This window comes from Phyllostomus discolor, chromosome 6 (genome assembly GCF_004126475.2).
Source record: "Phyllostomus discolor isolate MPI-MPIP mPhyDis1 chromosome 6, mPhyDis1.pri.v3, whole genome shotgun sequence".
Classification (NCBI taxonomy): Eukaryota; Metazoa; Chordata; class Mammalia; order Chiroptera; family Phyllostomidae; genus Phyllostomus; species Phyllostomus discolor.
This window is the reverse complement of record NC_040908.2, coordinates 26,636,340-26,780,518: the sequence shown is the minus strand read 5'-3', so window position 1 is coordinate 26,780,518 and position 144,179 is coordinate 26,636,340. Positions and strand designations below refer to the sequence as shown.

Sequence of the window (144,179 nt, the reverse complement as noted above, 5' to 3'; positions counted from 1 at the left end):
CAAACATATATACAACATGCAGACATGCAGAGATACAACTGTGTATCCTCACACATGCAGAGGTCAATACCTGCACACATATTCAATCCACGACACAGACACAAGCACACATAAATCTACTGCAGGCAGCGAAGACGGCTGACCGATCATCTCTCGCTACACGGGGACCATACCACCCACCTTGACATTGGGGTTGCTTTGTTTTGTGGGAAGTTTTTGTAGAAAGTTGGCTGGACTTTGGCAATGAGTTCAGCCCTCTTCTGTCTCCTGCCCTCCCACCCAGCTTCCTCCTCCCCGTCACCCCATCTTTTATCCATAGCGGGGCCTGGCCAAGGGGAATGCTAATCGCCATGACAGGAGCCGTTTCCACCTGTTTACATCCCTGCTCGCCTCCCCCTAATGCCATTTTAGACTCTGCCAAGCAGCAGAGGAGGCCTGCTGCGCGGGCCCTTGTGAGAGGGGGAAGGAATGAGCTAGAGGGCAGTTCGAGTGTGAAAAGAACCCGTCGCTAAGTGACTCCCCATTCCAACAGCCACACACAAGATGCACATAATTGCTTTTAGCACAGTGGGATGGATAGAGATACAAAAGGTCAAATCAAGGATTTGTCCCATAATATCTTTGCTAAGCAGCAGCGTCAGACACTGGAAAAGCATATTCATGAACTGAGTTGCCAGAGTGTGAGGCAGGCTTTTCAGAGGCGGCTGTGTGTTCCCTCTTTGAGGTGTGCCTGCCGTGGTGATTGGATTCACACGGAGCAAGTGACTTCTCAATGCTCAACAAAGCTCTGTCTGTGAATTGGACTGAATAGACTACTTGGCAGGCAGCTGAGATAACTATGCTAAGTGAATGTCATAGTTGCTCCCACTTCCCTTATGCCCAAGCCTACTGGAAAATGCAGGATAAAGGCCAATCTCCTGAGTGTGGCATTCAAGGCTTCCCACCATCTGATCCAAATCTGTCTCTCCAGGCACTGCCCACCATGAATGCAGATGTCCACCCCACTGGGCCCTTCGCTGGTCTGAACGCATCCTGAGACTCACTCCTTCGAGGACCTTCCTTGCTCATGGTGTTCCCCAGGGCGCAGTGTCTGTCCTGCCTCATTCATTCAAATCCTACGTGTTATTCCAGCTTGACTCAAGTCCTGCTTCTACCAGTCCTTTCCTTGCCCCCCTACCTAGAAGTGACCATACACTTCTTGAAGGAGGAAGGAGGCAGAATACTAAAGGAAGACGGCAAGTCTGGATCCTCTGACCCGACTTAAATACTGATGCGCTCACGCAGGCTGGAGTGCTGGCAGTCTGTGCGGGGAGGGCGAGCAGAGGCAGAGTGCGGCGTGGAGGCTCTCCGCCTCATCCGGGGGAGGGAGGCGGGTGATCTGGGCCCGGGGCATGACAGTAGAAATGGTGAGTAAAAGTTAGAGTCTGTTACATTTGAAGGTCAGTCTGAAAGGAATTGTCCCAGGGCTGGTTGTGGGGTATTAAAAAAAGTTAGAGATGACCACAAGATGTTTGGCCTAAGCATTTACTGATAGGAAGAAAGAACAAATTCGGATGGTGGATATTAAGAGTTCGGTTCTGGCCATATTTAAGGTACCTATTCGGCATCCAAGGAGAGATGTCAAGACTGAGAAGGACAAGTAGTGAGACACCTCCTCCTTCAGGAAGGAAAGCATGATCAGCCATGTCAAATACAGGCTGAGAAGACCAGAGGAAAAACTGGCCATTGCATTTAGCTGTTTGGAGGCTTTGGTGGCCTTGCTCAGCGTGGGTTTATGACACAGTGGAGGCAGAACTCTGCATTGGAGTGGTTTCAAGAAGGAATGGTGAACTTTTGAGAAAATTTGCACTAAAGGAAAGCAGATCAATGGGGTAGAGCAGTGGAATCAAAAAAGGATTTTTTTCCAGTGGGGAAAAAATGCTATCTTCACAATAAATTTGCCCACACCCTCTACTCCTTCTATTCCTATCAGCCAGGGACGGGGGCTGCGTCAGGCTTTACCTAAATGAGGAGCCCCGTTGAGCTCTCTGCAGTGAGAGAAACCCCCTTCCAAGTTTCTCTGAAAGCCAGGGCGACTCTTTCTTATTTTAAAGGCCAGTCCCATGGCTCCGGCCACATCAACCTCTCCCCCACTCGACATCATGGCTAATGTATCACTCTTCCTTCCAGATTTCTCTTCTAAACCCCCGAAGGAAAAGAGATGTTTTTCAGAAGAGTCCTATATTCTCCAGTAAGTAATACTGGCAAGTCACAGGGTTCTTCCTAGCAACTTGAAAAGCTGTAAGAGATAATTAAAATTTTAATGTTCTTTTCCATAGGGAAAAAGTTTCTGGCAAAGCAGTGGCAGAGATGTTAAGTGCATTTTCAGAAACTGCACCATGGGTCGGGGCACACAACTCATTAGCTATCGTGTGGAGTGAGCCAGTGCCCGGGGTCTGTCCTGTCTCCACCACCACCAACCCCCATCGGGGTTTAATCGCCTTCAGGGCTGTTTGCAGCTATGTTTTCCCATTTCAAATCACATTTGGCTAAAAATCAAGCCTATGACTTACACTCTGGGATGTAAATATGCAACATTTTCCATCAGCGTATTATACTGGTTAAAGTGTTTCTGTGCAATGAGAAGGGAAAGTAAAATAAAAATATCCAACTTAGTATGAGACCTTGAGAACTACTGGCTTTTTAATTTCCTTAAAGGTCATCTCCAGGAGGGAAATACCTGGGAGGGCCATCATCTTTCATTGGCTGTATGGCTGGAATCCTGTCAACCTCACACCATTGCTGGTGAAAAGGTCAGCTGCCCCTGGCAAGGCAACAAGTCTTTTTGAAATGGCAAGTCGGGGTTGGCTCCTGGGTTCCCCGTGGTCTCCAGCTTCACAGAGAGCTGCCAGTTAGAACTGCACAAAGGTTGTGAATGGTGCCTCCTAGCATGTCTAGTGAGCACCTACACAATGGTGTGCAGCAGCCCTGCCTTGGGAAGCTTACATAGGCAGAAGAAGAGAATAGTACAGAGCAAATACTTGGAGTTTCTTCCCTGACAATAGCCCTGTCTTTACTGCCACCGGGTCCCTTCCTGCTTCATTCCAAGGGAGAGGGCGGAGGGCACTCAATGTGCCACTCCCATCGCGCTGGTCAGAAGTATCTTACACACGATATCAGCTGCCGGGGGTGCAACCATGGCACACAAAGGGACCCACAGCCCAACCGTAGGATCTCACTGCCTCTATACACTTAGAAAAACGGTTCTCAGGTCTCCATACAGAAAGCAGCGGACTCTCATGGCAGCCAGAGAGCCTGTGTCCTGCATTCTGAGAGCGGAGGCTGAGCCAGCAGCTCCCACTGCCGAGGAAGTGCCACCCACCCAGGCATTCAGGAGCCCCTTCTCTCTCCTGCCCTCTCCTTCTCCAGTCTCCCTGGGTTTCCTGCACCTCTTCCCTGTCCTTGGAACGCTGGCTCCGCCATGGAAAACACTCATCCCTTGAGGATGCTATGAGGTTTTGGGTCTCTCATAGGGGAATTAAAAGGTACTAGCCTTTTTGTTGTCAATACCAGTTATATCTTACCCAAGAATAATTAGGGTCTGAATTGTCCATAATTGTGTCTCCCACAAATTCTTACATTGAAACTCTAATCTCCAATGTGATTGTATTTGACCAATGTGGTTGACTTTTGAACGATGTGGGGGTAAGGGGTGATGACCCTCCAGTCGAAAAATCTGTGTATAACTTTTGACTTCCCCCAAACTTAACTATAGACATCCCTGAATCTCAGTTTTAGCCCCCTCCACCCATCCGGGCCCCTCCACCCTGAGTGTGACCCAGAATCTCCACTTTGTAGAGAGAATTACCATTAGTCGGTTCTCAGAAGACCAAACCCTATCACTTCAATGTGACTGTTTCTGGTGAAATAGACGAGAGACACTGCCTTGTTTGCCCCAGCTTCCCCCGCCCCCCAGTGGTCTCTGAGCCTGAGGAGCTCCTGTTCACTGAGCTGATTCTCGCTCCAGAGTTTTGGCTTCTGTCTGACACTCCCCCAGCCAGCACTGTGCCCTCTTTCTTTCCTCCCATGTCCTCAGTCCCCAGGTTGTAGAGCCTCGACGGAATCTTCTCTGGGCTAATCTAACCTCCAACAAGCAGCCTCTTTGGCTGCTTTCTCTTTCTGACAAGCCTAATTTATCTCAATCTGTCGACCTTTGAGACGCTGCGGCCGGCCGTGCTGACTTCTTTGGGGAGCTGGGTTTTTGTGGTGCTCAGGAGCCCTCTCTCCCGAGGGCTATAGGAGGACAGCCTGTGCCAGGACTAAAGCTGTGGACATCTGTCCTCTCTTGGGAGGTCCTTCTCTCTCCTCACTGCCTACTGGGCAGGAGCCAGGGGCCGGCATCGGGGAGGGGAGGTGGAAACCTCGACCACCATCACATCAGTTAGATCACAGTCCTTTAGACACTGGACACGCTGACAACAGAGCCAAGACATTGTGCATCATATCGTGTGTATTATATTGTAATCATGTATCACATCATTTTGGATTAGTGTGCTAGAACTGCCATAACAAAATACCACAGACTGAGCGTCTTAAACAAGAGAAACATATTTTCTCACAATTCTGGTGACTGTAAGTCCAAGATCAAGGTGCCAACAGAGTTGCTTTCCTTTGTCCTTGGCTTGCAGATCGCCACCCTCTTGCTGTCTCTTCACACGGTCCTCCCTCTGCATGCTTTCCTGGGGCCGTGTGCCCAAGTACACTCTTTACATGAGGACACTAGTCACTGGATTATGGCCCAACATTAATTACTCCTTAGAGGCCCTGTCTCCAAATACAGCCACATTCTGCGGTACTCGGGGTTAGACCTTCAACACATAGATTTTGAGGGGACATAATGCCTCCATAATGATATTATTCCCCAATCCCATCACCAACTTGCACTGAGGCCACAGAAAAAAAGAACGGCCTCAAATTGCAGTGTGGGAGATTTCAGCTGCAGGTAAGAAAGGTTCAAGGATACCCCAAGTTGAGATCCTGGGGTGGAACTGACTGGGGGTGAGGAAGCAGAGAGAAAGATGAAGGCAGGCATCCTAGAAACCATACATTCCCATCCACTGGGGACCATGCCTAAAATTGAGAGGTTAAACTGAATCATTTTTTAACATTAATTACTGTGTCAACATTAATTCGTTTGATCGTTCATTTAGCAGCCATTCGCTAAGTCCTCACCATGTGACAGACCCCAGGAACCCAGGAGTAAAGCAGGGAATATTCTTGTCCCCAAGGAGGACTTACGCTTATTGATATCTAAACCCAGGGTGGGATGGGAGGAGTTCTGTCTCCATTCATTTATTTCCCATCTCCTTGAATGTTGATGAAACCACAGTTTCACAGTTGTTGAGTGCACAGGCTTGCACATTTGTCCTTGCTGGCACTCAGCAGTCCCCACACTCCAGGCAAGACCTTGTATTTGACAGAAGCATGCATAAAGCACAGCCTCCGCAGGTTTGGCACATCCGAAAGACCATGCACCATGAGTCAGCTCAGGGAAGCTGGAGACATTTCCAAGCCCCACACCTGGGGCAGGCAGGTGAAAAGAGGCATGGCTGGCACCACAGTGGAGTCACTATAGCCACAAGCCACGAGGTTTGGGATCCAGGAGGCCCTGGCCTGATGCCACTGCAGCTGTCGTCAGGCACCGGGGTGGGCGGTCCCGAACCGGGCTCCTCTTCCCCTTGCCCCCAGCCCCACTGAAGCTCAGTTGCAATCTCTCTGGGGAGCCCACCAGATGCCTCTGGGATCTGCTTGAGAGTGGGTGGCAGCTAGCAGCGGAGTAAAGGTCACCAGTTCCAGAGGCTTTGGCTAGAAAGTGCTAGACGCCTCCATCTAGAAGGTAAGTCTGCCACCCAGTGTCTAAGTGGGAGAGGTGCAGGGGCAAGCTAGCTCTTGTGCCCTGCCAGCTGTGCCTGCGGGGCTCAGCCTGTGGCATCTCCTTTGGCTTCTCTCGCTGAGGGCAAACCACTCTGCTTTCAAGTGGATTTTATTTTTTAGAAACAGCTAATAGTCATTTTAAGCTAAAAAGTTACTGATGAGAATACAAAGAAATAACACAGTTTTTCCTCTGGTTTGTAACCACCTAAAGTCAGGTGACTATTTAAAAAATATATACATATGTTTTTCAATTAGTGTCTTAAGCAGATTAAAAGTCTCATTATTTGAAAGCCAACAATGTATACCATGGAACCCCACTAAAGTACATATTGTATAAAATACATCTCCCCCCAAAAATGCATGCTGGTGCTGCTTTTTCCACGCAGGCCTGTCCTTTGCAGGAAAGGAAGACTAACCTGTCCGATTTACTCCGCTGCCGCGGAGGGAGCTGTCCACACAGGCTGATGGAGCCCCGTCCCCCGCTCAGTCCTGGCCCCTCAGAGCTGAGTATGAAACCCAGAGACGGGGCCTGTCAACGACACTGCTTCTTGTGTGGCTTTCTTCAGAGACTTCAGTTCTAGGAGGGACCCTCCGCAGGAGGGCCGCTCCACTTTTGTGTCTCAAAGAAGGTGTGGAGCCCAGTGTCCACACCAGGGCGGCAAAGGGCCTGGAGTCCATCTGGGAACAGAGAGGGAGGAGCCAGGAAGTCAGAGCATCAGAGGCTCAGGCATTTGGTCCCCGGGGTCAGTGGTTTCATGGCTTCTGCTTCCCTGGGGACGGACAGGAGAACCAGAGCCCCAGACTGAGCCTGAATGGGGTGGGAGAGGCTCAAGAGAGCCTCCGCACCAGCGAAGCCAGTGCCTGGAGGCCAGGCCAACAGCCCTCAGCAGCCTTGAGCTCCCTGTGCCCTGGAAAAGGCCTCTCCCGCAATTCCTAAAAAGAACTCCTTTTCTCCTGGAGCAAAAGATAGACCCCTCTCCTAGGATACTCATGGTCTTCAACATTACCTGAGTACAAAGGGTCAGTTCAGTTGGAGCAAGCTTGAACTAATTTGTTTAAATATGGAACAAGGCAGGCCAACCCTCACTTGGCCCTGAGTGCTGGCAACTCCAGTATTCTGGAGGTGGAAGAGTCCCAGATAGCAAATACAAAAGAAATAAAATAATTTTTAAAAATCACTAATATTCCAAATTAAATAATAGACCTTGGTAAAAATCACCAATGGATGCTACAATCATCAGATGAAAGGCTAACAGGGAACTCTGTGGACTGACACTACCAAACTTACTGATCAATCTTGGCATCGCCAGAAGTGAAACAACCAGAAAGTATGTGCCCAATAGTAACCGCACCGCCATGAAGGAGCGGTGCCTAAACATACTGATCTCCAGTCTGAGCAAGGGCCTGAACGTAAGTCCCAGTTTACAGGAAAGACAGAGGGTAAAAGACCATGTTACCTTCCTCCACGAGAAAACAATCAGACAAATACAGACACAAGACATTGTTCAGAACAAATGCCCTGGTCCTTCCTGCTTTGCAATAAAGGAGACACAGCTGTATGACATATGTGGATTTTGAAAAAAAAACACTATAAAAACGATGTCTGAGATAACCATGAAATTTAAATGTAAACGATATTGAGGAATTATTGTTAATTTTGTTAGGTAAATAATGACGTGGTGGAATGTAAAAAGTTATCAATTAGGAACACCAACTAAAATATTTCAGGTGAAATTATATCTGATATTTGCTTTACAATACACTAGCAGGATGAAGGGAAGGGGTAGATGAACTAAGACTGGCAGAATGTTGATAATTGCTGAAGCTAGACAATGGATCCCTGGAAGTTCCTTTTATTCTAACTTTGAATGCACTTAGAAATTTCCATACCAAAAAAATATACAAACACATACTCTGTTGTACCCTTAGCTCCCATGCAGATCTCATATTAAGTAAAATTCAGCCTTGGTCTGGGGTCTGGGGGGGAACAGGCAGACTTATAGAAGAAGCAAGGAACACCAGCAGGCATTTTCGGGGGGCCTTTCCTTTGAACACTTTGGATTTGAAAACCACGATGAGGTCACGCCACACGCCTGTGAGAATGGTCCAGCTCCAGAGCACAGACAGCGCCAAACGCTGGCGGGGATGCAGGGTGACGGGAGGCTCACTCGTTGCTGGTGGGACAGCTGCTCTGCACGATCCTATAACGCTGGGTCCGTGTCATAATGTACAGTGGAGGGCAAAAGTAGGTTTACAGTTATAACACAAATACGTAATATAATAATTAATAAATAAGAATATAAGCGTGAACTGTATCGCATGTGCTCACAGCTGTAAACCTACTTTTGCCCTCCTCTGTATTGATCCCAACCCTTGGAAAGCACAAAAACCAGGAATGAGCCCTGATATAAGTGTTAGACTCTGGGGGGTAACGATGGGTCAATGTAGGTGGCCAGTGGTGACAAACCTACCACCGTGGTCGAGGACATTGGTAATGGGGGAGGCTACGCGTGCATGGGGCAGGGAGTACACAGGGAATCTTTGTACTTTCCAGTCAGTTTTGTTGTGAATTTAAAACTGATCTGAAAAACAAAGTCTATTTAAAAAAGACAATTGATGTCATCTTTTAAGAGATACTCTACAGTCTTCCAGACAGACAGAAGCCTTCCATGTGGGAAGAATCAAAAAAGGCTACTTCTTGGCAGTGCTGGGGGCTACTAACCCACCCCAAACCAGCATCTCCACAGAGGCATGTGCAAAGACACCTTCGAGGCACACGTCGACCAGCTACAGTACAACATGGAAGAACAAATGAACACGTGTGCCCTCTGTCACACCCACAAAGGCATACAGATTGCACACATGTGGCCAGGCCGAGGACGAACACTAGCACAGCCACCGGGATGTGTGCACGTGTCCAAACCCTCACAAAGTGTGAGAATGATCGTTTCCCAAGCAGTGCCGAAGTCCAAATACAAACAAATGACTGTAGTAGTGCTGAACATTCATGAGTCTAGAGGGGAAAGGCTTTGTAAACAAAAATGACATTCTCAAAAAGTCCACCTTAGTACTCCTGAACACCTCCATAAACTTGAGGGTAAGTTTAAAGCTGTGTCTCAAAAAGAAAGTCAAAAGAAAAAAGAGGATGTTTGACTTTCTTGTGTTTAGTTCTCACACCGCACACCCCCTCTAGGAGAGCTCATCTGAACTGAAGCCTCACTCGGTGCCTCTATGCTAATGACTCCCAATTCTTTCTCACTGGCTCATGCTTCTCTCCTACGCTGTAGACCTGTATATCCAGCTGCTCATTGGCCATTTCCTCTTGGATATTGTATTGTAGTTAACATACAGACTCAGCTTATTTTTTGCACATATAACAATTCAGAGGTAGAAGGCACTGCCATCCTCACCTTGTGCTTTTCGTTTCTGAGCCCGAGGTGGCTGTTTCAGTTCTGGTTATCATCTTTCAACCAGCAGAAAGGAGAAAAAGAGTCAGGAGAGTTCACACCCAGCCCTTCTCAGAGCAGGACACACATCACTTCTTCTCACATCCCACTGACGAGAGGTTGGTCACATGGCCACTTTCTGCAGGAGGAGCTGGGAAGTAAAGACTTTAGCTGAGTGGCCATGTGCCGGCTAACACTATTCTTACAGAAGAGCAGAAAGGCATTGGGGGATAATTGAAAGTCAGCTATATCCCTCAGATACTTCAAACTCAATATAAGTAAAAGTAAACTCATCATCCTCTTCGCCTCCTCTCCCACAACTGTGCCCCCTCCCATCCCCAGCTGGATAAATGATGTACCGTTTACCCAACCACCCAAGTAGGTTTGTGAGATTAAATATAGGATTCCCAGTTGCATTTGAATTTCAGTTAAGGAATCGTTTTTTAAATCAATATGTCCCAAATATTGAATGTATTTTCATTTGCTAAATCCAGCAATCCTACACCCAAGCCAGAAGCCTTAGAGCCATCCTGAATCCCTCCCTCTTTTTCCATTATTCCTTGCCTTCCAAATCCTGCTGATTCTTTCCTATGTTTCTCATTCTGTCCTCTCTTCTCCATCTCCACTGTGCCTTCCCTGGTCCAGGCCATTGCTCCCTCTCTCTCTGCAGCTCCTGTAATTGCCTCCCACTTGGCCTTCCTGTCTCCAGACTTGCCCCTTCTAATTCATGCTATGCACACAGGCAAACTTGTCTTTCTAAAAGGAAAACCTGACCACAGCACTCCCCTGCTTAAAATCCTTCCCTGCTTCCCCCTGGCTTTCAGGATAAGTTCCAGACTGATCAGCTAAGTCAGTAAAGCCCCTGGTCATTTGATTTCTCTCTCCCTCTCGTCCCCGCCCTCTCAGCTTCTAACCCATCACACATGCTCCAGGCACACCAAGTGTGTGGGATCCCAAAAGGGTACCACTCCCTCCCTTTGATGGTGTGTGTCTATATATTCTTATTCCTACCATGGACCCCACACCCATCCCACTCTTCTCCTTTGCCTGGCTAAATCCTACTCATTCTATTTAAAAACCCATTTAAATGTCACTTTCTCCAAGAAGTCTTCCTAACTTACTGTTTTAAGCACATATTTTTGCCCCCATAGCCCTTGACTCACTGTATTGAAGCAGCTGACTTATCTGTGTGTTTCTCCAAATGCACTCCAAGTTCCTTCAGGGCAAGGGCTGTGTCTTGTCTATATATAAAGTCAGCAACTGATATCGTCGTCAGCATTAGCAAATAATTAATTAGTGTTTATTTGTATGAATGATTGTTCTTCAGCTTAACATGTTCCCACTCCCGTCCCTGGCCAATCCAGAATGTCCCAGTTGGACGCTCCCCTCTGTTTTCAGATGTGGACCTTCCAGCAACTGTAGCCTCGTTGAAACTCTGGGCTTTGATTTCCATGGCTCAACCATGATGAAAAAGCTTCTTGTCCACTCCATTACGCTCTGACCTAACAGACCTCAGAATAAAGAAATGACACCTTACCGAGTGAGGCCCCAGCCAGTTCCCCACCCAAGCTGAGTTTCAGATCATCATTCCAGCTGACATCAGGCAGCTGCTAGATGAGAGATTTTCTCCTGCCTTCCCAACCCCCCCAATTTGCCCCCAGCCCTCCTTCATCCCCTGGGGAACGGCTCTTTTCACTTGTTTGTTTATTTGTTTGTTTGTTTGGGGCCACAGCAGTGTTTAGCAGGAGCAGGCAGCCATGGCTTCTCAGAGCTGTGATCTAACTCCATCTGACAGGTGGGTTCCGGGGTGTCTCTGGGGCCGTGGCCTGCTTAGTGGATTTACCACTCTAAACTCAATTACAGGAGACTTTCACGCTCCACAGGCCATTCCAGTCCCTTTTCGATAAAAACTCTGGCGAGTAAATAAGTCATGATGGTGATAGGGGCCGCCATTTAATATTCATTGAAGTACACATGTTTGGAAATTGGAAGCAGAGTTTAATCCATTTTCATATTTATATCAACATGAAGCTTTAAAAAGGATCCCTCCTTTTCTCCAGCAACCTTGTCAATTTCTCGTTTGGAAAGATTAAGGTAAACTGGGCATATATATATGTTCTTAATTAGAAATACCTAATTCTATAATTATTAAAGTGTGAGTTTGAGATCTGTTCATTTTCAACTCAGAACCAATTCTTGCATTTCATTGGGACTCCTGGGAGAGGTAGGTAACTGATACGTCACTGCTATTTCTGGCAGCCAGATATTTGGCTTTGCAGTGGGAGCTCAGCGAAAGGAAGGGGTTGGGAATACGGTGATCTCGGCCCCAATATCTTACGATTTAGGAGAATGTTTCATAGCCATCCCAAGTAAATGTGGAAGCACCCCTTTTAAAATAAAGGTAAGATTCACAAAATAACAAGTGTTCACGCTTGCCGGTGAGTCACAGGGCCGTTCACTAAGGGAGAGCTGACATCTGGGGGAACAGTTAACAGTGAGGGGTGAGGGGAATCGTTGTGTCATCCCCTCCACTCCACTTTATTTTTTTACTAGGGATGAATGTTTAAGTATGGTGCCGTGGTTGAAGGCATCTCTTTTAATAATGCAACACATGGCTTCCCGAGGGGACAGCAGTTGATTTGGAAACTGAATATGGTGCACTCTAAATTCTCCTCCCCGAGGAAGGCTGACTAACGGATAAGTGCCATGAGCTAGCATGGGGACTCATTCTGTCAAATCCGCTGGCTGGAAAGGCCCCGTGTGGAGTCTTCTCCAGTCTCCAGGAGCTAATGTGAACAGACACTTGTGACATTAGACAGTGCAGCAGGCCTGGCATGAAGGAACGGTCACTATCCACAAACAAGGTGGTCTTTAGATGACAAGGATACAGAAATCAGTGCAAATTTGTTAATGTAACAACTTGGAAAAGTATGCTTTAAAAAAAAAGCTGCTCTATGGGGAGAGAGGACCAGAAGAAAAAGAAGGCAACAACAGAACGTGGAAGCTTCCTGTGGGCCTTCTGTACCTTTTGGGCATTGCCTTTTCTCCTGGTCCTTCTTCTAGGCTGGGGTAGCTTCGGTTAAGTGAGCGAGTCCCAGACTTTGTCGTTCCACGAGCCACCGTTCCACCCAAAACCAAATAAAATAAAAGAAGAGTAAGGAAAAGAAAAACAATGCAGAGAGGAAAGAATCTTTGCCTTTGCCTCACTGGAGTAAACAATGTCTGTCCTATTTCAGACGGGTAATCGTGTGACTTTCTAAGAACTGCGATCAGTCTGATCTTGGTGTTTTAGTCCTGGAGGAAGACTGAAGTGACTGTCACCTGGAAGAGACACGGTGATAAGACTCTGTGTCTGATACCAAATATAAGTAGATGTCTACAACTGGATCAAGTGTTTTAAGAATTACAGCATTATAAGGGAAATGTAGTTATTAATATCAGATAGACAAATTTGAGTGTGTTGGCTGTCTGATTCAGAGAGGTGGTTTGGCCTGTTTTTTCCCCTTCAGTGAGGTCAATTTAATAAAAATAGAAATTTGGTATAGCACGTCCATTCCATATTTAATTGAGAAAATAATATGACATGCCTCAGAGTATGATATGCTGACTCAGCTCTTCCATGGCGGCTGTGAGACCACGGGCTCTGGATAGAGATACCTGAGTTCAGGTGCTGGTTCTGCCACTTACTGGTTTGTGATCTGGGGAGAGTTGTTTGGGAAAATCGTTCACCTCATAAGATTATTCTGAAAACACCTGCCTCCTAAGAGCATTGTGACATAAATTAATATATGTGAAGTTCTGAGGTCAGTGTCTGGGATGTACTAAACACATCCTAAATTTGGCCACAATTATTATTTAAATGAACCTGAGTTCCTAGAGGTTCTTACTGATTGTAACTAAAAGGAAGGGTTCTGTGGTCAGACAAGCTTAGGGAGAGGTTTAAAATAATTAAACATTTTTTAACTGTAGTATTTATCAGAGCCTTCACTATATATATATCCAAGGAAGAATTTACTTTCCAGTGTTTGACCATATAAACCTTTTTCACAGCTAATGCTGTTCCCCAAGTGAAAAAACAACAGTATTCCTAAGATCTGGTTTAGAACTCAAAGGAAATTTTGAGTCACGGGGCCTGAACCACTAGGACAGTAATTTAAAGCACGGTAATTGGTTACCATATCAACCTCATGGGTCTTAAAATACTCCCTTTTTAACAGCATTTTGTAAAGTGGGACCAGCAGAAGGCAGAATAGCATATGCTTAAAACAGGGACAGACCTAGGCTTCACCTGTCAAACAAGCTTTTTAATATCTCTAAGCAGCAGTGTCCTCAGCTGTAAAAGGACAGTAATAGTGATACTCACCTCCTCGGCTTGCTCTATGCATTCAATAAGGCAATGCCTGGCTTCCAGCTATTACCGATGTATATACTCCAACAGAGGGGCTAGCATTTGTCAACAAATAATGAATTAGTCATTCTGTTCTCAACTAACTGCTGTACTTATTCAGAGCCCTTGGTGCCTCTAAGGCTGCAGTAAAAGAAAAAACACTGGAGTGGGAATAAGGGTCTGTGGGTTTTAGAGCATCCTTTGTGCTTAAGTGGTTAGTTGATGGACATATATGACATGTTTAGCAAGATTACCACACCCTCTGTGCTCAGCTTTCTCCTCTGTGAAAAACCACCACCGTATAACAGCAGCACACCTTGCCTGCTTGCCTCAGGGTTATTGGGACGATCAGAAATGCTCACGTGTGTGGAGGATACCGGCCAGCAGTATCCATCTTGGCTGTGGATGTTCGTCGAACCATGCTAAAAAACATACACAGAGACTACCAGGTCCTGTGGGGGAATAGGAACATAAGGGCCACTCCTCACGTGGGGAGCGCCTTGGCCACCCTCTCTCCTGGAGGGCGCCTCTTGGCCACCCTCCCTGGTGGGGAGAGTGCCCTGTTCCCCCTCGGGAGAGGCTTTTTATTGGTTTCATTTACATAGGGATTCAAGTAAAAGCTCATTATTCATTGCTAGGAAGTCAGGATCAAACAATAGATAATAAGGAAGTCTGAGGGCCTATTTTGAGTCAGGGTCAAAGAGCTGTAAAACTTTAAAGAACAAACTTACTTCTTCCTTGGACCCTTATCATTCAACTGAGAGCATTCTAAACAAAGCAGTTTTCACAGGATCTTACATATTATTTCTTAGGCCTGATCACCCGCCCTTTTCAGCACAGAGCTGCACCACCCTGTCATTGTTCCAGGCTTAGGTGGAGCAAGGGAAGTAAGGCAGCCAAGGGATAAGGAGATTTTCTCCCAGACATGAAGACTCAGGCTATATCACAGCCGAGGAGCGAGGGTCCATCACCCCCTTTTGCTATAGCCCCTGAAGTCCTTCCTTGGGGGCCTCCCACGTGATCATGCCTGTCTTAGATCATTCCCCCCTTGGGGAATCTTACCCGTCATTGGCTAACCGACCAAGCTTTGGGGTTCAGTTATGAATGAAGCAGCAGAAGCAGCGCTCCTGCCAGGGAGATAAGCTTTTTGTCTCCTTGCTGGTTTATGGTCCAAGGCCACTCCCTCAGCCATAGCTTGGTTGCGGGGCGGGGGGGGGGGGGGGGGGGGGCGGGGTTACAGCTTCTGATACGAGGCTGGGCAGTTCCCAACACACATGCTATGATTTTCTTAAATTATAAAGGCCTATAGCTTTTGCAGAAATAACTTATTGTATGCTTACTATAGTCCAGGCACTATACTAGGTCTTACATGCAATACCTCATTTTAATCCTCACTGTGAGGTGGCTATTTCTATACCTCCTTTAGAGATGAGGAGACTGAGGTTTAGGGAGGCTAAGTATCACTATTTCCCCCAAGTGGCTAATAAGTGGTAGAGCCAAGAATCAACTCTAGATCTGTCTGACTCCAAAGCTCTTAGAACCACTGTGCTTTAAAAAATAACATTAAAATACATTTTAAGTTTAAAATACATTTTAAGTTCAAAATTACTACTGCCCACACATGATTTATCTCTCTACTAGGTTCTACAGACACCTTTTTTGATGTTGCAAAAATCCATAATTTGGACAATGGTCACTAGTTAAATGAAAGAAGATGAAGCACTGGGTAGAAAAGAGAATGGACAACACAGGATACAGTGTCTCAACTGGATGATTATTTATGGACGCTGGCTAATTTGACTAACTCCGCCTGTGGCCCAGGTGTATCTGAGCAGCACGTGTCAGAGGGCACAGGCTCCTGGAAGTCCAGTCACCTGTGTGTCTGGACAACAAGTTGACATGTACAGCAAGCAGCGTCATGGACTGCAGAAGAGCAAGGTCTGTCAGAGAAGGAAAATCCATATGAGCAATATGCTATAAAACACTTTTTGTTAGTTACATACATTCCTTTACTTTCATTTCCTAAGAATAGCTCAGCTGTCAAAGCATTTCCAAGATTTCCATAGATTCATCAAATACTGTGCGATCGAATTGTTGCTCTGAGAGAAGCTACAATTAAAACACATTAATCATTGTAACAAAGGATCCTTATTGAGGCTGACAAAGATGGTAAAATCTGATGAATAATTAGTCTGGTTAATCTTTTAAAAGTGAATTAAACTGCTAACAAGTTAAATCACTGTGATTTTCAAAATAAGCCTCCAGGGTGAGCCGAGAATGGGAATATTATCATCATTTTAAAAAGATATTTGCCTTCTTTTTCTCATCTTTGGGATTGCACTGGAAGCCCGGGTTAGAATTAGGGGGCCCTGAGGATCAGCTGGGAGAATGAGGTTGGTCAAAGTGTGAGGGCATGTTCTTTACTCCCCCGATGATCTCTCAGTATTTCTAAGAGAGTCACACAGGGGCTGGAAGAGGAGCCATGCATGATCCTTAAATCTGATCCAGAACTTACATGGCACCTGCTTACCAGCCATTCTCCGTCACCTCAAGTGGATCCATCATGTAATTCTGATTTTGTCCCCACTGTAAGTCAACAAACCTTGACAATGAGGTCGCTCTCGTATAGTTTCCCTTTATGCCCTTCTCTCCAGTCAGATGGCTTATCCTTCCAGACACCTCTCCTCTGCATTTCAATTACTGTAGGAGATCTGCCATACTCTGAAATTAATGGAAGTAGGCAAATTTGAACTCATAAGTCACGGGAAATTGACAGAAGAAGACTTTTGAGCTAAAATCTTGACTCTGAGCCTCCACAATTCCGGAGTTTTAGTGGATTCTGTGATGAAGGGTCCAAACCCCTTCAGGAAGGAAGGACTTATTCCCTCAGCTGCTGGGAGAGATGCTAGATTGGGCTCAGCTGTTAGCCCGGAGTGAAGAAAAACTGAACACCCTCTCCAGGGTCACCGTTCCTTCCAGGGGTAGCTGACATCCAATCACTGACCAACATGTGGGTGTAAAGACTGGCCCAACGTGGAAGAACTGAAGGGTCATCCTGTTGCCACAGCTCCCTGTGGGGCTAGCTAACGTCTTTGTTGGGATGGCATCACTGCCCAATTTCTCCCTAGGGGCCTTGACAAAAAAATCTCTTAAGAGAATATGTAATAATCATAAAAATTACTGTGTCCTAGGATCTCCTCAGTCACTCTGAGGCAATTTCCCAGCCATTTAAACTCTTTAATATGCTAGTGATATTGTTGCCTCAGGTCACTTTGAGAAAAAGCCAAATTTACAATGCTCTTGCCATGAATCAGATCCCTATCTCTCTCTTAGGCTTGAACCTAGAAAATCTTAACAAAACCATACAGTATCAAAGAAAAATTTGGGAAAAAGGCTAAAATTGGGCCTCAAAGAAAGTCAAAGTTGAACTGGCCCCAGATGAAGGAAGGTCTATTAATCCCTTTCAATGCAAAAAGTCTGCTGTGAGGAAACTGTTGAACTCTTCTTTGACTTCCTATTGAAACAAACAAGGCAGAAGCAGGAAGGACTTTGACTAGGATTTACTCAAGCTCACTAAAATCTTTAGAGAGGTCAGAATACTCTGTATTTATGTGTGTGCTTTACTTTTTTCTTTTTAGAGTGGCTTTTTAAATATTTTGTTTTATGACTATGTGATGTATTTGTAGGACTTCAAAGTCAAATCTACAGAACAAGGCACATTCAGAGAAGTCTCACTATCTCTGACCCTCTCACTCTATGCCCTCCCTCTCCTGTAGGAGGCATTTCTATGTTTTTACTTCGTTTCGGCTTGTATTCCTTTTTAAAAAATCTCTTTCTTCCTTTTTACTCTATTTTTTTCAGTCATTCAATTATCTATTGTGCTTTTCCCTTTTGTGTTCTCCTAATGTAGTCTTCATTTCTGAAATAAATCTGTCCCTTTATTTCTAATTTTTTCCTGGATATATCACCTCATTTACATTAAAAAAAATTGTAAGTTGTCATTCTTTTATATCCTCTATTATTTTCTCAATTTCTTTTAGCTTGTTTGAAGTAGTAGGATACAGTTTTTGTCTGTTTTGTGAGCTTGTCTTCTACCTGGTTTTAATGGGGGCAGGGGTAAAACCTTTCCTTGGGGTCCCAGCTTCATGGACCCTCATCTTCGCTCCTCTGTGCACCTGCACCCATGACCGTGATTAGGAACCGATCCTCTGGACTCTGCCCTCATGACTCCTCCAGCAGCTTGCTCTGCTGATTGCTGTCTCTTCTGTTTTCTGTATGTGAACCTCTCCCTCTCTACTGGAACTTTTCCTTCAGCCCACAAACATGTTTGTATCTATTCCAACTTTAAAAATTAAGACAAACCACACCCCTCCCCATTTTATGTCCCCCTTTCACCTCTAATTCTTTTCTCAGCCATGTTTCGTGAGGTCTATCCCCATTAATTCACTCCCCATTCCCTTGTCAATCCACGCCATCTAGCCTGCGCCACATACCTTTGCTGAAATGCTCTTGCTAAGGTGCCCACTAAATTTCCTGTTGTTAAACCCACTGGCTATTTTCAATTTTCACCCATGTGATTTTCTACTCTGAGACACCATTGAGCACTTCCTCTTTTTTGAAATGTTCTCCTTTGCTAGTTTTCTTTCTCCAGTTTTTCCCTCCTCAGCCAACCACATAAAGGTGCTGTTGTTGGGGTTCCACCCTTGGCCTTTGTCTCTTTCCATTTTGCCCACTTGCCCTGGGTGATCTCAATTACCACTTCAATTTCCACTACTAACAATTGTCTATTTACTTAATTACTTCCTTATACCCCACCTTATTGAAAAACAAACTTTAGAAACCTCACTAAAATATACATTTAAAAAATTGAGAAAATCTACACCAAATTGGGGATGGGGGATACAAGTAAGGTAGAACAGAAAATTTGGTTCTAAGAGTTCTTAATTTTCAGCCCTGGCTGGTGTGCCTCAGTGGATTAAGTGCTGGACTGTGAACCAGGGGTCACTGGTTCGATTCCCAGTCAGGGCACATGCCTGGGGTGTGGGCCAGGTCCTGGGTAGGGGGCACACAAGAGGCAACTACACATTGATGTTTCTCTCCCTGTCCTTCTCCCTCCTTTCCCCTCTCTAAAAATAAATAAAATCTCTAGAAAATTTTTTAAAGAGAGTTCTTAATTTTCAAACTTTCTTTAACACTAGATTTTTTTGTTAAAAATGAAATCTCATATGGTATCCCAACATTTAAACCCATCCAGTTGAAACAGTTCTGGTTGAAAGGGGAAGAGTCCTGTTCTCCCACCTCCTGTCTATCCCTACCTTCTTGGCAGCCTCTGAGATTCAACAGAACTTTGGGAAGCCACTGTCCTAACTTAGATTCAAAGGTATATTCAGAGAATAAAGTCTTGAATGAAGTGCTTTACATAATTCTTTACAAAAACTAGGGACATAGGGAAACAGTTTTTCATCAATACACTAAGCAAATTAGTACAACTATTTTGGAAGACAATTTGGCAATACATACAAATATAAGGACTGGACTTTTATTTCTCCTGCTCATTCAATAACTATTTGTTGAGTGCATTAAATAATGAATCCCCTTCCATGACACCTAAGGAAACAGAGAAAATAAGTAATTGGCCTACTTTACACAGAAGTCTTTTGATAGAATTCCCAAAGCAGGAAATTTCTAAATAGAAAGATTTCTAGGAGGAATTCCCATAGCAACCTGTGAGATTCAACAGAACCAACTTTGACTTTATCTTTTCTCTATTCTTCTAGTCCCTGCCTCTCTCCACCCTTTAATATCATAGAAGTATCCCAGGAAAATTCAATGTAAAGATAAGAAACATGAAAATCCACTGGAAATATCTGAAAGCAAATTGAGTTTCAAAAAGAATGGGGTCTGGGGGACAAGAGAAGACCAGGTGTGGAAACTGCCCTCTACCCTAAGGCAGGCCTGTGAGGAGGGAGCACCTCCCTCCTGAACCCCCAACCCACCAGGTACAAAGTTCTCAGAATTAGAAGGAGTGCAGGGGCAGTAAATCTGAGTCTCCAAAGGCTGAGGTAAAACCAGAGGAAAGAAAGTAAGACTGAATCCTGGGAAGAAAATCAGAGAGCCTCCAGTTTTCTGAGGATCCACCACTAGCCCAGGTTAGAAGGTAACAGGAAGCCAGACATCCTGGCTGGGAAATGTCTCAAGTTTCCCTTGTCTTTATCACCTTGTGAGTGATAACCACTCCAAGTGACTCATGTTCTCAAGAGCTATTGGGTCACTTGTGTTCGGGTATGAAAACCAATCCACAGGATGGCTCACAGGGAACCCTAAGCAGTGCCACAGCCTTGACCATCAGAGTTGCTCCAGGAAGGTAAAATGTGATATGATATGAATATCCGGTGTTGATACAAGTGTTCAGGTGGATAACTGAGTCTGCTTCCCCACAGAGAAACACAGTAGTCCACATACCTAATGGCTATACTGATTAAAATGTTATGTTTTGAGGCAGAAAAAGATTCCCTACATAATAGTTGGACTGAGAACATGCATGTCAGGCTGAAGCTTAAAACAAATTACACAGATGAGTAACAAACCCTTCTTGAGAGGAGCTTATAATGGAAACACTGATGGGATATAATTATGATCTGGATTTTGATCACTACATTCTATTGAAGATACTGCCAGTGTACAGTAGTTATATAAAATACCTGTACAATGTTGTCAAGTGGCATTTTAGAAAAGCATTAGGGTAAAGTTAATTTTTAAGAGCTTCAAAACCATGGTGATGATTGAATGTGAAGGCCAACACTGCATTCTCTTTCCTACAAAGGAATTCAAGACAGGAGAGGGGAGCGGCGTGACTGGTGGCAATCCACTCAGGTCCCCTGTTTTCCTTCACTTCTAACAGGTTCATAGTCTATGTTGAAGGTTTACTTTAAGGACTGGTACACAAGTGCAGCCTGATAGAATTTTCCCACCTAATTAAACTCAGCAAAAGCTTATGAATTGTTCTGTGGTACATGCAACATAAGTCACAATTTACTGCTCTCAAGGAATTTACAATCTAGTGGAAGAGAGATAACCCAAATACACAAAGTACCAACATGCAAAGCTATGCACTGTAGATACTACTGGGGCTTAAGGCTCCTTATATAGTTGTGGGATTAGGGAAAACTTATGAAAACAAAGGGCTTAAAAGATGGATATCCCCAGTTGGTATGGCTCAGTTGGTTGGGCATCATCCTGCAAACCAAAAGGTTGTAGGTTCAATTTCTGGTCAGGGCACATGCCTGAGTTGTGGATTTAGTCGGGGCTGGGGCACATATGGAAGGCAACTGACAGGCGTGTCTCTCTCACATCAATGGTTCTCTCCCTCTCTCCCTCCATCCCCCTCTTTCTAAAATCAAAAATAAAATTTAAAAAATTAAAGATGGGTAAAACATTCAGGAAGAGACAAAGGTGAGGAGCATTTAGGGCATGCCAGGCAGAGGGAAGAGTGAGAACTGTGGTGCAGGGGCCCCTAAGGTCTGATTTGGGCAAAGCAGTAGGTAAGAGGAGCAGAACCTACCAGTGGGTGGTAGTCACTGGTGTGCAGTCAGCCTGGAGAGACAGACTGGGAAAAGATCCCATGCTAAATAAAGACTTAGACCAACAGGACTGCATTTTCTGCCAAAGTTTTGTTATCAGAAAGTGGTCCCACCTGAGTTAGGTTAACATCTCCAATAAGAGCAAAACTGAATATGCACCTCAGTGACAGAATTGCCTCTTCTTCAAAAAAGATGTGCTGCAGATGCTTTTTGTAGACTCTAAATCACTTTACACATCTCTTCCCATCCTTTTCTTTCTCTTTTAAGCAAATACTATTCTACCCTAGCTCCAGCCCTTGAGATGCCATTTAGGCCCAACCTCGAGCTAAGCCTGATTGAGAAGTATGCAGATGAGAATTAACACACTTTAAAAAACCCAAAAATATACTCATAGAATTAGGCCAACCAACCTCTGCAGGGTAATTTTTTTTTGTTCTTTTCTATCTTTAGCCTAGCAGGAGGAAAGGTGGGGGCCTCAGACTGGAGATAATTGGCTGGTCTTTTTCTCTTTTGCTTTACTCTCACCCCAGGACATTTTTTCATTGCTTTTAGAGAGAGAGGAAGTGAGAGAAACAGTGATGTGACAGAGAAGCATCGATTAGTTGCTCCTGTACATGCTTGGACCATCAGGGACCAGACCTGCTACCTAGGTATATGCCCTGACCTGGAATTGAACCCACAACCCTTTGGTTATGAGATGATGCTGCAACCAACTGATCCACACCAACCAGGACTAATTGGCTCGTCTTAAGGTGCTCAACATCATGGACAACTGAGTTCTATGTCTTGGTACTCAGGAAAAGTTGACTTAAAAAGGGCAAAAATGTCACTTTAAAAATGTCCCTATTTTCTTCTTCAAGGGCCCTCAGTATTCATAGAAAGAATTAGTCTTAACTTTCTGAAAGTGTTGAGTTTACTGTGCCCACGTGTATTTGTGAGTGTGCACATATGCACACATCTGCACACCAAGTCTCTGAAGAGTGTGTACAGGGCTCTCCTCTTCCTGGTGGGAGTCTAAAGAAAGAGAATCTTGTAGAAATATTAGTCTTTTAAATCCACCAAAAGATTCACTTCCCTGGTTTGGGGTGACAGATATACAGCAAGTCAGCTCCACCGCCTGGAGATGCAGCATGCTGCTGCAGTACTGCTGTCCATGGTGCTGACACGGCACTGTGGGCTAAGAAGGCCTGGTTGCTTCTCTCAACTCCGAGACACTGGAGAATTGAAAAGCCCTCATAAGCTCTTGTGTCAAAATGTTCAGAGTTGTATGCATTTTATGTTCTATTTTTGGATGTCAATATCTTTTCATGGTTCACACTTTGTGTGTGTTTTTTTCTGGGAGATTCATAACAAAAACACATGGAACTTAATATGAGTTTAAATATACTGGGCAATTACAAAAATCTAAGTAAGACAAGCCCATAAATTATCATCCTTCCTGTGGGGAAAGAACCTTCCATTCCACTAAGCACAGAGAACTACAATGACCTATTTTCCTAATTACAGAGACTGGTATACTTGGAAACAAATAAAAATAAATAAGTTCAACTCGGTCAGTTGCCTCACTCTACTCTACTGTTTTCTTTTCTCGTCCCCATCACATAACCAGATGGGGTGAGGGCATGAGGCAGAGCTCCGTGGGACAGGGTTAGGGGCTCTGCTGACTGAATACCTAGCAGACACATACGTTTCCTGAGGTGACTGATAAAGGTACTTTGAATCAACCGCTTGGTGTTGTAGCTGAGAAATACAAGTCGAGGGGAGGGAATAAAAAAGGAGCTACAATAAAAGGTGCTGGTGGGGGGCCTGATATCCACAGGACATATTTAAAACCCCCAACTTACACAGTGAGAAGATGGCCTTAATATAATCCTTAGTACATTCACATAGACACATGCAACTGTGGAGTTAATATCTCTTTGTAATGACATAAATTGGAATGCTAACAAAGCATAAACATTTCTGACTAAATCCCACCTCAGCCAAAATCCTACCACGTACATTCATTCCTTCAACAGAAGTCAAGCCACTTGGTTCTTAAACAAAAACTGTTCACATTCACTTGTGTTCCATAATAACTTAACATCTTCCTTTAAAGAGCAATGATCATAAAAGAGTTAAGTTATAAATATGAAAAGATCTATTTTCCTATAAATGTAGTGCTTAGGAAAGGATAGATACATGCATAACACACATGAAAAGTAAAGCCATGATATTTTGTTCTTAGCTTAAAGCTAAAGCTACCAAAAATGTTCTAAACAAGTGTTAAGTATTTCTGCTCACTTAGATCAGCACGCAATATACTAAGGGCATTTATTGTTTCCCCCCATTTAAGGTGCATATCTGCCCCTGTGATGAATAATGGTCGAAATCATAATAGTCTACAAGTTCCATGCAGTGGAATATTACCTCAAATAGGCTGGCCAAGCAGCCAGTTTCTTTCCTAAACAAAAGTAAAAATAATAATAATAGTAATGTGTTGTAGCACACAGGGGAAAGTTTTGCCAGAGTCGGTCATAAATTTGTTTGTTTTGAACAGGCATCTTGTTAGGGGAAACCTGGCTGAACAGGTCAGCCAAGTAGAATAGTGCATTTGAGTGCATTCATGGGACAAGCCCATTAGGCCCCAAGGGAGCCCAATCACGCCTTCCAATCAAGAAGCAAACTTACCTGCATACTCGAGACATGACCTGCTTTCAGACAAAAATTGAGAGCTAACTTTTTAAAATTTCTAGTATCATTAACACCTTATTATATTTGGCTGACTCCTTAGCAGCCGCCAGTCCTCCTGAGCACCTCCAATATTGATGAGGTGATAGTCATAGGATTCAGAATGATCCCTGGAACAACTCGTTTAAAATTTTTTTAAAAAATTTATTGATTAGAGAGAGATTTAGATTGAGAGATTTGTTGTTCCACTTGTTGTGATTCATTGGTTGATTCTTGTGTGAGCTCTGACTGAGGATAGAACAGGCAATGTTGGTGTATAGGGACGAGGCTCTAACAAACTAAGGTACCTGGCCAGAGCCAGAGCCTTTAATTTTTAGAGGTTTTGAAGTCTGCCCTCCTGATAAGCCTCTAGGGTTGGAACATGGCTGCGTATCTTTCTCTGTTTCACAAACTCAATGGGTACATCAGTTTCCAAGATCAGTTCCAACAATGTTCCCTTGAGGCCCATCCCATCCTTTGAACACAAACTCTAAGACACCAGGCTCTTCTTTAAGAGTCTCACCACCTTCTGCTCCCACACAATGCAAAACCAAACTGTATTTTATTTTCTAGATGAAGGGAAACTTTAATTTTTATTGCATTGCAGAACAACATTATGATTTATATATCCCAATGTATGTAGAGAATTCACGTACACTGAGAGTTCTATCAGGTTTCAGTTAATTACAAGATTCCTCTCTCTGGAAAGTGCATGAACTATCCACTCTTCCCCATCTCTCTTACTTATAACTCAACCTGGCTTTGAAAACACTACAATTTTACCATAATGCCTGCGTAGCCCTATCTCCTACTTTCAGCACACACTCTTAGTTAGCAACAGTGAGACAATTGCCTCTTCACTTCTCACGTGCCACTGTCATTGCCCTCTATTTTTAGCTCATTCTGGTTCCCAGACTGCAGCCCCCCTTACCTGCTGTGACTTCCTTACTGTTCATAAAAACCCCACCCAGAATCCAAGGCCCTGCTCCAACCCTGCCTCTACCCAGCCTCTACTCTCCTCTCTTGATAATCCAAATATTTTTGTTCTTCCTCTTCTCTTAGTTCCTTCAGAATTTATTATTTGGCATTTCATCTTGGGCTGTAGCACGTTTGGATGGGAATCTCAACTTTAATTCTGTGCTAAATGTAGTACAACAAACAGGGTATGTGTTTTAGTATTAGACACTTCTCGATTTCAATTCTAGCTCCCCCATTTCCTAGTTTGAGTAAGGTACTTAACCTTTTAGTGTCTCACTTCTCTAACCATGAAAAATTATATTAACCTATATGTCATAAAATTGTAAATGCAGTATAAACTACTCATCACACCATAGTCTCTCAGTAAGCTTTAGCTCTCTTCTCTTGGAGCCTTCCAAGCACACAGCACAGCGGTGAACACATGGTGTCTGTGGCTTTCCAGAAATGCATCCACAGTTCAGCTTGTCCACTCAACCTTGCCATGGGATCCCCCTGCAAGAAACTGGACACATCTGATCGAGCACATTCTAGGTGGAGAAGTCGCCACAAAACCTGAGGGAACAAACATAAGAGAGTCCATTTGGAGAAGATGTTGGCTCTTAAAATGCTTATTGTGATGGTTAATTTTATGTGTCAACTTGAATGGGCTAAGGGATGTCCAGAGAGCTGGTAAAACATTATTTCTGGGTGTATCTGTGAGGATGTTTCCTGAAGAGCTTAGCATTTGAACAAGAAAAGAAGATCAAGCTCCCCAACATGGGCTTTATCCAATCTTCTGAGGGTCTGAAGAAAACAAAAAGGTGGAGGGAGAATTTCCTTTCCACCTCAGCCTCCACATCCATCTTCTCCTGCCCTTGGACATCATGGAGTTCCTGGTTCTCAAGCCTTTGGATTCAGACCAGGATGTCTTAGATCACTAGTCCCCCAGCCCCAGCCCCAATTCTTGGGTCTTTGGACTTGGACTAGGGATGGTTCCCACCGATCTCAGCTCCTCAGATTTGGACTAAATTACACCACCAGTTTTTCTGGTTCTCCATCTTGCAGACAGCAGTTTGTGGTACTTCTTGATTTCCATACTCTGTGAACCTATTCCTGTAATGAATCTCCTCATCTATCTGTCTGTCTATATATCCTATTCACTCTAATTCTCTACAAAACCCTGACTAATATAGTCATGTTCTCAGTCAAGGTCTGAGTGCAAATACTCTGAAGACATTCATGGACAAGGGCATTGACAAAAACACAACATGGATGTGGAAATCTGACTCCTGAGCAATCTATGTCCCAAAAATCTTTAAAATTCAAAGCAGCATTGGAGGAAATTTCCACTTGCTACAGCATGCTAAATTTGGACATTTTCCCCCTGACATTTTTTATTTTCTATTATCAGACAGGACAGAATTTCTTCTGAAAAAGAGAAGAGAAAGAGATACACAGAATATCGGTCGTAAGTGTTATTTTTGTTCTTGAAAAGGCTTCTCATAGACTTTAAAAGAAAGCTTTTTTATTTCCTTCAGAGATTTATTTTGATAGAATTATCCAAGCCTTGTCAGGGGAACAAAATTTTGTGAGCCTACCATACCAGTAAAATGCCAAATTATAGGCTGTAAATTTTTTGTTTTATTATCTCTCGGTCCAAAGAGAGAAAAAGAGTTTGAATCCAGAACTATTAGCATTTGGAGACAAAAGAGAGCCTTCACTGCAGCCTTCCCCCAGAGCTTCGCTTCCTCAGCCCTACGGGCTCCATCACTCAGATGGGAAGATGCTGTACCCCCCACGCACACTTCTCTTACGGAGATTCAAGGAGTTTACTAATAGGATTAATAGGATCAATTTCCTCAGTAACCTCTTTCAAAACCTTTAAGTCAGCTTTATAATAAGCACTAGGACACCAGCACTTTTTTTCTTTCTCTCTCTCTCTCAAAAAAAAAAAAAAGAAGAAGAAGAAGAAGTACCATTTTACTGAGGGCATTATGTCTGCACTGGTCTGTCCTGGTCATGAAGAAGCAGCATAATGCAGCGGAGAGAGTTTAGACTTTAATACCAGACCACATGGATGTGAATCGCAGCTCTATTACTGTCCAGCTCTGCTACTTGGGGCAAATTACCTAACTTCTCTGAGCCTCTGTTTCTTAATTTGTAAAGAAGAAATAATAAGATCCACGTTGAGTGGTCCTGGTTAGGATGAAGAATGTATGTAAAACATCTAATGTACTGACTTGCCTGCAGTAGGAGCTCAATAAATGATACGATGTTATTGCACGTGAAACCTGGGACTATGACATCTGAGAGACAAACTTTAGGTTTTGGAGATACCACAGGAAGGCTACTGTGGGTGGAAAGAGGTACCAAGAGGGACAAGTGAGTAAAGCTAGAAAATGGGCAGGGCTCACATCATATAGGATCTCGCACAAACACGGGAAGACCTTTGGACTTCTGAGTGTGATGGAAAAGGTGTAAGAGTTTTGGCTAGGAGAATAAATGATTAGATTTATGTGTTCAAAATATGACTTGGGTTGTTCTGTGGAAAACAGACTGTAGATGAGCAGTGAGGAGGCTGTTCAGGTGTCCAGGTGAGGGCCGACCATGGTAAGAGGTGATGGTGCAGGTGGCAAGAAGTATTATGAAGTGCAACATGTCTTGATGGTGGAGCTGACAGGACTTGCTGATGGACTGGATGCATCGTGTGAGACAGAAAAGAGGAATAAATATGATCTTCGGGTTTCTGCTCTGAGGGACTCAGAGAATGGAGGAGTTATTAATGAGAGGGAAGACTGTTAGAGAAGCAGTTTGGGTCACAGGTATTTATTAAACATCCAGGTAGGAATTGGAGGCTGGACTTCAGAGGACAAGTGAGACAGGAATTTGGGCGCCATCATCATAGAAATGGTATATAAAAAGCCACAAGACTAGAAGAGTTTGCTGAAGTAGACAGAGAAGAAATCCAAAAACTGAAGCCCAGGGCACTGCAATGTTTAGAGGTTGGAGAAAGTCCAGGAAAACAGACATAGGAGCAATTTCTCCTCTGGATTTGGCAACACAAAGGTATTGGTAAAGGAAATGGTGGGGACAAAAGCTTGATCTGAGTAAGTTCAAGAGTGAACAAAAACTGATGAAGCAGGGGAAAAACGGTATAGACAACTCTTTTTAGGAATTTTATTGTAACGGAAAAAGTAGGGGGTGGCTTCTGGAGGGAGCAGTAGAGTCTAGAGGTTTTTTTCTTTTTCTTTTTTTTTTTTAAGATGAAATGCATACTGATGGGAATCATTTAGCAGACAGGAGAACTTGATGGTGCAGGAGAAAGAAGAGAGAATTTCAGGAGTGGAGTCCTTAAGCAGGAAAGAGGAGATGAAATCTGAAATAAGTGGGAAGACTGGCCTGAGACACAATGGGTCGTTAAGAGGAAAGAAGGCCAAGTTTATGGGCACAGATGCAGAAGGCTGGTAGAACAACTGTCTTGCATATTCCAGAACAGGGCCTGGTCCAGGGCAAATTATTGGAGAGCATTGCATTTTGGGAGAAGGTGCATTCTATCATTATGAGATTTTGCAGCACAATACAGGGAAAGTTAATTTTATTTTTCCCTTGGTTCCCTCCCACCGACTCCTCCTGCAGTCTCTGTGGCTTTCTACCCAGGCTCCAGCATGGCCACTGCATGCTAATGAGATGACACTTGGTCTAATCCCAGGCACTTGTTTCTGAATAATTAATCTGGCACTTTACCAGCACCTACAAGCCATGGATTTTCTGATGATTAAATAAAAGGCCACGGCTCTTAACAACCATCAACTAGCTTTTCAGTATGGTTTGGCTCCATGTCTTATGAACACACTGGGAAGTCTGGACGGATCTGATGAAAGGAGAACACCTTCCCCGCGCCCCCCTCCCTTCGCCCTCCACCAAACCACAGCTCAGACAGCAGGGGGTTCAGCTTAGTCATTCCAGGAAGATGAAGGAAGATAGGATGTCCTGATGGTTCTGACCCTTCACACCCATTTCAAGCATCACCTGAAGCCTCTAGCTTTCCAGAGTCCCTCCCAGCCATTCACATATCTTGTTTTTGTTGTTTTCCAGCAATTCTCGCATCTCCCTCCTCCAGTCTCATGTCTCCTGAATGTGATCAACATCAGCTTATGTTCCCCAGACTGCGTGACTCAAGACCTAAATTTAAAATAAAAGAAAGCCTCCTTTCTACTGAGAATTAAAAAACAAAAACAAAAACACAACCCAGGTTGCTCTTAGATCAAATTTGAAAATGCCAAACAGAAGCCCCACCTTTTAAATGAGCTTTGAGACTTTCTTTAAAGATGACTCAAAGAAAAAGAGGATGGATTAGTGACCAGTTTTGACAGTCCTGCTGGCACTGCCGAGCTTGCTGAATTCACAAGGGGCATCGGAAGCACTGACATGGCAGAGATCGTTGTGGCAGAAGCAACTGGAAAATGTCCTGAGACTGAAACACAGACAGATTAACATCACCCTGGTGGACACTAATGACTTGCACTTTGAAATGCCAGAGGCTCATACTGTCAGTTAAGACAAGGAAAAAAAAAAACAATAACAACACATTTCTAGTCTCTAAAGACTTTAGATCTTCCCAAACTCTGCAGGCAAATGCAACTGTCATGAGTTTCTGAAGCTGGGCAGCCCCTCGGTGCCACTAGGGGAATCGTTGCCAGAGTTGCTGTGGGCAGCATGGTCAGTAAAGCTGAATCAAACAACCACGGGAACCCTCCGAGAGGTTGTTAGTAATGATTCAACTTATAATTCAATGCAATCAAGCCTGCAGCATTTCCAAATACAAATCTTATTTTAGCAGTACTTAGTAAACCACTCTTTGCTCTGAGCATTTTTACAAGCTCAACAAATGGGTTTCCCAACAAGTTTTATGATTCGCCATCGACAGATAATTAGAAAGACTTTCAATCACCAGCATCTGGATAAAGTAATTTTGTCTCAGCATGGACATCTGTAGGAAATAAACAAAAGCCAAGGGGACAGGCTTGCTGGAAGCTTTCTCAAAAGGAAAATCTTTGAAGAAGGAAATGTTCCTACACCAATCTGATTAGCAAAATAAGCACAGGCTTTGAGTAGTGCAGAGCAACAAAAGGATATCTGATGTGACAGAAGGAAGGAGTATCTGGTGAAATATCTGAAAGTGCAATGGGGTAGGGACCAATAAAATGTAATGACAATCTCATGAATTCAGTCCTTAAATGAATCTAAATTCCCAAGTAACAGGTTTCTAAAGTCGATTTAGCACTTTCAAGTTTGGTCAACAAATAATAGTGCAGTACACCAGGTTCTACATGCAAGGAAAAAGTAAAACCAAACGTGACTTCTCTGTTAATTTCTGATAAAGTTGAGAAGACTAGCACAATGAAAGGGAAAATCATTAAATGTCAAATTGTGTGATTCTGATTTCAGGTTAATATAAGAAGTTCAGAAATGAGAGAAATCAGTGTTGGCTGGGGTGGAAGAGTTCCTGGGAGGAGCAAAAGACCCCAAATAAGCCTAAATATGTCTTCTACTGACCTGCCTGCAATTGCCATCTTTGTTACTGCACCTTTGCATCAGGGCTGTTATTTTAAAACAGTACTGGGTAGTGGTTAAATACCCTGGCTCTGGAACCAGCCTGTCTGGGTTTCAAACCCGGCTCAACACTTACTGGCTGTGTGTTCTTGATCAACTTAGCCTTTCTGTGCCTCAGTTTCCTCATTTGTAAAATGTAGTTAGTAACAGAATCCACCTCATAGACTCATTGTGAAAGTTAAATATGCTAATTTATGTAATTCACTCAATAAATTTATCCTTAGGTGTGAAACAGAATAACCTGGGAATATGTACAAGTTGACGGAACGAAGCCCCCTAGAGCAGAGAATGATGTTGGGGGAGGCAGTGGTAGTGCGCAGTGCAGTCCAGTATTTCCAGGTGATTTTCATTCCTCCCAGTGAGGCCTGGAAACCAAGGTGGGTGGCCAAGAACAGCCACTACCAGTGTCTTTGCAACTTAGTGGAATGGAAAACTCACGTCTTCTTTCCTAAGCCCAAGTAAACTCTATTAATAGTCTTCCTCTCCAAATTAAACTGAAATTATCAAAAGGTAAGTTATATAAAAGTTTTCAACTTTTAAAAGATAAATTTTCAACCCTTAGAGAGACACAAGCTAAAACTGAAATTCCACATTATCTATTGCTTGGAGACATTAAATATATTTTCTAGTTCCTTAAAAACAAAACAAAAAAATCAACCAGGAAATTTAAGAGACTCATGTCACATTTTAGGAATTAATAATGACTATTAGTAACACTTCCTAAAGTTTATGTTCAGCTATTACAAGAATTATAACTGTTTCTGTCTTGAAAGGACTCAGTTGTACAGTACATTGAAATGCCAATTATGTTTGACTACTGTTCTATATTGATTTATTCTGACACTATCTGCCCTGTGGGAAACACATAAACTTTCAGCCTTCACACATGGTAACACTGGGAAAATATCAGCAACAGCCCCTTGTTGCCAGTGCTGGTTACTTTCTTACAGTAAATGACCCTGCATCTGCCTTCCTGGTTTGTGCGCTTATGAAAGAATTATTGTTTGACAGAGTGTTGCTGAAGGGTGTAACCATAACAAATTGGACCTCCACTTATAATGAGAATCTTGGCGCTGTGTGCAAATAAAGGTCTAAGCAGGATACTTTTTTGAATAATTGGGAATTACATACATGAATAAATTTGGACATGAAAGATGTAGTCACAGATGGAAGAAGCCCTTGATGCATGACAAGTTGCCTTAAGAAAAAATACAATCATAGCTAAACATTAAATCTTCTGCTTAAAATGTTAAGACTTTAGCAAAATAGGCTTTTAAACTCAAGGCAATAACATGGTTCTTTTGCTCACACTATTTTGAATGTATTTGTGTGAAAATTGGAGGAGACTCCAAAGGGGCTGACAAACAATTATGAGTGATCGGCTATTTTCTGATCTTTTGTGATTTGTCATAAACTGTTATGAAGCAAAAAAAAACAAGAGGTTAATTAACCAAAGTGAAACGACATTAACGTCCACTGCCTTGTAAATTTCCCATTCAGGGCATTGAGTGCTATAATTTCAGCTCAGGATTTTGAAGATACAATACATATAATATTTGACTACTTAGTCAGGGTCACTGACTCTTTTCCCTTAGACTGTCAAATAAAAAAATGACAACAGCCAACACAACAATAGCTGTCTGGTGTCTGAATAAATCAAAATTATACCTATTTTTGTCAGATTGGCAAAAAAATATAATTTCTGGTGTGCCACGGAATTTTAGTAATTAGTTTACGTGTGCCATGAGATGAAAAGGGTTGAAAATCACTCTCTTAGGCTGTAACGGCTACAAGCTCAGATATTTTGTTTTGTGTAAGATGATTTAGCAATAACAGTAAGTCTTGATGTTTGGGCAACTATTTTCCCGAGAGGTCAATCAGCCATGTTGTTCCCACGAAGGGGCCTGCAGCTCTCACAGGTATGGACTGGTAAGTCTGTCTGCTTGGTGGGCATGAGTGTTTTTCAAACTCCAAGTCATGCTGTATTAACAAGTAGTAAAATCAAAGTACAACCAGTAATTAAGACTTTTTCTTTATAAACATTTAAAAATATATGCCAAGTGGAGGGAAGAGTAAAATGAACTCCTACACAGCCATCAGCCCAATTCAATGATTATCAAGGTATTGTCACATTTGCCTCCCCCGCCCCTGACCCAGAGCCACAGAGCTGGCAGGCAGATGCCATAGCTGAGATTCCATCACCTGGACTCACACTGTTTGCCCTACCCTGGTGATTCCTGGAGGCTCTGCCCCACCAAACTTTTGGGTCCGCCAAGCTGTTTCCAGCAGTTTTTCCATACAAATGGTTCGTCTTGGCCCATGCTTCATATTTTCCTAAATTGTCTCAAACAAACAGCATCTGGCTTCAGCAAGCCCCATACCTCTTGATAAGTAGCCCAGGCTTGGCACTAGCAGCAGCTGGCCTTGGTTCACAGCTTGGCGTCATTTGGGCACCTTCAAGCCCAGGACAAGTAACAGCAATCTGCAGATCCCTTTGCAGCTTATGCTGTGTGATCCTGGACGGGACACAGATGGTGACTGACCTTGGACACGCCAATAGCAATCAGGGCTCAACTACAACTGGAGGGTATACACAACCCACACAGTTGGCGCACCTTGAGCACCCAGCTTGGGTAATAGAGGAGCCTGTACCACTAGACCCTACAGGACACCTACTACATTAGGCCACTTTACCAAGCCTGGGAGACAAAGCAGCTCTACCTAATACACAGAAACAAACACAGGGAGGCCACCAAAATGAGGAGACAAAGAAACACAGCCCAAATGAAAGAACAGAACAAAACTCCAGGAAAAAAACTAAACAAAATGGACAATAGCAATCTACTAGATTCAGAGTTCAAAACATTGGTTATAAGGATGCTCAATGAACTTAGTGAGTATCTCCACAGCATAAAAACGATCCAGACAGAAATGAAGGTAACATTCATTGATATAAACAATTTACAGGAAATCAACAATAGAGTGGCTGAAGCTGAGAATCAAATCAGCAATTTGCAATATAGGGAAGTAAAGAAACAACCAATCAGAACAACAAGAAGAAAAAAGAATCCCCAAAATGTGGATACTGTAAGGAACTTCTGGGACAACTCCAAGTGTACCAACATTTGCATCATGGTGGTGCTGGAAAGAGAAGAGAGAGAGCAAGAAACTGAACACCTATTTGAAAAAAAAAAGTCAGAAAATTTCCCTAACTTTGTGAAGGAAATAGACATACAAGTCCAGGAAACACAAAGAGTCCCAAACAAGATGAACCCAAAAAGGCCCCCATCAAGACACATCGTAATTAAAATGCCAAAGGTTAAGCACAAAGAGAGAATATTAAAAGCAACAAGAAAAAAATTAACTACAAAAAAAGTTACCTACAAGGGAACTCCTATAAGAATGTCAGCTGATTTCTCAAAAGAAACTTTGCAGGCTAAAAGGGATTGGCAAGAAATATTCAAAGTGATGAAAAGGAAGGACCTACAACCAAGATTACTCTACCCAGCAAAGCTATCATTTGGAATTGAAGGACAGATAAAGAGCTTCCCAGACAAGAAAAAGTTGAAGGAATTCATCACCACCAAACCAGTATTATAACAAATGTTAAAGGGTCTTCTTTGAGAAGATAAAAAATACGAACAATGAAATGGCAAAAATGTGTCTATAAACAATTGAATCTAAAAAACAAAAAACAGACAAGAAGAGAAACAGAATCATAGATACAGAGAATGTTTTCATGGTTGCCTGATGGGAGGGGGGTTGGGGAGGTGGGCAAAAAGTGAAGGGATTAAGAAGTGCAAATAGGTAGTTACAGAATAGCCATGGGGGTGTAAAGTACAGTAGAGGGAGTAGAGTACCCAAAGAATATATATGCATGACCCACGGGCATGGACAGTGGTGTGGAGATTGCCTGAGGGAGTAGAGGGTGGATGAAGGGGGCCAAAGGAGGAAAAATTGGCACAACTGTAATAGCCTAAACAAGAAAATATAATTTTAAAAATAAATAAAATTTTTTGGATCATTTAAAAAAACCCTAATATTCCTCCAAAAAATCCTAGGAGGAAAGGCTGGGTATCGTCAGCTTTACACACAAGTAAATCAAGCAGTTAAGTTCTTTTGCAAAATCTAGCTCCTAAGCTGTCCTTCTAAGATTCTGCTCAGAAGCGATACCATTCACTGGGACAGTCAGAGATCTTAATTTCCTAGCCAGTGTTTGAATCCATCTCATAAATCAGAATAAGCTAAGGGAGAAACCGAGGATGATCAGCTTGGACTTCTCTTCCACTTTGTCACAGCTTCTGCATTCTAAAGAGGTCTGAGAACTTGGGAAGTCTGCACTGAAAAACAAGCAAGCACCACTTTTTCTCTCACACACACACATGAAACATACAAACACACATGCTCCTTGCATGTGTTAACAACTCTTCATCCTTCTAATTCCAACCTAAGGATCCTTTCCCTGGGAACCTTCTGACTTCCAGGTAAGGCATATTCTCATGGAAACATGTTTCTTTTTCAGAACCTATGTTTCAATGCATAATTCATTTAGTGTGACTACTTCATTAACATCTGCCTCCCCCTTTGGAATGTAAGCTCCGTAACGGTAACGACTGCTTCTGCTTTTGCCCATCATATTTTTTCTAGCACTTAACTTGCTGCTTGGAAAATCTCCTACCTCTCCGGCTATTCTTAGTGTCTAGTGCTGGATTTTCATTTTCACATCCTCTATTGAAATATGACAAGCCAAGCCTCAGTCCTTGGATCTCATCTTGTATCTATTTATATTTTCTTCCTAGATGCCCAGTGGCTTCATTATTAGGTATAGGCTGTAGATCCCCAAATGTAACTCTAACTCTGATCTCCAGACTTGTATGTCATATAGCCAATTCCCTACTCAAACTTGACCTCCGGATGTCTAACAGGCACCTCAAGCTTAATATCCCAGAAGATCACTTTTGATTTCAACTTTTACATTTGTTTTCCCACAGTCTTCCCAATTTTAATCAGTGCCATCTCCCTCTTTCTCAGCCCAAACATTTTGGAGTCATTCTTGACTTACATCCCACAGCCAGTCCACCAGTAAATCCAGGTTCTACTACTTAAATAAGAATGAAAACTGATCCTTTCTCATTATCTCCACCTCCCGCCCCGCCCCAACTGGGCGGGGCCATCCAAGTCATTACCATCTCTTGTGTAGTTTATTGCAAGGGCTTCCTCACTGATCTCTCTACCTTTATGTATGTTTATCCCTTAAAATCACCTCTCCAAAGAGCAGCTAGAGTGATCCTTTAAAACTACAAATGGATTTATATCATGAGAACACACCAAATTTTACAATGGTTTCCTATCTCATTCTGAACGAAAATCAGAGTTCTTACAGTGGCATGTTAACACCCTGCATGATCTGGCCTCCAACTACCTCTGACCTCTATGCTCACCATCCCTCTCCTCCCTGCCTTGCTCTTTTCTCACATCCACCGTCCTCCTTTCTCCCTTCTCCTCTTTGAAGGGGCCACACATGTCCTCCTCCATCCCTACTCCCTGATTTATTTTACTACGTAGTTCTTATCTCTTCCCCAAAATAAACTTCAGAATGCTTAATCAGAGACCAGACTTGGTCTGTTTTGGTCTCTGCTGTATCCCTATCTCAAACAGAGCCTGGCACTGAATATGTGTTCCCCAAATGTGTTGAATGAATAAAATATGTTCCTAATGCTTAATAGCATATCCTAGAGTAAACCATTGAACCTTTTTTTGGATCTCATCTCTCAAAGGAGGGTAAACTAGATAATCTCAAAATACACTTATTCAGTAAACAATGCACCCTACTGGGTGCCGGGCACTGAGTGTGTGCTTGGGCTAAGAAAAAGTCACAGTTTTTGCTAAGAGCTAGGGAGGGTGGGAGGGGGTGGCAGGGAATAAACAGCCAAATGGGTAATTACGGTGGAGGACTTCCAGAGGAAACTTCTGAGTGCTCACCCGGCAATGGGTAGGATACAGCTAGGTGAAGAGGGAGTGGAAGCCTGTTCCGGGCTCCCCACGTGCGCACAGGGAACGCTTCCAGACTGCACACCATGGGAAAGCAAGAGCCTCCTGTTTAATCCCCAGATTTGGCTCCAGACTCTTAATCATACTGCTCTTACCTCTGATGCTGATGCATTTACTGACGGAAGGAGCAGAGTGGGAGTTGGGGAAGATAATGAGTTTAGTTCCAGGTTTAAAACTATACGATCTTTGTCAGACTCCATCTATTTCTAAAAGGGAGGCACTGCTTAAGGACCTAGGGTCAGACCTGTGTATTCCTTTACACTGCGCCCCTGGCCCCGATAATACTAATCACGTTACATGTAACTTCGGAGGCCCCTAGCACAGTGCAAAGGTCCTCAACGTTTCTTCTGTCCCACATTTCTGAAAGCTATGGAGCGCTCCAATGAGTTGGCGCGGCAACTTCAGCTCGTAGCAGCAATCACTAAACACCAGCGGGGACACCAGCCCCCCGCAGAGAACAGCGCCACACTCAGGGATCCTCACAGTCGGCTGTTTCCGAGAGTTCTCGAGCATTCGTTCAGTTGGCCCCCCGCAAGCCCCTGCGCTAACCTGGGAGGAGTCGACCTCTTCCGACTCTACCAACTGAATAGCGTAGGGGTGGAGCGTCTGCACAGGCTAAGAGGATAAACAGAAGACCGAGAGAGAAACTCCATTAAATAACATATCAAGCCACATTGTCATTTAAATGTGGCACGGGGCTCGTATCTCCTCGGGGACGTATGTGTTGACATCTTCTAAGCTAAAGCGACACTTGCCTCCCCTTACGTCTGGCACGCTCGGCTTTTGGTCTCTCCCGCGCCGGGCGACCCTGAGGTCACGTGCTCCCCCTGTCCTTCTGGCGGAACGTGCAACCTACTGGGGACAGCCGAGCTATGGCAGCCCTTCTGAGACCCGCACGCTGGCTTCTCCGTGCCGGTGTGGTTCCGCGCCTCCCGCTGTCCATGCGCCTACTCGCTGGCGGCCCGGGCCGGCCGCACGCCGCCGTCTGTCAGCCCGCAGCTCGCGCCGCGCCTGCCGCCGGGTGAGTGCCTCTGCACACCTGCAGCTCAGACGTCTCCCGGGATCGTTGACGCTGGCGGGGGACGGGTGTCTCCTGTGTTCTCTACGTGCTGCCTATTTCTCCGCTCCAGGGCTAAGCATCCCGGAACCTCAGAACTTGCTCCCCACCAGGGGTTTTCGGGTGATTGGGTTGGTGGCTTTAGAAGGTCATGGCCGCGGGCAAGGCTTGTTTCCGGCTTTGGCCCTGTCCTCGGGCTACCTTCAGCCCTTGCAGCTGAAAGGGGCTTCGAAGGGCCATTGCGAGGGTCGGTTGCTATTCCTGTGCTTAGGGTTAACCAGCTTGTGATCTGTCTCATGTGCATGCATTATTGGTGATCAGTAGTAACCAGCAGGGACTCAGTTTTCGAGTGTTACTTATTTTTTGTGGTGGGGAGTGAATAGAATTTGAGGTGAGCTAGGGATAGCTGAGAAATAGACGTTTAGTAATGATCAGCTTGGGCTTTTGCCTGAGTTTTCTTGGAGTTTGCTTTTAGTATTCATGACGGTGTGATCTGGGTTGGGAATTGTCACAGTAGGCTCAGTAAGTGGCAATGAATGAATAAATGAATACATGCAAGGCACTTCTTGGGGGGCCTGGGGAGTGCAAGGGCAAATTAAATTCTCAGTGAGGGTCACATGTGTGAGTAAATGCCCTCATGGACTGAGGTTTATCAGGAGATAGATATGATAATAGACTTTTTGGGCATGGAGTGAGGAGCAGGAAGCTTGAATAGTATTCTGACCAGCTGAGAAGGGAAGATGGGCACTGAGGTTTTAGGTTTGGGGGAAAGCTGATTTTGGAACGACGGGTATTTAAAATAAGGGTATTTTGGGAGACAGTGTAAGGTTTAAGAGCTAAGGAGGTGGGATAGGCCAGGGCTGGACTGCTGACCTCTCTTTTTATTTGCATAATGCCATTGGACAAGTTACTTAACATCTCCAGGCCTCTTCTTTAGTTATAAGGTGGGAGTAGTAATAGTGTTGGTAGAATTTTATGTAAAGCACTAACATGGGACCTGGTACCTGATAAGTGCTTTATTAGTTACTATAATAATAACTGTGATTACATGAATCTTTGTGGACCATCCTGGAAACCTACTCTTTATGTAAAAATATATGGAGGAAATGTTTTATGACTTCTTAACAACTTAGTTATACATTTTGGAATGTAGCCTACTTGTAACCTGGAGTCTGCCTGGATTTCCTCATTAGACCTCAATAGTTAACCTTCATGCCTCTGCTTTTGAAGATCTACATCTGTGGCTTTCAGAGTTTCTTTTGACAAAGAAAGGCATGCCATTTACTCTTATTGTTGTCCTTCATTTTCTCTGTCGCATGTGAGGGAAACCCAGTCTAGTAGAAAGGGTATTCTAAAAGGTCTGGGTGTTCATCAGACCCAGGTTCCTTTAGCTTGCTGCGAAACCTTTGATCTTCAGTTTTGTCATCTGTAAAGTAAAGGTAACAGGCCTGCTTCTTTGTAAAGTTGATTTCTTGTCTTTTAGGACTGAAATGCCCTCTTTCCTTTCTTCCTTCCTCCCTTCTCTCCCTTCCTCCCCTCCCTTCCACTCTCCCTCCCTTCCTCCCTTCTTTCCTCACCCACCCACCCAAGGACATGCTTATTGATTTTACAGAGAGGGGAAGGGAGGGAAAGAAACATCAATGTGAGAGAGAAACACTGACAGATTGCCTCTAGTATGCACCCAAACTGGGGGGTGCCAGGACCCGAAACCTGGGCATGTACCCTGACCAGGAATCAAACCCATGATGTTTTGGTTTATGGGATGATGCTCCAGCCCACTGAGCCACACTGGCCAGGGAATATGCTCTTTCTTCAGGCAAGCCTCACCTCGACACTCACTCTAAAAAACTACCTTCTTTCAGTTTTATCAAGGCATGTCTGTCTGATTTGTCTGATATTTATCTTTTCTCTGTTTTCTTAGTAGAGAATGAGTTGCATGAGAGCAGAACTTTGACTTGTTCACCCCTGTGGTGCTCAGCCCATAGCAAGCGAAGAAGTGTTTGTTCCCTTTTTCTCCTGGGCACTGAAAACTTTCCCTGTGCAATCTTCTATCCCTCAGCCTCTAAGGTCGCCTAGACCTTTCCCACCTGAAAGACAGACCTTTCCTGGGAATCTGGACTTACTCACGATGCTTCCCAATCTCTCTTCCCTATCTGTACTCCCATCCTTCATTACTTGCTTCGTATTCACTCTTCTACCTGTTGCAGTCACTACCGCAAAAGCCATCATTGTCTTATTTATTAATTTTTTATTGTATATTTTTAAATTAGAAAACTCATGTGCCTTGAGGAACAGTTGCCAAATGTAGGGGGAAAACAGTGAACTAAAAATTACCCTTAAGTCTATCATTGATGTATATATAACTTCTTTTAATCACTTATGCATGTGTGAGATGGTCCACATTCAAGGCCTTGACCTCTGGCGTGTTACTCGGTCTCCCATTTCCCATTCATGAGACCCTTTTCTTGGCATCAGTGACACTAGTCTTGATTTTCTTCTCCTTAGGATTTTTCTCACTCATTTTGCTGCTTCCTTTTTCCTCTGTTAATCTCTTGAATGCTGATGTGGGGAATTTTGTCCTTAGTCACTTTTTTTATTCTTTTAATCCTTCCATTTTTAGGGCGTCAGTTCCTACCTACCTCTCTGATGATGGCATTATTTCTCCTCCTGTACACGGACGGTCTGTTAGACATGTTCTAGTTGAGCTACGGGTACTTCAGACCTATCGCATCTCACGTTGGACTCGCCTTTCCTCCCCAAACTGTTGCTCATGTGTTCCCTTCTTCGTGGGTATTGCTGTTTCTGTATCTTCGAGATTTCTCATTCATGTATCATTGACATTTTCCCCCATATGTTGATCGTACAACTGATTAAGTCCTGTTATGTTTTCTTCATCTGGAATGAAGTCCTTTTTCCTGTAGCCCCCACGTTAGTCCCTGGTCTCCCTGATAATTTGATCATGTCGTTTCCTTACAGGCAGACACTGGTGGCTTCCATTAGGTCCAGGAGAAGGTGCTTCATGATCTGGAGATGCCTCTGGAGCCTCACTTCTTAAGAGTTTTTTCCATGCTATTCTATTGGACTGGCCCAAAAGTCTGTTCAGTTTTTTTCTGTAAAATAAAAGACACATTTTTCATTTTCACCAATAACTTTATTGATTTGGATATTTTGAGTATGTCAGTTATCTCCTGTGTGATATCACACAGGAGATAACTCCTGTGTGATATAACACAGGAGAACAATTGATTGTTCTCAATTAACATCTTGATCACTGTCAGTTTCAGTGGTTTGCCTGACTGCAGAGTGTCCTCCAGCAAGAAATCTCCAGCACAAATCTTTGCAAACTAGTTTTTGCATGTTCAGTCATCCCTAGCACCTTCTCCATACACTGCACAAATCTTTTTTTGTGTTTTGGTTTTATTTTTACCTTTCTGGAGATAATAAAGCATAATATACCAAAAATGTTGAATATTTTCTTCCATCTTCTGCATTAAAATAGCCACACAAAAATTCACCAATATTGATCATTTTTTAAAAAAATACATACCAATATGACAAATGTCACAATGCAGTTCAACAAAATTGTTTCAAATGAAGTTAAAGACAACTAAGTGCTACTAGAGCCATCTTACGGAAAAAAGCCAAATGAACTTGTTGGTCAACCCAATATATTCTAGTCATACCAAATTACTGTCTTGAAGTCAGCAGGGCTTCTGAAACTGTAAAGAGCATTAGAATTCCCCGGGGATCTTATTAAAAAATGTACGTCTGATTATGTAGGTCTAGGCAGGGCATTGAGATTCTGCATTTCTAACCAGCCCCCAGATAAGATGCTGCTGGTGTGTGGACTAGCAAGGCTCTGATGGCCCATGCTGTGTACCTGCTTGCCTTTGAATACAGTGTTCACTTTTGCAATTGTCTCCCCTTCCCGCTACTCCAGTGAAATCTGTCTTGACTGCTTCTCTCATTTGACTGCTCCTGTCTTGTGCTTTCTTCCACAGCCTGAGTCACTAAAGCATCTATTAACATGGTTACACGTGAACCCACCAGCACTCTAGACCTGGCTGGAAGTTCCTTGAAGGCAGAAACTTTGTCTTACTCTTTTTGCCTTGAGTTGACTGTATCAGTGAAAATCCTAGACCCTGAGAAAGGAATATTGTGAGATGCAAAGAAGTTTGAAGGGGTACTTATACCATTCTTGTAGTGTGGCTGATTCCCACACATTCACCCTGATCTTTATTTCCAGGAATGGCCTGTCTGAGAAGGAAAGATGAGTATTACAATATTAAGGGAAATTAGAATTTATTAATCTTTTTTCAGAATTGGAGCATCAAAAAGTATATATTTTTATATTCTTTAGTCGTACTCTCTTTTCCTATATCAGCACTTTCTCTCTTTTTTTAAACAAATGTTTTCTTAAAAAATCAGCTCTTACCCTATCCTCTGTGGGGAGGTGGAGGAGCAACTTTTCTTTTTTTTTTTTTACTTTTCATCTGAGGATATGTTTATTGATTTTTAACAAGAGAGAAAGGGGGAGGGGGAAGAGAGAAACATTGATCAGTTGCACCCACTTGTGTGCGCCCCCACTGGGAATTGAACTCACAACCTAGGTATGTGCCCTGAGTGGGGATTGAACCTGCAACTTTTTGGTGTATGGGAAGATGTTCCAACCAACTGAGCCCCCCAGCCAGGGTGAGGAGCAACACTTCTGTTTTCTCACACTCTTTTTTTCTTCTCACACTCCTGGATCAGAAGCTGCTTATATATTTCTTGTGAGAGTTTTTAGAATAATACTTGTGTGCTTCAGAAGAAAAGATTAGCTTTGAGATAAATCACTCTGGAAGTCAATCCAGATTGATGGTTGGCTCAAAGGTGAAGACCACATATTGCCCATGACAGGATTGTGTAAATTCTTCTAATGTTGGAAGGAGAGAAAACTTTCCCTTGTTTACCTCTCATCAAAAAAGACCTCAACAACTATTAAGAGTATGTCCGGATCCTTTGGGTTTGTGGTTCAGCCTCTGCTCCTTGTGCATTTATCACAGAGGGCTGTGATAGGCACAGTGCAACTGTTACCTGTGTGCTAACCATAGGAGGCGAATTCACTGTGGCATTTCAGAGAGAAGAGCAATTGACTGGTATTTCAGAAGAGCAGTCACATTTGTTCGTGGTAGGGAATCACTTGAGTTTGAGGGAATGAATGGTAATAACTAGACAGTGTCACAGGGGAAGAGAAGAGCATGAAGAAACTATGTGGTGGAAGTTGATAATTGCAAAGGCCATTTGATTCCTTGAAGCTACAAGATTGATGAGAAAGTTGGTCATTTGGTGGTTGGAAGCCTTTGGAGGGTTTTGAGAGAGAGAAGTGTTGACAAAGTTTGCATTGACTGATGGAGCAAGAGAGGCTGGAGATGGGCAGGCCAACAAGGAACAACGTTGATACTGCAGGTCAGGGCTAACAGGGCCTCATAGAGTGGGTGCAGAACTGAGGAAAGATACTTCCTTTCTTCGTGAGAGACAGAGAACAAGAGACTGGTAAGGATGTTAGCAGAATTAGGAAGAGCAAAGTTGGAGATTAATATAAACAACAGTACCTTTAGTTTAGATCTTTACCATTTTCAACATATATTTCTATGACTATGTCACACGTTTTGTGAGTTGGTATTAAACAGTGGGAAATGGAGACTTGGAAGTGTGAACTGATTTATCCAGTGTCTCTAGTTGGGGTCCAACTACTGTGATTCCCAGCTCAGAAGTGTTTTGAGTATGTTGTAGTTTAGGTGCTGGATGTGTTTAAGGACAAAAGCATTTTTAAAAAAGACAGTACATGATACATGATACATTTAGGAATTAAAGACTGTCACAGGTAAGGAAGCACATGATAAGACTGCAGAATGTGATCTCTGGAAGGGATCTTTAGAGTAACCTATTCTACTTCACTCTCACTTTGTGGACTTAGAAGAGTATCCACGTCACATTACAGGCCCCAGCCTGGTTAACGGACTCTTCGCCACTTCCTGCCATACCTGATACATCCCTATGAACTGGAGGGGGCTGAGGTGGACGGGACATCTGGATAGGGGGAAGGAACGCATTGGTGTGTCAAGCCAGGAGACTGTTATCAAAGTGTGGAAGGGCTGCACACCTTTTTTAGGCTGAAATTCTGTGATTTACCATAAAGTCTAAAGCTGTGTTTGTGGGACAGCTAAACTGAGCAAGATGTCTTGCAAAATAGTTCAGGGAGAAAGTTGATTGTGACAGCTCTAAAAAAGATTAGGGAAAAGCCCGATCAACAGGTGTGTTTTGAGTACCTTCTATAGTAAGAGCTTTACTGAGTGCTGTTTTGTTGGGAATCATATATATATATATATATATATATATTTGTTTTTTAATGTGATCCTTACAAGTCAGTATTTTTCTTCAGATGAAGGAACTAATGCTTAGACCAAATACCTTTCCCAGAGCCACGTAGTTTTAAATAGTATAGCTTAGATTTAAATAGACCTTTAAAATAAATCTTATGCTTTCTGCTAATACATTTTAAAAGAAAGAAAATGCTCTAGTAAATATTTAGTAAATGTTTCTTACACTTACTTTGCCAGGTTCTTTATATACTCTTTCCCAGTGTTGCTCAAACTTTGGGCATTTATGGTAGTGCATTCAGATTTTTTTTTTTTTTTTTTGCCAAATCTGAGAACTACCTAAACTATTATTATTTATATTTAATATTTTTCTTGACATTGGTTTTAGGGTTAGACTGACATTTTTATAACTTAATTTTTGTCTTAAGGGAGAATGCTAGTAAAATAAAGAGCTTGCTGGATAGTTATTTTAAAATACTTGTTAAAATAAATGGAACTACTACAGTGGAAGATCTTTGTGTGCAATCTAAAACCATCTTCTCTAGCAGAAGTGTGATATTTGGGAAACACTGCCTGTCTCAGCCATCTTTGTGATACTCTTGTGAGGCAGATACTGTTATTTCTCAGGTGATACAAGCTTAGAGAAAGTTGCAGTAACTTGGCCAAAGTCACACATTTTTTTGAATGGCAGAGTCCGAACTCAGACTGGGCTGTAGGGCTAAGCAGCCAGTATTAAAGCTCAAGTATTTCCAGCAGGCCACAGAGCCTGCTCTAAGATTCTGCTTACCAAGTGTTTATGGAAATCATACATAACAGGATAAGGTATATACACAGGATTAAGTAAGCACTTCTATGTGAAATTTTCATCACCACGTGGAGGTGAGAATTAGCAAATCGTGTGGTGTGATTTGTGGCCATGGCTTTGGTGAGACGTGTTTCTCCCGTCTGCAGGGCCCACTGTGGTCTAAGCTTCCATCAGTCTCTCACCTGAGCTGCTCTGCAGTAGCTTCCTGAATGGCCTCTCGCTCTTCATTCTTGCTGCCCCCCAGTTCTCCACCGACTGTTCTACCTTGCTTGGAAGGATTTGGCACACGGGGTATGCAGGGTGAGAGGGGTTGAGCAATGAAATAATTATCCTAAGATTTTGAGCTCCAGAGAACAATGTAGTGGTGGTCCAGTGGGTAGCAACAGAGCAATATGAAAGGAGTACCAACCACTTTTAGGAGGAGTCATTATCTTTTTGAATTTTTAACATATTAGAACTCAAATGAAATCAGTGTATATGTAAAATATATGAAAAGAATTACATACAGTGGCCAAGTTGGGTCTATTCCATGTGTGCAAGGCTGGCTCAACACTTGAAAACCAGTTGATGTAATCAGCCATATCAACAGGCTAAAGAAAATGCGAGTGGAATAGTTAAGGGATTGGTGAGAACCTAAGTGATGTTTGAGATCCCCATGACCTACAGAATGGAACTACAAAATAAGCTGAGAGAGCAGCTTTATAAGCATATCATATAACCTAAATCGCTTATCAGCCATTAGAGGCTTTCCATTATCTAGACTCACTTTCCCTGTCTAAGCTTAATGTTGACCCTTTCCAACGTGAAACCCTTTTGCAGCCAGATTAGTTTCTTCAGTGCCCTTCTACTATGTTGAACTCATTTCAGAATGAGACTACCTGAGTACAAATTTTGGCCCCTATCATCCTGTCATTAACTAGCTTTTACTGTGACTTTGGGCAAAGTGCTTCAGTTTTTCTATCTGTTGAAGTAGGATTATAATCATAATTTTCTGTTACCTGGAGGTATAATGAAATGCCTATCCTATCATATTTGTATCCTTCTTTAAACTGTGATAGCTCAAAAGTGATGCTGAATTGACTCAGCAGCAGTGAGGATGAGAATAGGGAAGGGAGAGTTTTAAGAACAGGTGTGATTAGTTTGGTGGAGATTCCAAGTTAAAAAGGAATGAATAACACTTCAATAAAAAGTTCACTTGAAAAAATAAACACTGAGACTACCTAAAACATACAAAAAACTCTTAAAACTCAACAGTGGGACATACGGAAGGTAAATAAGCATATGAAAAGCTCAACATCATATGTTGTTAGGGAATTGCAATATTAAAACAACAATTAAATAACTACTACATACCTGTTAGAATGGCTAAAATCCAAAACATCTGTGGCACGAAATGCTGGGGATGTGGGGCAGTAGGGATCTGTCATTCATTCCTCCTGGGAATACAGAATGGTACAGTCATTTAGAAGACAGTTCAGCAGTTTCTCATAAAGCGAAATAAATCTAAACTTACATTGTGATCCAGCCCAGGTATTTACTCAAAAGAGCTGATAATTTATATCCACACAAAACCCTGAACACATGTTTCTAGTAGCTTTATTCATAATTGCTCAGAATTGGGACCAACTAATATGTTCTTCAATGGGTGAACAGATAAACAAACTGTGGTATTTCCATACAGTAGAATATTACTCAGCACTAATAAAGAAATGAGCTAGGGAGCCACAAACAGATGTGGAGGTAACTTAAATGTATGCTAAGTGAAAGAAGCCCCAGTCTGAAAAAAGGCTACATACTGCATAGGCCAACTGTAACATTCTGGAAACAGCAAAACTATAGAGACAAGTAAAAAGTTTTTGCCAGGGGTTCAGGTGGAGGGGATAAGGGATGAGTAGGTGAAGCACAGGGCATTTCTAGGACAGGGGAACTGTTTTGTGTGGTACTGTAATGCATCTCATGTATTTGTCAAAACCCATAGATGTGTACACACACACACACACACACACACACACACACACGTGAACCCTATTGTAAACTGTAGACCTTAGTTAATAATGTATCAATGTTGGTCATTTGTAACAAACATGTCACTAATATCAGATGCTAATAGAGGAAACTGGGTGTAGGAGGAAGAGGGTGTAGGGGAAATCCTCCTTTCTGGACAATTTTTTTGTAAACCTAAACATGCCTTGAAAAGCAAAGCATTCATTTTTAAAAGGCAGAGCCTTTTGACATTGGAGGCCTGCTTATAATAATCTGGTTCTTACACCTTTTTGAAATACACTCAACTATGAAATTATTATTTTTTTGTACTAGTCAAAATAAAAATCACCACCATCAATTTAAAAAGAATGAGAAAAATACCTTTTTAATGCCGTATTTTGCCAGAGAAAATTTATGGGTTATCTGCATATTAGTGGTGTGTGCCGGAGTCATAGGAGGGAACTCCTGAGCCATTTAAGATGGAGTTACATCAATTTTGGTCATTGGCCTTTGAAGGCAATGCATTCTAGCTTGTAGCAGTGGGTAGCCAGTGGGTAGGTATCACCTACATGGACCTGCTGTAACCCTGGACTTGTTTCTTTCCATCACAACTTATCTGTTGCCCCAGGCTACGAAGTTCTTGTTTGCTTCGGAATGTGTTCAGTGAATTTAAAAATCATTTCCGGGCCCAATAATAAATGTAGAAAGCACTGCCACTGGGGAAGCGCTGGAGAATCCTTTTGAAGACTGAGGAGTCATTTGCTTTAAAATATGTAATCCTTCTACCCCAGTTTATTTTATAGCAGGTTCATATTTCAACTAAAGTAATGAAAGCCAAGCTAATCTTTACACACTTATGTTTAATGGCTGCATTAAAGATTTATGAGAAGAATTAGCGTTCAAATGTTCAGAATGCTGTACTGATTTAGTAACATCCCTGTCTTCTGCCTGAATTTTGTTTTGTGTTTGATGGTAACATGTTAAAACCTCGCTTAGCAAAGTTTTATTTTTATTTTATACATTTTTTACTCTCACAGTTTATCAGATTTGCACTGTATAAAAAGCTCTGGCAAATATACTTCATTACAATTTTGAAATCTGCCTATTAATCAGCTTTTGTTGCTACTGTGTACTCACTTGAACTTGACATGTTATTCTGGGTGATTTAAAATAATGTCATTTTGTGTTTGCTTGACTAACAAAGGCATAGGTTAGTAACAGCTGACCTAGTTAGTAGGCGGATAAATGGGCAGAGAAAAACTTTGAAAAATAAGGAATAAATATATGCAGGAATATATCTTTTGTGGTTTGTAGGTAATAATCTAGTATCTAATTAATTTTGCTCATTTAACAGACTTTAATCAAGTAAATGTGACATTGTTTTAGTGTCCTGAGTTTTTCCATTTTATTTTCATTTCATTCTAATTATTTACGTGAGTGGAATCATTAATGGCCAGAGTAGCTGCGATGTGCCCCAGACCACAGTGATAGCATTTCCAGTCTGTATCAGTTACTGTCTCTGTGTTTTGTGTAACCTTGTGGTGAAACTACTGGTGTAACTTTTCTTTAATGTAACATCACATACTTAATCATTTAATTTGTGATTGGCTTTCCAGGGTAATGACATAAGGTAGAAATTGAATAGTTTTATTATTAAAATTATTACTGTATAAATATTTATTTTGGTAATTGACTGTGGTAAAAAATGTACACATGCCAGAACACTCGTGTTTATAATGCCGAAGGCATTCTTGGATTAATAAGTACAGTATCTTTATATTATACTTAGTTCATATGTACTTAAGTGTACATTATTTAGTTGTTCACATTTACTGACTGCTGTTGGAAAGTAAAAATATTTTGGAATAAATATGTAAATATATGAATTAGAAATTTTATGTTAACAATGTTCAAGTGCAGAAGAAGAGTTTAAATTCAATTCAAAGATTTATGATGGTTTTCTTCACACATAGGATTATTTTTAAGTTTGATATTTGTAAATCAGGTACAGCTTATATTTCTACAGAATGGACTACCTCTGATTTCATGTTTCAGAGCATTTGGCATGCATGTTAGACCTGTACTTTCAAGATATTGAGTGGTTTAAAGGCTGTTTATTCTTAATAAACACACATGTACCAGTCTGACCTTTCCTAATTTATGATGAACACTTTTCCCTTTTGATTTCCCAATGTTAAATGTTAAACCAGAAATCTAGTTTTATTTTTGATGCTGCAGTAGTTAAAAAATGAGAAAAGTATCCAGTTACCATTTTGACAGATGGAAAGCAGGTTTACATTGAGAGATGAAACAGTATCACTAGACACACGGGAATTCTTTTGTCCTGAATGATCCTTTTAAAAAACTGCATAATTTTAATTTGGACATTGGTCTTCTTTTGATAAACTTAACCTTGAAAACATTTGAAGGTAGTTATCAGAAATTTAGTTATATTTTAGATCCCTTTCCTCATTTGTAGAGGTGAGAAGAGCACTATAGCATAAACTGCTTCATTTTTCTCTTATTAAACTGCTTTTGGTTAAGGGAGATTTTTAAAAAACACTTAAAACACACCATATTATTCTCTGAGTTTGAAATGATTCCACGTGAAACGTTATCAGTGCACTGTCGAATAATTAGTCAAGAGATTTACTTTGCATACAGTTGGTATGTGTGCCTGTGATTTTATTTAAAGCAGCAGTCCAAATTTTCTTTCCTACCAGTTTATACTTCCCTGAGCAAAATGCCGGTATACTATAAATGTTTGTATTTAGTAACTAATAAAAAAGGTTTGCATAAATATTGCTCAAAAAGATGACTTACACAGATAGTAGTTCATGTGGTTTATTATTAATTGTGTTTCATTTTATAGAGGGCCACTGAGCCAGGCCAGGCCGTATGCCATTGCTGCTGAGAAAAAGAATTATGTTGCAGAGGAGTCCACTTCTTCCCCAAGAAGGAATGCCAGTCAGTTTGATTGGGCTCTGATGAGACTGGATAATTCTGTCCGCAGAACTGGCCGCATCCCAAGGACTCTCCTACAGAAAGTCTTTGACAACGCCTGTCACTCAGGTATCTCAGACTTCTCTGGTCAACAGTTTGAACTTTTACTAAGTACTTGTTTGGGACAGGCTCTTTGGTACTTCCAGTTTTGTTATGTCTAGTGATCATGATTTAATGTTATGATTGTAATCTTTCCAACTCATCAGGGTAAAGTTTTGAGTAAGACATTTTATCTCATGTTTATTTCAAAATCAAATAAAAATCAGTGTGACTCACACTGATGTGAGTGTGAGCCACACTCACATGTGGCTCATTCAGTCACACTGAGGAGCTGAGTCCGCATTGTGAAGTCTGATGAGGGATACCAGACAAGTGTCAGTTATAATTAATGTGCATTAAAATAATGCTTTTCATTTTCTCTGTTTGGTTTATTCATAGCTGTCCCACTATCACCACAATCCATTTCAGAACATTTCTTTCACCCCGAAAAGAAACCTCCATATTCCCATCAGCCCCCAAACCCTCCCATTCCTTCCCACCCTAGGCAACCCTAGTGTACCTACTATTCATATAGATGTGTTTATTCTGGATACTTTATGAAATGGAATCATATAGTCAGTGGTTTATTTTTGGTTTTGTTTTAAAGTCAGCTTTCAGGGACATTTCAATGAAGGACTTGGCTAAGGGTAAAGGAAGCTTATATTTTGTAATTTTTTTATAGGCCTAAAATTGATATTCATGGCTGTAATCATACTACTTTGTGTAATTTCATGAGATAGTGAGAAATAGCCACTGAATTGCAGTAAGTACTGCTTATAAGTTAGGTTCTGTGTATTTTTGTAGTCTGTAGTCTTGCAAATTATATACATTCATAACCTTAGCTGCCTTAAGAAATCAGATTAATTTTTTAAAACTTAGAACTTTTTGTAACATTGTAAATTATACTTGTGGATTAGGATAGAATTTCCCCAGTTACAGGTAGTCTCTTAATAATATCTTCAAGGAATCAAGAGATTTTTGAATATTTACAGATTCCAGTTTAAAATTTGGTATTTACCATGTGATACTGTACTATGTGAAGTGTTACCCATTAATCTTCTTTTTACAGGTTGCCCAGGCGGTAACCATGCCTTGCTTCTGCTGCGCAGCTGCGGCTCTCTCTTACCCGAACTGAAGTTCCCCGAGAGGACAGAGTTGGTTCATAGGATATGGGACAAACTTCAGAAATTGGGTATGAGTATTTGAATATGAGATGTGTGTAAAGAGTGTAGATTTTTTCCCCTTTAGTTAAAAAAATATATACATAAAAGCTGTAATTGTATGGAAGGGCTACTTGATTCATAATTTTTTTGCAATATGATTTATTTGGTGAGTTATAGCGACATCTAGGGGCATTAAGATAAAATAATTTTTCATAACAGCATTACTTTTTTGGTAAGCTAAAAAGCAAAAGAACAAACTGAAAAGGCCTTTGGTTTGTCAAAGTTATCAGTGCACTTACTGTTAGACTAAGCAGTTCCACCTGTTAGAATTTAGATGCAGATATTTTCATGTTTGGGGAAGGATATTCTTCATTGTAGCTTGTTTGTAATAGTAGGAAATTGGAACCAATTTTAATGTCCCTTACTGGGGGATTGGTTAAATAAATTATGGAGTGTCCATAAAATGGAATATTGTGCAACTGTTAAAAAATTGAAGGAGTGCTTAAGATACTAATGTGGGGCGTTCTCCAAAATATAAATAAAAATTGAGGTGCAGAACACTGTGTATAATGTGCTGTCATTTTGAAGAAAAATGTTTATAAGTTTATGTGCATACAGTATTAAAATATTTCTGGAAGAATGATCAACACTAGATACAATTTTTACTGTATACCTTTTTATACTTTTTCTTTAAAAAAGATTTTCTTTATTTATTTTTAGAGAGAGGGGAAGGGAGGTAGAAAGAGGGAGAGAAACATCAATATGTAGTTGCCCCTCACATACTCCCTACTGGGGACCTGGCCTGATATGCAGGCATGTGCCCTGACTGGGAATCAAACCTGTTACCCTTTGATTTGCAGGCTGGCACTCAATCCACTGAGCCACACCAGCCAGGGGCCTTTTTATACTTTTTCAATTCTGAACTGGAAACATAGTACCTATTCAGAAAATAAAGTAGCTCAAAAGACCATTTGATAAAATTCAGTGTTCATTACTGACTTTAAAAAATGTAAAAGAATAGATGGATGTTTCTTTCACATGTGAAAACCTAAAGCCAACAACTAGTACTATGTATAATAACAATGAAATATTGATAAGATGTGAAAAAATACTAGAAATTATTACTTTTTAGCTGATGTGCTTGTTTACCTGTAAATTAATCTACAGTAAAGTAGTTGGAAATATTAAGTTGTTAAGAAGCCATAACTTTTCCTACTTAGAAACTTAAGTGGATAAAAATATTCAAATGTAGTCACATATATAAAATATCTAGGCATATCTTTCAAATATGTAGCACTTACTTGGAAAAAAAATCTTACAGAATAAAGACAGCCTCACGTCAAAGTTTTGAATTCATCTAGAACTATGTTGACAAGTCCTGGCTGGTGTGGCTCAGTGGTTGAGTGCTGGCCTGGGAATCAGAGGGTCGCTGGTTCTATTCCCAGTCGAGGGCATATGCCTGGGTTGTGGGCCAGGTCCCCAGTAGGAGGCACACGAGAGGTAACCACACACTGATGTTTCTCTCCCTCTCTTTCTCTCTCCCTCTCTTTCTCTCTCCCTCCCGCTCACTAAAAAATAAAATAAATAAAATCTTTAAAAAAATTATGTTGACAAGTTCAATTTTTAAAAGTTTTAAAAACAGATGAGATAAATGTATTTTGTAATGGAAAAGGGTTTTCTAAATGTAAAAGCAACAGAAAAGTAAAGAATTGACTGTAAAAGCTAGAAATGTCTATTTATCAGTAAGTCACATAATTTTAAAAAATCATTGAACTGAGAGAAATATTTGTGAAAAAAGTTACGTTCTAAAATATAAAGAAGCCCTTACACAGCAATCATACTGTTAACACATCAGTAGAAAGGTGGACACGTTGCTTTCTATTGTACTTGTTCACAAAGGTGCCTTTCCTCCATATCCCATTTGAGAGTGGAATCTGTAACATCTTTGTTTTCCTCTTTGCCATGATGCTTTCCTCTTGCGCATCACACTTGATAAATACTCATGGAGTCAGTACTGCCAGAAGCCTAGTAGATTGCCAGCGTGACTCTTGCCCACAGACTTGTGAAGCTGTAAGGGCTGGTTTAGCTTAGGTAATGTGTCCAAAGTTACAGGATGAGCTGCTGACAGGTCTGATACTGGAACTGAGATTTTCAAACTAAAAGCGATTCTGGAGGAAACAGCGGAAGTGATAGTCTCTCATTTCGGTGTTTCCATATGCTCAATTTTTAAAAATAGAATTACTTCTGGTGTACCTCTGTGGCCACGCCATGATAATATAATAAGTCTCCTTAAATTTTTTGTTCAAGTTGTTCATCTTTTCTGGAATGGTCTTTACTTTTTACTCTTTAAATCAATCCATTTTTCAAACTAAGGTTTAAATCCCTTCATTCTAGAGTTTTACCTCCAGTCTGAATTAGAAATGACCCGTGAAATTAGCTAGATAGAATAGCAAACGTGGGGATACAAATTTTACCAAGTTCTCAGAAGCATTTTTGTCATCTACAACACTATGTCAGTGAGGGGAAATAAGGAAATGAAACTCAATAGAATTACATTGAGTAATAATCTTGACTAAAACCTGTATGAAAAGCTAGAATAGATGTTCATCTGGGTTTTGAGCAAGTTTCCCCAGCCTCTCCAATAAACTAGAGTAAATACCTTTACAAAATTATAGAATATGATTTTCTTTAGCCATAGAGTTGTAGCCAGCCATTGTGAGGGTTCTTCATCTTGACTTCATGGCTTTTTAGAAGTTTTTAGACACCGTGTGGTAACCTTGTTGCATGATCACACTGCAGATGTTGAATGGCACGTGGTCTCTGTCAGGCCCTGTAGAAAGTGTTATGGTGGATAAGGGACTGGGCTCTCAAGACAGATCACCTACGTTCAGATTTAGGGTCACTTACTAGCCATGTGGCCTTAGACAAATAAAAGTCAGTTTTCTTCATCTGTAAGATGGGGACAGTAATCGTGCTCGCCTCAGAGCTGTTGTGAAGAGTAGCCTGTGTGTGCAGAGCACTTAGCACAGCGCCTGAAACATAGTAAGTACTGTACATGTCTACTAAGATAAAGAACAAATACTAATGTAATGGAGTAGGTCTCTGCTGCCTGGAATATCAAACTGATACCAGATGACTGGCCACAGGCACATGAATATACGAAAGATACAAAATTTAATTCATGAAAATTTAGTAAAACATGTTAGCACCAGATTGATAAGACGACCATGATGTCGTGAGTGGGTAGAGTAAGGCTGAGTGGCAGCCCTAACCTGTGTGGCCTTAGGCACGATGGACACAGGGAGAAAATGAAGGGCATTGGCATGCAGGTGATTAACAATAGCAGACTGGGAACGTGTTTAGCAACTGAGAGTGGAGTGCAGGTGGAACCTACAAAGACTCTGAGTGGCCTGGTTAGTAAATGAGCATAACTACCAGCACAGCCCTGCCTGTGTAAAACAGCCACTGTCACCGTCCATCCCTCTTAGTGTGCCTGGCATGTGGCAGGCTCTGCTTTAGGTGGAAAACTCATGCAGTCACCTTAACTATAGAGGTGATGCCAGCATTTTCTAACAGGAGGGGAATACGGTGCTTCAAAAGTAAGAGACCTCTTTGTACCTGAAGACGCAGTTACTTACAGCTGTACGTGATTCAGAGGTAGTGCCCTGCACGTGTGGCTTGCTGTCCGCTCTGACAGGACTTCTGTGTACGCGGCTCTGGGGTTTGGGGTGGACTGCTGCGGTGACCATGTCACTCTTGTGTTTGTTGGGTTTAAGTACACGTGTTCCAGTTGTGATAAAGAGTATGATCTTAAATGCTTTTCTAAACATGTGATTTAAATTTTATCTGTAGGTACTGTGTATGATGTAAGTCACTATAATGCTTTACTTAAAGTCTACCTTCAAAACGAGCATAAATTTTCACCAACCGACTTCTTGGCAAAAATGGAAGAAGCAAACATTCAACCAAATCGAGTAGGTAGTTGCTGTTGAAATGTTTGGTGGTCACATTCATTATTTTTTATTTTTTACTCAGAAACATTAAAAACACATTAACTGGCCCATTTCATTGACAGGTAACATACCAAAGATTGATTGCTGCTTACTGTAATATGGGAGATATTGAAGGTGCCAGGTAGGGAACTCCACAAAAGTATGTACAAGCAAACATATATGTCTTGTGATCCTAGATAGAGTCACTCTCTCTTTTATTGAGTCTCTTCTTAGTAAGGGAAATTATTTCAGAAGTATTTTAATCTAGCATATTTGGTAATATGACTTATGTACAATATAAAGTTTTGTAAGAGGTGACAGATAAGTAAAACTTGGTATTTTAATTAAAAATGTGATTTATTGAAGCAGAAGTTTAAAATTATTGAGATATAAAGCTGGCTTTATTTTATTTAAATTGACATTTTTTAAAGTAAATGTTGTTAGCCATTTAAACTGCATTCATTTATAAAACTGTCTCACTGACTCATCCAAAATCAGCTGTGACATTTCTGTGCTTGTGTAAAATTTATTACTACTTTTGGTTAGGGGGTTTAGGAAATAAGGCATAAATGGAAATGTATAATCCCATTTTTAACTCAGTGAATCTTAATTAAATTTTATGCTTTTTAAAGGTTAATTTAGTGGTATAGAAGAAACAGTCAGATTTTTAAAAATTACATAACTATTTTTAACAAGAGTACTTCAGGAGTATTGTTAAACCAAGGAATGGGGGTTTGTGTGTACATGTTATAGAGAGTGTTTTTGATGTTAATTCCAAGGAGTATTTTTGTTTCTTTTTTATTGCAGCAAGATTCTTGGATTTATGAAAACCAAGGACCTTCCGGTCACAGAGGCTGTTTTCAGTGCCCTTGTCACGGGGCACGCGAGAGCTGGGTAATGTTCGCCCGAGGTTTTGTTCTCAGACGAGGTTTAAACTGCAGGAAAAAATCCTGCAATTTAAATTCTGCAAAAAAACCCAAAAAACTTCAGAATATTCTTAAACCATGTTTACCTACCTCCTCAAAAAAATCTTGAGCATGTGAAATAGAACCTGCATGTTTTAAAAATACCATATTCTTAACTTTATCAGTTTCATAAAACTTTTATTTGAAAATGCTTAGTTTTGAAAATTGGGCCTGATAAAAAATAACTGACTAAAATTTATTAACTGATCTGCTGGTGACCTGAAAAATATTTTTTGTTTTGAAGAATAACTTACTAAATGTTATTCACTAAGAAGGTAAATTTGAGTCATAACATACCTAGTGAAAGAATGCACACCATTGAATGTATATGTAATTATGATATAATTTAGTTTCTCTTTTGGAAAAGTTACCTGTAAAAATTTGAGATGTTTATGATCTTTATTATTTCAGAAACTTATAACCAGTTTAATAATATCTTTTTCGTTTCTGACGTTACCATGTTTCTCAATGGTACTTAAGAATTTTTAATTTTAATAAGCAAGGTAATAACAGTTTAGATTGAATGATAATTTTCCATTGACAGTATTATAGTAACCTGTTTTATTTTCCTTGAATTAACTTACAGAGATATGGAGAATGCAGAGAACATTCTCACAGTGATGAAAGAGGCTGGGATTGAGCCTGGTCCAGACACATATCTAGCCTTATTGAATGCATATGCTGAGAAGGGTGACATTGACCATGTTAAACAGGTGTGACTTGTGTTGTATAAATAAACATACTTTAAAATCATTTGTATAAGCTTATGTTTTGCATGAAGCAGAAGAATATATCTGTTTTTAAAGATCTCTCTTATAGACAATAGTATTGCTAAGAGAATTCCTAGAGTTTGGTACCTCGGTTGTTAATGTAATAGCATTGACGTAGAATATTTCTGTTTTATAAAAGAAGTCCCATCCCTGGCTGGTATGGCTCAGTGGATTGAGCTCAGGCTGTGAACCGAAGGTTCCGCTGTTCAGTTCCCAGTCAGGGCACATGCCTGAGTTGCAGGCCAGGTCCCCAGTGGGGGCCATGTGAGAGGCAACCACACACTGATGTTTTTCTCCCTCTCTTTCTCCTTCCCGTCCCCTCTCTAAAAATAAGTAAGTAAAATATTTTTAAAAAAACCAAAGAAGTCGCAAATCTTTAGATGATATATGTTCCTAAGTTTTAAAACAAAATGTTGGTGTTTTAATACTGGTTTCTAACTTGTATTTCTAATTTCTGGAATTGTCTATAGACCCTGGAGAAGGTGGAGAAGTCTGATCTTTACCTTATGGATCGTGATTTATTGCAAATTATCTTCAGCTTCAGTAAAGCTGGATATCCTCAATATGTCTCAGAAATTTTGGACAAAATTACATATGAAAGAAGATATATTCCAGGTAGTTTAAAATTTTTTACTTTCATGATTTTTCTGATAAACTGAATTACTATTTTTACATGATGAATACAGCATTCTCTAACAATAGGGGTTGTGGTAGATGAACATAAGACTCTTAAAGGCAGCTTAATAAACTGAAAAACTTGTGTTAATGAATACATGGGAATGTTTTGATTTGGAAGTGCTTCATTGTTATTCAGAATATTATTGTATCCTTTTGGTGTTTGTAGTTCATAAGTTTGGCTTTCTTATTGGTTGCAATGTGAAACTATTATTCAGTTGGTAACAAAAGACATCTTTGTTTTCTTCCCAGATGCAATGAACCTTATTTTGCTTTTAGTCACTGAAAAATTGGAAGATACAGCATTTCAAGTTTTATTAGCATGTCCTGTATCAAAGGAAGATGGTCTGAGCGACTTTGGCAGTTTCTTTTTACGGCACTGTGTGACTATGAATACGGTATCCTGTCCATTTTTACCTTGTAGATGGTGTAATAGGTAGTGAAATAAGATTTTTTTTAATCCTCTCCTGACGATATGTTACTGATGTTAAAGAGAGAAGAAGGGAGGGGGTGCGGGGAGAAAGAGACAGAAAGACAGATAGACTTTGATGTGAAAGAGAAACATCAATCGGTTGATTCTAGTAGGTGCCCCAACCAAGACTGAAACCCACAGCCTAGGTATGTGCCCTGACTAGGAATCAAACCTGCAGCCTTTTGGTGTATGGGATAATGTTCCAACCAACTTGAGTAATCCAGCCAGTGCAAAATAAATTTTTTAAAAGTATAAGAATCTATTAATGAGATTATTAGAGCAATTATAATGAAAACTTTGTTTTTGTGTCGTGAGATGACTGGGTAGAAGAGGATGGGAAGTTCAGATTTTTTAACCCAATAGTGTTAGAATATTTGCAGAAGATGAAAGGGTAGGAGGATATTTGTAGATCTAGCTGATGTGTCCTTTTTATCTCTTCCCTAGCCTGCAGAGAAGCTGAAAGATTACTGCAAGAGGTTGAAGGAAGCCCAGTTGCACACATCTCCTCTGCAGTTCACACTCCAGTGTGCTTTAGCAGCCAGTAAAACCGGTACTACACTCTCATAATTAAAAACAACATAAATAAGTTTTTTGTGAGGTAGCTTTGTAATATTTCATGATCTCTCTTTCAGATTTGGCAAAAGCTCTGATGAAGGCTCTGAAGGAAGAAGGTTTTCCTATCAGAATTCATTACTTCTGGCCCTTGCTAGCTGGACATCTGAAGCAGAAAAATGTTCAAGGTTAGGTTTTGCCTTTTACTGATTTGTGATGGTTCAGAGATCTGGTGCACCAGTTTCTACACACATTTAATTGAATTCTTTGGGAAGGTATGCTTATTCCTGAGTATCAAATCTTCTGAGAAAATAAGAGTTGATTTAAATTATGGTAAAGTATTATGTAAGCTTTTTAAAAATGTAAGTGTAATGGACTTCTTTCATCTTAATTACATTAATTTTATTTCTTAATTCACCGCTGATCTTCATATTCAAACTTGTGAATGTAGTTTTAAATAGTTCATTTTTTATGGTTTCCTAGAGGTCTATAGTTTAAGATTTTACGTATAGCACTTGAAATTAGTTAGCCTAGTGTTATTAAAAGTAAAGTTATACATAATCTGGCTGTTTTCCTGATGGACCAGTCTGTTTCTCCCTAACTGAGCCGACTTACAACAATAGGAAGGAGAGAGAAACTTTTACTGCGAAATGAGTGCTCATGACCTGACAGCCTGCTGATTGAAGGACAGAAATGCTCACTCTTTCAGGTTCTTAAGTACGTTTAAGCATTTAGCATACTTTTCCCTTGTACACATGGGATGTCTATAGGATATGAATAAGAATTGAACAAATATTAAGTTTTAGAGTACAGTATCTAATTCTTTGGTTTGCATTATTGGTAATTCAGAAAGACTAGTATCATAAAAAGATGCTTTTAACAGAAGTACTTCCCCCTTGGGGAAACAAAAAATGGTCTTTTTCATTTTATGTCGAAGTATAATGTGCTTTAGAATGAGATGCAGAGTTGTTAGTATGACACTGGGTGACAAACAGAATGCACAAACAACAAAAAAGTGCTTTTAGCAGACTTTCATATTGCAATTTTATTTTAAATATATAGCTGTCTTCTGGCTTAAAGGAAATAGTGAAAGAAGTATTCCCTAATTGTTTCTGGCTATAAAAGTCTCTAAACCCTTTTTAGAGAAATCTTTGGAAAACAATATGCCAGTTGATTAACTCTTTGCATATCCTCCAGTGCTGAAAGCTTGAAGAAGTAACCTTTAAACTATATTCTTGAGCCCCAGAAAGTTTACATCATTCCATGAAAATATTTGGGTATTTTAGTGTTGTCCACCTTGACACAGATACAAATATAGTTTTGGGGACCCCTGTTTACATGTTTGTTTCTCTGTCAGGTAAATTTGCTTTCCTCAACCTCAGCACTGTGTCTAGAGTTGAATCGGTTACCACATTTTATCTACTTACCACACACAAAAGAATTCGTGTGATTTTTTTCTATAGTTGTAGCTCAGACTGGTAGAAAAGTGGGCTTTATCTTGAATCTGTCTTTTCTTAGAATGTTAGAATTCAGATTTCGAGATGCCTTGTTGAAAACTCACTTTATATTGATGAAGGAGCTGAGAGCTGCAGAGGGTAGTGACTGACTTTAAATTCCACATCTAGCCGTCAGTAGTGGTGGGGTTAGATGTGAGGATCTCTGTCCTCCTCTTTTAGATACTGTTTTCTAATACCATAGCACCCTCATACTAGACATTTGCAAGTATTATGCTGAATTTATTGTATGAAAAATTTTTAGCTGTTTGTTAAAAATTAGGTACTGATTTTTGCATTAGGGACATTTTAAAAAGTGTTACCAATTTTTTTAGTCAATGAAAGTTTAAAAAAAATTAATTTATCTTCCAACTACATTTGGCATGTAATATTGTATTAGTTTCAGGTGTACAACATAGCGTTTAGACATTTACATATCTTAAGAAGTGATCGTATCACCAAATCCAGTACCCATCTGACTCCATGTGTATTTATTACAGTGTTACTGACTGTGTCCCCTGTGCTGTACTTTACATCCCTTGACTATTTTTAAATCCGCAATTTGTACTTCTTAATCCTGTTCACCTTTTTCACCCATTCCCCCAACTTCTCCCAGAATCAATGAAGGTTTTATTTGGAAAAATAGAAGAGCTGAGAAAGATAGCTTGAGGTATATTGTCGATTGTTTTACAGTTTTTAAAAACTAGTCTTCTTTGCAGGAGGTCCAGAAATACAGCAAAGTAATAATCTACGATCTTCCTTCATGTAACAGGGAAATGTCTGTATGTATTTTATATAGTTTCTTGAGTGTAAGATAAGCAAGTAACGTTTTTATTAATGCAGTGAACTCGTTCTTTGTCCAGGAAAGGTCACATATAAACTGGTAGAGATAACAATAAAATAATGGCTGCAGTGATAAAGGATGTGGTGGAGTGTTTCCTATGGAGTAACTAAAACCCTTCAGGATATCAAATGAAGGTATTTAGTGGTCACATCAAACTGAACCAAGAGTTTTCAACAATAGGCTGATCCAATTTTTATTGAATCCTAGAATTTTTCTGGCTGCAAATTTAACCATCACCAACTGGTGAGAAAGACTCTTATAATGACTTCCTCGTGGCTTACCTTACTAGTTTATTTCTCTGGGGCACAAATAGAAAAGTCACCACTTAGAATTTTAGCAAGTTAGTCTGAATGAGAGGAAATTACCCAGAATGACTGAGGATCTGTCTACATCTCTGGAATATTCAGACAACATAAAAATAAGAATATAGGAAGGGTCAATATGAAAGCCTAAATGGTAGTTGAATGAAGTATTTGAACAGAGAATGCTTTTTGAAAAGTAAGAAATTGGCTTCTAATAAAGTGGGTGCTCTTATTAGAATCTAAAATTGTGTAGCATAAATGCTCATAGTTGGTGAAAGTTGCTCAGTTAAAATAATATATCTTTCCCAAAAGTTTGAATTATTTCAATTCTTATAAAATTTTTGAATGGATACTTTTCTGTAGATTCCTAAAACTGCTTATGACTGCATTTGAAATATTTTTATTAGGTTATTTAGTCTTAATTTAGTATTTTTAAGTTCCAAGAGATTCGGGATCCCTGTATATCTAAGTTAATATATGATTATTTTAATCCTTTTTTAAATATGAATTTTATTTTTTAGGAGGATGTATGTAAATATGTCAGATGAGTCACCCTTTTTCTTATTGATGTGTTTCTCTCTTATCACTGTATTACTACTTTTTAAATATTTTTTAAATTTATTTTTATTTTTTATTGTTCAAGTACAGTTTTCTGCCCTTTTTCCCCCCAACACCCCAGCCCTCCCCACCTCCCTCCCCCGTGTCCACCCCCCCTCCTTGTTATTGTCCATGCATCCTTTATAATAGTTCCTGCAAACCATTCACCCTTTTCCCCTATAATCCCCTCCCCTAACCCCTCTGGTCACTGTCAGCCTGTTCTCAATTTCAGTGTCTTTAGTTATATTTTGCTTGCATGTTCATTTTGTTGATTATATTCCTGTTAAAGGTGAGATCATATGGTATTTGTCTTTCACCGCCTGGCTTATTTTTGCTTAGCATAATGCTCTCCAATTCCATCCATGCTATAGCAAAGTGTAGGAGCTCCTTCTTTCTTTGTGCTGCATGGAATTCCATTGTGTAAATGTACCATAGTTTTTTGATCCATTCATTTACTGATGGGCATTTAAGTTGCTTCCAGCACTTGACTATTGTAAATTATGCTGCTATGAACATTAGGGTGCATAGGTTCTTTTGGATTGGTGTTTAAAATTTATTTTTAGAGAGAGGGAAAGGGAGGGAGAGAAGGTGAGAAACATGAATGTGAAAGGGAAACATCGATTGGTTGCCTCTTAGGAGACCTGACTGGGGACTGAACTTGCAACCCACACAGGTGCCCTGACCAGGAATTGAACCAGTGACCTTTTGCTTTGCAGGTTGATGCCCAACCTACTGATCCACACCAATCAGGGCCCATTTGATGATATTAGTGAAGTAAATGTCTTTAGTATGATCCCTCAGAATGGCTGAGGGAGTGACTGAACTTATCTGAGGGAAGATGTGAACCAGATTTTCTTAAATGTGCTTTAGTTTCAGTTAAAAAAAAATATGTAAGTTGTAAGTGCTAGTAACACAGATCATCTAAGTAAGCAGAATATACTCCTCCCCTGATAAACATTGTTAGAAAAATGAAGAATTAAGAGAATAAAAAGTATTTGATGCATATGTGATTGGGTGAAGTGTTTTATACAAAAATGAGAATTATCAATTTATTGGCCATTTTCAGACATTAGAAAATTGAATATATAGTTACCTTATGCTGCATTTATTCTACATATTTAAAGAAAAATTTTAAATTCTTAGAGTATTTTAAAACAGGTAAAAAATTAATCATTATGGTTACTATTAACATTTATTTAATAGTTTTAGGATTTCACACATTTTTTTCTTTAATTTTTATGACTGCCCTGAGAGGTAAGTATGGAGGTTTATTATCATCATTTCTATATTACAGAATTTTTCTTATTTCCTAGTTCTGTTGCTTTATTGCTTTTTTAGACAAAGTGCTGAGTATTCTTCATTATGATTCAGAAAGCAAATCATCTAAACTTTTTGATCTTTTGTTAATTTATTCCAAATTCTTCATCTCCATGCCTTTACATTTTATCTTACAGGTATAGTGGAAGTCCTCAAAGGAATGCATGAAATGGGAGTAAACCCTAACCAGGAGACATACATAAATTACGTGTTTCCATCCTTTGATAGTATAAAGTCAGCTCGTGCTGTTTTGCAGGTGAGTACAAATGGATTTTAATTTCATACTTGAAGAGAATATCTTTCCTCCCTGATGTTTTGTGCAACCAAAAGGAAAAGAAAAAGTCCTAAGCTGAGCACTAAAGATGGTCATGTTTGTATACAATTTTCTAAAGTTTAGTAAAAATACTGGTTAGTATAAAATCTGTAGTGGCTAAACTTGAAAAAACCTTGAAAGTAAAGCAGCATTTTTGTGTGTTGAAAGACAGCATGCTAATACCAGAAAATATTAAATAAGACAGTATTTGCTCTTTAATCCCACACTACAGTGCAGCTGTAATTCTCACTTTGTGAATATTGCTTTCCACTTCTATGTGAATTTTCATAATACACTCAGTGTATTTACTATTCTGTTTTTTTAATTAATCTTTTTTTTTTTTTAAAGATTTTATTTATTTATTTTTAGAGAGGGAAGGGAGGGAGGGGGAGAGAGAGAGAGAGAGAAACATCAATGTGCGGTTGCTGGGGGTTATGGCCTGCAACCCAGGAATGTACCCTGGATGGGAATCGAACCTGGGACACTTTGGTTCCCAGCCCGCGCTCAATCCACTGAGCTACACCAGCCAGGGCTTTTTTTTTTTTTTTTTAAAGATTTTATTTATTTATTTTTAATTAATCTTTTTTTAAACTTTTTACTCTAAACCATTATTTTCCTACCCCATATTTCTGTCCCCATGAGAATGGGGAAGGCATTTGTGAAGGAGCATATGGAGAAATTGACTTGGTACAAAGTACACTGGCTCAGCAAGGGCTGCACTTCCTGCTCTCTCCATTTTCAGAACTGTGCTGTATGCAATTAGGAGTGACGTGAAAAAGCACCAGATACTTTAATGAGAAATACTGTGTTCAAAATGTGTTCTTTACATGCTTAGTCTTAGTCACATAATACCTTGACTTTTCTGCTATGAGATTGTTTTCTTTTTATTGAAATAATTACGTAATTACAACCCTCTGAAATGTAGAATTTATGTCTTGATTGTCTTTTCCACTCTTCCCTGACAACCATATTCTGCTGTGTATACTGTACACTTTTTGCCCAGAATTTTGAGGGAAAAATAAGGGTGAGCATGATACATGGGTATAAGGATTACATAATCCCATGTAATGCACACAAAAACGTGGGTGTACGTTATACACAGCACATTATTACATGGCAAAATACGGTAATCAGCAGAGTATTTTGAGCCTGTGCTATACATAATTTACTGTTCAAAAATATATTGAAAAGGTAATTTCCCACATATTCTTATCTCTCTAAATCTTTTTTTCACATGGCACTTTTCCATTACAGTCATTCCAGCATGTAACTCCAATTATTTTTTAATGTTTGCATGTTGTTTTATTGTGTGGATATACCATAATTTATTTTTATTCCTTGCTTATTATTACTGAGTAATTATTAATATTGTGCTGTTATACAGTGACCCAGTAAATGTGTTTGAGCTCATTTAGGGTCATGTACTTAAATTTGTAAACAAATGATGCTGTTGGGAATAATGATTAACCATTTGGAGAGAAACTAAATTCGACTTTTACCTTACTGTATGCCCCACAATGTCATTTTAGATCAGTGCATTCGTTTTTCTCTTGTTTTAAATTAGAGAATTGTTCTAGTTCATCAATAGTAATTTCTTTCTAGAAGGAAGGCACTATAAGGGTAATAAATTATCTGAGTTTGAAGATAAGCATTTAATTTGAAATGTTAGAGCCCATGCTAAAGTTCAGTTATTGAGTTTACATATTGTTCTAGAAAATGAAGGATTATCAGAATATGGTAATATAAAGAAATGGGAAAACAGGAAATTTGAATAGCATATTGAAATGTTTTTAGCTGAGGCATGTTATTGAAATGTGCTTTTCCCCCAGGAAAATGGATGTCTACTTGAAAGTAATGTGTTTTCTCAAGCTGAATTGAAAAGTGAAGCAGTAAATGGGAACTTGGACCATGTTTTATCATTTTGTAAGTATGCAGCACTGGCAGTGAACTTGATAGGACTGATTTCAGTTACTATTGAAAGCATACAGGGTAATTCATGGCCTCATTGCCTACCTCACTGTAGTTCAAGGTAACTTCCTTGAAAGCAAGGAAGTTTTTAAATGTCTTGTTTTAAGTCAGACTGATAAGACAGTGTATGATTTGAACTTGTGGATAATTTGGATGTAGTTTGAAAGTTAAAGGACCTTGGAGATAACATGGTGATAGGTAAGACTGGGGACCCAGAAGACTTGGGTTTTGTTTACAATTAAGCCACTGATTATTGGATAGTATCTATTAATTTACCTTGTGGAAGTTGTGAAAATCATGAGATACTGTTTCTGAAAGTGTTTTCTAAACCAACTCTTGCTTTAGCTATAAGTTACATACAGCCAGTGCTTATTAACAAAAACACAGTGAATTTTTACTAAAAATTGCCCCCATTGATAGATGAAGAAAGGCATAGTGAAGTTACATGATTTGCCCAGAGTTAGTGATTTAACTAGAACCAAGACTTCCTAATTTTAACTTCATGCTTTTCACCATACTGCATTTTAATAAATAGGACATTTCTTAAGATCTTCATTTTGGGGCATTTTTATGATCAGATCATGTGGAAAAGATATCATTTAAAAACAAAACACAAAGTTCAATTTCTAACCCCTGAAATATTAAAAGTTAAGTTCTAATTAATGGATATTCAATTTTATAGGTTGAAGTTTTGTAAAATCCAGATTATTGGAATATATTAACCTGTGTATTTGTTATTTAAAAGAGTTCATAGTATTGTAAGGAAAAGGCAAAATGTTCAGTGTAAAGACTGGGGACTGTTGGAGGTGCAGTTATTTGAGTTGAATGTTGTGTATTAATGCTGGCTGCTGAGTGTATTGATTTTGCCTCCCACTCTGTACGATGTACAGATTTCCCGTGTGACACGACGGAAACAGCAGCATTAGCAGAGGAGTCTGGGCACACAGGACGCACACATGAGAGCTGCCATCCTTGTTATCATGCCACCCTTTCCACTTCATTGTCAGCCTCCTGGTTTTTCAGGCTTGTTTGTTGCTAAGGAAACCAGATGCTTTTTGTCAGCATCCTTCAACTTGCTGGGATGTTTCTGGTCCCTTTTTTAATGAATAAAATGTGACAATATTCTGTAAAATACTAATTTGAATAGTATAAAAACAAATTTCCAGAGTTGTTTATTAAATTTGAAAAACAATTTCAGGAGCTTTAAGACTAGAGTATTTCAGTTCGCTCATCAGTGCCTCCCCTCCCCTTTTGATTTAGAGGTGTTTGGAGAGCCGTTGGTTCTGTAATTGCCGGTATTCGCTATAGGTAGCTCCTGGGTCTGCACTTTTTGGTTACCACATCACAGGGAATGGCATGTGGTAGACAAGAGAGTTTGTGGAGTAGTAGGAAATATTTCCCCATTTGTGTTTGGAGGCATGGAAAATTAATTTGATCTGGTAACTTAAAGGTTGCTGAAAGACATTTACTTTAATTCCTTGAGTGATGAAATACAGGTCATTTTTTAAATGATTTAGATTTTCAAATGCAGTATAAAACCATGAGACTTAGGCTACCTGTTTGATGGATGTAACAGGTGATCTAAAACAATTCTCCTTATGTGTGGGCTAAATTTTTATTCATACTTAGGGGAAATGAGCAAATAATATTAAAATCTAATGTAACTTTATCCATGAGTTTTTTTTTAGTCAACCTAGTATGTTAATCTTTATCTAAACTATATTTATTGTCTTCAGAATTCACTTCCACTTATGAGTTCCTCTACAATTCAACCCATCTTATACTATTCAGTAGCTAAATTGCATGTATACAGAAAAGAATAAATCAATTACTTAATAATGTGGCACAGTGACAGGGAAAATACAGTGTCAGAGAAAACAGATTCAGGAGATGCTTACTGTGATTCCATCCCTTGCTAGTTGAGGTCTGATTCTAATACTAAGGCTGGTCAGACTTACGGTATCAGCAATGAAATGCACAAGGTTAGGTAGACTGTTCAGTGATAAAACGAGTAGTAGAGCAAACAGATGCTCAGAAAAGTGAAAGAGCAGTATAAATCAGTTACATGAGAGAGGTAAAGACCTGTTTTATTATGACTTTAGGTTGTCACTCTTACATGCATGCTTTTCACTGATCATAGTGGAAAACAGGATGAGAAAGTGTGAGTGGTTTTAACAGAACCCACACCAGCCCCCAGACAAGAATGTTTCCCTGTCTGCTGTCTTTAAAGGCAGAGACATCACAGCGTAGTCACAGGCTCTCCGTTGGCAGGGCCGCGCTGTGCGCACTACACAGCCTCGGCGTGTGTGCCAGGCTGCCTCCGAGCATGCCGGTAGGTTAGTTAGGGCCATTTATGTGAAAGAATATCTGTAAATTTGTTAGTTGTACGTATTCATGAAAACAAAGTGTTTTCAGAGGATAGTTTACACTGCAAATATATATTACCACGTTATCTTGTTAATGTTATATGAAAGCATTTCCGTTTTAAGGATAAAAATTTTAGAATGAGAATGAAAAGGTATTGGTATAAATGTGTTTCCAAATAAGATGATAATTTAAGTTTTTGGTTTTGGGCTGAGATTTAACAATGACTGTTTTCTTTTGCAGTGGAATCAAATACATTGCCTTTCTCGTTTACTTCTTTGCGAGGCAGCCTAATTCTAGGCTTTAGGAGGTAAGATGATCACCTCATATAAGGTGCTTTACCTGAATGTGGTCTGATTTCCCCTGTCTTTGTTATCAACTATATGAGGAAAGACAGACAGATATTCTTCCAAATCTTCCAGTGTAGTCGTTACCTGAAATAATCTTAATCTGCTTTTTGTTCTTCCTACTAAGTAGTTGAATTGAGTTCAAGCAGCCTTTTATATCATCTTTTCCAAGAAATACACACAATTTGGTGATGGTCTTGTTTTAAAAAAGAAAGCACTGTTTGAAAATGGAGAGTTGGAGTTAAAGGGAATTGACATGTATGTTTGATTTATACTTTGAATATTTAATTACAAGGTGACTCTTATTCAATATAATACTGCTCTCCTCTGCACTAAGAGAATGTTAATGACCTTTTCTTTCCACTTTTGTTATTTTGAATACATTTAAACATAAAAGTTGCAAGAATTGTAAAGGAGATACCCACATTCCTTTTATATACATTTACCATTTGTTGATATTTTGCAACATTTACTTGCTTTCTTATATACTCTTTCTCTACTAAATAATTCTATATAGATAGGTATAGATATATGTATGCACATACAGTGTGGGGCAAAAGTCAGTTTACAGTTGTTCATATGGAAAATAATACAGTATATTTACAAGAATAAACTCTGTGTTTCATGTACTTGTATCCATATACCTACTTTAGCCCAACTTTGTTTATATATACACTTTTTCTTTTCTTTTTTTCCTTTTTTTTTCTGAACCACTTGAAGTTGTAGACATCATGATACTGATGATGCCAGATCCTTCAGCTTGTGTCTCCTAAGAATAAGGTCATCTGTATAATCACAATAGCAGTATCACTCCTAAAAAGTTAATAATACTATAATCTCACCATATTTAGATTGCCCCAGTTCTAAAAAGTTGTTTTATAGCTGTTTTACTTTTTGATTGAGGATCCAGTTAGGATCATGCATTGCATTTGATGTCTATATTCTCTTAAATCAAGAGCAATTCCCTTAACTTTTTTGTCTTTTATGACACTGGCTTTTTTTTTTTTAAGAGTCCAGGTTACTTTATCTGTAGAATTCTCTCCTACATTTTTATTTGTCTGATTTCTTTTCTTGTGATCAGATTTGGATTGAACATTTTAGCAAGAATACTTTTTAGGTGATAAGTATTTGTTACTGCACCAAGAGATATTGATGTCAGGTGCCAAGTTTCGGTGCCATCAGCTAAGTTTGACCACTTGGTTATGGTGGTGTTTCCCATGTGTCTCCCCTGCAGAGGAACCTTACTTACCCACTTGGTAGTCAGTAGGATGTCTGTGGGGTGAGACAGTGTGTCTGTCCTGATTCCTGGTACCTTTCACTCAGGGTTTTAGCCAAGACTGGCAATGCTTGTAGAATCAGTTGTTAACAGTGGTGTTTGTGAAGTGGTGAGTTTCTAATTTTATCATTCTTCTGCATTTATAATGTTAATGACTTTGACTTCTGATATCAACTCAGTGATTGTTAGTCTGCTCGTTGGTTGGAAGGCTAGAATTTTCGGTAGACACCTTGGAATCACCGATGTAGACGAGAAGAGGTAGGACAAGTAGGGGGTTCTGTGTTGCTGCCCTTTCTTTAGTAGGTGTGGTTCTGCTGTTTTCAGTGATGGGTTTATGTAAATTGAAACCAAACAAACAAACAAAACCAAGGGTCTTTGTCTTTAAAAATAAAGTTTGGAAAATACAGAATACATAATCAACTGGATAGACATACTAGTAGAGCCAGATTTTAAAAAAGAACCCAGAATGCATTATGAAGTGAAATATAGTAACTTTTTCCTATAGTTATTCTTGGAAAAAAGATTGGGGACTGTTTTTTTGTATAAACTTCCAGGTTGTGGGTATTTCCTTCTTTAATTTCACTAATGTTATATTTTCTTAGTTTGAATGTCAGTTATATTTCACAAAACCTAGACTTAGACAAAGTATGTGGACTATAAAGTTGATCCAGTATGGTGGAAAAAAACTAATTTATGTTCTGACATATACTCAAGTCAGTCATTAAGCTTTTAGCGGCTTCATTGATTAAAGTATGCAGAGCTGCCTGTCCCTTTGGTGTATGCGTCTGGTTGCTGTATTACCTCTGTTTCTGCTTTTACTTTTGTGCCCTCATCTTTGCTGTCAAATTTTTTTGCTGTTACTCGTAACAACTTTCAGTGTGTTTATCTTATAGTAACCTATACACACGTAAATAATCTGTTTAATTTTTTTAAAGATTTTACTTATTTATTTTTAGAGGGGAAGGGAGGGAGAAAGAGGGAGAGAAACATCAATGTGTGGTTGCCCCCCATGCACCCCCTCCACCAGGGACCCAGCCTGCAACACAGGCATGTGCCTCGATGGGGAATTGAACCAGTGACCACCCACCCGCTTTGCAGGCTGACAAACTAGGTAACCGAAGTCATGTTTGTTTGGTTTATTGCACTATCTTCGGTATGTAGATTAATACCTGGCATGTGACTGGTACTATTGGATTAATTACTGAGGCCTTATTTTCTACCTCTGTTTTTAGGCATGCTCTTTAACTCAGCAAGTATTTATTGTTGAGACTGGAGATGTTGGTTGGGATCAGATTGTGAAATATTTTAAAAAATAGCGTAAAGGAACTTGGCCTTTATTTGAAGAAGGTAGACTAACTTGTATGATGTGAAGGCTTGGCTGAGACAGAGCTGCATTTGGAATGTATTTTAATTTCAGGCATATATTTTTCATTTATAGAAATTCAACTTGGATTTTTGGAAATATCTTCTATGTCTCCTTCATATGCTCATGCTTTTTTCTTCCTTCTCAACTATTTGAAGATATTAATAATAGATATTTTGATGTCCTTGTTTACTAATTCCATCATCCGCATCGTTTCTGGGTCTGTTTATAGTTCATTTTTTTCCTCATTATGTGTCATACGTTTCTGTTTCTTTGTAATTTCTGTTTGGATGCCAGGTATGGATTTTATGCTGGTGGATCTGAATTTTTTTTTGGTATTTCTTTAAATATTTTTGAACTTTGTTCTGAGACAGTCTCGAGATAATTTACTTGGAACGGTTTTTTTAGTGTTTGCTTTAAGGCTGTGCTAGGCAGGACTGGAACAGCCTTTATTGTGTGGTTGTTACCAACCACATTAAATTAGTTTGGCCCTGATATTGAGGGTGAGTTCTCTACCTGCCAGCTGCCAGGTATTTGGAAATTGTTGGGAATGTGAACTGTTCCTATCTCTGTGGGAGTGTTCTAGGAATTGTCTTTTTCAGACCCTCTGAAAAGATCTCAGGTAGTTTCCTCGGCCTCAGCGTGTTTTCTCAATCACGCGTGCTTCCCAGTGGTCGGTTGGAGACCGAGGGCAACTCTCTGAAGCTCCCCGAGCTCCCTTTGTTAAGCTCTCTCCTCTGGTACTCTGCCCTGTAAAAATCAGCTTTAACTAGTCTGTTCCAAAAAGTATTTTAAGTCTGTAGGTTCCAAAACTAGATTATACTGATGACTTTTTTAAATTGTAGACTTAGAAAAATGTCAGGCTGTGGTAATTTGCCATTATCCATAAAAATATGTGCATAATTCAAAGCATTTGTTACTGGTGGTGATTTCTTTCTTTTCCTCTCTCCCCCAAAACTACCAAAAATACAAAACATAATCCATGTCATTATAATCCATTATCTTGGCGTTAATGTAGCCTCTGTTTCATCTGATGTTGAATCAAGTAATACATATTTTAACATTCTTTTGTTAGTACACTCAGTACAGCTATTGAAATAGTCACCTATCGTGTGCTTCTCAGGGTGCTGTTATAACTCTAGTACCTTTGGAATTGGCCAAGTGGATAGGAGAAAACTGAGTATTTAATGACATCCCAAGCCAAATTAATTTTCTGCAACTGCTGTAAGGGTTATTGTGTAGGAGGTTGATTTAGTTACTCCTTACCAAAAGTAATTATTCATAGTTGTCAGAAATGTTAGGAGTTTTAGAATATTAAATGAAATATTATAGTCACAGGAGCTAATCTAAGGGAAACTTGGGTATTAATTTCAATATTGGAATGCAATTTTTGGAATACTTAGTTACATTTAGTATATTCTGCCACCTAGTGGTAGATCCGAGGTGTATGAGACAGTAGTTCCTGGCATGTAGTCTATAACCTGTTTTAGCCAAGATTAATTTTTATGCTATCCTAAAATATTTTTGAAAAACCAACAAATGTTCTTCTGGTCAAGATGGAGGCTTACGTAAATATGCCTTGCCTCCTGTCACAACTACAGAAAAAAAATTATAACTAGACTATAAAACAGGTACTACCCAGATACATCAGAAAGTCGAGCTGTATGGAAATCCAACCACCAAGGATTTAAGGAGGCCACATTCATCTAGATGGGCAGGAGAGGTGGAGTTGCGTGGAAGTGGAGTGGTGCAGAGAGGCACGGAGACATGGAACGGGTTGCCCCACACCCCCGTGCAGTAGATAAAAATTGGGAGGGATCCCAGCTCTAGACCAGACCACCCAGCCCAGGGTTCCAGCACCAGGGAGTTAAGTCCCCATAACTTCTGACTGTAAAAACCAGTGGGGGTTGGGGCAGCAGAAGAAACTGCGGCATTCACAGGAAACTCCGCTTACAGGCCCTGCAACAGACTTAGCACTTACGCTGACTCACTTCCTCTGGGATTCAGGACCAGGGCAACAGCTGAGCTGGAAGGGCTCCAGTGGCATATGGGGAGAAAGTGAAGTGACTGGCATCAGGGAAAATGCCAGAATTCCTCCTGGGCAAAACTCCAGAGGCCAGGCAGTGTAGCATTGTCCCCTCTCTGAACCCTCCCCCACACAGAGCCACAGAACAGGTGACATGGGTTGCCCTGCCCACAGCTCTGCCCCATTCAACTGACAGGTACGCTTTTTGACAGCGGGCCATACTACCAAGAGAGGGGTCAAAGTAGCTCTACCTAATATGCAGAAACAAGGGAGGCTGCCAAAACGAGGAGACAAAGAAATATGACCCAAGTGAAAGAAGAAAGAACAGAACAAAACTTCAGAAAAAGAACTAAATGAAATGAAGATAAGCAACCTATCAGATGCACAGTTCAAAATAGTGGTTATCAGGATGTCCAAGAATTCTTGGGTACTTCAACAGCATAAAAAAGACCCAGGTAGAATGAAGGTTACCTTAAGAGAAATTAAGAAAAATCTACAGGGAGCCAACAGTGGAGGGGGTGAAGCGGAGAATCAAATTAACAATTGGGAACAGAAGGAAGAAAAAAAGCATTCAATCAGAACATCGAGAAGAAAAAAGAATTTGAAAGACAAGGATGGGCTAAGGAGCCTCTGGGACATCTTCAAACATACCAACATCTGAATCATAGGGGTGCCAGAAGGAGTAGAAGAAGAGCAAGAAATTGAAACCTTACTTGAAAAAAATAATGAAAGAAAACTTCCCTAATTTGGTGAAGGAAATAAACATACAAGTCCAGGAAGCACAGAAAGTCCCAAACAAGTTGAACCCAAAGAGGACCACACCAAGACACGTCATAATTAAAATAACAAAGGTTAAAGATGAGGATATCTTAAAAACAGCAAAGGAGTTCCCGTAAGACTGTCAGCTGATTTCTCAAAAGGAACTTAGCAAGCTAGAGGGGACTAGGAAGAAGTATGCACAGTGATGAAGAGCAAGGACCTTCAACCTAGATCACTCTGTCCAGCAAAGCTGTCATTTAGAATTGAAGAGCTGATGAAGTACATCCCAGACAAGGTAAAACTAAAAGAGTTCACCAGGTCATCATTACCAAGTATAAGAAAAAAAGATTAAAACTGTGAACATTAAAATGGCAATAAATTCACAGCTATCAACAGTTGAATCTAAAGAGCAAACCAAGCAAATAAGCAGAACAGAACCAAACCATAGATAAGAAAATCATTTGGAGAGTTACCAGTTGGGAGGGGGAGAGGGGAGAATGGGGGAAAATGTGCAGGGATTAAGAAGCACAAATTGGTAGCTACAGAATAGACAGGAGGGTGTTAAGAACAGTATAGGAAATGGAGCACCCAAAGAACTTACATACATGACCCATGGACGTGAACTAGGGAGGACTGCTGGAGGGAATGGGGGTACCAGCTGGAGGGTGGCAAAGGGGAAAAACTGGGACAACTCTAATAGCATAATCGATAAAGTATATATATATTTTAAAAACCAACAATGTTTCTTTCATATCTTTTGAAAGTAGTATTTAAGTGACAAGTTAGTATTTCTGTAAGTCGATAAGCTCAGGAAATTGTCACTGATTACCAAGCAGGTGTAATGTCTTCCTAATTCCACTTTATAAATTGTCTAACATATGTAGGCAAAATAACCTCTAGAAAACTGTTTAACATCAGTACTGCTTAGATAAGGTGAGATTATTCAAGATTATTAGGGAACTTTTTCTTTACATTGTTTTTAAAAGGCTATTTTGAGAGTATATTTTAAAGGGCCTTTAGCTCTAACTGATAAAGTCAGTAAATTCTTATGTCAAATCCAGGGCAAGAAGATATTTAGTATGAATAAGACTTTCTTTCCTTCCAACAGTAATACTAGCTGAACGAAGTTCAAATGAGAAATAAGATAGTGTCCTTTATATATTTTACTGAAAACTCCACCACCAGAAATACTGAGTCACTTCTAAGAGACACAGTGTCACTGAAGCTAGTTCACAGCTTGACAGGGAGTGTAACACATCAAGAAGAGAAGCGTTTCAGGATTTCCGTGGAGCCATTGAAGTGCTTGCGGTGCGCGGAGAAAGCGTTCTGTGGTCTGAGGAGAGATCTCTGACCCAGTGCAGCGGGAGTCTGCACTGCCGGAGTGGTGCAGCTCTTCACACGTTGGGAAAAACCAAGTTTCTGTTGCCGGTCCTATTGACGTCACCAAATTAAATGCCAGCTATTAAGGTTTTCTTCTTAGGCCACCAGTGATGTTCCTTTGTGACAGTTTTACAGGGGGAAGAGAAGTACTTCACGAATTTGTGAGTGCTCAGAAAATATTAACTCTTTAGTTAGTGCTGTGGGCTGGGACTGTGTGATACGTATTTCAAGGATGAGGAGGAAACTTCTTGCCCTCTCGTTGTTCGTGGTTGGAGACCAGAGAGTAAGAAATCAACTGCATACTAGTCTGGATAATCATGAGTGTCGAGAGAAGAAGAGAATCTCTCAGTTCAAGATGTGCAGAGATGGTGCTGAGCTGAGTACTGAGGGATGAGTGAGGGTTTGTTTGTCTGCCGGGAAGGAAGGGCGTTCCAGGCAAAGTCTGCAAGAGAACAGTGCATCTGGGACCTGAAGGTTGATTGGTAAATGGTAGCCCAGGAAACCGTGGAATAGTGGCAAGAAATAAAGCCAAAATGGTAGCATGAGGCTCTCTTCATAAGTGATCTTATTCTAAGTTACTAGCTTTGAGCCTTGAGTCATGGCTTCAAGCCATTGGAAGTTTGCACAATTGAGACAACTGAGACTGGGTATTTGAAGGGTGGAGAAAGGGGTGCAGGTAAGAGATGAGGGAGCAGGACACCATGAAGAGATAATCAGCAATTTGTGGGATCTTTTGAGGAGCCTGTGGGCCTTAAGGTGAAGACAATTAGGTTTTCTAAGTCTGTTTCCTCTTCTGTGAAACAAGAACTTGAAATACCTGCATGCAGTATTGCCTTAAAAATAACAAAACTGTGCACTTGGGACCTAGTACAGAAGGCCACCTTTAAGGAGCAGCTAGGGAAAGAGCATTGCTGAAAGAGATTGAGTAGCATCACTGGGAAACTAGCAGATAATGATCAACAGCAGCACATCTCAAAATGTGGACAGAGAGGACCAAGGGGTGCGAGGTGAGCTTCCGAGTGTAGATGGGCGGTCACTTTAGCCAGAGTGCTTTCGGTGCAGGTTTGTGGCTGGAAGCCAGGTTGCAGCTGATTAGGGAGTGAACATGCAGTAAGGGAATGTTAACCACCTTTTTTTTTTTTTTCTGTTTTAAAGCTTAGTTTTAAAAGATTCTGTGTGTGCTTTTTTTTTTTTTAATTTGTCCCACTTGTCATAAAGCTGCACCTGCAAGGTAGTGCTTTCAGTCACCTCCAGTTGTTTAGATAGCCGTACAGTTTTGGAAGTTAATCTCTGTGCCTTTCCTAGCTACTTCGTGCCTGGTTTTAGGACAGTTTAATATCTTAGCAATATTTTTATTCTCTATGGAGTAAATATTTTGATCAAAGAGATGATTAAAGTAGCTTTTCTTAAAAAGGAAGCCCAGCTTACTGATGTCGAGAGTTGGAATAGAGATGCAAAATTTAGACCAGAGCTGGTATGTGTTTATTTTTTTATTCTCTTAAGAGTTTTCAAGCATTTGCAAAAGTGAAACTCCCAAGTCCCAATCAATCCAGCTTCAACAGTTAGGATTTTGGCAAAGTTGTTTCATGTATTCCTTTTGCAACCCACTCCTGCCCCTCCCTTTTTTCCTGGACTGTTTAAATGATAGACCTCTCATCATTCCACCCATATACTTTAATGTACATCTCAGAATTTATTTTAAATAAAAATAACCACTATAGTATTATCACACATGACAAAATTAACAGTAATCGAGAAGAAGAATTCATCAAATTCCCAAAGGAGTACGTGATACAGAAAAGGTGAAAAACAGCAAGTCTTGCCACTTAATATTGTGCACTTCTGGACATTGGCCTCTCATGTACTCGAAAACTGCTGTTTTTACTCCCCCCACCCCCACCATTCCTTAGATGTGATAGGCAGCTACAGATTAAGAGTCCTTGGAATTAAGGCTCTTCCTAACCTAACCAAAAATGATGCCTAATTTTTTATCACTTCAGATTTTTACTGTATCTTACTCTAAACTGCACAGTGTTTTATCTTCGTATCTTGAGTTCTCACTCTTCTTATGTTTACTGTGTGGGAAAAAATCTTGGTTTTATTTGGCCTAGGAAAATGTCAGGTAGTCAGAGGAGGCTTGCTTTGTGATCAGTGGACAGGTGAGATGAAAATTAAAACTCTCTTGGATTCAGTGAGAGGTGGTTTCCTGCTGCAGTCTGGAGTTGTCCTTACATATTCCTTACGTAACTGCATTCCTTACGTAACTGCAGCACATCGTCAGAACCAGGAATCTGACAGTAGTGCAATCAGAATTCGTGGACAGTTCTCATGTTTTATCACGGGCAGATTCGTGTCACCATCACTGCAGTGAAGATCCAGAACTATTCCATCACCACAAATACCCCCGGCACTCACTCACTGTGGTCATTCCTCTCCCTCTGCCCCACCATCTCTAACCCATGGCAACCATTAATTTGTTCCCCGTTTCTATAGTTTGTTATTTTGCAGTGGTTAAGTAAATGGATTCATAAAGTATGTTTTAAGATTGTCCTTTTTCATTTAGCATAATGCCCCCGAAATCCATTCAAGTTGTGTGTATCAGTTCATTCTGAACATGTTTCTAAAGTATAACTAAGTGCCCTACTCACTCACTGTACCAGAACGCAGTCCACCCAAAACTGCCCAACCTCAAGTTTAAATATTTTCTGGGTATTCTTTACACTGTATATAATATGTAATTATAATGAATATATAAATTATATTTACATTGTAAAATTACTATTAAAACAGTCTTAAATAGATTATATATTTGAATTATATAAATAAAAAAGTATATAGACATTAAGTTTACAAAGCTTAGAAGTAGTATGAGACCAGTGTTAATTGGTTATCCTGTTTTGTAAATGGATTTTCATTTGAACAGGCAAAATTTGGATGAGCTGTTCCTTTTGTTTTCTTTGGAAATAATTTCAAGTTTACATAGTTAACAAGAATTATATTGAACATTGCATACTCCATTTGCTAACTTTAGCATTTTGCCACATTAGTGCTATTCATTCCCTCCATATGTCTGTACGTACATACATACAGATATATAAAATTTATTTTTTCAGAACCGTTTGGGCTTAGGTTGCATACATCATGACATGACCCTTTATCCATAAGCATGTCAGTATACAATTCTGCAGAACAAGGTTATTCTGTTACACAGCCACAGCACAGTTGGCACATTCAGGAAATTTAACGTTGGTTATTTTTGTCTAATATAGTTTATGTTTCAGTTTCATCAGTTTTGTGTGTGTGTGTGTGTGTGTGTGTGTGTGTTGTTGTTGTTGTTGTTTTCTCATATTTCCCTGCTCCTGTACAGAATCCAGTTCAGGGATGAATATTAGTTGTCTTTTTCTTTTTAATTTTCTCTAAGTTAGAACAGTTCTTCAGCCTTTGTCTTATATGACATTAACATTTTTGGAGTATATAAGTCAGTTATTTTATAGAATGTTCCTCATGATGATTCCTTGTGGCTGAAATATCCCAGGAATGCTGTTTTTCTTGGGGAATTAAATCTAAAAACACACAATATCCATCAACATCTTGTTAGTGTTGTCAATTTTGATCACCAGATGAATGGTGATCATCTCCATTTTATGGTTACTGCCATTTTATTTCTCCATTTTATGGTTACTGTCTTTACCACTACAAGTAATAAGCATTCTGTGGGCAGATACCTTTGAGACCATGGAAATAATTTGCTCCATCAAACTCTCCAAGATTTAGGGATGGTTCTTAATGATTTTTGCTCAAACTAACCTTTATTTTAAGAGTTCAAAGTCAGTGGGAGCCAGCCTTTTTAAATAAACTTCTCCTGAAAATTCATCTTGCTTTGGATACATGTATTTACTTATTTGTTTTGCAGCTTTAATCTGTATGTACTGCATATAATAATTGCTAGTTGACTTTAACTTAAAATGGTTTTGAAACCTGAGTTTATCATTAATCCTTTGCTGCCCTCTACAGGTCTATGAATATAAATCTTTGGAGCAAGGTAAGCACTAATGCAAATTCCAAGGTGATGGATATATAAGCTATTAAGAGCAAATGTTATAGTAGGTGTACACATTTATGATATATTATTTTAAGCTAGTAAGTTTAGAATCTTGAAGTTGATAATTTTAAAACTGCTTTCCTAGAGCATGAAATTTATTATTGAAGCAATCCTTGACTTCTTAGTCCTAAATTCTTCATAGGTTTTTAACTTTTCCAAAGGACAACTGTCAACCTTATTGTCTTGATATTTGACCATTAGGTGTAATAGTTAATTTTAAAAATATATACATTCTGATATATTTGTATATGTGTATATATTAATGACATACCAGTTTGAAACTGCTGTCTTTTAAGAAGTTGACTGCTTTTATACAGGAAGTACAGTTATCCTTATGTTGAATCATTGGACGTATTTGTAACTAAATGAAATCAGAATGTGCATCATTGACTGGAATTTCCAATTTAAATATTTTTTAAAATCTAAATGTTATCCAAGTTTGTTTTAAGTATTCTGCTATTCAGACTGTGTTGTCAATTATAATATATGGTGGGGATAGTTATATTTGGAAATAATTTTTCAACTAGAAAGATTTTTTACTGGTTTATTCATTAAATATGTCTGTTTAAATTTGGTATGAAATGTGACTGACTTAATGTATGGCTACAACTTCTGATAGAATTTATTGTCTATGTTCTGTACCTGTCTGTGTTGGTTAAAAAACAGTTTGTAGGTAATGATTATTTTGCTTTGTTTTTGAAGAGTTTCTACCTCAACTATCCTTTGAATTTTAACCACAGCATGATTTTCATGGTGGAGGGAAGTGGGATATGGTTAATTTTGTCAGATTTTATATTAGCAAATAAATAGCAGTAGTAGTAACTGCAGTTTGAGTTATTAACACTTATAATATGTGCCAGGTGCTATTTTAAGAACAAGTAAATTTAGTAGTAGAGTACACATAATGTAGTTCATGATTCTAACGCTTTGGAAAACAATTAGATTTTTTGTTCTTATTTTCTTCGGCCCAAGGATATATAGTTGAATATTGTGTTCAAAAGTTAAAAGTCAGTGCTACAGAGTTTGTAATCATTTTTATCATAAAATACATAGTTGGATTTTTTAAATTAAAACTTGGCCAGCAGAATTAATGTTGAGTAAGTGTTGTGTTTGTCTTTCAGTGTCTCTGCATTCAGTTGATATGAACGCATGAGAACAAACACAGAACTTTTGGCCTCTTTTGTTTTAATGCCATTAAAACGACTGGGAAAAGGTTGTTGAAAAACTGAAAAATAAATAAGTAGTCCAGGATATTTTACTGTATTATTTCTGTAATACTTCATTTAAAAGGAGGCAACTGGTCCAGTTTCCACAAGACCAAAAACAACATGAAAAATAATATTCATCGATAATTCTTATAAGCTCTTTCCTATTTATAAAAATTCATTTAAAACAATAGATAAGCAAATCAGTTTAGAGTTTTTCTTAGTGACATTTTATAAAACATTGCAGTTTTCCTTCAACATGGGTTTGTTTTGGTTTTGTTTTTAAAAGACAAACCTATTATTTAAAAACAAAACAATCTCCTTGGCAGGTGGGGGTGGTGTTAAATTACTGTGATATAGAATAATACCTTATTGGGGAGAAGCTTTATTATTTCAAGAATTCAATTTCAGATTGTGTTTGTTCTTGTTTGCCTCTCTTGCTGCAATGCACGAATTTTCTGTCTTTCCAGATAACGGAACTGTTGTACAAGGACAGACGTTATTGCCAGGAGCCTCCGGGACCGGCGGGTAGCGTTTCAATTTCGATGATTGTAACTTATCCACAAATTCATTCTTCTGTGTAATGATGGGCTGGAAAGATTACAGCAGTAAACAGTCTCTTTTTGAAAGTGAAATTTGAAAACATTTGGTTATCAGTCTTTATGTTGATAACCACAACATTTTGAGATCTATGAGGTGTTTGGTTTTTATCATAATTATTTTCTTAAAAGACAGTTTTGGAAGGCTTTTTCTTTTTAGAAATTGAGGAAATGCTTCTTATAGCACCTATGAACATAGCCTTAAAAATCAGTAATCCTTACTGTTTATGTGATTTTAATGTTTTGCAGGTGTTAATTTTAAACATATGAAGTAAAAGTAGTAAAGAGGTCTTGTAGATTTTTTCCACTTAAATGTAAACTATTACATTGTTCGACATTTAATCATTTTCATTTTTTTATTTAATGAGGACTTGAATATATGGTTTTCTATAAGGTACCTTTCTTGAAAGTTCAGATTTTCTATAGTAGGTATTAACACATGGCCCTATACGTTTTGTGCTTGAATGCATAGAAAAATTACTGCTGTTATAAAACATCTTTGTTAATCTTGGTTTTACATTGGCTAATAGGCAGCTCTCCACAGCATTACTGTATCTGCTTATTAAAATCATTTAACTTTCTACGCACAACATTTAACCATCCTTTCTAATTTTATATGTTTCCCTAAATATTGCCCATAAAAAGTTAGTGTAGAAATGTGCACAGGCATGTATTTATTCTCAGCACTGTGATTTGGACAGGAAAGGGGTGAGGCCTTTGGGCAGGACCACTTCTGTCACAGAGTGGTCTGAAAAATAAATTGAAGTAAGATTCAGTACTGAAAAGCTGTCACTCGGTCTGAAAATAATTAATATTCCCTTCACTCACCAGTTAGATATGTGCTCCCAAACCACATAATCTCTATGCCTCAGTGATCATTGTTGCCATTTCAGAGCCTCTCATCAGGGTGACATCTCACACCAAAATGATTTCTTATAAATTAATCTTGATAACATGACAGTCTCAGTAATTTTAGTGGAATGCTTTCTCTTGTTTTTTTCCACAGAAGCTGTTGGCTATTTTCTTTATAACTTGATTGACAGCATGAGTGACTCAGAGGTACAGGCCAAGGAGGAGCGTTTGAGACAATACTTCCATCAGCTGAAGGAGATGGTACCATTTCATTTTTTGCTATATAATGCCTGTCCTGCCTGACATGTATCTATTAGATTTGAAATTGCTGCTTTTAAGTACAACCAGACCACTTCTCAATGACATACACGAGTTGGAGACTTAAATTATGTCGGAGATAATTTCTGTTAGACAAATTTCAGTTTGCTTGTCTAAAACTGAGGGTTTTTTTTTTTTCCTCCCTTTCCTTACCACAGAATGTAAAAATTCCTGAAAATCTCTACAGAGGCATTCGTAATCTACTGGATAGCTACCATGTTCCTGAATTAATTAAGGTGTGTGAGAACTAGCAATCAACTTTTTAAAATAATGCTTAAATAATATTTAAAATCATGTTAAAATTTTATTTAAATATGATGCTTAGTCCAAAAAAAGTTTATTTAAATGACAGTGATTTTAACAAGACTTTTTTATTGATTATTGGTAAATACTGTTCATGTATCGGAGAATACATTTAAAACATTTGTTTTAGTGGTTAATAAAGTATGAACAGAATTTCTGGAAAATTTTGGAAAGATTGAAAAATAGCAGTAAAATGAGGCGAGAGGTTCAAAATTTGCTTCTGACATTTGGTAATATATATTTCCATGTGTTTTCTAATTCTAATTTAAATCCCAATTTTAGGATGTTAATGTGTTGGTTGAAAGAGAAAAGACAGACTCTCGAAAAGTAAGTAAGATCTTGAGTAGATTCTACATACTATAGTTAATGACATTTAATGAAAATTCTAGACTGACTGTATAAAGTCAGTGGTTCCTAACACTTTGCCATCAGTTATACCTCTAAGAAGTTGGTAAAAGGTATTCTCCAACTCAGAAAAATCAACATGTCTAAGAAAATCACATATAATCTTAGGAGTTTCATAATCCCCTACAGTCCATTCACAGATTCCCAGATTAATGTCCTTGGTAGCATTTGTGACAATTAGGAAAGGTTAGTTTAAAGGGAAGAATGGCAAGTGATACATTTTCTTTTTGCAGTAAATTTCTTTCCTCTTTCTTTCCATTTCTGTGGACTATGCAGCTTTCATCATTGGATTTGGAGCCTACACTTGAAAAACTAAAAGCTGAAAATCAACCTATAGGAGATGTCCTAAAGCAACTCATATTAATGCTTTGTTCAGAAGAGGTAACATTTGTTTCAATATTTCAAATATGCTATTATGGTAAAAAAATTCTTTATAGATAAAAGTAAGCAAAGCCAAGTACAATATTTATGATTTTTACAATTGATTATTATACATCATGCCTGTGAGGAATGCAATTAAATGAAAGGTTAACTAATTTCAACTACACCTTGAATGGCATGTTTTCGGGTTGCCGTAGTTTGTTTACAATAATCTGCAAAGTGAATGATAGAAACAGCCGTGATAGGTTTATCATACATGCCAAATGTCCTTTCAAGCCATGGCTCCGGTCTCTTATATCTAGATTGTCAAGCAACTGATACATGCAGTAGTCATTTGCAAGTCAAATATTAGTAGGTTGTTAATGCAGGGATTGAAATTCCATTTTCCTCCTGGAAAAAAGCTCTTTCTGAGATAAAGGGTCTCTTGCCTTTTTTTCAGCAGTCATACAGCTGTACTTTGTGTTTATTTTAGTGTGTGTCTGCAATTTGTGGCATATCACTAGACTTTTTCAGTTTGTAGTGCAATATAATTTGGTCGTGTGCCTGTGATTTTAGGGAACAAATACAATTGAGTTTAAGACTATAACATGGTACTGTTAAATTCCAGACTATTTCTTTACATTACCAGGACAGTAAACTAGACTGTGAGGAACTGTGCAATGATACATGTTCTGTGTAGGGAAATGGTACTGTGAGTAGGAGGTGACTTGGTACATATTTAATCTGGAAGTCTTTTTTTATAATGCACTACTAAAGCCAAAACATCAAATTTGGCATAATGGCCTGTTTTGCATCACAGATAACAAATTTTAAAACCCTACATGTATATCTTACCTGTTTTTGAAAAGGTGAATGAAAACATCAAGTAGCGAGGTGAAGTAAATAACATGAATTCATTTACTTTATAAGTACTCAACTTTTTCTACAGTTGGAACATAAAACTACAAATTTTACATTTTCTTTTATATTTATTATTTTTTACTTCTATCCTCTACTTAGAACATGCAGAAAGCTCTTGAATTGAAAGCAAAATATGAATCAGACATGTCTGTCGGTGGCTATGCAGCTCTGATAAATCTGTGCTGTCGACACGATAATGCAGACGATGCACTGAACCTGAAACAGGAATTGTGAGTACCCTGGCACTGAAACATGTTGGCATTCGTGCCGACGTGCAGTCCTTGATGGGCTGTGTGGATTGAACAGTACTTACTTTCATAATGTAATTTTTGAAATAATGTGCTTTTTTTATCAGTGTTTTTGCATAATATGAGACTCTGATTAATTATGGCTTGTTTTCAGCAAAGAGTCTTTGTTTAAGACATTCTATTCCTTTAAAGCCAGGTTTTTTTTCCACTTTTACAACTGCATATCACAACTGTGGTGATGGTAGCTATTTTATAAGATTTGTTAAACAGCCCCCTCTCTGTACTGTAGTGTAAACAATTTTCCGTCCAATTTTTCAGGTATCTTTGGTTTCCCACCTTTTAGATTTATCAAATTAAAGTATGTGTCTTTGGGTATTTCAGTGTTCATTACAAAGTTAGAATCACCTGAAGTGCCACAAAGCAAAAGAATTCTTACATTCCTGTCATTTGAAGATGGAGTGATGTAACTTAAATGTAATGTTAGTTTTATTTCTTTTGTCACTTGAAATAGCAAATTTACATGTTATTATATTTGAACTTGTTATTTGGTTATATGCCAAAAATAAATCCTAACTGAAATGTAGAGGCAAATATTTAATAACAATTCAGACCATCAATGAGTTTTGAAAAGTGATAAAGTGGATATTGCAGTTATTTTTTGTAGTTGAATTGACTTTCAACATAATACAAATGTGGCTTTAATTTTTAGTGACCGTTTAGATTCATCTGCTGTCCTTGACACCAGCAAATATATAGGCCTTGTAAGAGTGTTGGGAAAACATGGCAAACTCCAAGGTAAGCCCGGGCATATAAAGGAAAGATGTGATGCAAGTATCTTGCCACTGGAATAATATGTGAATTGATATTAATGGTATATCATGTCCTGCAAAGTGCTTGAACACTTTGCATACAAATTTGCATGTGAATCCAACCAGAGCTGCATGGACAGTGTAGGCCATTAGTTTTAATGGATTGGCAAGCTTGTCATTTACATTTGCACAGCTCAGTGCTTTTTGCATTTCTGCAGCTAGTTTTTATTAGCATTGCTGTTTGGATTGAGTTTGAAGATCATGACTTATGGCACGATTTGCTTATGTGCCTGCACTAATGGCTTTGTTTTTGCCTAAGAACATCTGAAGGCTGAACATAAAGCCTCTAAATACAACTTTTATTAAAGAATGTGAATTTTGCAGTAGTCTTTGCCTTACCTTTTGATAACATTAACAAAATAAACAAGTTTTTATTTAGAAGTTTTCAGGGAAAGCCTAGATGATTATATAGTTGATATCCATGCTCTAGTTGTCTCATTGTTAGATAATGCTAAGCCTAATATAATTAATTACATTTGATGCATATTCTTACTATTTGTTTCTTAACTTTCTCATTGGGCTTTATTTTGAAACTTCCTTTTTCGTCTTCCCCTCTTCCTTGTATTTCCAGAGAAGATTTAAAAACTTTTTTTTATAGTGAAAATTGTATGGATAGAATATTTGATTTAAAAATTGATTTTTCCCCCCTAGGAAGGCTTTCTAACACAGAAAACTCTTTATAAGGATTAGCCTACTTTTTTAAAATCACATTTTGTAAAGCGGTCAAAACATTTTGCCTGTGCAATAATTAAGAACAACATTATAAAAATGCACTTATTCCATATCCTAAAATGTTTGTTTCTGCCTTCCTAATGAAGCTTAATGAATCTAATGTATTAACATGCAGTCTTTTGGAAAGCTTTCATTGGCTCTGCTTGGCTAATTAGTATCGACATAGCAAACAGGCCCTATCGGTATCAGACCATTAGTCTGGCTGTATATACAGTGTAAACACATCTTTATTATCTGGCTTCCTGACAAGCCATCTGCTGAAGAAACAATGGTGTGATTTAGCAGATGTTAGCTCTGAACGATAAAAGCATCCATTTAGGAGGATCTTACAGCTATAGGGCAGACCGTACAGGGTTATGTGGTGCAGAGTGGGCACACAGTCCCTATCTGTAATTTGTAGTCAAAGTTGCAGGGAAATGATAAAACCATGCTATTGTGGATTTATAATTGTAGTCTCGTTTAGAAATGCAAGTAGTAATTAACTTGAAATCGGCATTATACACTAGAATTTACATTCCTGCTGGGCTTGAAATGCTGTTTTAATAGCAGTTTGTTTTCCCTACATGAAATTACCTAAGGGTCTTTTGTGTTCTTTCATTGTAGATGCTATTAACATTCTAAAGGAAATGAAAGAGAAGGATGTTCTTATCAAAGACGCAACAGTCTTGTCCTTTTTTCACATCCTAAATGGAGCAGCTTTGAGAGGTGAAACTGAAACAGTAAAACAGTTACACGAAGCCATCATGACTCTAGGGTTAACGAAACCATCCACCATCATAAGTTCCCCATTGGTTACTGTGTATCTGGAAAAGTAAGTTAATTGAATTTTGAATTTTAAACGTTAGCATTAAAAGAATGAGTGTAATCATTTGGGGATTATACTTTATAAATATTCTGTGGTGCTGTGGAGGCCTTGAGGTTGTATGCCAAGAACAAGAGGACTTACAGGGACTAAGAGACCTTGGAAATCACCAGCAGCTCTGGGTCCTGTGGATTACTTCTCCATGGCATGATCTCTGCTGAAGTTTTGTGGGGCATGTGATGATATTACATGAAATCAAATTTAATTTTTTCTAGTTTTGAGCCTGATAAGTGTTAATTATTAATAAGTATAAGAAAGAAAGATTCCCTGGGGCTTTTGATTATGCATCATGACTGTTAATCAGGCAACAGTGCACAGCATCTCTTTAGTGCTCCTTTTCCCTACGTCGGATTTCATTTTAATTGTGTGTATTGATATGTGGTTTTTCTAGCTTTGATAAATATTATGGAACACATCTCTGTACCTTATGAGAAGATGAATTCTGTTTATAGGGCAGGATTTATTCAATTTAAAACTGTTCTATTTGAAATGCTTGTGTTGGTGTCCAATTGAATGTACTATTTGCAATGCAAATCATGAAATCAACCTACTCTCCCAATGAGTGAAACATTTTAGTAAGATGATTAAGTACCCTTTATTGTCTTCTTTTCCTTTTGTGTTTGTTTGTTTTTTAATTTCCTGGATCTTAACTCTTTGTCATCTTTTCCATGCTTAATGCAGTGTATAATCTGCTTATTTCCTGATTGGGATTTTCTGATTTTAGTATGGATTGTAGTGCTATCAATGCCAGGAGGAAAATAAAAGCTATGTTTTAGCAGTTCTTAATATTTTCCCTAAATTTCTGATAATTTTTTCTTATTTATTAGGGCATATGATTAATCAAATATAGTGAATGGTTTAGTTGAATTTAAAATGTAGAAGAAAAAATCTTTTAACTTGCTCTGTGTTAGGAAATATGTATGTAAATACATACAAACACAGATATATGCACATACATGTTTTATGAAATAATTCCTTTGCCATCCAATCAAAAAACAGTTTATCAAGTTAGATGATTGGCCAAATCTGAACCTTCACAATCTCAGCATTACATCCTTTTAAAGAAATAGTGATTCAAACAATTACTGTGTTACTGAGTTCTCATGTTCACAGCCAACTTTATATAGAAATCCTATAATTAATATGCTTTCTGCTAGAATTTTTTGATTGTTTAAAAAAGACCCATCTCTGCAAATTGCATGTGGAGCTTTGCATAGGGATTTGAAAGAATGGGCCCAGTGCCCAGAAGAATTAGGCCCTCCTTCACTACTGGGCAAAAATAAAATAATTAACAATGAAAATGAGGCCATGTAGAAAAGTATCTTACAAACAGAAACACTTTGAAGACAGAGGAGACACAAAAGTCTTCCAAAACAGGTCTGCAGATGGGGCTCATGAACCAGGAGAGCTTACCCAAGGGAACATGGGAATACCATGGGCTTCAGACTTAACCTGGAGCTTGCTCTGTGCTTTTGATTTTGTAGTCCAGTCAGAGGTTCGTGTGTCTCAGTAAAATCTGACTGTCCCTGTCATTTGGACCAGAGAAATCTGTTTGCATCTTTTCTCTTATGACTTCTTCACTGCTTTCACGTGGATAGAGAAATTGTTATTACCTTTTATTTTTATTTGCCTAGGGTTTTGGGTGTGGGGTGGGGTTTTTTTTCTGTCTTTGCAGAGGCAAGTCTGCACGACAAGGTTTTTCAAATTTATCTGTCCTAATAAAAAGTTTTGTGGACTGTTTTAGAGTTTGAGAACAATAAAAAGGAGACAAAGGAAAATTCATGTTTATAAATTGTAGAAAACAGTAATAGTACTCTTAGTTGGGGATAAGTTGAAGGAAAAAATTGACTTTAAACTCTTTTCCAATTGTGTTTTCCCCAGCTGATAGAAGGTAGCTAATTAATTCAGAACCTTGACAAGTGCAGTCCTAGGATTAAACTACACTAGTTTGCCAAAAAGTCCAGATGTATTTGATTTGATTAAATGCTTAATCTTCAATAATATAATGTAATTGACCTCAGCAGGTATGAACTCAACTGGGGAATGAGACTTAATTATTCAAATGAGATAAAATTATGAAAAGCATTCCAGAACATTGTACAAAATCTTCCATCTTTTCATTCAAAGGCAAGCACCTTTTTGGAATGTCATAGCAAAGACTCTAAAGAGGCTTTTATTTACACATTGTAATTCTGGAGCAAATTCATGACATGGAGTTCCTTAGAAAGATGATATTTAAGATTCAGTAGATTTTAATTTTGAATGGACTTTTCCAGCATTAGAAAAAACACGGGAGAAATTAACACTGTCAGTTTGTTACTTGGATAATGTATAAAAAGGTTTTGGATATGGAAAATAATACATTTTGTTTTTGTTCATTTGCCAAAATAACAACAGGTTTGCCCAGTGATAAACAGGTTTGTAAACTAATCTGCTTTTCTATTATCAAAATGATAATACTGGCATTGAGCAGAAAAACAAGAGTTGAACAGAATTTTTCACGTGTTCTGTTTACATTAGGGTTGTTCTGTAAACCATGTGTGCACATGTCATCCAAGGTGTTACTTTAAACATTTTCTTTCGTGGCTGTTTAAATTTTATTTTTTAATTGAAATCATACCTCATTCTGGGAAATGACCTGAATCCTCCATATTAAGGATGGAAGAAATGCTTTCAAATAGGTTAGAACAGCTTTCGATTCATCTTTATACAACATTAAAGGAAGTGAAATTAATAAAATCTGGGTCAATTAGGTTTAAAGGCATAAGAATTTGTATGATGCAGTTTCGGATTCACTTGTTTTATAGCTTATCTGCTTTGGTTTCATTGCATACAAAAAATATCTCAGGCTGTTTAACTGGATTATTTAGTACAACTGATCAAGGAAGCTTTAATTTTTGCTTTCCAATAAGGATCTTTCTGTGCTGATTTGTGCTGTAATCTGTATATGCCCACATACATTTCATGTAAGTGAATCATGGACTTTATATATAATCTTTTCAGAACTCTTGCTAAATTAATCTTGAGTTCTCCATAAAGGTCATAATTTCTGTTAGATAACAATGTAGGTTTTAAAACTCACTGTAGCACTTTAATATATTACATAAATGGAAAATATACTTTATTAAATGCTGGTTATTCTGTCATATACACGCCCCTTCAATTTTAGCATCTTCATTTGTACTGGATACTTTTATTATTTATGGGAATGCTTGCCTTCTAGACTAAAACTCTTTATGTGCTGAAAGGAAATTAAGGAGGTTTGCCTCTTTTACTCCATTATTGCAATTAAGAATTTAGCATCATCAGTGCCAAAGGACAAAAGTGTGTCATTTGCCCTAGGGGGACAGGACAGTGATAAGATGATTTTTCGTCAAGGATCATTGGGTCGTAATTAAGTTACATTCATGGCTATTGCTTTTTGAAGGATGATTGGTAAATGACAGGCTTCATGTGCTTAGTGCGGACAGTGTTCAGTAGGGTTTTTTCTCCCTCTGACAGAAAATCCTGTTGAGCCTGATAATGTAAATGTGGCATTTTATTCTGAACAAAAGAGCAGGGAAATGAGCTATCTTGTCTAATCATTCAGTTGTTTAACACCGACTTCCAGTTTAGACTCAATTGGCTGGAAAGCACTTGACATGTGAAGTTAGTTAGTGCTGTTCCGAACGCATGTTTGAGTAAATTTTAAAGTAAGTGACAGCTAAATTGTACCTAGGGAAATTACAAAGCCTTCAACACAGTTAATTTTTTGGGGAGGATTAGTTGTAATTGCAACACCAGTCTCCTTGAAGATTCCTCATTTATAGATGATGAACAGAAAAAAAAAACATTTAGCTCTTTCAAGGGCTGGTTCTTTTAACAGAGTAATTTTTGTGAAGATGATGGTTTCTCCTGAATTGATTTCTCTCCAAACAGAACATCTGCTTAAAATTTACAGAGTAGTTTGTTTTTAGAATGTTGGGGTGTTTTTCCCCCTTTTAAAAAAACTTTTTTTTCCCTGCAAAGCTCTTTTTTTCTCTAGTGATTTCAGATTTTGAGAGCTTTTTAGTCAATAAGCTCTCTCTCTAAGTAAATTGCCTCTTCTCTAACACTTTATGCATAATGTTGAAGCACTTTATTCCAATTAAAAATCAATATTTGTCATTTTTTGGTTGTTAAAGTTAAGTATACTCTCTGGATTGGAAAGTTATTTACCATAGTTAGGGAGACTAGGTCTGAAGCTATGAATAGTTGAATGGATGGTTATGGTTGTTCGTGTCTAACAATCCAAGATCACGTGAAACACGTGTGATTTTTTTTTTTTTTGTACAGTTACATGTAGTGGGGAATTGGGGTCAGGAGTGCTTTGTTTCCTGGGACCGTTAAGTAGGTATTTTTATAATCAATGAATGCTGTATGTGAATGTATGTCCAGTGGGTTTTTGTGTCATGGACATTACAGCACATTTTAATTCCATTAATAAGGACGAAAACAAGAGGTAACAGCTGAAGGTTTGCCTTTTGGGATGTTCCTCCACGTAATAATGAGAAATTAAGTTCGTAGTAGTTTTATCTATGGTCATATTTCCTTAGGAAAGTGAATTAGAGATTTCTAAAGTGAATTTTAATATGAGCCAAGTGAGTCCATTCATGTTAATAAATAAAACTTTTTTAAGTGTTTTAACTAAGTATTGTAATTGGACTATTATATATATATGTTCTTAAAACTTAGAATTATAGAATCTTTCTGCTGTTCTGCCTTTATTTCATAGACTTACAGAATTTTAATAAAGCTTATGTGAAATTAATTTGCATCAATCAAAATATTTTTAAGTGAGTGCCTACTTTTTATCAGCACATAGTTGTATTCATGGAAGTTACATATTTCACTGTGTTTTTGGAGGTAGTCTAGTCATTGAGCTATCACAGTGGGGTTTTTTAGAAATAATAATATGTTGTAGAGTTGATTTTCTTTTAGTATTATTTGAAATTTGTGAAAGCAGTGGCTAAATTTTTATTAGGCACAGACTTTTTACAATTTTTGTCCCATTTGTATATAAAGCTACAGGAATTGTTCATACAGGGGTAGGCAAAAGTAGGTTTACAGGTGTAAAACAAAGTAACAATAATTAATAAATAATAATACAAGAATAAACTTTTGTGTACTCACTACTTTAAACCTACTTTTGTCCATCCCAGTATGTACTGCAGTAAGCATGGAATCAAAGTTTTGAATCCAGAGTTAATGTTAACAAGATTTCTTAAAAGGATTATTGTTATTTTAGGATAGGATTTTAAATCACCTCTAGTGTTTTAAAGTATACAAAAGAAATGACAGAATCATTCTGGGTCACAGAAACTAGAAGTGCACTGATTGGTAGTGTTGTGTCCACATTTGGGGTATAAAGTAGTTAACACATTTTCCTTTAGATATTTTGCTGCTCTTAATTCCTTCATCTTGCCTAATAAAAGGGGTATTTTCACAAGATGATTTTCTCTGCTGGTGTGAAATAAAACATTTGAGTTGATGAACCTAATAGGCCTAAATTCATAGGACCTCACATTAGAATACTCCAGCTGGGGGGGAACCCAAAGGTCCTTCAGTTCAGCTGTTGTGAGAAGCTGCTTTTCACCACCTCTCCTAGATAGAAATGTATCACATTGCTGCAGCTGAACTGCATATACTACTTCTCAGTAGGACTGAAATTCAAGTCTCATGAGTATACAGCTCTTTTCATTGCAATATGAATTTTAAATACTTCTTCATGTTTATTTCCATCACCAAAGTTTCCCAGCTTTAATAGGAAAGATTAATGATGACATAAAATTATATGAGAAATGAACCCTTTTATCTCTTTTTAAAGTGACAGGATCCAACCACAAGTCAGAATGGAGATAACCGGGACTGAAAAGAAACGGACTAGTTGTTAGTTCATTTCTATCATGAGTATACTTTGTTTGAAATGTTTCATTATAGATTTCTAATTCTTTTTGTTGGCAACCTGAGGGCAGTAACATCAGTACTTAAATTTCTAACAAATATATGAATTATTTCCATTTTGCTATTCTTGTCTTTTCTGTTGTTGTTCTGAGCAGGTATAATCTTTAGAAGCATATATTTGGAGACCAAAGACTATTAACATGTCTCTTTGACTGACAGAACAATTATTCATTCATTTATTGATAGCTTTGACCTAAAGTAGGAGAAATGCAATTGAGACATTACTATTCTAGTTTGGGAATTGATCTGAAAAAGCAAATCATACCACTTTTAAAAAATCAGTATGTGTTAGCTTTTCTCTTAAAAATATTTTAGTAGTTTTCCATTAAATGGAATTGTAGAAAGGTAATAACTGAACTTGTGTCTGAAGCAAGGGAAAATACTGATTATATAAAGCTTTATATCATATGTGTAGCTACTGTAGCATTTCTCTTGCATGACAGTAATCTAGCCTGCAACATCTACTTGCAGTTTTGAAATTAACCTGTAATTTAGTCTTCACCCCAAATGACAAAAATTCAAATGACTCTGTGGGGTGCTGGAAGATGCACTGTAAACAGGGCTCAGTAAGGGGATGAGGTGGAGTTCCATCAGGATGGGCTCCTTTTCACTGTGTCAGTAGTCTTGCAGTGAAATTAACGCTTCTCCATGCTATTTTACTTTTTCAGTGTGGCTTAAAATCTTAATCTAGATAAAATAGTAATTCAGCCTAGGGCAACATAACATTTGAATAATGGACAAAATGTTAGGTTTTCAACAGAAAATTTAAAGGGGCTTTCTTTCAAGAACTGCTGCATCCAAGAAAGGAATGTGTTTTCTCCACTAATGTTGACACTGCCATTAGTACTGCTTTGGTCCATGTCTCTAAGCAGGCCTCTTTTTAAAAATATATATATATTTCACACTCTTTAAAAATTTGTTATTTCTTATTCCAAATTGCATTGACTATTAGGTTAAACAAACAACAGTGCGTTTAATGGAGCTTAATCTAGAATTAGGCACACTCCATGGAAGTGGGAAGTCCAGGGACCTGATGGACACGCCTTTCTTCCTCTGTTCACCTGGCAGTGGTCGGTCAGTCTCCAGATGCTCTCATCTCCTTATCTATGTAAAAGTGAAGGATGGGGGCAGGTAGAATTGGATCAGATAATGTACAGTTTTTCCAAGGTCTTACGTATTACTCATACTGTCATTTCCTTTTACAGGAAAAAGTAGTTTTTGAGGATTCACAAGAATGTATTTCTACATTCTTGTTTAAGAAACTGACTTAATGAAAATATTTTTTTATTTTAATTTATTACCACATCAGAGAAGTCTTGACTTTATAATTGGAAATAATTTTTAAAAGCTTACCCTCTAATGAAAAGCCTTTTAAGAGTTCTAGAATTCACTGAATTCATAAGAATATCCTAGCTTTAGTAACAGTACATTTCTCTATGTATGAATTCTAGTTATTTTCTCCTCATCTGGAGAGATGGCAGTATAAAAAATAAGATAAAGGTGGAAGTGCTTGAAAATTCTTGATAGCTGTTGACAGACATTTAATAAAGTTTCCCAAATTTGGAATTATTGAGAACTATAAATGCATAAGTAGTTACAAAAATATTTGATGGTAGTCATTGTTTTTAGAAATAATGCATTCTTACAGTAATCTTGGAGAATATGGAACCTTCATCTATTTTGACTTTTTTTATAGTGCCATTTAGCAAGTAAAATTGTAAAAGATGAAGCAGGGAAAGCAGGGAACTGCTGATGATGTCTGAACACTTATTTATATGTAAGGATTGTTTCTCTTACTCTTTTTTCATTTTGGCTTCATGGTTTTCTGCCTCAAAGCATAGTCGTGTACATTTTTAACTGGTCGCTTGTACATGTTTCTAAACTAACACATATTTTTTCATTGTTAATATTTTTATGTTTTCAAGGGATGACTTACCTGCTGCTCTTGAAGCCACCATTGGATGCTATGAAAAGTATAAAGTATTACCGAGGATTCATGATGTCTTATGTAAATTGATAGAGAAAGGCGAGACTGATCTAATTCAGAAAGGTTAGTCACTTTTTAATATCCCAGTGTACTCCGAGTTGCCGCTGCCCCTCCCCCGCCCCTGCACTCATCGCTTATTTAATCTTAATGCATTGCTGTGAAAAGAAAATGGAACACGAAGGCAACGCACATCCAGAGAACATGTTACACTTCTAAATTAAAAATATATCAGGTAGATTTTCAGTATTGTAAGTGTCCTTGATTTTAATAACTGCTCATTTTTAAAAGTTGCCCCTCTATTTTCTATTTCTTGGTGATGTAGCTTTATGAGGACTTTTTGCCCTCGTTGTCACCAGTTCCCTCTGAAGCTGGTCGTAGGTACTGATTGTTATAAATGGGTGCTGTTAAATAAAGGCTGTGCCAGGAAGTTGGTTGGCATAGCTATAATCTGTAAGATGTTCTAAATATATGGTCTACTGTTTTCTTATATTTTTCTAGAACTTCAGCTGATGCTGTTTCTCTACATTTTTTTCTTCTAATATATTTTCTTCTTTCCTCTCTAGCAATGGACTTTGTGAGCCAAGAGCAAGGTGAAATGACAATGCTCTATGATCTCTTCTTTGCCTTCCTACAGACGGGAAATTACAAAGAGGCCAAAAAGATCATTGAGGTGCGATTTTAACTACAGTATTCTAATTGTACAGCCTTTTAGACTCTTAATTAGAATATGTTTTAAAATTTTAACCTTTAATTACACTTGTTCTGATTCATGTTAATATAATTCAATCCCAGTAATGGGGTGGGGGTAGGGAGAAACTCGGCCAGCTTCTTTATTGTATATAATTACAGTTCAAAAAAGGCAGCCTGGTTGTATATTGAATTTGTTTCCTTACTTTGTTAAATTCACTGTTATATATCAAACTGATATTTGCATAAATCTTGGATTGTGGAACAATTAAATTAAACTGGCATTCCTGGGTGTAAAGTTACTAATCCTCTTTGCCAAGGAATTCTTTGTTCTTAAAAGCAGTGGAATTTAATTTGTTGCAGTTCATGCTCAGATTTATTTGTAATGCTTGTCTGCAAGTTAATCAACCAAACAAGTGCTGTCCGCAACTGTTTGGCATTTAATTTAGAATTTCTTCTCTCTCTCTCTCTTTTTTTAACTGTGGTAAGCAGCTTATGAGAATAGTAGGTGACAAACCTGGCCTATTTAGGATTTAGCGTATTTTGTCTAAGCGTGATTGAAATTTTGCTTACTGAAATGAATAAGTCAAAGGGCACCTATAAAGTCTGTCCTAATTGTGATTAATTTCACTATTAAACAATTCTGTGTCCCCTAAAAAACAAACTGTTTCCAAAAGATGGAACCATAACCTTAAAGAAATATTTAATGTGATTAAATAAATTTGTAAACACATCAGTAACCATGTTTCTCTCAGATCATGCTTTGCCATGACTTCATTTCTTTTTCCAGAAGTGCCCATGGTGGACAGCACACAGGTGTGGTGTTTGGCCCTCTTGATTGTATATTGATGACTGCTTATCATGAAATTGAAAATGTAGACATACAACCCATAAAATTATTAGTTTCTATTGATGTTTTTGAAAGAAAAGTCTAGTATGGAAAAGGAAGACTATGAAATTAATTCAGAACTTTCTTCTCTTATTGTCTGTCTTATAATTCAGTTGATCCTCCTGCCAGAGGAGAGTGGGAAATGCTTTCTTGGACAGGTGTTTCTGTAGCTCAAGTAGTTCATTTGTATTATGTAGAAATGGTTTATAAATTTTTTCATTGTAAGTACACGGTGGGTCTGTCAGAAATTGTGAGGGGAGCTGCCTGCCTGTTGAGTTCTGTTGCTCTTTATACATGGTGTCAGTACGAGCAGGGCAGCGATCAGAGTAGAAGTGAAGCTCAGCTATTCACATAATGATGATGAACGGTTCTATAGTAGGCAGTCATGTGCCTTTGTACGTAATAAGCAAGACACAATAGGAAGAGCCAAAGGCATAAGAGTGAGTTCTTTTGCCATGTACTGGCTAGTGTGAGTTCTCCTTTTGCCATGTAATGGACAAGTTACTAAACCATTTTACACTTTCTTATCTATACAAGGGAGTACAGGGTGGGGCAAAAGTAGGTTTACAGTTTATATGGAAAATAATAATAATTACAAGAATAAACTGTTTCATGTACTCAGAACTGTAAACCCAATTTTGTCCTACTGTATATAGTCTTTTTTTTTTTAATACTCAATCACATAATGTATGTAAAGCAGCTTTCCTGCTTCCTGGATTATGACAGTAATAAATAATATTAATTCTCTTTGCTCCTTAAAGGTAGGGATTATATTTTCTTCTTTATACCACATAATTCATAATAATGATGCTTAGCAGAAGGTATATGCTTGTCACATGAATAGGTAAGAGAAGACTGCCTCTTAATTACTCTAAAGCTTTGCCAGTGTACATCATCACTAAGTGTAATCATTTAGGAATGGCTGTCTACTGATTATACAATTTTCATAGTGGATATGTATAAAATTGCTTAAAGGATATTTGTAGAATCCTTGCAGTCCGCTAGAGTAGTTCAGCAAGGTGTGTAATATGAGAATATACTGAAACACATTTCAGTGGCTTTTTTAATGGTTAGTTGGAGTTGAATTAAAGCTGGGAACTTGCTTTTTTTCACTGTGGAAATTTAAGACCTGGAGCTTTTCTTACAGTTTTCTAAGGATTATTAAAAATATAAAAAGTAATGAAAATTAATAAGCTGGGACTGTATCAGCATATAAAGGAATATTACAAAATACTGAGCAGCATTTTCATCATTCCCCAAAATGCAGTAGAATCTTATCAATGAGTCAGTCCATTAGGGTTGAATTTCCAAAGCAAAGTATACAATGAAGCTTCTTGGCTTTGAAACACTGTGGGAAATAAACCAGTGATTAAAATGAACATAGTCTGCCTGGCTGCCCTGGCTCAGTGGATTGAGTGCCAGCCTATGAACCAAAGGGTTGCTGATTTCATTCCCAGTCAGGACACCTGCCTGGGTTGCAGGCCAGGTCCCTAGTAGGGGGTACATGAGAGACAACCACACAATGATGTTTCTCTTCCTCTCTTCTTCCTTTCCCCTCTAAAAATAAATAAATAAAATCTTAAACAATTAAAAATAAAATAAAGTAAACATAGTCTTATGTTTTATATCTATACATGGGTTATTGCAGGAAGGTGGAATTGTAGCTGATATTTTGCTTTATACTTTTCTGTATTTTCTGATTTTTCTGAGCACGTGAGGTTTGTTCAGAAGGTATCCAGCCATATAATATGGAAAATAGACATTTATTGAAGAAGATACAAGATACAGGAAACATTGTACATAGGACAATGATGACTCAGTTCCCTTCAAAGTAGGTACCTTGGGACCTCACACAGTTCTTCCAATCTTCATCAGCCGCCCTTTCATATTTTCCTGAATCTCATCAACTGAAAATCATTTCCCTTTCAAAGGTGATTTTAGTTTTGGGAAATGTCAGAAGTTGTAGGGTGCTAAATCTGGGCTGTAGAGGGCTGAGTTACCTGGGTAATTTGATGTTTCTCCGAAACACTCTGAACGAGACATGATGCATGAGTGGGCACTTTGTAGTAATGAAGCTGCCAATCAGCAGTTGCCGGTAGCTGCACCCTTCTGAATCATCTGAATAGTTTCTGAGGAGGAATGTTCAAGCTTAACGAAAAATATTGATGCAGATTCGTTGCTCTACTCATTCATTTTGAATGTGATATCCACACAGTACACATGTTCACTCAGTGGCGTCTACCACCCCCACTGACTAGTACAGTGAAGTTGTCATTGTTCACACACGCGCATTCTCGTTCATTCTCCTTGGCTGCCAGGTTACATTGATGTCACGCAAACCATTATTCTGTTAACAATGGCTGGACTTTATCTGGACAGACCTTGTATGTATATATATTTTTTAAAATATGTAATCTTTATTATATTTCTTTCCATTACCATTTAGTCCCCCTCCCCCAGCAGTCACTACCCTGTTGTCCACATCCACAAGTCCTTTTTCTGTTTTGCTCAATTCCTTCACCCCCTAATCTCCCCCCACACTAGCTGTCATCTGTTCTTCATCTGAGTCTGTCTCTGTTTTGCTTGTTAGTTCAGTTTGTTCATTAGATTCCACATATGAGTGAAATATGGTATTTGTCTTTCTCTGACTGGCTTATTTCACTTAGCATAATGTTCTTCAAGTCCATCCATATTGTTGCAAAGGGCAAAATTTTCTTCTTTTTTATGAGAATTGCATTGTGTAAATGTCCTATAGTTGTTTTATCTACTTGTCTACTGGACAGTTGGGCTGCTTCCATATCTTGGCAGTTGTAAATAACACTGCAGTGAACATAGGAGTGTTTATGTTCTTTTGAATTAGCATTTCAGGTTCCTTTGAATATATTCCCAGAAGTGAAATCGCTGGGTCAAAAGTCTCTCCATACTGCTTTCCACAGTGGCTGCACCAGTCTGCATTCCCACCAACAGTGCAGAAGGGTTCCCCTTTCTCCATATCCTTGTTAGCACTTCTTGGTTTTTGATTTACTCAAGATGGTCATTCTGACAGGTGTGAGGTGATATCTCATTTTGGTTTTAATTTGCATTTCTCTGATGATTAGTGACATTGAGCATCTTTTTGTATGTCTATTGGCCATCTACATGTCCTCTTTGGAGAAGTGTCTATTCAGGTCCTTTGCCCATTTTTTAGTTGGGGTTTGTTTTTTTCTTGTTAAGGTTTTTTTTTTTTTGATGTTGAGTTTTGTAAGTACTCTATGCATTTTGGATATTAACCTCTTATCAGATGTATTGGCGAATATGTTCTCCCATTTCACATATATTCTTATAGTCAGAAAAAGTGTTATTTCCTTCCAAAAAAAGTAAGAAAGAAAAGCAAATCAGACTAAGACCAACCCTCAGGGAGCCAATGTGAAGCACTTTGAACGTGAAATTAAAATGTGAAGAGAACTGCTGTATATGACCGAAAAGTGTTAACTGCTGTAAGTATAAATAGTACTACAAGTTTAAGAGTAGAACTTATTCCCAAATAGGAAATTAGGCAAGACTTTCTGGAGGAAGTAGGGTATGAGAAGGAGACTGATGGGTGTGGTAGTACTTAATATTGGGGAGTTTGAGGATTTGGAAAGTATATTTTTGAAGTATTAGAGCAAAGAAGTAGAAAAGGGGAAATCACTAAATATCTCTCCCCCCAGCTGTGTTGAGATATACAGGTAATTGACATGTAGTGTTTTGTAAGTTTAAGGTACACAGGGTGTTGATTTGATGTATTTATATATTGCAAAGTGATTACCATGGTAGCATTAGTTCACACCTCTGTCACTTCACATAATTGCCATTCTTTTTTGTGGTGAGAACATTTAAGATCTCTCTTAGAAACTTTCAGGTAAATAATACAGTATTGTTAACTATAATCACCATTCTGCATATTAGATCCCTAGAATCTGTTCATCTTATAACTGAAAGTTTGTACCCTTGACCAACATTTCCCCCACCCCTGAGCCCCTGGCAACCACCATTCTACTTTCTGTGTCTAGGAGTTGGAGTTTTTAAGATTCCACATATAAGTGATATCATACAATATCTGTCTTTCTCTTGTCTGACTTATTTCACTTAGCATAATATCCTGAGGGTGTGTCTGTATTGTTGCAAGTAGCAGGATTTCTTTTCTTGTGGCTGAATAATATTCGCTTGTATGTAATATATACCGCATCTTCTTTGTCCACAGACAGACACTTAGGTTGTTTCCATGTCTTGACTGTTGTGAATAATACTGCAGTGAATATGGAGTACAGATATCTCTTTGAGAGCCTGATTTCATTTCCTTAGGCTATATATCCACAAATGGAATTGCTGGGTCATAGGATAGTTCCGTTTTTAATCTTTTGAGGATCCTCGGTACTGTTTTCTATCATGGCTGAACCAGTTGATATTCGCAACAACAATGCACAAGGGTTCCCTTTTCTCCACATCCTTGCCAACACTCGTCTCTTGTCTTTTCAATGACAGCCAGTCTAACAAATGGGAGATGATAGCTCATTGCAGTTTTGATTTATTTCCCAGATGACTAGTGATGTTGAGCATCTTTTCATGTACTTGGTCATTTGTATATCTTCTTGGGAAATATGTTTATTCAACTCCTCTGTTCATTTTTTAATTGGATTGTTTGGGTTTTTGATTTTGAGTTGTATGGATTCCTTACAGACTTTGGATATTAATCCCTTATCAAATATATGGCTTACAGATATTTTCTACTGTTCTGTAGGCTGCCTTTTCATTTTGCTGATTGTTTCTTTCGCTGTGCAGAAGCATTTTAGTTTGATGCAGTCCCACTTGTTTATTTTTGTTTTTATTATTTGTGTTTTTGATGTCTTATCCAAAAACTCATTGCTAAGACCAATATCAAGAAGCTTTACCCCATGTTTTCTTCTAGGAGTTTTATGGTTTCAAGTCTTATATTGAAGTCTTAAATCCATTGTGAATTATCTTGTGACTGGTGTTAAAATAGTCCCAATTTCATTCTTTAGCATTTGATTATCCAGTTTTCCTAGTGCCATTTTTTAATTACAGAGACTATCTTGGCTCTTTTGTTAAATATTCACTGGCCATATACGCAAGGGTTTATTTCTGGCCTCTTGATTCTGTTCTGTTGGTATATGGTGTTTTTATACAGTACTGTACTGTTTTGATAACTGTAGCTTTGTATAATAGTATAGTTTGAAATCAGGAAATATGGTACCTTCAGCTTTGTTGTTTTTCAAGACTGCTTTGGCTCTTCACGATCTTTTGTGGTTTCATATGAATTTCAGATTTTTTTTTCTAATTCTGAAAAATGCCATTTGGCGTTTTCCTAGGGATTACATTAACTCTGTACATGCCTTTGTTTAGATAGTATGGATATTTTAATAATATTAATTCTTCTGATCCATGAACGAGGGATATCTTTCCATTTATTTTTGTCTTAAGTTTCTTTTATCAAAGTCTTACAATTTTCAGTGTACAGATCTTTCACATCCTTGGTTTAATTATTCCTAAGTATTTTATTGTTTTTGATACTGTTGTGAATGGTGGGGTTTTTTTGTGGGGTTTTTTTTTTTTTTTGGTCAGATATTTTGTTGTGTATAGAAGTGAAACTGATATTTTTGTGTATCGATTTTGTATCCTGCAACTTTACTGAATTCATTGATTAGTTCTATAGTTTTTTGGTGGAGTCGTTAGGGTTTTCTGTGTATAAGATTATATCTGCAGCCCCACCTGGTGTGGCTCAGTTGGTTGGGCGTTGTTCCGCAAAGTGAAAGGTAGCCAGTGTGATTCCCAGTCAGGACATGTGCTTGGGTAAAGTCCCCAGGTGGGGTGCATACAAGAGGCAACTGATTGATGTTTCTCTTACATCTCTTTTTCTCCTTCTCTTTCTCCCTCCCTTCTCCTTCTCTAAAAAGAAATAAGTAAAACCTTTTTAAAAAGATTATATCTGCAAACAAAGACAATTTTACTTCCTTTCTAATTTTTTAAGTAATTCCTTCATCCTGCGGCATAGGATTTGTGAGAAATATTTTGTAAGGGTAAATTGTACCCAGAGACCCTTAATTATCTGAATATGCAGACTGGAGTTCAGTCAGAAAACAGCGTTAAAAGAAAACGGTGTGAGCAGTGTTAAAAAGAAATTTGTATTAGCAGAAGGATGTGTGATAGATTAAAGGGGGTTTGAGGCAGGCAGTGAGATTAATAGGATCTGAATTAGGATAATGGTTGTGGGAATTTTTAAGACGTTTTAGTCAGTTATTTCAAGTGATATTTAATAATTGAAGGATAGTGACCTTAGCAGGAGATGGGATGAATTAACAGAGGCATGAGATCATTTAAGCTCTGACTTGAGATAAACTAAGCTCTGAGATCTGATAAAGCAGTTGTCATTATAAACCCTTAGAGTTGGCATTGACATTCTTGTCTGAAACTTCCTGAATATAGTCCTTTAACAAAGGTGGTTGATAACATCTGTGGCTTCTCAATTTGACCAGTGTTCCCTCCCCCCCACATTTTTTTCTTTCTCCCTCCCTCCCGCCCATCCTCCCTTTCCCTCTCCCTTTCTTTAACAAATACTAATTGAGGACATCTTACAGTCTAGTCCTAAAGATAGATGTTGGAAAGCTGAATCTATAAAATACAATAATTGCTATAAGAAAAACTGCTGCTAAAAGGAACTATTTCAGATGAGATTGTTCTGAGGAAGTGATGTTTGGAATAAGAATTGAGGGATGAACTAAAAACCAGCCACATAAGGAGTGAAGGCAGAAGCATCTCAGGTGGAGGGAACTGCTTGTGCAGGAGGTGCTTTCACCCTTTACCGTATTCTGTCTTTTAGGACCCAGCCAGAGAGTCCTACAAGACCACGTCTAGAATGATTGGTACATCGTCAAACACTTAATAAGTGTTGGTTTTATTCCATTCCTTCTACGTGCATTCTTTCAAGCTGTGTTGAAGTTACTCCTTTGGTCTCTTCTGTAGTCTCATCCTCTGCAAGCTAACTGTCCCTAGTTCCTTCCTCTGTTGGCATGAAATATGCCATGAGATAATGTTCACATATTATTGTTACAAACTTACATAATAATTTCAGGTAAATATATTTTGTGAACTGGATCTCTCTTACCAGTGATGATGATCAATCGGGTTTTCCCCCTGTATATAGAGATTCAGGTAAAACTTACACATGTTATTGTTCAAAATACACCAAGTATAATGACTAACTGTTAATCCCACTATTCATCTAGTTATGTGTGTGGGTTTTCTGTCCATTATACAATGCATGTTTCTTTTATATATAATTGAAATAAACTGAATCATATAGCTTAATATTTTTTTCACCCTACTTAATGTCTCTGCATTTCCCTACATGTAATTAAGAAGTCTTCTAAACATTATTTTTAATGGCCACATCATTCCATTGTAAAAGTGAACTAAGGTTTATTTGTCCGTTTGTCCTTTGATAAAAATGTTCACTGTTAGTAGTCATCTTAATTCAAGTCTACCTACAGGCATATTTGGTTTTCAGATATTTATTTAGGATCATTTCTTAGAGGTGGATGAAAAGTCATTACCATTTTTAAGACTTCTGATACCTAAAGACAAATTTTTGTTGTGTCTTTGTAGGTGATAGTTCTTTTATCGTTCATAGTGACAGAGATTTGGACTAAAACCCAGGCTGTCTGAGCTCTAGCTCCACATTCCTTTTGCTAAAAATTAGGATAAAATAGATGGAATTTTTTTGTTTAAAAAAAGACTTCATTCTTTTAGTCAAGTATTTTTTTAGGTACTTCTGTCACCTCCCAGGAAGGAACTCTTACAGGTCATTTAAATAAATTAACACTGGTTGATAATTCATTTTGTGTTTTAACACTGGACATTAAGTCCAGAGAGAGATGATACATATAAGTATAAAAAGCTAAATGATAGTATGAAATGTTGAATAACCATATTAGAAGTTTCTAGGGACTTCTGGCCAAGATGGAGGCGTAGGTAGACACACTGTGACTCCACACACAACCAAAAGAAGGACAACAAATTTAAAAACAAAGAACAACCAGAACTGACAGGAAATCGAACTGTATGGAAGTCTGACAACCAAGGAGTTAAAGAAGAAACACCCTGACCTGCAGGAGGAGTGGAGACGGGCAGCCTGGCAGAGAGGACTTGTGGCAAGGCGGCAGGTGGAGGATCAGGTGGTCCCACATTTGTGTGCAGATAAACAGGGAGGAACACCTGGGGAGCGAGACAGACTGTGCAACCCAGGGTCCCAGCGTGGGGAAACAAAGCCTCAAAACCTCTGACTGGAAACACCTGTGGGGGTTGAGGCGCCTGCGGGAGAAACTCCCAGCCTCACAGGAGAGTTCGTTGGAGAGACCCACAGGGTCCTAGAATATACACAAGCCCACCCTCCTGCGAATCAGCACCAGAAGGACCCAATTTGCTTGTGGGTAGCGGGGGAAGAGACTGAGAGTCAGCAGAGAGCTGAGCAAGCGCCATTGTTCCCTCTTGGACCCCTCCCCCACACAGCATCACAACACAGTGACATGGGTTACCCCACCCTGGTGAACGCCTGAGGCTCCACCCCTCACTATGTAACACGCACTCAAAGACAAAAAAAATGGCCCAAATGAAAGAACAGATCAAAGCTCCAGAAAAAATACAACCAAGCGACGAAGAGATAGCCAACCTATCAAATGCACGGTTCAGAACACTGGTAATTAGGGTGCTCACAGAAATGGTTGAATATGGTCACAAAATAGAGGAAAACATGTAGTGAAATAAAGGAAAATGTACAGGGAACCAACAGTGACGGGAAGGAAACCAGGACTCAAATCAACAATTTGGAGCAGAAGGAAGAAAGAAATATTCAGCCAGAACAGAATGAAGAAACAAGAATTCAAAAAAATGAGGAGAGGCTTAGGAACCTCCAAAATATCTTTAAACATTCCAACATCTGAATCACAGGGATGCCAGAAGAGAAGAGGAAGAGTAGAAATTGAAAACTTATTTGAACAAATAATGAAGGAGAACTTACCTAATCTGGCGAAGGAAATAGACTGCCAGGAAGTCCAGGAAGTTCACAGAGTCCCAAAGAAGTTGGACTCCAGGAGGAACACACCAAGGCACATCATAATTACATTAGCCAAGATTAAAGATAAAGAATCTTAAAAGCAGCAAGAGAAAAGGAGACGGTCATGTACAAAGGAGTTCCCATAGGACTGTCAGCTGATTTCTCAAAAGAAACCTTACAGGCAAGTAAGGAACAAAGTATTTGGAGTCATGAAAGGCAAGATGACTCTATTCAGCAAAGCTATCACTTAGAATGGAAGGGCAGATAAAGTGCTTCCCAGGTAAGGTCAAGTTAAAGGAGTTCATCATCACCAAGCTCTTATTATATGAAATGTTAAAGGGACTTAGGTAAGAAAAAGAAAAAGATCAAAACTATAAACAGTAAAATGACAACAAACTCACAGCTATTAACAACTGAGCTAAAAAAGAAAAAGAAAAAAAAAGGAAATAACCAGAACAGTAACAGAATCACAGAAATGAAGATCACATAGAGGGCTTTCAGTAGGGGAGTCAGAGGGGAAGAGAAGGGGAAAAGGTACAGAGGATAAGTAGCATGAATGGTAGGTAGATAATGGACAGGGGGAGGTTAAGAATAGTGTAGGATATATGGAAGCCAAAGAATGACCAATGGACATGAAGTAAAGAGGGGAATGTGGGTGGGACGGGTGTGGAGGGCAGAGGGGAATAAAGGGGGGAATGGGACCACTGTAATAACATAATCAATAAAATATATTTAAAAATAGAAGTTTCTGTAAAGAAATATATTATCTAGTTTTATTTTTAGCCTTTGAGCAGTTCAGTAACCACTTACTAAGTGCCTGTCATGTGCCAGGTGCTGCTAAGTTCTCAATACAAACACAAAGATGAGCAAGAGCCTGCTTTAAACTTACTTCTTCTAACTTCTTCCCTTGAGGTTCAAACAGGCTAAACAGTATAGCTAATAATATTGGTAACACTTCTACACTTCTCAAATGATTTCTATGTATATCTTCACATAAGTATCACAAAACAACTCAGAAGTTACTAGGGCAAAGAAACTTTAGCATGTGAATTAGAGCTTGTTTAGTTCGCAGTAGTCATGGAATTTGAGATTGGGTCCTGATTTCACATTTTCTATTGGTTCCCTTATAACATTTCTGCCTTCAAGATAAGAAATGTTGTCTAAGTTTAAGATATACAGTGTGTTGATTTGATACATTTATATATTGCAGTATGACTCCATTATCGCTAAACCCTTCAGTGTCCGAACCCCCAGAACAACTTACCTTTCTCCACAAGTACTCTTCCCGTATCTGTTCTTCTCTCCATATCTGTTCCTCTCTCCGTATCTGCTGTCCTTTCATCACACTGCAGCGAGAGTACGTCTGCTGTCTTCTCATGGGGCAAAACTTTCTTCTATGGTTTTGTGTTTTGGATCAAAAGTTTGGATAATAGCAATCCCCCAATCTTTGTTACTCATGCTTTTTGTTCTTGACTAGATCAAATTTGGGGTTTTACCTTAATTTGCCTTCCCTGATAAGTCAGGATGGATCTTATATACATAGAAGGGGTTTTAGAGCTGGTTTTTTTCCCCCTGACCTCCCAGATTTTAAGAGATGTCAGTTCTCATGCCAGTCCCTGCCCCCCCGCCATGAGTCTGTTTACTTGGCGTCTCCTTTAACGCCTGGTTGAGTGAGTCGTGGTTGGTCTACAGTAGTTGGACTGTTGGTTTGACTTGCTCAGCCCTGCATATTTCCTCCTTACTAGACATGGTCTGTACGTTTATCTTTGAAGATTTTGGATAAAAGGGCAAACATGGAAAGGTTTGATAAGTTCCACGATACCCTTTTCCCTTCCTTGCTATCCTGGCTCTGGGGATAATAGTTGGGTTCTTGTTGTTTTTGTTTGTCCAGCCCCCGTGTGCACTTGACTTTCCTCCTAATACTGTGGCTCAGCAACATGAGGCCGGGGGTGGATGTTTGTTTTCCATTTCTAGCAGTAATGGCAAGAAGAATTAAAATAGGTAAAAAAAATTCTCAGTCAAATTTAAGATTATTTTTTTTGAGATAGAGTTTTGAAGTAAAAGAATATTTTCCCTTTAAAGGTAATAATTACTTTATCTGTTTTTGTTAGTATACATAAAAGCCTATTATAACAACAAATTTATATTAGTAACAGAATGATATTAAAGTAATGAAATTATTTTTGATTTCGGATTGCTTTTTGATCTTACACAAATGAACCTAGTACTGAATCAGAACTTCATAAAGTGTTTTGAAACACAGTAACCCAGGTGGAAACAGCCATGCCATTTTTTATTATAATGATTATTTTATTCTCACTGTTCATTAAGTAGATTGTATATAGCAAAAGCAAAAAACTAGAAGTGAGTCCATTGTTTTAATTAAGCATTAACTGGTTTTTGATAAGTTATAGTCAATGTCCCAATTAGAATTCTATTCTTCTCCGTGTTTTTATTATTTTTTCTATTTCTGCTTTCAACTTGCAGTGTTTAAAATTCAATAAGACATTAAGAGAAAAGCCAGCAATGTAGACCGTGACAGAAGCCTAGGAGATTTAGTTAATCTGACCTAGATGTTCTTTTGATGATTGAGATTTATGTGAAAGCAGTTCTCAATTTCAAAATGAAACGTAGGAATAGCTGCGTATAAGTCAGCTGTCCTGCCGGGGACGGAGGGATTAATCTGCCACAAAGAGGAAGAGTTTGACATGAAGTTGTGCTGTTTAGATTGTTGGCATTTGGATCAGCAGTAATATTGAAAGTTGTAAGTTAATATAACCCTTGCATTATGCCATGTTTGAAAAAGGATTATCTAGTATTTTTTCAAGGACTTTTTGTATGAAGTTAATGTTGGTGTCATTCTCAGTGTAATGCATATGAAACAAAATAGATAATGTGAGGAAACCCTTGCATGGGAATGATGTAAAAATGTGAATATTAATGATAATTGAAAATCTATTTCAAAAATTAATTTATTCAACATTTATTTCTTGTATCCCGAAATATGCATACTTGCACTGTTAGAATGAGCTCACTTGTACCACACCGCTGTGCCGATTTCTCCATCATTCTACCACAGCTCCGAGGTGCTAGTTTCTACTTCAGTTGTTAATTTAGCATTGTACAATATTATTTTAAGAAATAAAATAATGAGGACTTACAAGAAATCAGATTGGGGGGAATACTTGGCTTAGTCAACAAAACTGAATGGAGAAAGCAAATAAAGGTACCTCCTCTAGACTAGAGCAGCCAGGGCTAATGAGCATGTAGTTTTCTTACCATAATGCTGTGATTGAAATGTAGTATTTAATGGTGAAGCCCTCTTACAGATGATGAAAATACTATAGTTACAGTGACAAATCCATGGAATTATATGTGAAATGGTTTGTCTTTTATCCCAGTATCCAAAATTGTAAAATAATTGCTTTGAAACCAGAGTTACAGATTAAACCTTAGTAATTTCTAATTGAGGATATATGTTTCAATTATTCAAATAATTGAGGCTCTGAACTAATTTTAGGTACTTAGTTTGATTTAAGTACCGAGCTCTTTTTTAAGTATATTTTATTGATTATGCTATTACAGTTGTCTCATTTTTTTCCTTCCCTATATCCCCCTCACTCTGCACCCCCTCTCCGTCCAGCATCCCCCCCCTTTAGTTCATGTCCATGGGCCATACGTATAAGTTCTTTGGCTTCTCCATTTCCTGTACTATTCTTAACCTCCCCCTGTCTATTTTGATAATAAGCTTAACAATAACCCACAACCTTTGGACCAACTTCCCCTTGTCTATTTTGTACCTACCAATTATGCTTTTTATTCCCTCTACCTTTTCCCCCAATCCCCCCTCCGCCCCTTTCCTGCTGGCAACCCTCCATCTGCTCTCCATTTCTGTGATTTTGTTCTTGTTCTAGTTTGCTTAGTTTGTTTTTATTTTTATTTTTTAGGTTCAGTTGTTGATGGTTGTGAGTTGTCATTTTACTGTTCATTGTTTTGATCTAAGTATTTAGGTCTTTAAACATTTAGTTTAAGATACTAGGCAAGCATTTGCAGTAGTCAGAAGACTTATCACTAAAATTTTACAAAGCAGTTTTTAACAGCCATTGGTTTATTATTGTGACAATTGTTAATAAGTCTGTGTAACGTTAATAGTTTTTGTTTCCTGACTCTATTGGCATCTCTGAGGAGGGGAGGTAGGGCACGAGATGGGATGTGTTCAGTCTGACATATTTTGGAGTTCATTTAATTCATTATTTCAAGGTTTCTATTTGAACAAAAGAAAGCTTACCCATTTTAATAGCTGAAGATTTATGGAATGAAAATTGATCTGCAAAGCAGGATTTTGAAATCACCCGAATCTCCTAGACACGGGTTAGGTATAGGTCTTATGTTATGCTCTCTTCTGATCCTAAATGTCTTTGATAACTGTGGGTTTAAGTTATAGGTTTCTTTAATAATATATATTCTAAAAGGAGGCAGCAAATTCATTAAAGGAAAATGATTTGTCTTTGAGGGAAAATTAACATTTAACTAAAGCTTTACCTTGTGTGCTGTATGATTATTTTGTTTTACAGACTCCAGGCATTAGAGCTCGGCCTGCAAGGCTCCAGTGGTTTTGTGAAAGGTGTATTTCAAATAATCAGGTTTGTGTTTAATTTGTGGTCTACAGCACCTAAAACCGCGAGTAGAAAGCAAGTGTCCTACATGCCGCATAAGCATTTGGGGATTTCAGGAGATAGAGCATTATTAATGGAAGTAGTGCTATCTTAGCTGTTTTCCAAATAAGCTATAGCTTAATTCTTATTTCTGTGGTGTGGTAGTTCCTGAAAGTTCTGAGTTGAGCCGTGAAGATTGTAGCTTGCTTTATCTGACTTGTTTTAAGCAGGCTAACCTTATTTTTCCTTGTCAATTAAAATCCGCTTCGGTCCTGGGTGACCAGAGGAGTCTCTTGATGAGAGCCCAGTGGAAATTCTACTTTACCTCTTTTACCTCTGCAGTTCAGAGACCTGTTTCCATCCTGCTGAGTCAAAGCCACGGGGGATAGTAGTGTAACATTTGGGTGGAAGGGTATTCTTATGAATAAATAAGTGCAGGATATACTCACTGAGTCCTCCACCCCAAATATCTTCGAATTCTCTAAAATACACCTGGGGGAGGTTTTCTCAACCGGATGGTTGGGCACGTTGTGTTCTTGGCCCTGAGAGTCCTTGAACGTTCTAACCTAAATTTTTTTTATTTTCAATAGTGATAAAACACATGTAAAATAAAAATTCTCATTTTAATCATTTTAAGGTGCACAGTTTAGTGGCATTAAATACATTCACATCATTGTACCCAACCCTTTAACTTTTGAAGTAAAGTTAATTTTCCTTTTGGGTAAAGCTGATTTCAAAGATTATTCAACTGAGATTAGTCAACTAGAAAATATATCTTTTGTACAGACTAGATCCATCTGTCATTCTTATTTTTAAGGTCGAAACTCTAGAAAAATTAGTGGAGCTGACACAGAAGCTATTTGAATGTGACAGAGACCAGCTGTACTACAATCTGCTAAAACTGTACAGTAAGTAATCTGACTGTTCCTCATGTTTCCATCCTGATACATTTATAAATCCTGTTCAAGGCAGTGGGCAGGAAAGGAGTCTCAGGCTTTGAGGAAGCTCCAGGGATTGTCAGATGTGGAATATTCAAAAGAGGCTCAAGCAGAGGCCAGATTGAACTTTATCACAAAATGTTATATTGTATTGCTAGACATTATGATTTCTGATATTCTTACCACAGTAATGAGAAGATGAGAAAAATCTTTATCAGAATTGCATGAGTTAATAGGACTTTTAAGGATAGATATTCTTTTTCTTCTTTATGTATAATCTCTAAATCAGCTATTCTCAACCCTTTTCACCTCGTGGCACACATAAACTAATTACTAAAATTCTGCAACACACCAAAAAATATATTTTTTTGCCAATCCAACAAACACATTGGTGTAATTGATTCATTCACACCATTTGGGTATTCTTGTGTTGGTTGTTGTCATGTTTTTATTTGACGGTTTAAGGACAAAGAAGTCATGGCTCCTGACTAAATCAGCCAGGTATTGAATGTTTTAAAAATTCTTGTGCACACCAGTTGGAAATTGTCCGTCTAGTGTATCGCTCATTTCTGTACCTAGGTGACAGTTGACAGTGTTCCTGAGTATACATCTTTTTCCAGAAAAGTGCATGTTGATGTACAGACTCATTGCTTAGTGGTTTCTTTTTTAAAATGTGATCATATTATAATACAGGTTTTGGCTCAATCCTGTATTACAAACATTTTCCTACATTTATTACCTATAAATGACTACATTGAACTAGAATTTAATCAATATCCTATGGCTAGACGTGTGAATAGATTTCAATTTTTCATATTACAAATTAACATCGCATTAGTTATCTTTGTACCTTAATTTTTGTTAACACACCCATTGTTTTGGGGGGCTACATTTGTATTTGTGTTAAAGGTTGGACATGATTGGCATATCTGGAACTTTGGATGTGTGTTACCCAACAGTGCTCTGCGTCTTTACCCGCCTGGGAACGTGGCAGTCTCTTGGGCGTATTTGGGCGGAGGGAACAACACTTGAATAGTCCGTTGAGCTTTCTCTTTTTCCTTCAGAGACCGTTGATCCAGACTTCCTGTCCTCGTTTTCTAATGGGAAACTTTCCTTCCCCAAACATAGACAGCATGAATAAACTGGTTCGTTTGTCTTTTTGAACTTGTATTTCTTATCTTTGGGAGCTTTATCTTACATCTTGATGGTATAAGTGGAAGGCAACTTGCTGTAAAATTTATGTTTCAATGTTGGTTGCTTTGAGGTACCCACTGCTCAGGCATTCTGACAGTTCTTACTTCACCTTGTATTGTCAGTCTTAACATTTTGGCTTGATGATCAAATAGTGTCTCCCAATGGTGAGGTTGTTATTGAGTATATAGAACTTAAAAAGCTATATTTTAGTCATTTAATCCTTAATTTTTTGTGGATTATTACCTGTAATGAGTACTAATTCTCCCTCTTTCCCCCACATTTTCTCCCTTTTGAAGAACTGACTATTCCATGCTTAAATTCTAGTTTTATGCAAACCTCAGAAAAATACTGAATCTATCCAAATGAGTCTCAGCAATTAGAGTAGTCCCCATAGAAAACTGTATAAACTTTCACTCAGAAGAAAGTTGTCTCCGACACTGTTACTGTGCTGGCCGTTGAGGTGGGCACTGCAGATGTAAGGGCAGTGCGTCCTGCGGGAAGAGTTAGGCCGGGCACCCAGACCAAGAGCACGGGAGGAAGTAACAACTGTGGGAATGTTCAGGGTGCAGTGGTGGTCCAGGGAAGGGGGTGAGGCGGCCCGCCTCACAACATTCTTTTTCTTATGCACATGGCCTTTTGCTGATGATTCTTAGAAAGAAAAGAAACAACTTTTAAAGTTCATCTTAGAATTTCTTTTAGGGATAAGCAGTCTCTGAGGTTTACTACCATTTTCTTCTCCTTAATTCCCCCCTATCTGTTCTGCTGGACACCTGCCTCCAGCTTCTCACTCCGCATTCGAGCCGAGAGTCAGGAGCACCATAAGCTCTCGTGAGGCTGGAGGCCGGAGGAGTCTGCAGAGAAGGGCGCCTTTTGACTCAGTTTGTGTACTTCCCACCTTCGACAGGGCTGTAAATAGACAGTGTGGAGTGATAACCCCAATTCTTCTCTCTCTGGAGGACAAAGCAAGTTACCTCCTTCTGTGGCCCCTTCTCTCCATTTTGCCCTCTGACCTGGACCACTAGTTAAATCTGTAAAACAATTTATTAGACACTGTGGACTCAATTTATTTGAAAAGGAACATATGGTATGGAGTAGTATATGAAATGTGGTCCTATTATACTTGAAAACTTTGTATTTTGGGTTGTAAATTTTGTGGGGTGGGGTAATAATCTAGGAATACCTCATTTGTTTCATTAAGTATTTGGGTATATTTGAGAAGCAAATTATGTTTTCTGGAACATTTGTGCCTTGAAACAAACCCCCTTCTCTAGAGCTGACTGACTGCACAGTTGAGATATTCCAGCTTCATATTTGCAAATTAAAAAAACGCATTTAAAACAGGATTTAAACATTTTTTTTCTGTTAATCCACAAGTATTGATTGAGCACCTGCTGTGTCACCTCAGCACAGGAGGGTCCTCACATAGCAGATGATGTCTGGAGGCCCAAGCAGAGGAGCCCTCATCCTGGCTACACGGCCTCCCCTTCCATGCTGGTGGGACCTCCAACTCCTCAAAGCTTTCCTAGGTCCTCCCCCAGCTCTGCTCCCATTGTCCCAGAGGGCACACTTGTCCTAGGCTGTGGAACATCTTGTGTTCAGGTCGAGGGAACAAGGGACACAGGGGTCATGCTGAACCCTGGGAGCAGCAGGGTCCAGGTTTATAGATGAGGAAACAGGTGGCAGCCAGACAGGGTGTAGATTCGAACAGGGACCTGAGGGCTTTCTGCAAAACAACTGCCCTCAACTCCACGCCCTGGTCTGACCTCACAGCTTGGTTTTACCTCCTCCCCTGGCCCCTTGGCTGCAATTCAACCCTGCTCCCCAAAACCCTCGGCGGACCAGGCCTCCGGGTATACAGGGCATGGAGGGACAGCTCACCGCCTCTTGCACCTTCCCCTGTCCGCACACCCTGGTAGCCTCCTGGACACTGTCTGCCATGCGGCCATCCTCTACCCCTTGTGGTTCCAGAGTGAGAGAGTCTAGAGCGGTATTTATTTGTGTTTAGTAGTCATTTAGAACTTAATGTGTCACACGGCACTTTTCATATTCTGCTATAGGTTTTCACAAGCAGAATGTTTGAATGATTTGATCTTTTCTCTTGAAAACCTATTAGAATGTTTAAAAATAAAGTTCTTTTTTTGCTTTTAGTAGATTTAGTTGAATTTATTGGGGTGATACTGGTTAATAAAATTCTGTAGGTTGAAGTCTTGATTTTTAAATTTTTGTTATTTGTGAAGACTAGCTTACCACATAGAAGGAACTAGACTTTTCAACATGAAGGCATCTGCCTCATTCCTTCCAATAAACTTCCAGTCCTTGCAATACTTCCTTTGTCTGGTGGCGTCAGTTGAGATAAGAAGTTATCACACACTGGAATTTTTCAAGTCAACCAAAGAGAATTCTCCCTACTCAACTATGTGAAAAGGTTTGATTAGTCACTTTTAAAGAAAATCATCCAGCTGCACACTTTCAAACCTTTTAGACCGTCAGCTGTGTCCTACACCTTACACACCCAGCCATTATCTTCCCAAGGACTGAATGCCTGTCTCTGAGTGTGAGCTCAGCAGTGCGCAGTTTCTCAGTTACTTTAAAAAGACAAACTTTTTATCAACGTGATTTCTAAGGTGTTTAATAGAGTGTGGGGGTGGAGGAGTTTGTCTTGTTTTTTAATAGGCGAGGAATTTCTGTGGTTTAAAATTCAAAAGGCGTGCAGAAAAGAAGCCATTTCACCTTTGGTCCCAGTCACCCTGTTCCTTTGCCCGGAGGCAGTGTGTGGCGTGATGCTTCCTAACACATCAAAGAAGAAAAAGCCCCAAATATTTTCATGAATTCTACTTCGTATGTTCATTAATTTCTGTCTCATCAAATTTTATAGAAATAAATGGTGACTGGCAAAGAGCTGATGCTGTCTGGAATAAAATGCAAGAAGAAAATATCATTCCTCGTGGGGAGACATTAAGGTTATTAGCAGAAATCCTTAGAAACAATAATCAGGAGGTTCCCTTCGATGTACCTGAGGTAATTTTTTTTTTAACTGTAAGCGTTATGGGTTTCATTGTCAGTGTAATAGATTAGCTCAGTTTTATACTGAGAAGATCATTGTATTTACCACTTTTTTGTAACCAGATAATTTTGTTTTTAAGTTGTGGTATGAGGATGAAGAACAAGCCCTGAATTCCTCAGCACCCTCCGTTGGAGAAACTAATTTCCAGAAAGATCTGTTGCGTGCCTGCCAACAGAGGAGAAGCAAAGGTGAGCGTGCAGACTGGGGTCTTGCCCCTAACAGCAACGTGGAATCTCAGCCCAACAAATTAAATTGTGTATATTCTGTTTTATTTTTTAAAGTAACAAAGACATTTTAGGGATATTGGAAAAGTTTAAATATTGACTGAATGGTAGGTAATATTAAGGAATTGCTCTCATTTAAAAAAAAAGATTTTATTTATTTTTTGAAAGAGGGGACAGGAGAGAGAAAGGGAGGGAGAGAAGAAACATCAATGTGTGGTTGCCTCTCATGCGCCCCCTACCAGGGACCTGATCTGCAACCCAGACATGTACCCTGCCTGGGAATTGAACCAGCAGACCTTTGCTTCGCAGTCTGGCACGCAATCCACTGAGCTCTACCACCCAGGGCTGCTCTCATTTTTATTAGATATTATAATGATATTACTATTTATAGAAAATGTCCTTAAATTTGGGAGTCTATCATGAAATATTGAGAGAGAAATCTAGATTTCTAGAAATTATTTTAAAATATTTAAGCAATAAAGAACACAAAGATCAAGCAAATCTGGCAAAAAGTTAATAATAATTAGTAAAGGTAGGTAACAGGTGAATGAGGGGTTCATTATTACTATTCTTTAGGTTTTTTTGTACATTTGAACTTTTTCATAATGAAAACGCAAAGAGGTGTACCTTTTTTTTCAGAAATTACACTTTGAGCCCTGGCTGGTGTAGCTCAGTTGGCTGGAGCGCCACCCCATAGGTCGCGGGTGTGATCCTTGGTCAGGGCACATGCTTACGTTGTGGGTTTGGCCCCGGTGGGACACGTACAAGAGGCACCTGACCAGTGTTTCTCCCCACCTCTCTCTCCCTCCCTTCCCCCTCTCTAAGATCAACAACCATGCCCTCAGGTGAGAATTTTTAAAAATTACACTTTGAAAATAGCATTATCATGAAGTTTTTGACAAATAAATTTATTATGTAGTTTGCTTTCATTTGAAAGCAAGAAATGATGAGGGCATTAATTGCCCTAAGCGCAGTGTGTATTGAAGTAGTGAAACGACACAGTACTGAGTGTTACACCACAGTGAAGTAATGAAACGGCTTTACCCATGGGCATGCGTTCCCAGATCTCCAGCGGTTGACTGAAACCTCAATAGCACCTATTTTTGTGTCCTGCGTACACATACTGATGATAACGTTTAAGTACAGTGAGAGATTAATAGCAATAAATAGTAATAAAATAGAACAATACACTGTAATGAAAGTTATGTGAATGTGACATTATCAGTAAAGTAAGGGGCACCTGAACAGAATCGCGGCAGAAACGAAAGAGCTGATCTGATGACTGAGCCGGCTGCTGGGGGACTGAGGGGAGGGCTGCATGGGCAGCGAGGATGCTCTGGGCCGAGGGATGAGTCTCGTCCTGAGCAGAATAGCGTGAGGTTTCAGTGTGCGACCCACATCACTGTGCAGTTTCTCACTTACAGATTTTCTTTATTTCTGGAATTTTGCATTTAATATTTTCGGTCTGCAATAAACTGAGAAACCTTAGATAAAGGAGGGGCTACTGTATCTTAAGGTTGGGGACAGGACATGAGCTTTTTTCTGGATTGTCGTCCCTTTCTGTAGTGGCAAACGTTCTGTAGGCTTGCCTACTTCTATTACAAGTGCTGTAAAAGTACTCATCTTGAACCCTCTTGTGCCTAAGCTTGCTGATTGCATTCTAGCTGTTTTCACTTAAACTTTGTCATACTCTCCCAAAATCAGATACTATTACTGTTTCCCACATTTCTGTTAATTTTTCTCCATAGAATGGTACCATTATCTTTTAAGTCCCTCAGTTTTTATGTGGATTTTCAAGTATGCTTTATCATAGTTGAACTACTATGCAGCAGTTGTTGGGTTTTTTGTCGTGGTTGTTGTTGTTTTCACCTTAGTATTGACAGTTTTGAGCTCTGGTCAGTAGAAAGAAATCAAATTAGAAATTTATCAAACTTCTTAATTTCTTAACTAGAAGTTTTGTGACACCAGTGGAAAATACATGAAATAAGAATAAGCTCTAGACTCCTATGCTTTGTCAGTCATACAGAGAAGCCTTACTCTTTCTCAATCAATTTTCATTGCTGCATATTCAGCCTATACATTCTTGAGTCACCACGCAACTGTTAAACCTAAATATAGAATTGATTGTCATTATCAATAGTTTTTAAGTATCCTAATGGAGTTTTGATTTGACTAAGATGAACATAAGGTTAATATGTAGTTTCTGGTCAAAGATTCTGAAACTCCTTCATGTATTGCCTTTTTTTTAAAAAAAAAATTGCTGTTTTATTTAAGTAAAAAAGTTAACCAATTAACTAAGTAAATATAAGGTGGTATTTATTGTAAATGTAGAGCTACATTCCTATTCTAGTTTTAATGTACAGTTTACACTTACCTAATTAGTTCCATCCTGTTGATTTTTTCAGTTTTTAGTACCTTTTGTATATATCTAGGATTTGAATTCTTAGCAAAATATGAATACCTTGAGAAGTGAATGCTTGCATTAGCCCTTGGTCAATTTCTGATAGTTAAGTGTACTTAAAGGGACAAATGTGACTTTCACACCAGAAACAAACCTGTGGTGAATGACTTTGGTACATTACAATGATAGTTTAAAAAAAAAAACCTACTAGAAAATAACAAACACAGCCATATCAATTTGTGTGAAGACAGTTTTTAGGAAACAACTAGTAAGATTTTTAAATTATTTTATTGATCTTAAATATTCAAATTATACTTAACTTATTCAGTAAACTAGTGAACTGTTATATATGTTTATTAGTAAGTAGACAATGAGTGTATTACATTTTAACTTCTTAGCTCCCTTAAAAGGAAAATATGTGCATTGTGTACTGAATGACAGATTCTGTCTGTTCTCCTTAGTTAAAGTACAAATATTCATGTCATACCTTTCCTCTCTTGTTTTCTGTGAATGTACCTTGAAAGGATAATTTTTCGATATGTCACTTCATTTTGAGATGCTAATGCAAACTCTTCTAATTATAAATACAAGCATGGTTTCTGCTTGTTCAGAAACCTCTAAAATAACTCGTAATGTTCTTCTGAGCGTTAGTACCGTGTTCATTCCTAGCTGTGTGGTCTGTCTTCCCTCATGTCGAGCCTGGTATCCACAGAAGGTTGCACGTGATGGTTCAGTTATGCCCCGTCTTTACTCTGATTTGTTCCTGCATGCCCGAGAGTGGGTTGTAGTTTCAGTTGGATGTTTATAGCCAGGCAGTTTTATTTCAGAAAAGTAAGCGACTGAAAAGTGTAGTTACTTCTCTTTTGGTAACATCCTTTCATTCACTGACAGTTATTGTGAACGAGTGAAATAAAACTGTTAATCAGTCAAACAAATGTTGCTTAGTTTACGTGTTAGGTATCTGTATATTTGAAAATTGTATGTTTTTGTATAAGTCCTGTCGTAGCCAAATAATTTGATCTCCTAATTTTAGAATTATAGGCTATATTCACTTTAATGCTATTGTGTGGGAAAGGTAACCATTGTAACCACCCACTTATAGATTTCTGATAGCTTTAAAACGAGTCTTTTGCTCCCCTCAATCTAAATTATACCTCTGGTTTATTTGGACTTTAAGACACATTTTGCCGTTTATTTCGAAACTGGTATCTTTTGACAAACAAATTCAGAAGAGCTGTTTCTCGTTTTTATTGGCACGAAAATAATTTATTGACTTTAGAAAGCGAATTTGAAAAAAAAAATCTTTAAAAGGAGGCCCTTTTGGGTACCATCCATTTGGATTAAGTAGTTTCCAAAACTCACTTTCCATTTTAGCGCTCAGAAGAGCCGCAGCATCTGCCTGTTGGGCAGTGTGTGCCTCTGTAGAGGGGTCTGGTGGGCGGGTTTCAGAAGAAACAAGTGTGTAGGTGCAGGGCTTTGTTTTAGGGTTTTTCCCCTCCTCTTCACCATTTCAGAGTTAATGTCATCTCATTTTCTGTTTTATTTTCTTTGTAGATGCGTATAGTATTTTCCTGAAAGCACAAAAGCAAGATGTTGTGTTCGACAGTGAAACTTACAACAGACTCATACAATTACTGTTGACGAAGGACAGCTTCACAGAGGCGATGAAAGTGAAAGATTGGTGAGTACGAGTCTGTTCATCAAACCCTCACACAGAGAGCGCCTGTTATTAAGGGCTTTTCTAATGATGTGTTGTAGTAGTCATTGCTTAATTATCCTCAACTACCCACAAACATTATATTTTTAATTTTATGGATCTTTTTAACCTATAAAATATGTAGCTTTTACTCACCTTACATGGTACAATACCTTTTATTTACTTTTTGTAACCTCGTAACTTATTTAAGATACCCATATATAAAAAAATAATTTTTATCATATTATGTTTCTTGTTCAGTGGCTAGATCTGTGTACTTTTTGTGGTGGGAGCAGTGTGACATCAGGAAGATGCCAAGAGCTTTGAACTTAGGCAAGGCTTTTTTTCTCACTTGAAAGCTCTGTGACCCTCTCACATCTGAGCCTCAGTTTTTCTTCTATATGATAAGTGAATGATAATATTTACATTAAAGATTTCTTCTAAATAATGAAAGAGATAGAGGGAAGTAGAGAAAATATAGGTAGTCAACACATTTTAAATACCTCTCCCCTGTTCTGTTGTATTAAGTTTGCTTGGTTGTGTTGGTATTGGTGGTGGTAGTGGTTTTGTCTCTCCACCTGGTTCCCTAGAGTAAAATACTTGATTAATCAGAACAAGAGTAAAGTTTTCATACCTGATGTGTCTGTTAACTCAGGGGTCCCCAGCCTTTGGGCTGTAAGCGAAGCTCGCCTGAGCTCTGACTCCTGCACACCACCCCCACCCCTACCCCCTGTCTTCCACAAAAGCAGCCCCTGCTGCTAAAAAGGTTGGGGACCACTGATTAACTAACTCTGTTGTCTGACTCCCCAAGGAGTTATCTTGAAAAGTTGAGTAATCAGAAAGAGCCCTAGAAAGGAGTAGATCGGAGTCTGTTCTGGACCATAGGCCCGTCCTGTTGATGAGTCCATAGCTGTATTTTCAGTGGCAAAGGTCACTCTTCTTAGTATGTCGGGAGTTCTGAAATAATCTCTCTTGGCTAATTTTTGGCCTTTAAATTTTTCCCCCAAATTTTATTGCGAAAAATCTAAAATCTATAGAAAAGTTTCAAGATTCCTACAATTAACACCCATAAATCTTTTAATTCACCAGATGTTAACATTTTGCTACAGTTGCTTCACTTTCTCACACACATATTTGAGCCTTCCAATTTTTTGTCTCAGCCTTTTTAAAATATTGGAATCTTGAGCAGATAATGGATGCTTGCTATTCTTGCAGTTTGCTGGAAAACTGGTGTAAATACTACTGTTGTGTTAAAGTTAAGCACCAGGTGGCCATAGTTACTGCTGTTTTTCTGTATATTTTGAAAACTGTGTTGTGTATGACTGTACTTGTCTGTGGAAATACATATTCACATAAACACATGTGTACCATGTATATGGATGTATGCAAGTACTCTCTATGGGTATACATGTACCCACACACACCATGTATAACTGTGGTCCTGAATCATCATTTGTATGTCGATACTGGACAGCCACACTGGGACTTCCACGATCAAGAATACTCACCGCATCCTCAGCTAGTGACTTAGAATGTGACTGTGAGCAGCATCCTGTGTTCTGCAATCACTGACGTGAAGGGGGTGTGGGTTTTTCCTAAAATTACTTTTCTCAGGAAATTATTACCCTAAACTCTCTCTCCCAACACTACCAATTATAACCAAAGGTGTTCTGAAGCAACAGTGATTTGGAAGGAAGAGGAGGCGGGAAAAAGAGAAGGGCATTTTGTGTTGAGAATTGGGTATGAATAAGTGAGGGGACAGAAGCAAAGAAGGAAAGCTTGAAACAAAAACAAATAAAAAACCTTTTGCCCTGGCCGGTGTGGTTCAGTGGATTGAGTGCTGGCCTGTGAACCAAAGGGTCGCCAGTTCAATTCCCAGTCAGGGCACATGCCTGGGTTGCAGGCCAGGTCTCCAGTTGGGGGGTACTTGAGAGGCAACCACACATTGATGTTTCTCCCCATCTTTCTCCCTCCCTTCCCCTCTTGAAAAATAAGTAAATAAAGAAATGTTTAATTCTGAGATTGGTTTCAAAGACCTCTATAATACTTCCCAAAAGCACAGATCATAATTCTATTATTTGAACTGGGCTTGTTCTAGAACGGTGAGCCTCACGTTCTGGTAGCATAAAATGATTCCCTACAGCCAAAGGTTCTAATTCAGCTGATCAGGAATCTGCATTTTACTAAAACACCCAGGTGATTCAAGAATCATGTCAAACATTTTGATCACATGCCATTAATAGTGAATTGTACTAGTGTCTCACATGTAAGTATATTATAAAACATACTAAAAAAATTTAAATGTTTTGGAGGATAAGATTTAAACAGGTCTAAACATTTTCTTGCCTCCCCTCCCCCGCTAGGACATTCACATGGTGCGCATACCTTTCGTTGAAGAAGGCTGATCTTGAGTAGTTTTTCAAACTGCAGGTGTAACCAGTTACTGGGTCATGGAGCCAATCTAGTGGGACAGTTTCTTAGTTAAATAGAAGAGAAAATATCAGAGCACTTTAGGTACTAGAAGTATTTTGTGAAGGTTTTATTTCAGTTACATGTGCATTTACATACCTATGCACTGGTATGTAGTATAAAAACACCATTTCTTACTGTGTTTGGCTGTGAATCTTGATCGAACAAGTGTGTAAGCTGCCCACCTAGAAGATGGTTATAAGCACAGCCCTTCTATTTCCCCTTATGTCCACAACCTGTAAGATGTATTTTCTTCCCTCCCTCCCTCTCTAGATCTTTGGGAAGCCTTACAGTATTCTTGAGGTCACTGTTATCTTAGCTATCTTATTCTTCCAGGATTATGCAGCTGCCTTCTCCAGGTAGCTGTGTGGGCCCAAGAGAATCCTAGATGCAGAGCCATCAAGTGCCCAGAGGCATCTGATCTGGGGGTTGGATGCACATCCTTTCTCTCAAACCAGTAAAATGTTATATTTGGCTGTGAGGAATTGTGTGTGAATCAGATCTACATCGAGTACTTTTGAAAATAACTCTAGATTGAGAATTCAGAAGTGGAAGTTGTAGTTCCAGTTTTCTAATTAATTAACTGTGCTACTGAAGGAATGTCATGTAATTTTTCTGAATTCATTTCCTGGCTTATTGCCAACATGAGACCAGGTTAGCTCTTCCCCTTCTAGCTCTGTATCCATGATCAGAAAGGAGCATGTTGCTTTATTATAACATGGTGTAACCGAATAAGCCACTGTAGCAAGGGGCAGCACTTTTTGGTATTATGCTGGTGCTGTTAGTCAGTAAGTAGCAGTCTGTTGTTCAAGTTACCTACATGATGCCACTCGTTCAATCTTAAGAGCAATGGTTTTTGCTATGAACTAAAAAGTGCAGTCTTTGTTTTTATAATGCCTTTGCTGTCACTGATGTGTTGCAGATTCACTTGACCTCTTAAAAGATTTCTTCAGTTTTACTAACAAGGTCATTTAACCTTCCCACCTTGTAATAGAACCTCAAAAGTAACAGTAAGAGCTACCTTTAAAAATTTTTTAAAGAAACCAACTTTTTTCACTTTTAGTTAGAATTACAACATTTCTTCATGTTGCAAAATAAAACTTTAGGTATAGTGAATTATTTCAAGGGAGTGGAACTGCTTATTCAAAGAAGAGAAAGGGATATAAATTACTGTTTAAAATTGCTGATAACATTAAACTGTATTCTTAGGAAATTTGAGAATCATACAGGAATAATGTTACCTTATCTTTTGAAAATAGTAGTTTGTTTTCTCTCGTCCCTGCCAGCTTCTTACTTCATTCTATCTAGAAATAATGCTAAATCAGGCACTGATGGTTTTGACTGGATTGGCCAGTTTTTCTTATCAAAGTAAGATAAATTATAATCACTAACAAATGTTCTGTGTACTTGTTATGTAAGTAACTTGTATCCACAGACCAGTCATTGCTCTGAAATCTTTAAGGTGAAACTTTCCCTGTAATACTATCTTCTTTGGTTAAGACAGATTAATTTTTGCACTTGATCGTAAGTTAAAAAATTGATACCCTTTATTCTTTGTAGTTATTTCCATTATTTTGGCAGTTCTGAAAATGGAAAGAAAATGTCTAGAATTCTGTGTTGTTCAATCCAGTAACCATTGTATATGTGCTTGTTTAAATTTAAATTAATTAAATAAAATAAAATTATTTCCATTCTTCTATCACATATAGCCAGCCACAAGTGGCTACTGGCTGCCCTATTAGATAGCTTGGTTAAAGAATAATCCCATTGCTACAGGAAGTTTAATTTGACAGCCTGGACTAGATTTTTTTCTAAAAGGAAAGATCAGAATCATGGGTCAGAAGAAAACTCACTGTATTGTATTGTATGGACAAGTCCTGTGCAAAGATCTCTACCAGTAACTTTTTGTAGTTTTTTTTTTCCTTTTGCCAGTTTGGAATGTAGTTTGGAGGTGATTGATCAGTTCTGAACATGTAAAATTTAAATGTTCAGTATACAATAAAGTTTTTGTCTTCCTATTATTTCACTTTTATATTTGCATTGAGGAGGCAGCTTCTTAAGGTGGGAAAGAAGATGTTCTACGTTTTGAGGTCTTTGAAAGATTTGTAATTCACATTTATGTTAGTTAAAAGTGTTGTTACCTTGTGGTTTTAATACATTTTATGTAATATTTTTGAGTAGATATGGTATAATATATGTAATATCACTGTAAGAAGTGAGTTTAATTTTAATAGAATCTCCTGTTTACTTAATCATGCTAAAGATTGAGAACGTAAATCCTGTATTTCAGGCAGTTTATGGTCTCATGCAGGGGCTGCTGACCCGAGAGCTCTGACAGATGGCACAGAGGGAAGAAGTCAGACTGGGCAGTGGGTGCTCTGTGGGATTAGAGGGCCGGCCGGGGGTAGGGACATCCTGTGCCCGGGACTGCAGGGTGAGCCTCAGGCTGGAAGTGGCAGAGGACGGGCACGTCACAGTGTCTTTGGAGGGTTTTCTCAGGATCGATGAGAATAATTTAGCAGTGACCCTGCTGTTCTCGAAATCTGCCCAGCGTGGGTGTTCATGTCGGCAGTGAGGTTGCTGGCAGCCAGATCGTCACTGAGCTTGATGAGGCCAATGGCAGCGGTTGTGTTTGCTCCCTCTGACCTGTGGAGGTTTCCTGATTTTTCCTGGGGCATCGCAGACCCTGACACGTCATCACAGCATATGTGCAGACGGTGTAGCACACGGAAATGATCTCTGACTAGTTTTTTGGGTTTTGTTTTTTTTTTTTAATAATGTGGGTTTTAGCCATGAGTAAAGCAGTATTTTGTTCTTGAGTTTTAAAAAGTTGGGGGGTGGGGGTTTCATTTTAAATTAAAGGCCAGGACAGGATTGCTGTGTGAAATTTTAAATTTTAAGGTAGCAACGGTTTTAGCTGTGCAGTATGTTTGCCTTTAAAAACTACATGTATCTAGATAGAGAAATTTGAAAATTAACCAAATGATACGGGGTTAGTTAGTAATATGCTTTAGTTTATACTTAAAGTATACAGTGCTGAAAATAAGTGTTCATTTTTGTTGCCGAAAGAACAGTTTTACATTTTATAATTATGGTGAATGTAGAAAAAAGAGGAAAAAGGATCCAGCTTAGGATACAGCAGAACAATGCAGGCCATGCAGTTATTTTAGTCATCTCATATGTCAGCATTCAAGAATCTGAACCGATTGTTTAAAAAAAATCTTGTACTTTGTTTCTTTTGTTGCTCATTTCCAACTTTGTCATCTGTCAGAATGCAAAAAAAAATTATCCTTCTATAACCATTGACAGGATAACACAAAAGCTGTCTCCAGGTCGATATTTTGCAGCAATATTTTTAACATACGAACAGTAGTTTTTATAATTTCACCTTGGTGCTCAACCATTTATTATCGTATCAGAAGCATGTCAGTAATTCCTTTCTAAATGTCTGCTTCTTTTAGCGCTGAGACCCACATCAAGGGCTTCACACTGAACGATGCTGCCAACAGCCTCCTCATCATAACGCAAGTTAGGCGGGATTATTTGAAAGGTATGTCACAATGCTTGACCTTTACGTCACATTAATGCCTCTGCAGATTTTTCTTGTAACGCCCTTCGAATACTTGGATAAAGGAGTCCATTTAGCAAATTACCTGCTTATCAAGAGCCTTTTGTGGTAGCTGAGAGACGTAAATTACTGTACATGCATTTATAATACAGCTTGAATATGAATGTACTTGTCATTTGACCACTTAGTCCAGTTTCCATTCCATTTAACACAAGATGGGTTTTCTTAAGATGAATCACAGCTCTTCAGACATGCAAAATTTGTGTTCCAGGACGAGAGAAAGTACAGGCTTTCAAGTGCGTTAAAATTCACAGCACAAGTCATTTTGCTTTGGAAATTAACATACTTTAGAGCATCTGAAACAATTCCCAGCAGTTGTTTCTTGCATATTGTGTTGGTTGTGTGTGAGATAGCAAATGAGTTAAATTGAGTGTTAAATGTATGGGATTGTGCACCAAATGATTATAATATTGATTTTTAAAACTTAATCTAATACTTTTTTAATAGTTCATAATACCAACAGCAATAAAATATGGTGTTTGTTTGGGGTTTGGAATTTGGAGTTTTTAAATTAATTTTAAGATTATACCAGAAGTTGACTTTGGGGAGGATTGGGAGGGGGCTGGTTGTTTGGTAGAAGCTCTTTGTGGGTTTGCAGAGGAGTGGGTTTGGATCTGAAGGACTTACGAATGAGCTCCCAAGGGGGAAAATGATGGATCTTAAATTTAAGTAAGCATCTTTTCATGTTTAGGTTTATGTTTGAATTTTAGTCGGTACAGTAACAGTAACGCCACAGTTTCTGTAATAGAACAGAACCCACTTAGGAGATCTTTAGAGAAGGTTGAAGAAGCTCTTTAACTGTTCAGTATGTTACCTGTTTATGCCTCAGTCTAGAACAACAGTGTTATCCCTCACTTGTATGTCTGTTAAATAATTTCACACCCCTCAGAGAAAGTTGCTATCTAGTTGTTCAGCTTTAGTGTTGCCTGTAATACCAGAATGTGCTTGTGTTTAGATTTCTTCCTCGTTTAGTAGTACGGACCGTGGAAGTGGTGATTTCTCCCTTTTGCAGAATTTCTGCCTCAGCATTCCACACTCAGGGCCAGCCTGTGTAGAGAGTCTTTTTGGTCAGCCTTAAGTCATAGTTGAGTGATGTAGGGCTTGTTACTAAAATTTTTAATGCTTTCATTTTCTTTTCAAAAAAGTCTTTCTGTCAAATTGATATTTTGGTGTGTGTATGTATATGTATATGTACCCCCCCCCCCCCACACACACTTAGATGTAAAGGTGCACTTTTTTAATTTCCAGGGGTTAATTTTTGAGCTGAATCTGAGCTGAATTTGTTTAACTTGACTAGTACCCTTTACTTACACGTTAGGTACCCTGGGAAAACTACAAGAAACTTCGTGATGCAACTTTCACATCTTCGCAGCTATTCAGTTCAATTGGAGGTTGGCTGAGAGCAGGATCCCTGAGCCCATGTCCCCCACTGCCACCTCCACCCCCACTCACCGCCTCCTGTGCTTCACCACAGACTTACCTGTCATTAAAATGACCATTGGCGAGGACGGGATGGTGTTGGCACTGTCCCCATGTCTTTCTTTTGCTCCATGGCTGAGTGTCTGATCTTTTAAAATCCCCTTCCCTTTTTCAGGTTCCTTTTTCTCAGTCCCATCTAAAGCAGGGGGAAAAAAATAAAGCCAGTTTAATTTTAAATCTAATTTTATAAACTAATGCTGTTCTAGAATATTAATAGTCCATATGTGTCACCTTTGCAGTATAATCAATGGGACTTTTAGATCCGGTGAGAGTAAGAAACGGATCCACCGGAGGGGTGTGGGTAGGCGCCCATCTTTGTCGTTACTTAGGTCATAGACTGTAGCGCAGGCAGGTCCTGGGATTCTGACTCAGGCTCTAAGGCTCCAGGCTCCGTTTGGACAGGCATCGTGTGGTCTGTTCTCGGTCCTCTGCAGTCCTGCACACGTGCCCCCGTGGACGCAGGCTGTGGGAGGTTAGATTCTTGGGTTCATGTGTACCCATATGATCTTGTCCAAATTATTTAAACTCTGTGCCTCTGTTTCTCACCTGTAAATTAACACTTGAGGTAGTTGTCATACGTGGCTATTAATGTGTCTGGCATTTAGTAAATGTTCAACAAATGTAGTTAAAGCTCAATAAATGCTAGTTAACTGCCATCACCATCATTATCTTTTATTTTTGTTATTATTTCGATTGACTGATGGAAAAATCCTTCCTGGCTGACAACATTCCTGGTTAATAAGACTATTCTGAAGTTGATTATGTATGACTACCAGTTAAGATTTTATCACATTTATTTCTATAAATTATATTATTTTTTTGTTTCCTATGTGTACATATTTATAAAATTTTATTGAATGTGCCTTTTAAACTACCTATTTCCTCTTTTCCCCGTTTGAGAATCACTGGCTAGTTTATAGATTTGGAGCCATTACACTTTGTTTATTCAGTAGTAAACACTGAATTCATTATGTCTTTGACTCTATCACTTTTAGCAGACTGTGTAATTATTACCTTTCCCCCATGTTTCTGTAAAAGATAGGCTCTCCTTATTCAGAAAGCTGCCTTGAGAGTCTTACTTTTATCTAGGTTGCATGGCTTTAATCGCTATAAAGCCATGAAGTTTTCCTTTTATCCTGAGTGTTACATTTCCCCACCACTGTACTTAACATAATGCTTTCGGCACACTTGCACATGAGTCTGTAAATCAGGAGTTTCCAAATTTATCCATGATCAGGTACTGGCAAGTATGATACTTTAAAAAAAAAAACAAACCTCCTGTGGCTCTGTCCATGGGAATCTGATGGGCTGTATTTCCTCTGAAAAATGAGTGTGAGAAAATACCTGCTAGGTGTTATTTCATCATGCGGCCTGAGCGCGAGTGAAAGCTGAGTGTTCAGGTTCGGCTGCTCCCATGCTGTCCGTCCTGTGTGGACGAGAGAAAGACACTGCTTTCAGGAAGGAGTCTTTGGGTATCAGGAGATTCTGCTAATCATGTAGTCTTTGAGTATAATAAAATCCGGGAAAGTATGAATTTGGGTAGACATTCCGTAATTTTGGATACTTTTAATTTTTAAAATTCATATTTATATATCTCTGAATTTGTCATTTTCCTTGAAATTAGTCACTAAATGTTACCCCAGAGTGGTACCCAGGTTCTTTCAATAGCATTTGTTATTTTGTCTGTGACTTAGAGGACATTTCTCTGGTCTCTGATATAGGTAGTCAAATAAATTATTATTTTTATAAAATATTAATATTTTCTGTAATCTAGAATAAATTATTCATAGCTTTTTGTTTATGGCCACTTGGTGCTCATATTTAAAAGCTGGTTTTCAAAGTGCATTAAAGTCAGTGTGGTTCATGAAAGACTGACCTGGTTGCCTGCGCTTCTGTCGTAGAGGCGCTCACGACACTGAAAACGGTCTTCGATCTGAGGCAGACCCCTTCGCGGGTGGCGGTCACCCGCCTGATTCAGGGCTGTGCTTTGAAGGGGGATTTAGAAGGCGTACACACAATTCAGAAGATGGTAAATGGACTTGAAGATTCGATTGGGCTTTCAAATATGGTTTTCATCAATAACATTGCTTTGGCACAAATAAAGAAGTGAGTATTTTTAAGCTTTCTTTTTCTCCATTGGATACTGGAAAGAGCATTATCTCTAATACCAGCTGTTAAAACTTTCTAAAGCTATTAGAAACCATACCATTAGGGAATAATTTATTTTTACAGGCTACAAAATGTGTGTTAGCTTTAAATCCTAGAATAAAGAACATTTATCAAATTTTTCAAATTCGTAAAATGTGTTCCACAGTTGGTAAGTGTTCTCATTCATACAGTCTCTCGTCGTGGAAACACTTTGTTACAGAAGTGAAAAGCGAGTTCATTGGCTGCCAGCAACACTGGGGGTGACACTCTGCCAGAGCGTGGTGACAGAGCCCGGCAAGCTTGTCAGAAATAAATAGGAGGTTCTGGTCCCCCACCCTCCTGCCCCCTGCCCCTGTCATCACACACCCTGGAAAAGGGAGATACTCGGAGGGGATTCTCCTACCACCGTCTCTCGACTCCTTGTCAAGCATCACCACTGTGGGCGGAAATAAGAACTTGATTTTTATTAACTTTGCTCAAGTCAAAGACTCATGGGGATAATCATGGAATTGACCCTCTTCGGGCCTCCAGAAGAAAATCTTCTTTAGTAGTTAGCCTTACATGCATTTAGTGTGTTGTGATACTAAAATGTAACGTTTGCATTTTTTGTCTGTCTCTGTTTCTTTGGACAGAGAAGTAGTGTTTTGTTTTTCCTTTTAAAACTATTTCCCCAAATAGAACTTCACACTTTCCCGTTAGTGAGAAAATGTGATTATGTTGAGTTGAAAGAGCAAGGAAATTATCCATGTAAGAGCTGGGTGGATTTTTAAATGTTACCATATAAACACAGTTTTGTAAGATGTGAGGGATATGTTTGTATTCACTAGTAAATAATTTTTCCAACTAAAACCCATGAGAAGAGTTTATTGTAATGGAGTCTTCATATGTAGTTAGAGAATTCTTATGTTTTAGGTAATAATTTCAACATAAAACTGGTTATTTGGATTTGGAATGCTGTAATCTGTAGAGTAGCAACTACAGAGTACCTTAACCAGAAAGTCATAACGATAATTTTTTATTTTAACTTCCTAAATAAGGCTATGTGATTGGCTTTTTTTAATGCAAAATGTGGAGATACTTCTTTCTGAGTTTAGTATAAATTGAACATTTTTCAGATGTTTTCTATAGTACCTGACAGAGAAAAATTGTTTTGTTTGTGGGTTGAGAAACTTGAAAATGCACCTTTTAAAGACATCCTCAGCATCTTTAAGAATCATGAGATGGTGCATAATCTCTTTACCTCATGCAGCAGTGAGCATTGTAGATTATAAAGCCAAAGTTGTAGCACTCATACAAGTTTTTATTTTACATCTAAAGAGCTGAAAAATCAAATTACTTAAGATACAATTTTTTAAGTTATCGTCATTAATGCTTCTGTATATAGGTGTTTAATCTTACCTGTAGTGTTTTCAAATAAGCAGCTGCCTCACTTATTGTAGCATAAACTGTTGCTACCTAATTGTGACCCAGTTCAGCTGGCACAGTGTTCTTTATCCGTTAATTGTGGACGTAGCTTCCTTTTTTCCTAAAGCATTTGCATGTGTGAATCCCAAAGTAAGATCTCATACGAAAGCTGCCTGCGCTATTATTACAAAAGCAGATATTTCTTTATAATTTATTTTATAGCAATAACATTGATGTTGCAATAGAAAACATTGAAAATATGCTTACTTCGGGGAGTCAAGCTGTGGAAGCCCAGTACTTTGGCCTGGCGTACTTATTCAGAAAAGTGATAGAGGAGCAGTTGGAACCAGCTCTTGAAAAGTGTAAGTTAGCTGTGCTTGCTAAAATAAACAGAAGCACATTTTCGTTCTAGTGAGACTGGACCAAATTTTGGGGGGAGATGGTTTAAAGGAAAGATTTTTCTTACCTTTTTTTTTTTTTTTTTTTTTTTTTTTCAGTAAGAATCATGGCAGAGAGGTTGGCCAATCAGTTTGCAGTATACAAACCAGTCACTGACCTTTTCCTTCAGCTTGTGGATTCAGGCAAGGGGGATGATGCCAGAGCTCTCCTACAGGTAATGACCCACCACACTTAGAGCAGTGGGGCCGGTGGCTTGTGAGCAGCAGGTTGAGAAATTACTTATTTAGCCGGTGTGTGGTGTGGGATATTAGAAACGAAGTATGGTGCTGCTGGCACATGTAAGTTCATTGCGAATCGAGGTTGCCTGATAAGGACTAGATTGTCAATTGTGGGTTGCTGGTTTTAAACATGCCAGATCAGACTAGAAATGCCCTTAGGTTTGAGGGGAGGGGAGAGAAAGAAGACTTGTTTCGCCAAAATGATTTAAAAACAAATGTTTCTGTGCAGATAGGTAACACGAAACAATTCCTTTGATTTCCTACTTTAATTTCTCTAATGCTGTAAATACTGTGCGTCACCATGGCAACACAGTTTGCAAACAAAAAGTAGGAAATGTTTGCTTTTCAAGTACGGCTTCTCACTTGCATACTCAAACATTCTCAGTGCCTTATTCAAGGTTTATTAAGAGTTGAATTTGCTTTCTATTCACTTGTGTGTCACAGGCACATTAAATGACAAATGCAGGTCTCTGTGGCCCGCACTCTCAGTTAAATTAGCAATCTTCAGGGAGGGAGACAACCGCATTCATGCTATTCTAACAGCATTAAACATAAAGCTGCTCCAAGTGCCGAACCGGTGGGTGATCAGAGCTGCCACTGGCAGTGTACACAAACAGGCGCCACCGGGGAGCCCCTTCCCAGCAGGTGGCAGTCAAACAGTCCCCGTGAGCCTGCCAGCGGCTGTGTTTGTGTAGGCTCCCTGTGTCAAATTGAGGTCTGGGACCAATTTCTGATAGTAAATAGTGTTATATTCACTTACATTTTTATGAGCTGCAACACATCATATGTAGTAGATAGGAATGATAAAACTGTACCCATTTGCCTGAGCTCTAGTTTTGATCCTTAAATTTCATCCAGTTTGACAGTGGAATCCAAGCCATTTTTTAAGGTGTGCCTGAGAAATATCTGTTAACAGTTTTTTTTTAAAGTATAAAGTATTTAAAAGTATTGGCACTGTCTCTGAGGCTTTTGTACTTTTATTTCTGAACAGAAAATTTTTAAATAATTGGAAATTTTATTGTTTTGTTGGGGTTTTTTTACCTTTAAAAAAAACATAACTGGAAAGATAGTTTATGAAAGCTAGGGATTTCAGCAATTTTTTTTTTATCTTGCCTTTGGTATTTCAAGTTCTGTCTTGAAATAAACTCTAATGCTTCATCTTTGTGTGTACATATCTAAGTATACCTACTAGGGGTATAAGTGTATCTAATTATACATGTGATAGTATTCATTCCATTTTAACACATTATTTTGATGGTTCTTTAGCAAGGTGGCACTTGGTATTTCCTCTCCCAGCTTGTTCTGAGCTGGAATCTTTCAAGGCTCCTCCCAGGGACCCCAGCTGACAGCAGCCTGGGATGGGTGATGACAGGGGTGTTGCCCCCCAGCTGCCCTCCTGCGCTGAGCCACAGCAGCCTGTCCGGGGGCTCTTGACGGCAGCTGAGTGTGGACACAACAGCAGCAGTCTTTGCGTTTTCAGGCCTTCAGTAGACTGAGGTTTCAAGTGATAAACCTTCACCCACCCTCTACCTGCCTGTCAGTAAAAGGGTATTCTCACTGTGCTGAAGAACGCTTTAGTCACAGATGTCGAAAACATCATTTATAATGTAAACGTTCTCTGTCCCCAAAAGTTCTTTTTATAGTATTCGCTTTAGTATTGACAGTGTTTTAAAGCTTTGAAAGAGGATTGTGCTTTTTAGAAACTTAAGGCATGACATCCACAAAGAATGTAAACTGCAATATTGTCTTGCCATATTTGATTTTACTATAGCATCTAAGATTGGATAGACACTTGATTTATCTGGTCTGTCATATAAACTTTTTTTTTTTGAGTTTAACTTTTGTCTCTTTCCCGAGCACTGGCTGTCTGTTGCAATGAAAGCCTTTTATAAAATAGGGAGATTGAAATCAGTCCTTTTGTATGCATAAGTGTAGGTAATTATACTTTAAAGAGAACGTGCTTTGTACATTTTAATTTTTATAAAGAAACGAGCAGTTATCTCCCTGACACCTTATTAAATGTATAATTAACCTTATGATCCCTAGCTCACTTGTGAATGCTTGGCAGTATAATTGGAGAGGAATAGTGTTTCTTTTTTTCCTCTTTCTTCGCAGTCCTAAACCTTATTCTTTGGTTGTTGAAGTACTAGTTTAATTTTTCCCCTGTCTTTTTAAACAAACTTTATACTTGAAATGCCAAGGACAATGTTCACAAAAGCTTGACATAGCCTGCACTTGTTTTCTTTTTTTCTTGCCTTAAAAAAAATTGGTCAACTCTTAGGCCCTCCTATTAGTAATAATACATTACTGTATCATTGTGAACTTTCTTAATTGGAAATACTCCCCTTGGTCTGCTTGTTTATCAGAAACCTTCACTTACTGGATGATGATTTAATTTTTAGAGATGCGGAGCAATTGCTGAACAAACCCCAATTTTCTTGGTGTTCTGTGTGAGGAATTCTCGGAAACCAGGAAAGGTACTGTGCTCAACTTGCTGACAAATCACTGATGCTGTAAACCAAAGATGGGAGCGTCACGTGAAAGCTTACTGGTCCAGGGCCTATCCGAAACCACTGTGGAGGTCAAAGGCATGCCTTGTCTGTACGCGACTTCACCTTTCCGTACCTGACAGAAAGTCGGCTCTGGCTCCCTGGTTGTACTGGAGGCGCAGAACAGGGTCACACAGTGCACTCTCCGTGTGCGTAGCTGTGCATTAAGAGCCCTGAGAGTGGAAGGTGGAGATCCTGTTGCTTGGGTCACTTGGTACAGGTAGCAGTGCAGAAGCACTCCTCGCATTAGGTGGCTGTTTTTGACCATTTCTCAGGTGTAAACCATCAGGGAGGTTAACCATTTGGCCTCAAAACCGGTACGCCCCAGAATTAATGTTCTCAGTTTGTGCACTTATGTACGCTAAAAGGTGCGTGTGTGCCATGTAAAACAGAACCACGTTCTATTTTTGATGTTGAAAAAATAGTTATTTAGATCTAGTTTTATTTATTGGTTAAGCACCAGGAACCCTATTCTTAGTTTATTTGGGCACATTATGAAGTTTCAAACTGAGCACCAATTTTGATGTTTGTTTTATTGTGAAACATTGAGGTTGTTTCCAGTCTGGGAAGTCTTAAGTTCTCCTTAATTTCTGTATACTTCCCGCACACATAAACACACTTAAAAAAAGTTTTTCTTCACCTTACTGCAAATTTCATTTCTGGCTCATGTATTTTTTTCAACAAAAAACTTTTTGAAAATATTTAGTTGCCCTTTTATTCCTTTCAAAGAGACTAGTTTTTGAAAATCTGTGATTGAAAAGTATAAGAAATCTAAAAAGCTCTTGTCACTTCCATATGGGGCTGTGCCACGAAAAGCACCTCCTTCCCTTGCTAGTACGATGGGACGGGAAACGTGCAGGAGTATCTGCTCGGAACATTCCTCCCGGAGACTTGGAATTGCAGCAAGTCCTTGAAACATGCAGGTCCAGGTGTTGGCCGACCAGACAGACATGCCAAAAAGTGGTTTTGGAATTTTAAAAATTCCAGTTACGGTGCCTTCCTGTTTGACAGTAGAGAAATGAGGCCAGACTTCACTTCTTTGGTGAGATGGAAACGGGGCATGGAGCTCTGTGGACTCCACCTTTGCTTGTTCCAGCAACATTGCGGCGGTGTTCGGGAATGCTCGGTGGTGACGCACTTGGGAGTGGCACTTGTATTCCGCTCAGGAGCTAAAAACTGAAAGCAGTCAGTAAAAATTCCCGTGAGACCTGCAAATGCTCTATTTATACACCAAGTAGGGAAAACTTCAGAATGTGTGGCTGAATTCATCACATTTTACCTAAAAATTTTGGTACCAAAAGATAGTAATTATGTCTTCTCCTCTCTGGGCTCTCATAACCTCCTGCTGACCAGCTGACAAAAGAAGCAGTCTTTATAATATTTTTGGAAAATATTCATGGAAATGGAAGTGGAAGTGCATTAACTTGAAAAATACTTGTTTGTTTTGCCTGTAAATTATTAAATTAACATCAAATACTGAGATAACAGGCATACCTCATTTTATTGCATTTTGCTTATTAATTCATGCTTCATAGATGTTGTATTTTTCTTTTTAACAACTTGAAGGCAAGACCCTCCACCAGCAAAAAAAATTACAACCTGCTTTATTAAAATACTTTCTTTCTCTCAGTTGTCTGGAGCCGAATCCATAGTATCTTTGAGGTATGCTTGTATATAGAAGGGGAAATAGTCCATTAAATTGAGTAGGCAGTTTTATTATAATTACTGTCAAGATTTTGTGATACAATGTCTATATATCAATGTTACATTTCACAGTCTTTTGACCTGTGTTTTAATTCCTTAGGCACAAACGTTGAAATCTTTGTTAGAATTGATTCCTGAATTAACTGAAAAGGAAGAAGCATACACTTCCATCATGAAAAGCTACGGTAATAAATTTAATCTGATTATACCATTTAAGTGGTTTAAATATTTGCAGTATAGTTAACTAAGTCTTCAGCTCAAAGGTAGTAATCCTAAATATCAAATAATTATTATATAAATGTTTTACAGTTTTATGTTTAAAAACTGTAAGAAAAATGTGATTTATCTATGTAACTTTGACATAAAACCAGTGTCACTGAGCATTTTCAGAGGGGCCCTGGTGTGTGGAGCACCATCCCAGCCCCTGGAAGGAGTCGGAAGGCCACTTGAGCGTGCACATCGGGAACAGGGCAGTCTCCCCAGAGCCCTGCCACCTGAAACACTGCATGCAGTAGGTGCATACTTGACCTACCACTTGACTGGTCTTCTTGCTCCTTCAGTACCCTACCCTCCCTGCCTACCTAGGCCTTTGAAATAACAGGCCCTTAACTAAAAAGTGGGCTCCAGATTTTACCTTAAGTCCCAGTCGAAATTCCCGTCCTTTAACCATTTTGTTCCCTGATTGCCGCCCATCACATGTGAAAGGGAACCAGTCTAAAATGTCCTCAGTAATCAAGGTAAATGTTAGCGTTTCTAAGTTTTGATCACCTGTCCATCGGCCACCCACTGAGTTGCTCACTTCATGCAAGGGGTAAATAAAGAATTGCTTTTTTGATTTTATTGTTGGCAGGACAACAGATTGCAATCAGAATTAACTAGTAAGTCAGTTCTCTGGAGTCATCCTTGTCTGGAGAACATGATGCATGAGGTCTGTCCAGAAGGAATCCAGCCATGTGATATGAAAAAGAGAGACATTTATTGAAGAAGATACGATACACAAGAAACATTGTACATAGGACAAGGATGCCTCAGTCCCCTTTAAAGTAGGCACCTTAGGACCTCACACAGTTCTCCCAGTCACCACAGCTACTCTGCCATATTCTCCTGAATCTCATCAGTGGTCTGAAATCACTTCCCTTTCAAAGGTGATTTTAGTTTGGGGAAAAGCCAAAAGTTGCGGGGTGCCAAATCTGGGCTGTAGCGGGGCTGAGTCACCTGGGTGATTTGATGTTTCTCCAAAAAAAACCTCTGCATGAAACATGCTGCATGAGCAGGCGCCTTGTTGTGATGAAGCTGCCAATCACCAGCTGCCCATCGCTGCAGCCTTCTGAGTTATATGAATAGTTTCTGCAGAGGAATGTTCAAGCTTAACACAAAATTTAGTGCAGATTTGTTGCTCTACACACTCAGTCATTTTGAATGCAGCAGCCACACAGTACACATGCTCACTCAGTGTTTCTACCGCCCTCACTGACTAGTACAGTGAAGTTGTCCTCCTTCACACAAGCACATTCCAGTCCCCTCTCCTTGGCTGCAGGTTACAGGGATGTTGCTCAGACTGTTCTCATTATGGTAACAATGGCTGGACTTCTTCCGGACAGTCCTCATCGTATTTCAGAACAGAGCTATAATCATAAACCTCAAAGTTCCATTTGGGGAATTAACAGATATTAAATAGTAACATGGAATGGGGTCAAACACAAAAAACTACTAACTTGTGTGAATCCACTTGGGAATTGGGAGGGAGAGGAGCAGGGCCATCATAAGTGGTGAAAGACGAGATGGAGTTTTTCCTGAACAGCATCCTGGGAGATGGTAGCCGCTGAGCGGAGCCCTTGGCAGTGTCAGGGGAAGGACTGAGACAGGACATTGAATTCACCCGACCTACCCCGTCAATCTGTTCAACCCCAGAGGCATCCATCCACCCTGGAGGCTCTTCCTGGTGCTGCTAGAGTTGGGATTGGTCATAGAACATCAGTGTAGGGTAAGGGGGTTGTTAGGGGCTTAGATGTTAACAATTACCAACAAGCTAGTAGCAGAGCCCTTTACAATCTTAGCAGTAAACTTACAAAGAAACCTTCTGCAGATCAGCCTGAAGGGAGAGCTAGCCAAACCTAGCTCCTAGGGCACTCCATTTAAGGGAAACATCCCTCATGCCTGCTTATTTTATAACAGAAGAACATATTGAAAGTCTTGGTGGTGGTGTTTAGCTGATGATCTTGATACTGATGTAGGTAGATAAAGACTTCTGCATAATTTATGTGCCCCTCACCACAATAGTCGCCCAATTAGCTTGATTTCAAAGTGTGATTTTAGGTAGAAGAGAGCTAAAGGGTGTGTGCTTACTCTGTGGTTGAGGACTTCAGTTTGTGGTCCCATTTACAATCACGGATCTTCTAAAATAGTTGTATTTATCATTTTCTTTCTTTCATACTGATTAATGCTGAAGGAGAGGCCTGGGGAAGGAGTGCAGGAGCTTGTAGATTCTAAATGTGGCTTTTTGCTAAAGGTGGTTAAGATCCCCTTTGCCTAGGGATCCAGGGATCCAGGAGTCCCTGAAGAGCTGAGTGTTTTGGGAGAAGGGAGAGACAGGCTGCCTTTATCTGTGACTGATATCTTTTTCCTCAGTGTTGGACAGTGATGTCTCGTCTGCCAAAGCGCTGTATGAAAGTTTGACCGCAAAGAATATAAAATTGGATAATCTGTTTCTAAAACGTTATGCAGTTCTGCTGAAGAAGGCTGGAGAGTCTGTGCCTTTTGCTGAACCCCCTGTGAGTATTTCTTAATTAAGGGGAAAAAACTACCTCTACAGGCTTATGTATGCTTTGCAATAATATGTAAAGAAAAATAAGTAGAGTACTTAATTACACGAGGATTAGATCTCTGTGAAGAGCCCTCAGGGGAGGGTTTCAGGCACTGAACCCTCAGTCCTTGGCTGTGGGCGGAGGAGGGCATAGCTCCCTGGGACTGGGGTTTAAAATGCCAGGTCAGTTTCCGACCTTCACCTACAGGTAGGAATTTAGCAAATGTCCTTGGGGTGGTTTTCTCATCATTTCAACTCGAACTAGGATTTAATAACCTGTATTTCAATAGCCAAGTGTATCATGGAACTGTTAATTGCTTAGTCATTTAAGCAATTAAGTTTGTTTTTATTTCTTCATCTAGGAAAGTTTTTTATTGAAGCATAATTGACATTGTATTTCAGGTATACAATGTAATGATTTGATACTTATATATATTATAAAATGATACCATAATAAGTCCAGTAATATTCATTACCTTACCTAGAAACAAATTTTTTGTCTTGATAAAAACTTTTCACAACCACTCTGCAAGCTACTTTCAAATGTGCAATCTGGTATTATTACCTAACAAGCACCATGCTGTGTATTACATCCGCATGACTTACTGGTTTTATAGCTGGAAATTTGTTCCTTTTGGCCCCATTTCACCCACCGTCCTCCTCAGGCAACCACCAACCCATTCTCTATGTCTGTGAGCTCGGTTTCGTGTTTTTTTTAGATCCACATATAAGTGCAATTATCTAGTATATCTTTTTCTAAGTTACTAGCATAATGCCCTCAAGGTCCATTGGTGTTATCACAAATGGCAAGATTTCCTTTTTTATAATAGAATAATATTCCCCTGTTTGTGTGTGCGTGTACATATCTTTTACCCATCCATCCATTAATGGACATTTAAGTCGTCTCCCTGTCTTGGCTGTTGTAAATGATGCTGCAATGAACATGAAATTGCATATATCTTCTGAATTAGTGTTTTGTTTTCTTTGGATAAATACCCAGAAATGGAATTGCTGGATCGTATGGTAGTTCTATTTTTAATTTTTTGAGGAACCTGCATGTACTGTTTCGCATACCAGTTACACCTATTTGCACTCCTAGAAACGGTGCATGAGGCTTCCTGTTTCTTCAGGACCTCGCCAGCGCTTGTTACTTCTTGTCTTTTACAAGGGCCACTCTCACAGGTGTGAGGTGGCCTCTCATTTGGCTTTGGTATGCATTTCCCTGATGACGAGTGACAGTGTGCGCCTTTCCTTGCACCTGTCGGCATCTGTTCGTCTTTGTTGGAAAAATGTCTATTTGGGTCTTCGGACCACTTTTTAGGATTTTTTTTTTTGGCTATTGGTTTGTATGAGTCCCTTTATATTTTAGATATTAACCCCTTCCTAGAACTCTGACTTGCAGATATTTTCTGCCATTTGTTCAGTAGGTCACCTAGGAAGTTTTGTTTAACCATTCTGTTTAGCAAGAGGTATCACATGCAGAACTGCTTTTCACCGTGTCATTGAACTACACGTCACTACACCATGTTGATTTCAGATACTTTAGCCGTCCGTGCCAGTTAGAAATGCCTGCACGTGCATGCACACACGCACGTGCACGCACGCACGCACACCCACGCACGCACACCCCTGTGCTAGCGTGGACTCTGCACGCGGGGCCTGGGACCACAGGCTCCGGGGAGCATCACAGAGAATGAAGCCCGGGGCACACGGCTGCCCTGGGCCCAGTGGCCTTTGTTGCCTGTTTGCAGTGCTTCATGAGTTCTAAGTTTCGTGCCATCACCTCTTGCTAAGAATTTTGTCTTACCTTCCCTTCCTTTTTGTCTCCTAAACAGGAAAGCTTTGAATTTTACGCAAAGCAGCTAAAGGAATTACGGGCAAACCCTTTGTGAAACAAGCAAGCACTACTTTGTTTTGTGTGTACTTGTGACTCTGTGTCTAAAATGTTATTTTTTAAATGTATTTGAAAGGACAAAAATAAATAAATGAAACGTCAGTCTGTGTATCGCTGGTATTTATTTGTAATAGGGGATATGATATACTCAAAATCTTATTGACAGTAACTGTGTGCGCTTCGTCACCAGAGTGTCGGGGCTTTGCCTGTGACAGAAACCTGTGGCATTTCTGTGGCATTTTGGGGTTCCTCCTGTGTGGAGCCATAATTTTTCAGAGCCTTCTTCCAATTGACTCTGTAAATCCTGTACTTAATTTCATTTATTGTTTTCATAAGAGGTTATTTATTTAGGACTTGTTAATATTGTTCCTTTGAAAAATTTTGGAGCTGGACAAAATAAGGTTCAATGAGCTTTCTGATGCTTGGTGTTCTGTTCCCTATCAGTTCTTTACATGCGGGAAGCTGTGAGTAATTTTCCATTTTGTAAAGTGTTGGCACTGGAAGGCATCTCCCCAGTCGTCAGATCTAGTGCTCATCGTTGTGCAGCGAGACGCAGAGACTCAAGGAGACTGTTGCTCGCCCTGGTCTGGGTTCTGTCTGCCGGCGCCGGAGGCTCCTCACCTGGCTTCACCTTCTAGCACAGTGGCTTCCGGGAGCCTCCGTGCGCAGGAGTCTCTGAAACTGAGCCTCATTCGTGAGTTTGATCGTGAGTTTGATCGTGAAATGGAGCAAGGCGTTTCCTCCCGTTTTGGTTTCGTGTCTTTGTCAGCAGAAAATACATCCAATACTGGGCTTGGCCCTTTATACTCATATTCTATAAATACATGATTTAATACACAAAGGAGTGAAATCTTGGTTGGTATTTAGCTTTTTCAAAGTTACCCCCAAAACGGGCTTCCACACCTGTCACCACATTGCAAGTGGTGGCTGTGAAAGAATTGAAGGTGGTAGTCAAAACAGTTTGCCATTACAAAGGAATGGGGATTAGGTCATTAATTACTAAAGAAGTTGAAAATGTTTTGTTTGAGAATTATCCCCATTTTGCGGTGTTCCTCGTCTATTTGAAATTGGTGACCACCTACTGTGTTGGTTTCGGGGACCCCTCACCTGGTCCCACTGCTCCCTCGAGGGGCGGCCTTGCCTCGGGGGAGGAAGCGGGCCTTGGCTGCTGGAGCTGCTGACCTGTGCCTCTCGGGGCCAGCCTCCCTGCAACCGGAGCCCAAGGATGGCTTGAGAGGGAGGGATGGTGGAGGAAAGCCCAGAAATAAATGTTACAGCGCTGGCCATGCTTTTCTTCACCTTTCTTCTCCTTAGACCTAAGGACTCGGGCCCAGCCAGTGCCCGGCCCGGCCTGGAGGACTCCCCGACACTCTCCTCTGTGCACCCCAGAGGGCAGGACCTGCACCTGCCGGAGTCTCGGTGTCGTCTGACTGCCGTGAGCCTCACGCCATCAGTGATTCCACTGATGCAGGCCTTGGTTTTTGCAGTTCTGCTCATAGTTGAGCTAAGTTTTACTCCTGTTCTTTTACCTAGGTCTCTAAAGTAAGGTGTAACCTTGGGGCGTACTTGGGCTTCACAGTCACCCGTGGGGACACTGAGTACAATCTCAGTGACACGAAGCGACTCCAGGCCAGCGGTGCATGTGGACCCTGGTAACCGTGGCTGTAGTGCAGACAGAGAGTGGGCACAACTCCCCACCCGGCGTTCTAAACACAGGGCCGGAAAACACAACGTGCAGTGACGAAGAACTAACTACATTGTCATGTATGTTTAGCACTGATTGGCTTTCCATTTTTGTATGTAGGGATTTAAAATTTAATGATTGTATGTCCTGGGTGGGCTTACGAGTGCTTCCTAAATATCTACCAGTGAAATTAAATAGAAATACAGAGTAAACACAATGATAGCAACACTTAGTCATACATTTTAGACTCAAGTTACAAGCAAATGGCTAATTCTGAAAAGTAAATATCATTGTAAACTTTTAGAAACTGTAGCATTTCATATGTAATTGAACATCCATGTATTTGAACCTAATTTTGATGTGAAATGCTTTGAATAAATTGTATTCCAAAAACCTGTGGGCTTCTTATTTTTATCTTGTCAAACTTTGCATAACCACTTTTAGCCAATTCAAGGACTTCACTCTGGAAATTTTAAATTAGGAATTGTGTGGTGGCCTCTGTTGTTACCAGGCTCCTTGGGGTGCAGTTTTTGTGGGGAGCCAGAGAAGTCACTGCTAATCTGCTTAAGGACAGGCAGGTAGCTAATCTGAAATCCCTGGGGTACAAAGTTGGCAAGAATTAGTCGGGTTGGATATGTGATAAGTCAACACTTATAGCATTGGGGATTTTATCTCTCGGGTCTGAGTGTTTCACAGCTGCATAAATGACTCAGATCTACCCTCACACACTGTCTTCAGCTCACCTTTCCTCTCTGCCTCCACGCTCCTAATTCCTTTCTCCTGAGTGCATCCCAGGCTGGCATCAGTGTCGCCTTTCTGCCACTTCCTCAGGGCCCTCTTCCCACACAGTGTATTAATTTTTCTCTCTCCGGGGCTCCCGAAGCCACTGGAAATTGAGCGAGTATCGCACAGGCTGTGAACCCCCTGCAAACCAACCAGCTCTTTGTCTCCTGTCTATATCCCTTACGAAGCGAAATCCTGGCTTGGAGTTCATGGTAAATCGAGTTGAATAGCTAACGCCGAGTCTGCACTATCCTGTGCCAGACACCCCTCTTGCCTGATACTCTGGCCGAGAAAACAAGGACTTACAGAAGCTATACACCCAGAATCACAGCTGTATGTCACAGCGCCAGTACTCTGAGTAGTCACATAGAATACACAAAACAAGCACTCCAGCTACAAGTAAAACTGGACACTCTTGAGAGTATTCTATTTATTCAAAAACAGAAACAAGAAAAATCGTTTTCACAAGAAGTTCCCAGTCTGGACAGCTTACACTGGGAGGTTATCCACTATTTAATCAAATACCTATTTCCTGGCATAATTGCCGAGTCTGTGAATTCCAGGAAATTATTAAGCAGGCTTTAGAGTGCAAATTGTTCTTCCCAGTACAATTCATTCCTGAAGTCTGCAATGACTGAACTGCATACTTCATGTCTGTGAGCACAGTTTTCATCTAATGTTTGTTTTTATGACAAAACATATTTGTAGCGTTTTTGTAAGGGAAAGCGGCGTTCCTGAAGTACGGTGGAACTCATACCCGCGGGGGGCACAAAATCACAGTAATTTATGGCTTTGGTGCTGTACCTTCGCGTGCAAGTGTTTCCATTAGGAGTATATCCTGCGGACTTTACAAAACCCGTATTATGCAGCCTTGGTACAAATAAAAGAAGTGCCTGCATTAGCAAATTCAAAATAGGCACTTATCTTTTTCTTTGCACGAAGCAAAGAAACAGCACTGTGTGCAGGTAGAGCAAAAACACTGCATCAGCCTCAGGCTCCGGGCCCCTGCACGTTTGTCCGGAGTGCACAGCTCTGGGATCCATGCTCGTACGTGGTATCTCCACCAGCCCTGCCCCAGGTGTGCCCTTGCTGAAACCCCCTTCATTATTTCCTCCCTTGTCGTTTCCTCCCCAGGAACGTGACCCATGGGTGAGGACAGAGCCTGGCACTGGTGCCCTGGAAGTGTCTTGGAGGGAATCAGTGGGCACACCTGTTTCCCTTTCCATGCCAGTTTTTTGCCGAGATGTGTGGTCTGTGTGCATCCGAGGGTTTCTCACACTTGTGTTCACAAGAGGTCGAAGATGCTACTTTGTAGCTCGGAGCTTGGATCCTGGGGGTGGAGGCCCGTGAAGTCCTTTAAAACCTGCGTTCTCACGTGTAAACACTGTCGTGTCTTGCGTGGAGCGGGGCACTCAGACGTGTGATAGCCTCAGCTGAGCACGGTCACAGGTCAAGAGTGACAATGACAAGAGAACCCCATTTCTGACACAGGGCAGGAGAGCTTTGGGCAGTTGGGAGAATGTGAGCCCTATT

At 39.1% G+C, this 144,179-nt stretch overlaps 1 protein-coding gene and 1 long non-coding RNA gene across 3 annotated transcripts; both read left to right on the top strand.

The window, feature by feature from the left end:
- Positions 1 to 1,118: 1,118 nt before the first annotated feature.
- On the top strand, positions 1,119 to 2,272 carry LOC118501072. The gene is made up of 2 exons (XR_004903649.1): positions 1,119 to 1,439; positions 2,094 to 2,272. It is a non-coding gene; the product is annotated as an uncharacterized LOC118501072 (long non-coding RNA).
- A 35,210-nt stretch (positions 2,273 to 37,482) lies between these two features.
- On the top strand, positions 37,483 to 141,921 carry LRPPRC (leucine rich pentatricopeptide repeat containing). Of its 2 annotated transcripts, none has more exons than XM_036027912.1 (38): positions 37,483 to 37,677; positions 49,736 to 49,935; positions 50,975 to 51,097; positions 54,921 to 55,042; positions 55,144 to 55,202; positions 55,868 to 55,954; positions 56,612 to 56,738; positions 57,266 to 57,410; positions 57,723 to 57,868; positions 58,387 to 58,492; positions 58,575 to 58,682; positions 63,185 to 63,303; positions 65,190 to 65,283; positions 67,936 to 68,002; positions 78,858 to 78,885; positions 80,621 to 80,678; positions 81,756 to 81,862; positions 82,078 to 82,155; positions 82,505 to 82,549; positions 82,895 to 83,008; positions 84,008 to 84,138; positions 84,866 to 84,951; positions 86,361 to 86,568; positions 94,527 to 94,651; positions 95,152 to 95,258; positions 109,827 to 109,895; positions 110,725 to 110,815; positions 114,915 to 115,057; positions 115,183 to 115,291; positions 119,283 to 119,409; positions 125,355 to 125,443; positions 128,902 to 129,106; positions 130,775 to 130,914; positions 131,050 to 131,165; positions 133,632 to 133,706; positions 135,583 to 135,667; positions 138,111 to 138,253; positions 140,121 to 141,921. In XM_036027912.1, the coding sequence occupies exons 1-38, from the start codon at positions 37,529 to 37,531 to the stop codon at positions 140,175 to 140,177; spliced, it is 4,188 nt and encodes a 1,395-aa protein (XP_035883805.1). In that variant the 5' UTR covers positions 37,483 to 37,528; the 3' UTR covers positions 140,178 to 141,921. The 2 variants fall into 2 exon arrangements, with proteins under 2 accessions (XP_035883805.1, XP_035883806.1); XM_036027913.1 differs by having other exon boundaries at positions 37,529 to 37,677; positions 82,904 to 83,008.
- The last annotated feature ends 2,258 nt before the right edge of the window (positions 141,922 to 144,179 follow it).

Coding starts and splice junctions, on each gene's coding strand:
- LRPPRC (XM_036027912.1), top strand. CDS start 37,529: ATGGCAGCCCTTCTGAGACCCGCACGCTGGCTTCTCCGTGCCGGTGTG. Junction 115,058..115,182: donor TTCCCTTCGATGTACCTGAG/GTAATTTTTTTT, acceptor TTTGTTTTTAAG/TTGTGGTATGAGGATGAAGA. Junction 115,292..119,282: donor CCAACAGAGGAGAAGCAAAG/GTGAGCGTGCAG, acceptor TTTTCTTTGTAG/ATGCGTATAGTATTTTCCTG.